Here is a 144179-nt window from a genome sequence, read left to right as displayed (position 1 = left end):
TTTCAACAATATAAATGAACTAGTCAAGAAAGATCTTGTGAGAGGACTGCCAAAATCAGTATTTGCTCCTGATGGCCTTTGTGATTCATGTCAAAAGGTAAAATAAAGAAAATCTTCATTCAACAGCAAGACTGAATCTTCAATTCTTGAGCCTTATCACCTACTACATGTTGATCTATTTGGTCCAGTGAATGTCATATCTATTGCAAAGAAGAAATATGATATGGTCATAGTGGATGAGTTCACCAGATACACATGGGTGTATTTCTTGCACACAAAAAGTGAAACTGCATCTATCTTGATTGATCATGTCAAACAACTGTATAATTTGGTCAAAGACTCTGTGAAAATCATAATAAGTGATAATGGCACTGAGTTCAAGAATTTGATCATGGAAGAGTTCTACAAAGATCATGTAATAAAGCAGGAATTCTCTGCTCCTGGAACTCCACAGCAAAATGGAGTTGTTGAAAGAAAGAATAGAACTCTTATTGAAGCTGCACGAACTATGCTTGATGAAGCAAAGTTACCAACCTATTTTTGGGATGAAGCTGTGCAGGCTGCTTGTTTTACTCAGAATGCAACACTTATCAACAAGCATGGAAAGACACCATATGAGATGGTGAAGAAAAAGAAGCCAAATCTGAAGTATTTTCATGTATTTGGATGCAAGTGTTTTGTTCTTAAGACTCATGCTGAACAACTATCCAAATTTGATCTAAAAGCTGATGAAGGAATTTTTGTTGGATATCCACTTTCCACAAAAGCCTTCAGAGTCTACAATTTAAGAACAAGGGTTGTCATAGAATCTATCAAGGTCTCTTTTGATGATAAGAAGATTACTGGACTTGAAGATTTTAATAATCATGAACAACTGAGATTTGAGAATGAAGTTTTAAATTCTAATTCTGTAAATCCTGACAGTCTAAATCCTGACAGTTTAAATCCTGATACTGCAAACTCTGATGGGTTAAACTCCGATGTTATTGAAACTGTGGTGACTATACCAAAGGAAAATGCACCTGTGCAGGGGGGGCATATTGAAGATCCAACCACATCTCAAGAAGCATCAGAACCAAGAACATGCTCTTCAAGTTCTGATTCGTCAAGGTCTAATAGGGCAAGTTTTGATAATTTAGGAAACTCAAATTCTGATTCATCAAGTTCTGATGGGTCAAGTTCTGATAATTCTGGAAACTCAAATTCTGAAGGATCCAACTCAGAGAGCATAATTTCAGGGGGAGCATCAGAAAATGTTGATGGAGACAACATGAATCATGGGGGAGCATCCAGTTCTAGAAATAATCTTCCATCTACAAGAAAGTGGACTAAAGCACATACACCTGACTTCATAATTGGAGATCCTGAAGCAGGTATAAGAACTAGAATAGCAACATCAAATGAATGTCTCTATCACTCTTTTCTTTCTCAGACTGAACCAAAGAAAGTGGAAGAAGCTCTTCAAGATGCTGATTGGGTGCAAGCAATGCAAGAAGAGTTAAATGAATTTGAAAGAAATAGAGTCTGGACCCTAGTGCCAAGACCAAAGAACAAATCAGTTGTTGGTATAAAGTGGGTGTTCAGAAATAAAACTGATAGTGATGGCATAATTACAAGGAATAAAGCAAGGCCGGTTGCAAAAGGATGTTCTCAATATGAGGGAATTGATTATGATGAAACATTTGCACCAGTTGCTAGATTGGAAGCCATAAGGATATTTTTGGCTTATGCTGCTCACAAAAAGTTTACAGTCTTTCAAATGGATATAAAAAGTGCTTTTCTTAATGGAGAATTAGAAGAAGAAGTATATGTTGAACAACCTCCAGATTTTGTAGATTCAAAATTTCCTCATCATGTCTACAGACTTGATAAATCACTTTATGGCCTTATGCAAGCTCCAAGAGTATGGTATGAGACACTAGCTCAGTTTCTTCTGGAAAGTGGATTTAACAGAGGGACTATTGACAAAATATTGTTTTATCTCAACCATGGAAAAGACTTACTTTTGGTGCAGATATATGTTGATGATATCATTTTTGGTTCCACAAATGACAGACTTTGTAAACGGTTTGCCAAGTTAATGCAGTCAAGATATCAAATGAGTATGATGGGAGAACTTAGCTATTTTCTGGGCCTTCAAGTCAATCAGAATGAAGAAAGAACTTTTATTTGTCAATCTAAGTACACCAGAAATTTGTTAAAGAAATTTAGAATGCAAGACTGTTCAAGTGCATCCACTCCAATGGCCACTGCAACAAAATTGGATAAGGATACTGGTACATCAGTAGATATTAATGATTACAGAGATATGATTGGATCACTACTCTATCTAACTGCAAGTAGACCTGATATTATGTATGCCACCTGTCTTTGTGCAAGATTTCAAGCAGATCCAAGAGAACCTCACTTAACAGCTGTAAAAAGAATTTTCAAGTACCTTAAGGGTACAGCTGATCTAGGATTGTGGTATCCTAGGGAATCAGACTTTTAGCTAATAGGTTACTATGATGCAGATTTTGCAGGATGCAAAATTGACAGGAAAAGCACAAGTAGAAGCAGCCAATTTCTTGGAGGCAGATTGGTTTCTTGGTTTAGCAAGAAATAAAAGTCAATTTCCACATCAACTGCAGAAGCAGAATACATTGCTGCAGGAAGCTGTTGTGCACAGATTCTTTGGATGAAGAATCAGTTACTGGATTATGGGTTAACATATTCTAAAATCCCTATTTACTGTGATAATCAAAGTGTTATTGCTATGACAGGTAATCCAGTTCAACACTCAATGACAAAGCACATCAGCATTAGGTACTACTTCATAAGGGAGCATGTGATGGAAGGTACAGTGGAATTGCATTTTGTTCCAACAGATCAACAACTAGCAGATATCTTCACAAAACCACTATGTGAAGCTACTTTTACAAGATTGGTAAATGAACTTGGAATGGTTTCAGGTTCTTTCTCTAAATCTGCTTAGTTTATGTTCTGATACATCAGACTTTATGATCAGTATTTACATAAATTACTATCTTTGTGTATTCTGTGCTTAAATTGAAATTTTCTAAGTGCAGATTGTTGTCTGATGTGAATTTCTAAACTCTGATAGTGATATGAATATTTCTGTGACTATTCAATCCAATGAGGATAACTGTGCTAGATGCTGACCTAGTAGTCTTGAAAATACTAAAGATCCCATGTTTGAAGTAATTGTTTATGTGGATATCTTTTAACACAAGCAAATTCTGATATTGAGCTTGGTTAGGTTTACTTTGTGTATCTTATTACTAAGTCAAAAACTAGAATGGTGCTTCTTATCTGTTAAGTTCTGATGTTGATAAATCTTATGGATGTACTAAGTGTTGATAAACATCACTTATCAAAAGAAAAAGAAAAAGAAAAGAAATATTAATCAGGTACTCCTTTGAGATCTAGAGAAAAATACATGTGGAAGGGAAGACCCAAGTGCATTGCTGGAATTAAGTAATATGCATTAGAAAAGCAAAATAAATTTTCTTGGTGACTTTTCACATTCTCTGATTACTGGAGAAATACTCTGATAATAACATAAATTCTGATAAGCAGTTGTTACTCACTTACACTGAGAAGCCACTGTAAAAAGGAATTTCAAAAGATGCATAAAATGAGCACAAAACAGTTGAGATGGACTCATGCATGAACTCATTCTATTGTAGACTTCAGAATAATGACAGATTTTGAGCAAAGCTCTTAGTTATGCCTTATTTCTAAGATGTACTGAAGTGAATCAGACTTTACTCTTTGTCTGATATTTAGCTTAATGCACACACTTACACTCCATATGAATGATGAAAATTACTGTGGTGATCAATGTTGTTATTAGATGAACAGTTTAAGTGTCAGTTGCATAAATTCTGAGGACAAGTTCTGATGATTAAGTTATGATGTGCTCATATCAGTATTTATGTGAAGAATTACAGAAATAAACATTCACTTCTCGAGTGAAGGAGCCATATTCTGATGACTTTTAAAATCCTGATAATAATCAAGTTCTGATGTTGATGTGGCAATATTTATTTACTTGGTTTATTTTTGGTCATTACTTGAACGGTCTTATTTTTACAGAATATTGGTTTATGTGAGATAAAGCAGTAATAATCATTTGTTTAGTGGGAACATTTTTTTAAAAAAAACTGAACGTGCAATGTAATTATTACTTATTTACCGTGCCCATTAACTTTTGCCTTAACTGCTGCATGGCTGACAGGTGTAAAGGTCTGTTCCACTACTCATTAACTGTTGTCACGTGGGGTGTCTAAGTAAAAGAGATAAAAGATTTTCAAATCTTTTATTTTCATTTTTATTCTACTCACTCTCTCTCTTTTCTTATTCTCTCTCACATTTTCTGACGGTTCTCTTTACAGACATTTTCTCAAACACCTTTCAGGCAAACAAATTTCTCACTTATTTCTGATGGCGCCCAAGGATTTAATTGTTGATGGAGCCAAGTTTGTACCAAATAACTATGCTGCAATCCTGAACAAGGCTGAAGCTCCATCAGGTATGCACTTTGTGCAAGATTTTTTAGCCAATAGTGAGATTGGGTATGCTTTGACCCAACCTCAAACTATTTCAAGCCAACAAATGCTGACATTTTGGCGAACTGGGCTTTTTGATGATGGTGGTGTTGCTGGTACTCCAAGCATTGTTTTCACATCAGGAGATGTCGAGCATGTGGTTACTCCTTGAGCAGTTCGTAAAGCTCTCCGCTTACCTGAAGGTTGTACATTCTCAACAGTGGAGGATCCTGTTTTACAGCAGCTTATGGCCAGACTGGGCTATGAGAAAGGTTTGGGAAAGCTGGGTCAACTGAAAAGATCAAATATCAGAAAGGAATGGAGCTTTTTCTTTGATTGTATCACTAAGGCATTCGCCAATAAATGCAAGTGTTGTGCTAGGTTTCATAGGGGATAGGATGACAGAAGATCGGAATGTAGTATATTTTTCTAGATTCTGTCAGCTTATATATAGTTTCTGTTGTGATGATGAACCCCAACTAGCCAGTAGTTTAATTTCACCCTTTAAGCTTGCAAAAAGGGCTTTTAATGATTTGTTAAATGCTGACAATAAGAAACAAGTGCTGAGACCCTTACAGATTCCTCAGTCAGTAAAACAGATCTTGGTAAATGCTGATCCACAAACATACACATCTGTTTATCCTGATGTTCAACCCACCAACACATCACAGCCAACACAACAACCATCAGAATATACCATCTCTGAACAACCTCAAACATCTCAACCTCAACCTTCAGCACATCCAGTGAAGCCTTCATCTTCCAAACCCAATAGGACAAAGACTGTACCTCAGTCTCGGCAGTAGAGAAAAAGAATTATTCTGAGAGATGAGTTAGATAATGAGGAACATGTTCCAATATTAGAACCTGTTATTGTAGAAGCTGAGAAGATCACTTCTCAGAAAGATACTGAAACTGGGATTTCTAGGCCCCTCAAAAGGCTTAGAAAGATAAATTCTGATGATAAAGCTCCCACAGTATCTCCTCCCTTGAAGAAAGTGAAGAAACAAAGAGCTCACAGGGACACAGTTGAGTCAGATTCAGAAGATGAGGAAGCAGCAGCTAAGGAAGGGGGTCAGGAATCTCTGATCCCAAAAGACCTAATTGTGATTGAATCTCTTCCTTCTGTACAACCAGAATTTCCTGAAGCCACTGAATCTACACCACCACTGTCACCAACTCAAGTTCAAGAAACTTCTCAGGACAGAGTTCGTGTCTCCTATAGTTGATCCAGTACATGTTGAAGACCCAGGTACAAGTGCTGAAATAGACATACATAACTTGGTTGTTACTGAGGTTCTGTACTTGGAAGATCCACCAACTCAACTCACTCCACCAACAACACCAATTTTGGATGCTGATTTCAATACAGATATTCCATCAACACCAGTCCTGAATCTAGATGATGAAGATCAGATTTTAGGTGGGCATCAAAATTTGGATGTTGATCAGAACTTAGTTGTAGATCAGAATTTAGAGGATGATGTTGAAGCCTCTATAGCCTCACATATTATTATTTTATCAGAGGATGCTGATACTGCAGACTCTGTAGGTTCTGATGCTGACAATGCTGAAATTACTGGTGAAGCTGCTACAAATGTAGATGCTGATGCAGCTGGTCCTTCAGGACATGCACCTCAACAAATAGTTAACAAAGCTGATTTGATCAAGAAGTTTGTTAGAGAGGATGCACCAGTACCTTGTAGTGAAACTCCTAGAGGAAAGGAGTGGACTAAGGAATGGAACACAGTTAATTTTGTTCCTACAGAAAAAATTCTTGCTGAGCACCTTGCCAAAGCTGATGAAATGCTGATAAATGATGATTTCAAGGCATAGCTGAGAGCTACTGCAATGAGTACTAGGCACCTTCAAGGTCAACACTAAATAACTCATGACAAGGTGAATAAAATTTAAGAATCTCTAATCCAGCAAGATATGAATATAAAATTGGAAAAGAACAGATATTTCAAGCCATCCTTTGACAGAATTGGGTATATTGAAAAGACTCAGGAGAAGCAACAAGATCAAATTTCTGAAATTCTAAAGAATCAAGCTTCTCAGCAAGCTCAACTCAATGAGATCCAATCCTCAGTGGAATTGCTTGTCTCTCTTCTTCTACCTACTGATGCCAAAAAGGGGGAGAAAGTGATTAAGTCCAAATGCAAATCTATTCAATCACTGAAGGGTAAGGATGATGGAAATAATGACCAGGGAAACTCTGGAATGGGTAGAGGTCATGGTCAAGGCAAAGGTTCTTCATCAAAGACAGTTGAAACTTCTATACAGAGATCAAGTTCTGATGCTGGGAGAAGAATAAGTTATGATACTAGTAAAAGGATAAGTTCTACTGGACATCTGGAGCTTGATGAAGAAATTTCAAAGAGATTATTTCTCAAAGAAAATCCAGGAATGGACTTTGAAAGTCTAAAGGAAGAAGAAGCTAGACTTAAAGCAGAAAATTTCAACTCCAAGTCTAAAGCTTCTATTGTTGAAAAGAAACTTCCAAAGCCTAAGGGTATTGTGATTAAGGAAAAGACAAATTCTGAGGAAACCAAAGCCAAATCACAAGTGAAGGTAGATCCAAGATCCAAGGGCAAAGAAAAAATTGGTGAACCTGTAAAGGTATATATGCCAGTTATGGATCTGGAAGAAAAATCTGATGAAGATGCTAGTCTGATTTTGAAGAAAAAGGATATTCAAACAACCTCTGACATAGCTCATGTTGTTCAAGATCAGGACTTAGTAAATTCTGATATTACAGTAAAGCAAACAACCTCTGATATAACTCAAGTTGGCTTGATATCAGAAGATAAAGAAAAGGAAACCTCTGGCATTGCTCATGTTAAACCTTCAAGGATGTTACTACCTGGTTTTACAAAAGCTCAACAGACTCAATCTTTGAAGACTACATCAAGTGGTTTTGAAGCAAGAGTTGTTATAGGAAAGGAAGCAAGAGACAAATCAGGATTGGGTAGTTCTAAAGAGAAGAGAGTAAACAATACTACCAATGGTCCAAATTCCTTGAGTGAATCAGGAGTAGGAACAACTCCTGAGAGATTGAATCAACTTGAATTTGTACAAATGGTTTACCACTCTGTTTTGAAAGAAGATATTATGTTATACTTTATGACAGATGGGAGGGTATTACAGATCAGGGAGAATGCAATTTTATTGAAGTATTTTGAAGAACTGGAACATATTCTATTTCTGCTTCAAGTGAAAAACAGATCAACAGATGATGCTGCAGGGTATTTAAAATCAAATATTCAAAGACAGAAGAAGCTTTACTCTGTAAAGTGTGACAGCCCATACTGTCCTAAGTACGGATCTCACATTGGAGAAATTGTTGAAATCAAGCCTAATACCGCAAAGATCATCACTGCATTTTTGGTATTAAGGGACTTGAATTCAATCTAGAGTCTGATAAAGCCTTTATTGTGGCGCCCTCCAAACCCGGGTCAGAAGTTTGGGGTCCACACACACACTATTTATAACCTGCTTATAACAATAATAAAGATAATAATATGCAGTGACCCTACTTACCAACTACCACGGACCGCAACAGGTTAAAGTATGCACACAAGCCAAACACACTTACTTATATTACAAACATTCGAATCCCAACTATTCCAACTCAGAGATGAGTAATTAACAATATTACAAACTTTTACAAACTTAAATTATTCCAAAAGAAGCCTACTAGCTCAACTCGATCAACCTGAACCCCTAGCTCTCGCGCTGGACTGGGGATCCTCGGTACCAACCGGTTCCTTCTTAACTGGAAAAGAACACAAACAATATCGCACAAATGAGCTAACTAGCTCAGCAAGTCACAATGATAAAACTGAGAATAATGATCATCAGGTGAATATGGTTATGATGTCAAGTGAATAATAGATTATGATTTAGAATTGGATATTATATTTTTATTTTAAAAACCAAGGTTAGGCTGCTGATCAGTCACGCACTAACCCCGAGCAAAGCACACAACACTGCTCTAACTACCGGATCCAAGGCACACATTGGCCTAACTTGACCATTATATGGTCTGACCACGAATCTGGTCCACAATTTTATAAAAAAAACAATCCAATTCTAACATAATAACAGAATAAGCAGTAATACATAATAAACAGAATCATTAACAACATTGGACGTTCAATAATGAAAATGGTTTCAATCTGCATAAAGATCAATATGGCATTTCCAAAGCTTGGCTGTTAGGTAATGAAAGAATTGGATAACAAAGGAATCAATATTTCAGGGTTTCAAGGATTTGGCCTTTCAAAGCATAAGATACAATGGATTGAGTGTGTAAGCAATCTGGTTCAGTATTTAATATTTAGTTTGTATGTATTTATGGAGTAGTATCGTATATTTGAGGTTTGTACTTGGGTATACAACAATCAATGGTCTAGAAAGAATCAGGTTTACGGCTCAAGATCAATAACTGGAATCAGGGTTTTGGGTTTAGTGCTTCAAAGCACTTGCAATATAAAACAAGATTATCAATCAATACAACATCTCGAGAAAGTTCAGAACACTTGCCTGGTACTAGCTTATTACACTGCACTCGCTTTCAGTCACGACTGTCTTACTCCTCGACTACCTGTTTCCCTTTCCTATGCCTTGCCTCTTCTGCTCACATATCATAAGCATCTATCAATATTCAACTTATACGATTCTATTCGGCACATAGGTCTATCTACCCTTCGTTTCACCCAAATCCGATTAACGGATTGAAAGTTAAGCAATAAACAAGTAAACATCGAATATATAGACCGACAGTTAACCAATCAAGTCACATATAACACTTAACACGTCACATAATCAATGATATAACGTTTATAAGGAAGTCTCAGGTCATAAATAGGCTTTCGGATGTTTAAAATGATTTTTAAAATATTTTTCGGAATTAAAACGGGTCGTTGGATCAATTTTGGAGTAATAAACAGGGTTCGGCTGGCCAATTCTGGCTTCAAAACAATTTTATAATAATTATTGAGCCTTGAAGACAATTTAAAATAATATTTAAAGCTCGAAACTATTTTTCGGAATTTTTAAATCATTTTTAAATAATTAAATCTAATTAAATAATTAATTAAAATCAATTAATAATTAATTAAATCAATTAATCAATTAATTTTCGAATTAATTGACTAATTAATCAATTAAAAATTAACTGAAATTAATTAACTAATTAATTCAGATTTATTTTTGAATTAAAAATAATTTTTGGAATTAAAATAATAATTTTTGGAATTTTCAAAAATTAAAATCGAATTTTTTAATAAAAATAAATAGGAAATATGATTTTTGAATATTTTTAAAACAGAAATCCTAAATTTGCAAACTCTGGAAACTTCAGGGACCAAACTTCATCGTCCCCAAAAGTCCGGGAACTAAACTGAAATTTTTACACCCCCGTCGCCGGAAAATACAGGGGTGGCCGGAGAACTCGATTCCGGCACTCTCACCTCACCATCTGCTCCAGATTTACACTACACAATACCAGGAATTTATTCGTGCAATCAAAACACATCAATCATCCCTGTCCTGACCGGAAATTGGCCAAGAACATCACTGGTTTCTGGCGAAACATCGAAAACTTAAAAAGACAACTCCCTTCGATTCACTAATCCTCTGTTAACGAGCTATATACCAATCGATTGCAAATTTCATAAGGAACACAACCCACTATAAATCAACAGCTAATAACCCCTAGATCAAAAAGGCCCAAATTTCAATTGAAAACATTCATACGGGTTATAAACCCTAATTTTAAAATTCGAGAATTAAACCCACTTTTGAGCATGTTATTAAACTCCAAATCAGACGTATGACATATGAAAATCATCAGGAAAACAAGCTCTACAACATGCAATCATCAAATCATTCAAACAATCATCCGAACAAAAATTCATATTTTTAATAAAAATAATTCGAAAATAAATAAATTTTCAGAAAATAAACCTTGATTTCTGCAGTGATATGGAACACAAAATCTGATAGTACTCCTTGAGACCTTGATTTCTGATAGAATCTGATAGAACTTTTCCAACTGATTTCAATAACACCTTGAAATTGTAGTTTGATTCTCAGAAGGTTTTATGAATTTAGGGTTTTTCTCTAGAAAATTATATATTTAGCTGACTGCAAATGATTTTGATACGAAATAAAATACGGAAAAAGGCTATTTATAATTACGGAAAATTAGTATCCCGTTGGATCATTCCGGATATAAAACGGTACATTTATTTGTAAAAACTGATCCAAACGGTATCGGTTTTCGGGATAATTATCCAAATTAGTACAATTTGTACTGCGGTCTTGGTCTCAGCGCCTAGTTACACGTATTACGAGGTGATAATTGTGATAATTTAATAAAAAGCTCCTGTTTCTCGAAAATACAAGTTTTATTGATTTACCGAAATGAATATTGTATCGAAAATGTTGCGTTGGGACCCGCGCAGGACAAACCGTACGCCAGATCGAAAAAGTCGAAACATGGAAAATGCTCAAAATATTATAATTATGTTAGGAAGGAGTTCTCAGAAGAGTTTCGGGTTCTAAAAACATAACAACGGATGACGTCGGTTGGTTCCCGTTTTTATAAAATAGATTTTAAATACCCGGAAAAAGATTTTATAAAATTCATATGATTTCTATAAATTCATAAATCAACATAAAAATAATTAGGAAGATATAACAATTATCTATATTTTATTTTGGACATATAAAAATTAAAGTACTCAATTAATAATATTTTTAAACATCCAAACACTACTCTTAACAAATAATTCACAGAATAGATACAGAACACATATAATAATTATTTATTAGCAAAAATAATTACACGTACATTTATAATCAGACTGGATCAGGATATAAGAAAAGCTAAGATAAATGATCTCAGGGCTGCTATCTTTCAAACTGGTGAAGATACATTTGAATTGAAAAATGCTAAAAGGAGGATGGTCAATGAACTTGAATATGCTGAGAGATGTCTGTTGAAGAACTATCTCTGAACAACTCCTGACATCAAAGAGATCAGAAATTGAAGCCAAGTCAAAGATCTACAACTGCTTAAATTTTGAAGGATATACAGACTGAAGCTGAAATCAAACTTTAAGGATGGTAAAGCTGTAAGGACTGTAAGTTGTAGTTATTTAGTCAAATTCTCATGCATTTGTACTTAATGTTTTTGACATCATCAAATATATGTTGACCTTGTATATTATGCTAATTTACAAGTTGGGAGAGATTGTTAGATATATTTGTGATGTCATGTCTAATATGATTTGTGTTTAGTTTTTCAGATTTACTTAACAGGACAAATCAGTACTTAACTGGAAATCAGTACTTATACTGAAGTCAGGACTTAAGATATCAGAACTTAAGTTGTCAGAACTTAAGTTATCAGGAGATATTTATCAGGAGATAATATCAGGACTTAAGGAGACGTTCAGATAAGGAAGGCGGCTGATTGAAAGGAAAGAAGATCAAGACAAACATAAGAAGAGATATGCATGGAGAAGAATTCTATGAAGAATAGAATACTTGGAAGAAAAGATAACTAGTTGATATATATTAGGAAGCAGAATTATATTCAATATCAATTAGAAGATTATCTTGTAACTGTGTAGTATATAAACACAGACATAGGGTTTATACTATATGTGTTATTTTATTCGAGTTTATTATTTATTGTAACCCTAGCAGCTCTCGTGATAATTTGTTCATCACTGAGAGAGAACAGTTCTTTGTAACAGAGTTTATTGTGTTGAATAAAATCTGTTTTCTGTTACTTGAGTTCTTATATTCGATTTGATTGTAGTGAATACTGTATTCAACCCCCTTCTACAGTGTGTGTGACCTAACAAAAGATTTTCTTGAATGTAACTTCTGTACCAATTAAGCGCTATATATACGTGTAAGTTACTTGTTTAACTGATTTTAAATTTGGTACAACATTGTTGCTCATTAGATCAATTAGACTTATGCGTATTAGTTATGTTGGAATATTTGTAAACTTGAATGATATGTGGTTTGATAATTACAAACAGAGTTTGGAGATTTTAATTAGTTGGTTTTATGTTTATGTTTTAGCTAGTTTTTTTGTTTTGGCTCTTGGTATGTTTGGGTGGATATAATACAATCAGTGTATAGGCTAATTTTTAGGCCTGTAGACATCAGTTTTTACACAGAATTTCTAAAAATAGATGTCCAAAATATGATTAGACATCATGTCCTACATGGAATTTCTTAAAAAATGTTGTTAAAAAGGTATATGGACATCAGTTCTTAAACAAAACCACAAAGAAGCTGATGTAAACATAAAAAAATACATCGGTCAAATGTTAAAAACTGATGTTACATACGTAGCCAGACAACTGTTCCCAAGACTAAACCGATGTTAAAAAGGAAAAAACACATCAGGTTAGAAACTACAACCGATGTCAAAAATAAGAACTTACATCGGCTGTTGTTCAAAAGCGATGTTAAAACGGGCTTTGACATCGGTTTTTATTTTTATAAATGATGTAAATACTGATTTATAATTTGTAAATTAATAGTTAAGTTTCATAATTAGATCATATACAAGCTATTTAGAAAAGATTGTAATGCAGTTTCTGTATAAAAATAGAGAATATACATCGGGTTTTAATCCAGAACCGATGTTAAAGTTGTTTCCAGACATCAGTTCACAATTGATGTCATATGGGGGTACCTTTCTCTACACCCGGATAGACATCGGTCGGGAAAACTTTTAACATCAGTTTCTGGCCGATGTCTATTGAAGGTTTTCTAGTAGTGTATGGATTACACTAAGAAAATGACTTAGATCCAAATATGAAAGTTTAAGTCCTCATTAAAAGGAACAACCTCCGACAATTAGTTTTAGGAAGTTACATCAAGAAAATGTCTAAAACATGCCTCAAACTTTCCATTTTCTAACAACTTCTTCATTTCTCCTGACTTATCTCATATTACAACATCCCAATTCACCATGTCAGCACCCCTTATCATGTTGCCAGGCCAAATCTCGTGTCCAAAGCTGGAATCTCCACTCCACAGCCAATTTTCACATCCATGATCCATGAATTTGCAATTCCTTCTTTTGAAGCCCTTTCGCCTAATCCGAATGATCCAACCAAGTTTTCTACCCATATTTTACCATTATTCCATGATTCTCATCATGAGCGGAACTAAGGGGGAACTAGAGTGAGGCCCGATACTTACCAAGTGTCAAAATTCTTCAAAATTTTAGTGTAAAATTTTGGAAAAGTATGAAATACTCGCTACATCTCATATTATGTGTCCTTGACTATTATGTAGTCAAACTGATCACATTTTGATCAACAATTAAGACAAATTTATATGTTATATTAAAATATTGAAAAATATATTTTGAAGAGGATTAGATATATTTCTAATGATACAAGTTTTGAATCATATTTAATTATAAAATAAAGTGTAATTTATGGTTAAAATATAAAAAAATTGACCATAAACTAGTCAAAACAAGACACTTGCACAACGCATAAAGTGTAATTTACGGTCAAAATTTTGAAAAAATATGAAATAATTTGATTCGGCCCCCTACACCATAATCTTGGTCACACCCCTGTTTCTCGCCATCTTCACGAACATGTGACTGCTGTTTTACACTCTCTTGCAGCTACTGCACCATGCACATAGAGTTGTTGTCATTCATGATGTTCTGATATACCCGGTTGTTCAAGATTTGTCAAATATTCCAAATACCGAGGCCTGTGTATTGCAGAGTGTATCATGTTTAATTATTTTGCAACAATTTTGAAAATGACGGGGAAGCCTTCGTAAGTTGAAGATGAAGCATTCAGTCACCTTTTTTCTCAGGAGGGTTGTGTTCGTATGGAATTCATAGAGGTTTTAATGGGTCAGTCTCACCTTGCAGGTCAGTTTGCCAAGGGTGTTATTCATAATACGCCGACTAGGGCTGTCAATGGATCGGAAATCCGGTCTGATCCGGTCCGATCCGAAGGTTAATGGAGCGGATATGGATCAATTAAAAAAAATCCGATCCGGTAACGATCCGATCCGATAAGAACCGGATATGGATTTAGGTTGATCCGATCCGTTAATGATCCGATCCGGATAATTTATTATTTATTAAATATATATATATATATATTATTAAATTATATATAAAAATATTATAAATTGATCATTGTCTAAAGGTTCTAATAATAGACTATAAGTTAGCATATCCAAGTGGTACAACAACATCAGTGCTTATCAATGGGTTTCATACTCCCAAGAGAGACAAGAAGGCGAAGTAAGAAATCTTATTTGAGTATATAATCCTTTTCTGAATAAGAAATTGATATCTAGATAACGAGAAATAAAAAAGTTATCTACTTTCTCATCATCTTTTTGCAGGAAGCAGATTCATGGATTTATATAAGAAATTATATTTGTATTTTATTTTTTAAAATATAAATGGATCGGAGCTCCGATCCGTGATCCGGTGATCCTAATAGATCCGGATATGGATCGGGTTATAAAAAATCCGACAAAAATCCGATCCAAATCCGAATCCGGTAAAATTAAATGGATCAGGATATGGATCAAGGTCGATCCGATCCAGATCCGATCCATTGACAGCCCTACCGTCGACGGTTATTTAAGTAAAGTGTTAACGAAAGAATTTCATTTAAGTGCCAACTTAAATTTTTTAAGCGCCGACTCCCCTCTCATACAAGTGCTTATGTACCCTATTTATACGGATCAAGCCTCACGTGGTTTTTGGTTAACAAGTTACCTAGGCTAGGGTTAGGGTTTTTCTACCCATATAGCCCAAGTCCGTTTCTTAGTTAGGCCTTCAGCCAATTAGTCACGCAAATACCGACCGACCCCACACGCTCCCTACAATCTCGCGGCATCTCCGTATTTTTCCCATAATTGTAGGAATATCCCGTGTCGGCCCCAAAATTTATGAATAACTCAGTAATCTCTGAATCATTTTTTATAATGAAGCTAGAATCTACATGATGCGAGCCGGCCTGACCACTTCGCTCGCATCAATAATAATCATTTAAAAAGTTCAGAGGAGAGCCCGTCTGCTAGCGTAGAGAGCCCGAATCTCTGAGATAGAGGGGAGCTCTCCTGCTATCATAGAGAACTCAAATCTCAACTAGTGAGGAGAAAGGAGAGCCTATGTGCTAGCATAAATAGCCCAAATTCTTTAAAGTGGTGAGCTCGAATCTTTGCTAGAGAAGTGGCTGGAATCCCATAAAGAGGAGCCTGGACCCCTTGAAGAGGTGAGCTTGAGTTTGGAGTGATGGGCCCAAATCATTTTTAGCATACAGGGCTTGCCGCGCTTGCCTTGATTTCATGTTTATCATTAGGGCCTTTTTCATCTACCATGTGTTCATTAGGCTCCACCTTACCGTTTTATATTAAACAAGGTGGGCAGGGGCCCTGGCTCAACTCTTCAACTTGATTTGTCTTCGTATGTGATGAAGAGCTCATGCTTTCACTATTTTTTGTCATACTCTTCAAGCTATATTTTCACCTTCTCGTCAATGTGATGAACGCTCAACTCTCTTCACCCTCGATTACCTGAACTCATGTAATGAAATATAAATAAAGTGCTTCGTGGTCACAAATACCATATTCTTCTAAAAGTAACCAAATGGATAGAATTCTACATCTCTAAACTTACGTGAGCTAGACTTGTAGAGCTAAAGGGTGCCTAGAATGGGCCGCACAGGCAGGGGGACCCGGCTCATTACACTTAGAGCATGCATATGCCCAGATTGCATCACGCCGAGCGGAAGGATGCCAAAATGGCATCATGTGTAATGGGTGGAGACCCAGATCTATCACATAAAGTGGGAGGAGGCTCAGCTTGTATCGCATCGTGCAGAGCGAAGGATGTCAGCTCACATCACTCGGAGCGGGCTAAGGCCATATTCTCGTCAAAAAACGGGGAAAGGCCCGACTCGGGTCGCGGAGTAGGCAAAAAGCTCAAAACACGTCACGAGACGGGGGAAGGATCAGATCGGGTCATGCAGGCGGGCGGAGGCCCGACTTGCATCAAGAGACGTAGAAAGGCCCTACTCGCGTCATGTAGGAAGGTGGAGTCCCAGCTCGCATCGCGCAGGCGGGCGGTGGCCCGGCTCGCATCAGGAGATGAGGGAAGACCCAACTCATATTGTCTCAGCGGGAAGAGGAGCCTGAATTATATCACGTAAACGGGAAGAAGCCCGGATCGTATCGCGCTAAGTGGGAAGCCCAACTTGGGTTGTGTAGAGCGGGAAAATGCAGCACCACAATAGCGATGATTCAGATCGTGTCATCATAGAGGTAGAATCCCGGCTTCGCATTACATAGAGTAGGCTAAAGCCCAACTTACACCAAAAGACGTGGAAAGGCCTGGTTCGAACCATGTAGGCAGTCAAAAGCCGGCTAATATTGCATTTTATGAGTGGTGACCCGACTCGCATCACACGTATAGGGGTAAGGGCTCGGCTCACATTACAGCACACGATGGCCTTGCTCGAGTCGTGAGATCTGGTGGTGCCCAACGCACATGATATCGAGTGTCCAGCGTTCTCGCCTTGCGTCATCGTAACATGTCGAGGCCGACTCACATAATAAAATACAAAGGCCTAGCTCGAGTTATCAGACCCAGCGGAGGCCCGACTCAGGTCGCGCATGTGGGAAGAGGCTCGACTAGCATTGCCAAAGCAGTCGAAGGAGGCCCGGCTCATAACGCATAAAGCGGGCAGGGGCTTGGCTCACATCGCGCCGAGCGGGAGGACACCCCGCTCGCATCACGCTGAGCAGCCTCAGACCCAGCTTATATTGGGTAGAGCGGGCGAAGGTCCGACTCGCATCACGTTGAGTGGAAGTATGCCCAGCTCGCATCACTTAGAGTGGGTTAACACCTGGCTTATATCGGGTAGAGCCGAAGAAGTCCCGGATCGCTTCGCGTGGAGTGGAAGGATGCCCAGCACACATTATTTGGAGTGGGTAAACACCCGACTTATATTGGTTTTAGCAGGTGAAGGCCCGACTCATATCATGTTGAGTGGAAGGATGCCCGGCTTCCATTATTTGGAGCGGGTGGAGGAGGCTTAACTCATATTGTATAGAGGGGGCAGATACCTGACTTGCAGTGCTTTAAGTGGGAGGATGCCCAACTTGCATCGCGTAGAGTGGGCTGATGTTCAGCTCGCACCGTGCAGCTCGCATCGCGCACATCGGTAGACTGGGGCTAAACTCACACTATGCAAAGCGGACTTGCATGGTGCGGAGCGGGTGGAGGCCTGACTCGTATCAGGCGGAGCGGGTGAAGGCCACAATAGCATCAGGCGGAGTGGGCGAAGGCCAGACTAGCATCAAGTGGAGTGGACGAAGGCCCGACTCCCGTTGTGCAGAACGGGCGAACTCGCATCAGGCATAACGGGCGAAGGTCGGCTCGCATAATGCAGAGCTAGCGAAGGCCCGACTCGAATCAGGCGGAGCGGGTGAAGGCCTTGTCACACCTGTGGCCTTGCTAGTCATTCAACCTAAAATTTTTTTTAAGGAGATATAGCTCCTCGAGACCTTGCTATCCAAACCATATTGGGGCCAGATTATCATAATAAATAGTACACTTCACTAAAAAAGATGACTACATGTTATAGTGGACCACACTTGCCAAACCGAAAAGGGGGCCTCGCCGGTCACAAATGCATACCTAAAAAGGGCATCTCACAAAGATGCATCTCAAAACCTAGCTAGCCAAGCTGGTTATCGGGCATTCCAAGATAGGCATATCACATAGAGGCGTCTCATGACCTCGCAGACCAGGATGGTCATAAAGGCATCCCATTAAGGGGCATCTCACGAAGAGGCGTCCCAAGACATCACTAACTAAGTTGTTCACTCGGCATCCCAAAAAGGGGCATCTCATGTAGAGGCGTCCCAAGACCTCATTGGCTAAATCGAGTGATAGAGTGTCGAGTGAAATACCGCGAGAAACCAGTGAGACACCCACCATCCAAACTACACCTATAGACATGTCACAATATGTTACAATTTACAAAGGCATATATTGAAGAGCAGTTGGCATTCGAAGACGAATACATCAAAGAACAACTGACTCTAAAAGATCAATTACTCAAGGCTGAACTGTATGTCATGGATCACCATATTGAACGTCTTTTCGAACAACTGGAAGTTCAACAAGCATTTTTTGCAAGCCTACGGGAATTCGTGGAGAAATCACTCTCTCATTCTGGAAAGGGAAAGACAATTGCCAATATTGAGCCAAAGCTCTCAGTTAATAAGCAAGCGTCAATTCCTACAACCACTGGATTAATTCTTTCCAGTATTGAGCCAATGACCTCAGTCAGAAAGCAAGTTTCTATTCCAAAACCACCTATTTCGAATGCCCCTTACTTGATCTTGACTGCTCAATCAACACCAACTTTCCAGTATTAATTCAAGATGCATTTCAAGCAGCTGGATCAGAATATGATGAGTTTGGTGATGAAATGGAAGAAGAGAGGGGCGAAGAAAGAGATAAAAGGGTGTTTATTAGAGCCAGAGCAAGTGAGAAGAGTTCTACAACTCAGGGGGATCAATCAATAACAAAGCAAGATCTTCTAAGCCAAGTTATAAAAGCTCGAAGGAATCTACAATTAGAAGTATATGCTCCGAGACCCTTATTCACATAACTTGAGGATGAAGGATTAAAAAAGGGGGGATCGATGAAAGTGATGTTCCTGAAGGGTTTGAACTTGTGTTTGAAGAAGTGGAGATAGAAGAAAGGAAGAAGATCTCTAAGGATGAAGAATATGAGGACGAAGATGCTTTCACAGATGATTGCTTATTCTATGGTGCTGCTGAAAAATATAAACTATCATTTAAAATAATTCAAAATGAGATAGAAAGATCAAGAGCAAGAGTCCAGAGAGCTGTTCAAAGAAAGAAATCTAGAGAAATGAGAGAATCATATCTTCAAAGAACCAGAAGAGGAAGCAAATGGGATGAAGTGAAAAGAAAAATGGACAAACCGAAAACCTATCTGAAGATAAACACCGATGACAGAAAGCTTCTAAATGTTGTGAAAAAATTCAGGGAATGTTTTGTGAAGATTCATGCTTTCTTTCACGAGTTCAGTCAGATAATCATGGGTGTCACGGTGAATACTTTGAATAATGGTTAAAGAATTTATGTTAATTACATTAACGGGATCCAAATGAAGATATCCACCAGTATACTGAGAAAACTAAACATAGTTGAACTGTTTGTCCTGAACACAAAAATCCCATTGTTGACCTCACTGGATAATGAATACTTCATAGACAAGTTTCACACGATATTGATGGATGTGTCTCCTCAAGCATTCTTTGAACTGTTTGTGATCAAGAGGTTTGTAGGTGGAAGAATGCAGAACATAACAATGTCTGATGAACATTTGAGGCTCATTCAAAATCTTCAACTCGCCTTCCTTGAAAGTCAAATTAGAAGCAAAAGAGCAAAGTTGGAAGCTTTTGGAGTGAAAAGATCAGAAGCAGATCTCAAAGCTGCCGAAGCACTGTATACTTATAGGTTGAATGACAAAATGATCAGAGATTCAGAAAAGGATATGAGGAAGTTGAACAGAGCATATCATGAGATGGTGTTTATAAATGGGGTGGCATAAATTGATCTTCTGAAAGATAGTGAACCTGTTATCAGCAAGGATGATGAAGGGGATCTAGTCTTTGAGATCAATAAAAAGAAGATTAAAATAAAAAAATTAGAGCAAGTGAATCAGACTCAAACAAGCAAGCCTTGTTGGATGTCAAAATATCTACATGCAAAGAAGACAAGATTTCCCTGATTCCAATCATGGAAATACTTGAGGAAGTAGTGGAAGAAGAGTCTATCGGCAACACTAAAAGAGTACAAGACCATCCTAAAAGGATAACTATCTTTGTAATGGAAAGAAAATCTACAATGTTGCTTAGTATTCAACACAAAGTCTCCAAGATCAGGTTTCTTCAACTAATGCTCAAAGAGCTGAACAATCCACCACCCAAGAATACACTTGAAATTGAAACTCGTGATTCTGTTCAAGCTAGATTGAATGAACTTCTGAATAGACAGAAAGAAAGGGATAAATGAGCATCTCATCCAGACTCTACACAGTCATCAGATCCTAAGAAGAAAGCTACCAAAAGAAAGTCTACTCAGAATGAATATACTCAAGAAGGAGAAGGTAGCCAAGGCAAGAAGCAGAAGAAATCAAAGACAAAGAAGACATAGTTTATTTGTTCAGGCTAGAGGAACACTTCTTATCTTTGTAATTTGTAATTTAAGAAATCTGAAATTGTATATGTGATCCAGAATATATTTAGTATTATTCTCTATTTTTCAGTACGTACTTTTTCTTATTGTCGGTTGAGTTATTCTTTAGGGATTTGCTTGTCGAATACTAACAAACAAATAGGGAGAGATTGTAAAGCATAATGTAATGTAATATATAAACAAGGAAATATAACTCAACATAAGACATAAACATATAACTACTATTGACTGTGAAGCACATGAACCCTGAAGATGAAGACTGGATAAATATAAAGAATAAAAAAATGGAATTAATGCTCTAAGTATGTAACCAGGTCATGCAAAGAAGTTCATTAATATGTTCAAGCCTCTGTGAATAATAAAATGTCAATGAACTTCTAATGCCAATGAAATGTATTAATTTGAAGTATTGAAGATCAAGGGTTTCAGTGATTGAAGCAATGAATGACCAACAAGTTGTATCAGCTCAGAATTGTAAATAGATTGAGTTAAATCAATTCATTGCTAGTTGTTTGTGAACCAGACCAGTGCACCAATCATCAGCATATCAAAAAAAAATTAATTTTATCATCCAGAAGAATTGAAGTTGATATAATATAGAGGGGATCAAAGGATGGAAGAATTGATCTATACTTGAAAAGGTTCGGAAAATTATTGAAGTACTCAAAGTTACACTCTAGGAGAAAGAGAATGAAAAAGTTTTTAAGCCAACAATGTATACAAGGAAGAGAAGGTCGCCGGTGAACTCCCCTAGGATGCTAGGGTGCGAAAGTGAGTGATCCAAGGAGTTTCCTAGTCATAACTTAGTATAAAAACTAAGTACTATACTCCTTGTGGTCGCAACTTGTGAAGAAATATAGGGAAATCTCTTCAAGGAACACCCTAGACGAAAGTGGGCATTTTAAGGCCTCTCTAGTCGCCACTTAGCACATAAACTAAGTGAAATCTCTCCAAGAAGCACTCAATGCGCAAGTGAAATTTCAAGGAACATCTCTAGGCGCAACTCAGAATAATTAACAAGGAAAATCTATCTCATGTGTGCGCAAGTAAATAAATAATATTAAGTGTTATTTTCCCTTTGGTTGCCACTTGTTACTTGGTGAATTCATTGAACATAGAAGCAATGTATTTTGCACTTGGCTGAGAATAATCCACATGTCCAAAGTAAATTGAAGACTACACAAAAGAAGCATAATAAATTGAATTCATTTAGTAATCTTCTTCATCTCCCAACTGTATTTTTACGAAACACCATTGAAGGTCAAATTTATTAGCTTGTAAACATACCATTATGCTGTTGAATTTATTGTAGCTAATCAATTGATTGATTAGAGTGTAGCAATCTCAAGGTTTATATTAATAAAATAATATATTCCTCGAATTGTTTTGTGTCTATTTTGATTCCATATATTTAAGAAAGAATTTGAAACGAATAAAAAAAGATTGTGTGTATCGTATTCAACCCCCACTTCTCGATACTTTGAGACTAACATCTCTTCTTCTACTTCACGGACTTCCGAGTTGGATCGACGTTCAACTTATGAGTTATAAGGTTGATGTCAATCCCAGGCATATCAATTGTCGTCCAAGAAAACACATCACCGTTCTCTTGCAAGAAAGTAGGGCTGTCAAAAAAATTCAAAAAATCCGATGTTCGTCTGAAAAATCCGCATTCGTATCCGAAATAAAGCGGATATTATCCGTATCCAACATAAAGCGGATATTATCTGTATTCGAATCCGACGATTGCGGATATGGATATGGATATAGGCATATTCGTATCCGTAATATCCGAATCCGAATAAATATATTTTATATTTAAATATTTAAATAATTTATTAATATGTTATGTTAAATTTATAGTGTGTTTATGTGTATATATATACATATACATACACACACACACATATATATATATATATATATATTAAATATTATGTTTATACAAATTTTATAGACATATAGAAAAAAATCATTTGAGATCAACAATTTAAAGATAACGATTATATTGAAAAGAAAAATAAAATTAATTTTTAAAAAATTAAAATATAATTAAATCACTTTATCTCTTATTTTAACTTTTTAAAATGATTTTTTTATTATTTTTAACTATATTTATTCAATTTTTTTTCATTTTTTTAATTTTTGATAAAAAATTAAAAAAAACTGATTGAAAATCGGATTCGGATCTGGATATTATCCGTATCCGGATAGTATCCATCGGATCCGGATTCAGATATTATTCTTTACATATTTCCGGATTCGGATACGGATACATATACAGATTTTCAGATTCGGATCTGGATATAGGCAGGTTCCTATCTGAATTATCCGTTTGACAGCCCTACAAGAAAGTTGTTAGTTGGCCCTTCAGGGGCTTGTTCAAAGATGCTCCAATGTATGTGACCTTCTCCGGGTCTAAGGAATATGGGGAAATTAGGACTAAGTCCTCCCCTAGCTTTCCCCGAAGTTCTTCATTCTCACGGACATCCATGTCTTATATGGGGAGAACCTGCCCCCCAGTTCCATCGGGCCTAAGTGCTGCAACATAGCAACTGCGGGCAATTTTATGATCTTCTGTTGCCTCACTAACACTGTTCCTAGTTGAGAACTTCAATATCATGTGGTAGGTTGAGGGTAAGGCCTTGAATGTATGGATTCCTGTTCTTCCCATGATAACGTTGTAAGTATAGGCTGCCTTAACAACCTGAAAGTTTAACATCTATCTGGCCTCTCTGGGCTCTTCCCCAATAGTCACGGGAAATTGTATTGCTCCTTCCACTTGGCACTCCACTTGATTAAACCCGTAGATGGGTGCGTCGAACAGAGGTAATTGGGAGTCAGTGTACCCCATCCTTAGGAACGTGTCATGGAACGGAATATCCACGAAAGCTTCATTGTCGACTAGGACCCTCATAACGGGACAATTTCCAATTATCGGAGTGATAACTAGAGGTTCATCCTGAGGAAACTTCAAACCTTCAAGGTCGGGGTCACCAAACTCAAGCATCATCTCTATTTTAGAAAACTTAGACGGCTCTTCGACTAAACTCATTACTTCTCTCGCATAATCATTTTGAGAGTTTCTTGTAGTCCCCGCTGCTATCGGGCCTCTTGAGATCATGTTAATTACTAGCCCTCGGAGTCGTGGGTTACGATCTTGGTCGTTACCCATTCGATCGTCATCTCTTCGATCATTATCTCTTTTTTTGGCCTATAGCCTTTTCACCCTTGGTGAAGCGTCCAAATTTTACTCTTCGTATTAAATGCTCAATATTATCCTTGAGTTGCCTACAATCATCAGTATCATGACCAACATTTTTATGTAACCTATAGTATCGACCCTTGTCTCTTTTTCGGGGTCTCCCCTTAGTGGCTTCGGCCATCTGAACTTTTTGTCCTTCTCAATTTCCATAAGGATTTGGCTCCTTGGAGCATTCAATCTTGCATATTCAGTGAACCTTCTTGGTTGATTCTTCTTAGAAGAGGAGTCAAAGCTTTTTCTAGTTCGAGGATACTTGTTCTTGGCGTTATACTCCTGATCCATGTTCCGCTTCTTGTTGTCTGCGGGCTCATTTATCACCACTGTCTTCTTCATACTTTCCTCTACCTCGATATACTTTCTGGCTCTATCATGGACCTGTAGTATACCTTTAGGAGGGTGTTAGGTCAGGGACATCTTGAAGAACTCATCTTCAGTCCCTCGTTGTAAGGCTATCATAGGTACTTTGTCCTCGAGATCCAGGACCTTCGGGGCCTCCTGCGTGAATCGGTTCAAGTAGTCTCTAAGGGACTCTTTTTCTACTTGGACTATACCCATGAGAGAAGCCGAACTCTTCTTGTGTACTCTTCCACTAATGAATTTCTTGATGAAAGTTTAGCTTAAATCTTTGAAAGATCCAATCGAGTTGGGAGGTAGTCGGATGTACCATCTCTGGGCCATGCCAGATAGAGTTTGAGGGAAGGCCCGACACTTAATAACGTCATTCACGGGCTGTAATAACATGGCATTAAAGAATGTCCTGACATGGTTTAGGGTCACCAGTACCATCATATGCTTTGATGATGGGCATCTTGAACTTTATTGAGATATGTGCATTCATTATCTCTTCGGTGAATGTTGGGTTTGGATCATTAGGATCTCCTAGGGGCATTAGATCACTTGGATCAGCCCTTGGGGTTGGAGCCCCCTGTCTTGGTGTTGAACCTTCCAGGCCTATTATAGGAGAAAAATCATTTTCTCTTGCTATCTGTTGGGGCCTTGGCGTCTGATGCATCTCCTAATCACGCTTCAGCCTTTGTATCTCAGCTTCATGAGCCTTTATCCTTTCTTGTACATCTTTGGGAATCATCCCTTGGTGCTTCTGTGTCGTCGATAACCACTAGGCATCGACTGCTTATCAACACGTCTCCTTCTTGGAGCGACTTCATCATCCGACGATTCGGATGGGAGCCCAGCCACGGATGTATAGGGGCGTCCGCCCTTGTCCTTCTCCTCGATTATAAAGTCCACTTCCTCCAACCTCGAGGTATATAAGCATCCTGTAAGGTGGGCTGGTGGTCCCTAGGGTCTCGATCGTTGAGTACTCATACCCAACGGGTTGAGGGTTTATCGTTTCCTGTAGTTTCTGAAATTGGGGATTCATCTCTTGAGGATCTGGGGGGTTCGTCCCTAGGGGCGGATCGTGGATTTGGGGATTTGTCCCTTGAGGTTGAGCCTCAGATTCCCCTGTATGGGTTCCTCCTTGGGTGGTGGCATGGGTTGAGTGCGGGGGTATCTCCATCATTGATGAGATTTTTTGTGATGGGATGGGATCGCCAGTTTCACTATTATTTTTGCTCCGTGTAAGTACCATGGCTGTTGTTATCTTCCCATTGACGCCGTCAAATGTTGTGGAATAAAAATTAGGGTTCGTTAGTATTTAATGTTAGGATTTATGAGTTTCAAGCTTTAATGGTTGTTCTCGCGGTGGGGACTGGCTGTCCTCGCAAGATGCCCACGTATCTCTGTGTTGTAGAGAATCAAACCAAAAATGTAGTTTTAGGTTGAGGGGTGGAGACCTTTATATAGAGATGAGTCTAGGGTTATACTTGTGTTTGGATACTTGGTGGACAAGTCTCCAACTTAGATGGTAATTATGACTTCTGTAAGGCAAGAGATTCTAGATCCTTTCTTGTAGGATTTAATGTCCATATTGGACATCATGTATGAAGGGGTTTTAGCACATAAACGCAATGAAAAACGTAAATTTAAATCTTAAAAATCGAAACCCTCCGCAGGATCCATGCGAAAAACAATATTTAATTCATAGTTCAGTATGTTTACCTTAAGAAGCTTTACGTTAGTGGAAAGATGGAGGTCTTGAATGATCACCATGTAGCCCGTCGCTGAAACGATTTACACCTTGAAGGTATCAACACGAATGATCGCCCGGAGGATGGGTGTGTACTAGCACGTTCTTGAGGCCGCCTTCTTGCTCTCTCTATCTCTCTTCAAGCTGCTAGGGTTTATGTTTTATCAAATAAAACGTGTAACCCTAATTCTATTAGAAAAAGATATTATATAGGCAAGAGCTAATGGGCCTCCAACCCTAAACTGAATTTTAGAGTTATTATTATTATTAAATTCGAAATTCTAATTATTATATTATTAAGTCTCACTTAATCATCCAATAACTTAATTTCAGATTTAATATTAAATTCGAATTTCCTATTTATTTAATTAATTAAGTCACACTTAATTAATAACAAATAATTCGAATTACTTACATTTAATTTAACAAATTGAACAAAAGAACTTGTTACCCAAGTAATAATAATTAAATCGGTGATCAATTAAACCTTTCGTGAATAATGTACAATGTAATATAATCCCTTTAGCCTTATATTATAGATCAAACTTGAGGCATGCATCGTGTCATCCTCTGTTAACGTTCAATCCTTCTTTCCTTAATCAATGAGTAAACTATTAAACACATCAGTATTTGAGCACGGCCATGCATTTTATAGTATTACTCAATCAAGAGGCCAATAATATCACTCCTTTAATAAAGGAGGGCTAAATCACATCTAGATCATTCATATTTCTCCTACGATTCATAATGTAGCCAGTGTCTACTTTTATTATTACCCGGTCAAGGATAACTTTTAATAGTATCAAAGTATATTAATTCTCGTATAGAAATATAATGATTTCAGGTCAAAGGACCAATACATTATTATCACTGTGAGATTAACTTATGACACTATAAACATGTAGTATCTCACAACGGGTCAATCCAACACCATGTATTTAATACATGTGCCTGTGTTTTGACTTTAGTATCACCATACCTATGATTAATGAGATATGATCATCAGCCAACAAACACATCAGTCTCAAATGTATTTATTATCGTCCCTTAACAATAATACTTGACTAGGGATCTTTAGGAATATCAATACTATTCTCATAATCTCATTTCTAAGTCACGTACTTGGAGATATAGATTTATATATCATATTCCAAGGACGTTTATTAATCTAACATCTTATCACAGAAAATAAAGATATATTAAATTATTAAAGAATAATCCATATAATCATAATTAATAATCCAAATGCTTCATAATATAAACATAATAGTGTTGTCTCTAGGGCACAAACACTAACAATCTCCCACTTGCACTAGAGCCAATCATCCATGTATCTAATACCCATGGAACTAGTATGACATTCGGGCTTTTGCTGCGACAAAGCCTTAGTCAATGGTTCTGCAACATTATCATCAGTATGCACTTTACATATATGTATATCTCTTCTTTCATTAATCTCTCGAAGGAGATGATATATCCTAAGTATATGCTTTGCCCGAGAATGGGACCTTGGTTCTTTAGCCTGCGCGATGGCTCCATTATTATCACAGTAAAGATCAACTGGATCTGTGATCGATGGAACCACACCAAGTCCCGTTATGAATTTCCGTATCCAAACAGCCTTTTTGGCTGCTTCACTGGCAGAATATACTCAGCTTCCATTGTAGAATCAGCTACTGTCTCTTGCTTTGAACTCTTTCAGCTTACAGCACCTCCATTAAGGAAAAACACAAAACCTGACTGAGATACCGAATCCTCTCTGTCTATCTGAAAGCTGGTGTCAGTGTAACCCTTTACAACCAGCTTCTCATCTCCTCCATACACCAAGAATGAATCTTTAGTCCTTTTCAAGTACTTAAGAATATTCTTGACAGCTGTCTAGTGACCCTCACCAGGATTAGACTGGTATCTGCTCGTCATGCTCAAGGCATACGAAACATCAGGACGAGTACATATCATCGCATACATTATAGATCCAATTGCCGAAGCATATGGAACTTTGCTCATACGACCCTTATCATCTAATGATTTAGGGCAGTTGTCTTTTGAGATCAATATCCCATGAGACATTGGAACATATCCTCTTTTTGCCTCTTGCATCCCGAAATGATGCAATACTTTGTCGATGTATGTACTCTGACTTAGGCCGATTAATTTCCTTTATCTATCTTTATAGATCTTGATCCCTAATAAATAGGTAGCATCACCTAAGTCCTTCATCGAGAAACTATTTCCCAACCAAGTCTTAACAGCCTGTAGAGAAGGTATGGCATTCCCTATTAGTAATATGTCATCTACATATAGTACTAGGAATGCCACATGGCTCCCACTAACCTTCTTGTAAACACATGGTTCATCTTCATTTTGAATAAAGCCAAATTCTTTGACTGTTTCATCAAAACGGCGATTCCATCTCCTTGAGGCTTGCTTCAATCCATAAATAGATTAGTTTAACGCACACACTAAACTTGTAATCTAATTTACTTAAAAAAATAGGGACGAATAAAATTAAACAGAATAGTAAAATAAGGACAAACTGAACTTGTAATCTAATTTACTTAAAAAAATAGGGACGAATAAAATTAAACAAAAAATTAAACAAAATAGTAAAACAAGGACACACTAAACTTGTAATCTAATTTACTTAAAAAAAACAGGGACGAATAAAATTAAGCAAAATAGTGAAACAAGGAGCAAGACCATTATACAATCAGACTTATTAAATTAAACAAAATATTAAACAAGGAGCAAGAAAATTAAATAACAATTGGAATCAAGCACAACTCTTAAATTAAACAAAAATAAAGATCATCCATTGCAAAAAATGGGAAAAAATCCATTTAAATCCAAGCACAATCTAGAATAAACAATTCAGGTAAAACACCCTAAATTTTACAAGCTAATATATGTTAATTTTTCACTTCTGGAATTCTCCAATCGGAATTTGTTTTGTCGGGACATCATCCCTGAACCAGCTCGCTTCATCATCTTGGTTTTCAACAACTGGAAACCTCCTCTTATGTGCAAACTGCCCATTTATGTCATCTTCACTTGGACTATTCTCGGCGTATGAATCATCAAAGTATGTTGGCAGCTTCTTAATAGGATAATAAATATGATTTTAAACAGGATCTTGAATGTAAAACACTTGATGGACTTGTGTTGACATGACAAAAGGGTCATTTTTTTGGCAAGCCCCGTTAAAGTTTACTCGGGTAAAACCTAAATGATCCTTCTCATCAGCATACCAGGTACACCTAATAAAAACCATATTAAAACAGCCCCAGTAGTCAACCACGATTATTTCCTCAATCGAACCATAATAAGTAACCTCCCCGGTTGTTGGTTTTTGGTCCTTTATACTAGCAAAACTGGTGGTTAAGGTTGTTAGATAAACGCTGCTATTTTGTGTTATGCACTTCTTATCTCTACTTTTCGTATGGAACTTATACCCATTTACTACATATCCTCTGAACCGTCTAGCAACTCGTTTAGGAACTATCGTCAACGATGTAATTTCCCTCGAAACATTCAGTTTTTTTCCAATTTCAGTCTTGAACCACTCACATACTTCATCTGTGTGTATTCTTGCTCTTTTGTACTTGTTCAACTTTGCATTTATGTCAAATAATGAACGATGTTGCCTACAATATATAAATATACAGTATGTTAAATAATTTAAATTAAGTTAGTAATAAATACTTAAATTAACAGAATTAAACTAGGATTCTAGGACTTACTCAATTAGCGCATCTACTTCCTTATCATCATAGTTAAACAATATATACCGATGAGCCGCAGTCCATACATCATCAGGAAACTGATAAGCTTTCCCTTTCTGGTTCCTCCCTGAAAGAATTGGATATCCACTGGTTTCGTGAATTCTGGTTCCTAACTCATTCACTGCACTGATCTCGTTATCGCCTAGAAATCTTGCAAAAAATGTTACACATTCATATGCCAAGTATCCTTCCGCTATTGACCCTTCTGGCTGACTCTTATTACGAATATATCGTTTTAATTTACCCAGGTACCTCTCAATTGAATACATCCATCTCTGGTGGACTGGACCACCAAGTTCAATTTCATTACATAAATGAATTGGTAAATGCACCATGATGTCGAAGAAGGCAGGTGGGAAATTAATTTCAAGTTGGCATAATATTTCAATAATTTCCTTTTGCAGCTTCCCTACATCATCCACCTCAATTACCTTGGAACATATACCTCTAAAAAACTCACCAAGTCTTATTAACGGAATCGCAACTTCAGGCTTCAATGTTTTTTTCACAGCGATTTGTAACAAGTATTGCATAATGATGTGTGTATCATGACTCTTGTACCCGACAACTTTCCTATCTTGGACACATTTGCTAATATTAGAAGCAAAATTGTGTGGGAATTTCACATTTTCCAAAACTAAACAAAATATGTCTTTTTCTTTATTTGTCATGTCGAAGTTTGCAGCCCTGATTTCAAGGTACTTCCCATCAATAGAGGTGGTCGGGTGCAGGATCTTTCTTATACCCATTTCTTGCAAATCTAACTGAGCATTTACATGATCTTTTGTCTTACCACTGATATTTAATAAAGTACCGAGAATACTATCACATATATTCTTTTCTATATGCATGACGTCAAGATTATGTCGTATTGAATTTTCACTCCAATAAGGTAAGTGAAAAAATATCGACTTCTTATTCCAAGGATTAACGTCACAACTGACTTTCCGTTTCCCTTTCACCTTACCAAAAGTATTCTGGTAACCATCCAACAGCCTCTTGATCATTATTCCTGATAAAACTGCAGGGGCCTGCCCAACCTCAACCTGGCCATTAAATCTTTTTTTATTTGATTTCCACTTATTATTGGAATCTAGGAATCGTCGATGATTTATATAACACACCTTCCTACTATGTTTTAAATAAGTTGACGATGTCTCGTAATTGCATATAGGGCAAGCCAGATATCCTTTAGTACTCCATCCCGATAATATTGCGTAACCGGGGAAGTCGCTTATTGTCCACAATACACTTGCCCTTAACACAAAATTCTGATTCGTCGCTGCATCAAAATTCTGATTCGTCACTTGCGTAACCGGAGATGTAGAACCGACCACACAACCTAGTGAAAGAGGAGCTTTTTTCAAAAACCGACCACACAACCCAGTGAATGGAGATGCAGAACTTTAATATAGAACTGAATGAGTGTTTGTTGTTTGAACGGAGATGAGAACGGAGTGTTCGACGGTGTGAGGGAATGAGTGAGTGAATTAATTGAGGTGTGAGTGCTTGTGAATATTTGTCTGAGTGAGCAAAATACTTTTTAATTTTTAATATTTGATTCCCCGCTTTTTTCAATATTTTAACTCTCGGGCAACCAAAATTAGAGAGCGGGATGTTTCCCCCACTTATTTTGAGTAATTTTTTCATCTGTGTAAGGCAACACCAAGAAGAGTGTTGGCATGGAAAATCTAAGGCAACACTTTTACCAACACTTGATTATGATGTTGTTGTATATCATCATTTTCAGTTTTTAGCCACCTAAACCAAAAAAATTCTTGGCAACACCGATTTTGGATGTTGATGTAGGCCATTTATGTGGTAGTGCGAAATAGGGTATTCGTTTGCGTAAATCGGACACCAGACCCAGATTTCAGCAAATCTGCAGCAGCCAATTCAGAATCTGTATCTAATATGATTCTCATAATTAGAACAAATATAAATCATGTATATATCAGTATATATACAAATTACATCATCATCTTATGATTATACAACTCAAATGAATATCATATATTCAAAACCATACATATACAAGCATATTATATCAACATCAAATCATGACAAATCACGTACATGCTCATATAACGAAAACGGTTAAACACATAAACGAATTAAAAACTTTTCGCAAGTAGCTCTGATGTCATTGAAGGGTTTTTAGCATATAAACGCAACGAAAAACGTAAATTTAAATCTTAAAAATCGAAACCCTCCGCAGGATCCATGCGAAAAATAATATTTAATTCGTAGTTCAGTATGTTTACCTTAAGAAGCTTTACGTTAATGGAAATATGGAGGTCTTGAATGATCACCACGTTGCCCGTCGCTGGAACGATCTACGCCTTGAAGGTATCCACACGAATGATCGCCCGGAGGATGGGTGTGTACTAGCACGTTCTTGAGGCCGCCTTCTTACTCTCTCTATCTCTCTTCAAGCTGCTAGGGTTTATGTTTTATCAAATAACACGTGTAACCCTAATTCTATTAGAAAAAGATATTATATAAGCAAGAGCTAATGGGCCTTTAACCCTAAACTAAATTTTAGAGTTATTATTATTATTAAATTCGAAATTTTAATTATTGTATTATTAAGTCTCATTTAATCATCCAATAACTTAATTTCGGATTTAATATTAAATTCGAATTTCCTATTTATTTAATTAATTAAGTCACACTTAATTAATAACAAATAATTCGAATTACTTACATTTAATTTAAATCCGAATTGAAATTAAATAATCCTCCAATCATTTTTTGTGCGACCCTTTAGGTTATTATTACGCTAGCAACAATTTTAAATCTAATTTAAAATCATAAACAATGAGCGGCATCTAGTAATACATCATTGTTACCCAAGTAATAATAATTAAATCGGTGATCAATTAAACCTTTCGTGAATAATGTACAATGTAATATAATCCATTTAGCCTTATATTATAGATCAAACTCGAGGTATGCATTGTGTCATCCTCTATTAACGTTCAATCCTTCTTTCCTTGATCAATGAGTAACTATTAAGCAAATCAGTATTTGAGCACGACCATGCATTTTATAGTTTTACTCAATCAAGAGGCTAATAATATCACTCCTTTAATAAAGGAGGGCTAAATCCCATCTATATCATTCATATTTCTCATACGATTCATAATGTACTCAATGTCCACTTTTATTATTACTCGGTCGAGGATAACTTTTAATAGTATCAAAGTATATTAATTCTCGTATAGAAATATAATGATTTCAGGTCAAAAGACCAATACATCATTATCACTATGAGATTAACTTATGACATTATAAACATGTAGTATCTCACAACGGGTCAATCCAGCACCATGTATTTAATACATGTGCTTGTGTTTTGACTTTAGTATCACCATACCTATGATCAATAAGATATTATCATCAGCCAACAAACATACTGGTCTCAATGTTTTTATTATCGTCCCTTAACAATAATACTTGACTAGGGATATTTAAGAATATCAATACTATTCTCATAATCTCATTTCTAAGTCATCTACTTAGAGATATAGATTTACATATCATATTCCAAGGATATTTATTAATTTAACATCTTATCGCAGAAAATAAAGATATAATAAATTATTAAAAAATAATTTATATAATCATAATTAATAATCCAAATGTTTCATAATATAAATATAATATTGTTGTCTTCAGGACACAAACACTAAAATAAACGGATTTACTCAATCCCGTGAAATTAAGCGAAATGAGTTTAATTAGAGATTTATGCTCGATCATGTGAAATTAAACGTGTCAACTTTTAACACGTTTAATTTCACATGATCGAGCATAAATTAAACGTGTCAACTCAGTTGAGCACGGTTGGATAACTCAAGTGGTAAAGGGCTTATCCTCTGTCGTCCCAAATCCTGGGTTCGATCCTGGCTCACCTCGAGAATTGTTGAGAATAGATACTCATTTGTAAGGCTATAAGCCAAAATTAGTCAAAAAAAAACGTGTCTTAACTCAGTTTGCCTCAATTACGGTGCTCGAAACTGGGCCCGAATTAGCAACCTAAAAGGCAGTTTATTTAGTAGCAAAAAGCCCACGCGATTATCCTCCTCGACGTCTATATATATTACCCCCAAAAATATCCCAACAAACACAAGTTCCCCAAATTCACCTGCACAAAATCAAAACAATCCTCTAAATTTTCAATCCTCAATGGCCGACGCATATTGCTCCGATTGCAAGAAAAACACCGAGGTCGTATTCGATCACTCGGCCGGTGACACAGTGTGTTCCGAGTGCGGACTCGTTCTCGAGTCTCATTCAATTGACGAGACATCCGAGTGGCGCACTTTCGCCAACGAGTCGGGTGATAATGACCCGGTCCGTGTTGGAGGTCCGACTAATCCGTTGCTTGCTGATGGTGGATTGTCTACTGTGATTTCTAAACCTAATGGTGTTACTAGTGATTTTCTCACCACTTCTCTCGGCCGCTGGCAGAATCGGGGATCCAATCCGGATCGCTCGCTTATTTTGGCGTTCAAAACTATTGCTACTATGTCGGATAGGTTGTTGATTTTGATTTGCTTGCGTAACTTTGTGTTTTCGAGTTTTCGTGTTTTATAGAGTCTATTATGTGTGTGTGTATGTATAGGATGTGCAATATGTGTGTGTGTGTGTTACTATATATGTTTGTTGTTTGGATCGGTAATTTGATATGTATGGATATTTTTGGATTTCGTTTATCTGAGCTGAGATTGTCGTTTTGTGTTGAGTTGTGAATGCTGGATTAGTAAATGATCGCTGATGAGGTGTTGGAATTATAAAGGGAAGTATTACGTGAATTGCTTGTTTTTGTATGTACCGTGTTGAATTTGTCATGTTTTGTATGAGCGAATTGAATGATCCTTGTCATTTCGTGTTTTGAATGATCTTGCATGACGTGTGAATAAATTGGCGGGGAGTGTAGAGTCTGTAAAAACTTGGCAGAGGAGGTTTTGTTTTTGGATTCTTTTATGTTTGAAGAATGTTATGATTGATTAGTTTGGTTAAATTTGAAGTAGAGTCTTAGTATAAATTGGTCTAATATGGTATTTTCAGTTGTGGCAATTTTTCGGTTCTAGTGATTGTATGCACAATGTTGCTTCAGTTTCCAGAACTAATTATTAAGAAAGATATGTAGCAATTTTTTTAGTCAATCCAAGCTTGAATATTACATTTTATTCTTTAAGATATTCGGTCTACTATGTGGTCAAATATAGAAGTACAAGCAAACCGCCTTTTTAGGGGTGAGCAAATCCGAAATGAAACCTAGTAACTACTTTATCTCGCACGCACATTTATTTTCGGTTCTTCCTCTCTCTCTATAAATTATTAATCTATAGACAAACCTTTTACATTCTTACCACTATGTGATTCCTCCCTCCTGTTTGTTTCTCCTAACAAGTTATAGATAATATTGAACATTTATTGGAAGAAGGATATGCATTGTGCATTGGATCTACTATGTACTAAATTTATATTCCTATTAGGTATGAGTTATTCTGGGGGTTGGAGTGCTAACGTAGCTCATAAGTTTTAATTAATGTTATAGTCTTTTTTCTTCTTTTCCGATTCTTTAGGAGGCAGCTGGAAGTATGTGCATTCTTTCAGTTTGTGGAAGTTAAATTGATACTCTTATTAGTATGCGCGTCGACATGTTGCTCTCAAATTTTATGTTTAATTAAATGTCACGGCATTTGGTGTTTTGACCTTTTCCGTATCTTTCACCACAAGTCAGAAATTGTTGAGAAACGACTTGTATGGGTTTTGAACATCAAAGAATTTTGTTTAATACCTGATACGACTAATTGTACAATATCTTGTATCCCTCTTATAATATTCCCCATGGTTTCTATATGTCATCAGAGTTCGAAATATATGAATGCTAATTCAGATTTTTTCGTTACAGGTTGGGCCTTGTTGCGACTATTAAGGTATGCTTGTGTTTCAACATTGACGTCTTTGATTGTGCAAATATTTAGGCATTGTACAAGTTGATTTTGGATTGAAAATATGAATATTGGATTGTTTGGGTCATTATTGTCATAGGTTTTACCTAAGCCAAACCATATTTGTAAAATCTAATAGCTTCTCTGGTAATGTCATTTTCATTTTTTGATTATTTCAATTTTGAAATTTATATCCAAGCAATAAGAACATCTTTATTAAATGTTTCCCTCATTTTTTCTCGCTTAAATTGTATATCTTGTTTTTATTTTTTTATGTTTTCTCCTGCAATTTATTTTTGGAACTTCGGATAATGATGTTGATCAAAAATTGGTTCCCGTGCTCGCTGGTTCTTCCCCCAATTCTAGTATATCATTTCACATTGTTCTCATCCTAATCATATTGATGTAATGAAGCTAAAAGTTAACATCATATGATTGCAGCTTCCTCCTTCCAATCCGTGTCTTTACATGTTGAGTTGATAAACAAATGCTTTATTGTAGCAGTATAAATGTGTATGCACAAGTTTTTGATAAGCGCCTGGCCTTGATTGATTCTGTTTCTTGTTTATGATTTATCCATTGTATATGTAAGGATCGGGCTAATGAGATATACAAGAAGGTAGAAGATCAGAAATCTAGTCGAGGAAGAAACCAGGACGCAATATTGGCTGCATGCCTGTATATCGCTTGTAGGCAAGAAGACAAGCCACGTACTGTTAAGGGTACAATCTAAGATCGTTTTTCAATAATATGGATGCATCTTGATTTATCTGTGCAAATGATCTTTCCTAAGCCTGTGGATTTCAAACTAGAAATTTGCTCTGTTGCCAATGGAGCGTCAAAGAAGGAAATTGGCCGAGCAAAGGAATACATAGTGAAGCAACTTGAGCTGGAAAAGGGTCAGTCAGTGGAGATGGGAACAATACATGCTGGGGATTTTATGGTGAGCTTCCTTTAAATTAAGTTTTAGTATCTGGTTGGTCATAATATTAGTCTGTAACCTTCATAGTTTTATAATGTAGTTCTATTGGTTCTTGCTCTGCTTCTATTTACATGCTTCTGTTCTGCAGAGGAGGTTTTGCTCAAATCTTGGTATGACAAATCAAACTGTTAAAGCTGCCCAAGAAGCAGTTCAAAAGTCTGAAGAATTTGATATAAGGTAGTTTGTTTGTTTTTTGTTTGTTATTTATGTTGTAAGCTTGTTTCAGGCATTTACTGAATCAATGTTTTCATCTATCATCAAGTGTTCTGTGATGTGCAATTGATTATCCATATGATATTGCAGCAAGATTCTGGAACTCAGTTGTAGACTATTTTAAATGGAGGGGGGGGGGGGGGGGGAGTGTAATATAGCCAGGACATACTAGTAGGCAGTAGCAGGGACAACAGTTTTTGACTTGACACAGTTATACTTCATAATAGAAAAGTAGGCGTAGTGTCAAGTATTAACAAGTATAGTGACATTGACGGGTTAAAGGGTGTGAACTAAAAAGTAGGGAACCCATACAATGACAATCTATGACATGGCAATCATATTATAAATTAAAAGCTAATCTCTAAATGCAAGTGAAGTGAACAGGACATGTTTAATAGATATTATTGGTTATAAATTTTAAAATGGGGATATACTAGTAACTACTTTGACTAGGAACCCGTATATATCTAGGTGAGCTATCTGTCTTTGTTTGCTATCAATCACAGTTTCAATTCAGTTTGTAAGTAGTTAAACCCTGTACTATTCTTATTTATCCATATACTATAAATATGTATTGAAGTAGGTCAGTATCAGTATTAGGGATCTTGTATATATATATATCAAATGAGCTTGTGTTATCTTGTTTAGTGGTATAGGTGTAAATCATCACAAAACTGGTTTGCCCAAATAGCAACCCCTGCTTCATAAAATAACACCAGGGCCCGCGTGTTTAGCATCCATCAACTTGACTGTAATTTATGAGCATAGAAAAGTAACTGAATGACATGGCGGTTTACTTACATATTGTAATTACAAATCATCTTCTAACATCTCTTTAGCAGACAATCTGCTCCAGTATTTGTTCGAGAAATTATTGTTGCTGTTGTTTTTTGTTTATAACTGGAGATATACCGTTTTGAAACCATATATCGAGATATAATCTAGGCATATGCACTTATAAAACCATTGTTCTTCCCTCCACTTTTGAGATTGCTAAATGATCCAATATTGCTATCTGTTTTTTATAGTAGCTGATTTTTGAATTGCTCTCTGATCCAATGTTGCATCTCATCAGAATTGGTAAATTGTCAATATGAATAAACTCTTGAAGACATGCTTGAGTATTAGAAATTGATTTTTTTTTTTTTGCAACTCATTAATTGGACCTAAAAAGCTGCGTCCAGATAATCAAGCTAGATCTGCTCCTAGATGCTCATCCAATTGATTTTAAGAAACTGCAAGCTAATTTTCCTGATTACTCTTGGCATCTTTTACTAAAATAATTGATCATTTTTTTATTGTAGGAGGAGCCCTATATCAATTGCCGCAGCAGTTATATATATTGTAACTCAGCTTTCAGACGAGAAGAAACCCCTGAAAGGTAACTTCTGCATAGTTACTTGTGTATGAGTATGACCAAGCACCGACTTGAACTAGATACTTGGTGCATACTGATGTGTTTGATGGAAATTTCCCGATTAAAGAAATGGATTGATCTGTTCCATGATTTTGTTCGGCTAGAGTTTTTCTACATGGTGATTTTCACTGTATGGTTCAGGCCAGTGATATATTTACCTCTGCTTACACACTACTATGCTTGCATAACTCCTTTACGTGTCAAGCTGTTGTTACTCGATCTTTAGGAATATGAAAAATTCAATGTGAATGCAGATGTTTCACTTGCAACTGGAGTTGCAGAAGGAACAATCAGAAATTCTTACAAGGATCTCTATCCTCATCTTGTGAAAATCATACCTAGCTGGTATGCCCAAGAAGAGGACCTCAAGAATCTCTGCAGTCCATAAAATGTAGAGCAGAGCACAATTGCGGGGAAACAAACAATCTTAAACTTGAGTTGGAGTTTTTTTTTATTCTAGTTATTTAATTTGGGGGTTGGAATGGAAATTTAATAACTATAGATGGCCATTTTGGTGAACTCCGGTAGACGGTAGCAAAGCGTGTCAAGACTAATTGTTAACAATTTCAAACTTGTACATTTACAGTCTTGCTTTTAATTTGATTTACATTCTTCAGTTCTTAGTTGACGATTTCCGTAATCTCCGGCTCCAAAGAAATTACTACTCAACATGAAAGTTTGTAAGATATAAAATGATGTCTCATGCTTTTGTGCTGATTGATATGAAAAGATTATGTCATATGTGTTTTCTCAGTTATATATAGCAGGTTAGAATAGTTTCAAGCTTCTAGAATGAGGCTTATGGAATATGGACCACTTTTCTAACACTTCTGCTAGTATTGATGTGGTTTTTCCGATCATAAGTTTCTTTTTACTATTATATTTCTAGAACCAAGCAATTACAAAACAATATTCTCACAGCTGAGAGCTGACAAAGAATCATCACTCTCTTGTCTTGTTATCCTTTCATTGTCAGTCTGTCACAGTAATGGATGTTTGAATCAATCTACTCTCACAAAACAATATTGATTTATTTCCTTAGCAATCCTGTTGACTCACCTGCGATGTTGCACAACCCTCTTCTATGTAGTATATAGTCAGTCAATAACCCTTCCCCTACAACAAAATCCAGATCAAACTACACACTGACCGCTTCTTGAAAATCAATCTCATGGCTTCTTCTAATGATCAAAATCAGCTGTCCAGTCGAGAATCAAAGTCCCAGGTTATAGTTGTTATGGCACCTTTTCCTGCAGAAAGCCATTTGAACCAACTCTTCCGCATCTCCCAAATTATCTCACTATGTCAGCACCCCTCTCATGTTCGCCAGGTGTCCAAAACTGGGATCTCAACTCCACAGCCAATTTTCACATTTTTATGAATTCACAATTCCTTCTTTTGAAGCCCTTTCGCCTAATCCAAATAATCCAGCTAAGTTTCCTACCCATCTTTTACCATTGTTCCACGCTTCTCATCATCTTCACAAACCTGTGACTGCTGTTTTACACTCTCTTGCAGCTACTGCACAATGCACATGGAGTTGTCATTCATGATGTTTCGATAAGCTCGGTTGTTCAAGAAGTGTAAAATATTCCAAATGCTGAGGCCTGTGTGTTGCAGAGTGTATCTGTCTTTAATCATTTTGCAACCATTTGGGAAATGATAGGGACGCCTTCGTCAGTTGAAGACGAAGCATTTAGTGACCTTCTGTCTCAGGAGGGTTGCGTTCCTATGGAATTCATAGAGATTTTAATTGGTCAGTCTCACCTCACAAATCAGTTTGCCAAGGGTGTAATTCATAATACGTCGACGGTTATTGAAGGAAAGTATGTTGATTTCTTAGATAAGGAGGAATTTAGTGGGAACATGTAACAGTGGGTGCTTGAATCACGTTTAAATAGTATAAACTAAGGGAGTGCCAGTAGCTGCATGGCCTATGCATTCTGATCAGCCTAGGAATGCAAATGCTTGTTGTAGATGTACTAAAGATCGGTACATTTATGAATGACCGGGAGAAGAGAAGTGAGTTGGTGAGCTCTTCCGTGATTGTGAAAGCTGTTAAAAAACCCAGTGTCAAGCCAGGAAGGTGATGAAATTAGAAAGAAAGCCGTGGAGATTGGGGGTGCAGTTCGGCAATCTGTGGCTGATGGTGGCGTTCCACGCACGGAACTCGATTCGTTCATTGCTCAAATTATTAGGACTGAAAAATGGGTCTATTGGAGAATAAAGGAATAGTTTAGGGGTATTTTTGTAGATAGTAACAGTGTTCCATATTTCGGAAGTCGGAACTATGGTACCGATTTACGATTTATCGGACGATTTTTAAAAAATCGGATTATTAATCGGCGATTTATCCGAAATCGATCAAATCGGACAAATATTTTTGACCAATTTTTGTTGTAGAATTATTGAGGATAACTTGGATTATTCTGAAGTCTTGACAAACAATTTTTTCATATTGAAACAATTTGGTGGTTATCCAAACTTTTCAACCGGATAAAATCAGAATATAACAACAGAGAATGATGTATTTTGTGTGAATTCAACAACCAACCTTTTATTTTTTTCTTCTATTAATGACCAAATCTGTTGCAAGTATTATATAGGTGTCCAAAAAGACATGTCCTAAGACACGTCCATACATGTCCAAAAGACATGTCCTAAGACACATCCATACATGTCCAAAAGACATGTCCTAAGGCATGTCCAAAAGACATGTCCAAAAGACATCCATACATGTCCAAAAGACATGTCCTAAGACACATCCTTTGAGGTATGCGGTTGTGTCTAAAATACATGTCTTTTCATATTAACACCAACCCCCGCCAATACCGAAAATCATAATAAATTCAAACAAACATGCACTCCGCACTCTCCCGACTTGTTTGATGAAATATTACAATCACATTGGTCAACTAGTTAATTTAATTAAACTAAAATATCTAACAATCCTCCCCCATTTTAGCGTAATCCATGATTAACTAAACAAAATCACTACAAATAACAAATTTATGCATAAATGAAATATCATGATGATTGAATTTCATATTAGTATATTACACATTCCAGATATTCGAATATCAAGGTATCACAACTGATTGAACCTCTGTTATTCATAATGAATACATGAAGATAATATACACATAAATTTACATTCTCAAATGTTCTCACTTTGACACTATCTTTTACTAGCCTTGTGTCTTAATCCTTCATAAGCATAATAAAGTCAAGTCCTAACTTCTTGAAGCGGCTAAACTTCATGCTCACATAGGTAGCTCTTTTATTCTTGCACCTGCATATGCAATTTTTCAAAAAAACTATTAAGAAGATAAACTTCAACCTCCTTAACTTGCAGGTCTGAACACATACCTTAGGATGATACTATTAATGTGTTCCAATTTCTAGATGTTAAGCTTTCCGCATTGAATTCAACATCTAATGTCATATTAGATGGGAATTGTGTATCTCAACATGAGAAATTTTAAATGGACTTTGATCCCACCCCTACAGCCGATTTGTACACAAGATCTCTTCTCAGCCCTTTTGTCAAATGATCAGCTAAATTATGTTGAGTTCTTATAAACTCCACTGATATAACACCATGCATGATAAGCTCTCAAATCATGTTGTGTCTAACACGTAAGTGTCTAGACTTGCCTTTGTACACTTCTCTATAAGCATTAGCCAAGGCAGACTCAATATCACATCTGATAGATATGGGAAATATCGGTTTAGGCCACAATGGAATTTCATAAATCAGATTTCTTAGCCATTCAGCTTCTTTACCAGCAGCTGATAATGCTACAAACTCAGATTTCATTGTTGAGTTAGTAATGCAACTCTGTTTTTTTTTATGCCCAAGAAATAGCACCTCCCCCAAGAAGGAATACCCAACCACTCGTGGAAGAATGTTCTTCTTTATTGATTTTAAATTTATCAAGAGTTTCATCCTTAGTATTCAATAAATAAACATAGCAATATCTAGATGCATCGTCAATAAATGTAATGACATATTTTTTATTTCCCAACGAAGGTGTAGCATGAAAATTACGTAAATCGCTATGTATCAGTTCCAACACTTCAGATATTCTGTTTACGTCTTTGAAAAGCTTTCTGGTTATCTTAGTTAATATACATGTTTTACATTTCTCATTGTTTATATCAATAGCCGGTATGAGACTCATTTTAGACATATCCTTTATTCTTTTATAATGTACATGTCCCAGTCTAGCATGCCACAATTTAGATTTATTCGAATTATTACTAGCACTATTAGAAGCCATACAAGCAGATTCACATCAAATAAGACATTAACATTCAACATAAACATGCCATTACATAAATAACCAAAGCCAACAAAAGTACCATGCTTTGACAAGATATACTTGTCACTTTCATACACTTGTTTGTAACCACAATAATTCAACACAACACCAGACAAGAGATTCTTTCGAATTCCAGGAACATACAACACATTATTTAATAATACATATTTTCCAGAAGTAAAAACAAGCTTTACATTTCCTAGTCCTTTTATTGGTTCAGTTGCAATATTTCCCATCTTTAACATAGATCCATCTTCGATTGGTTAAAAATCTTCAAACCAACGAAGATCTTTACACACATGACTTGTTGCTCAAGAATCAATCCACCATCCTGCACATAAAATGTCTCAGATATTAGTGACACATAATTCTGCCCAGAATTATAGGGCAGAATTATAATTTTGTACTAAAATCTGACCTTGTTGATTTTCTGGATCCTTAGATCCACTTGGACCAGCGATATGCTTGCCTTTACCAACCCGGCAATCCTTCTTGAAATGACCAGGTTTGCCACACTTCCAACATGCCAATTTTGGTTTCTTGTTGGAAGAGGTATTGTTATTTCCTTTAAACTTCCTCTTCTTACCATTGTCTTTGTTAGAATTCTTAGAAGATCCACCATCTTCAACCATATTTACAAAAGAGTTATCGACTTGATTCTTTCCCTTAGGATTATTCTCAATTTCTTGAGCCCTTAAAGCCTCTTCAATTCTGAAGTGACTTCCAAGTTCAACCAAAGTCATCTCTTCCTTATTATGTTTCAGGGTGTGTTTGAAATCTTTCCACGAGGGTGACAGTTTGTCTATAACACTAGAAACCGAAATGGATTCATCCATTTTCATGTCGTGTTGAACAAACTGTCCCAAAATCCTTAACAGTTCATTATACTGTTCCATGACTGGTCTAGTATCAACCATTTTATAGTTAATAAAATTACTAAACAGAAACTGTTTGTTAGAAGCATCTTCAGTCATGTACTTGGATTCAAGGGAATCCCACAATTCTTTTGCAGACTCAACATTTTGGTATATATCAAAAAGAGAATCAGACATACCGTTCAAGATGTGACCCCGACAGATGTAGTCATCATTCTCCCATTTGCAGCGTCTTCTAGTCTGTTCTACAGTTTCCTCCTCAATCATTTCCGGCATTGGAGTACTCAAAACATACACAACTTTTAATGTGGTTAACAAGAAATGCATCTTCTTTTGCCATCTTCTAAAGTCATGTCCCTCAAACTTGTCTAGTTTTGCAAACTTGCTAGTCATGTCTTTTACAGATTCGTTGTTCGCCATCTTCAGAAAACAAATTTGTTTCAATCTTTGTTGTAGAATTATTGAGGATAACTTGGATTATTTTGAACTCTTGACAAACAATTTCAGATTGAAACAATTTGGTGGTTATCCAAACTTTTTAACCGGATAAAATCAGAATATAAGAACAGAGAATGATGTATTTTGTGTGAATTCAACAACCAATCTTTTATTTTTTCTTCTATTAATGACCAAATTTGTTGCAAGTATTATATAGGTGTCCAAAAGACATGTCCTAAGACACGTCCATACATGTCCAAAAGACATGTCCTAAGACACATCCATACATGTCCAAAAGACATGTCCTAAGACACATCCTTTGAGGTATGCGGTTGTGTCTAAAATACATGTCTTTTCACATTAACACCAACCCCCGCCAATACCGAAAATCATAATAAACTCAAACAAGCATGCACTCCGCACTCTCCCGACTTATTTGATGAAATATTACAATCACATTGGTCAACTAGTTAATCTAATTACACTAAAATATCTAACAATTTTTGACCGATTTATCGGCGATCTTTGAAAAATCGACCAATTTCTATAACAGAGGATAGTAATAAACCTCTACAAGTTTGAAGATTAAAAAAAACTACAAATAATTCAAAAATAATTTAATCACATAAAACAAATATATCCACATTCCATAAAAAATTAAAATTATTCATAGGCATTGAAGCTTCTAGATCCGATGACGATGTTGAAAACTCAAATTAGCTGAGTATGATGGAGTATGTAGAAAAATTAGAAAACATGCTAATTAGTAAAAAAAAAGGAAAACAAGAAAGCATACTCAATGATTAAATACTGAAGTGTTCATTTTCACTTGCAGAAGTGTTAAAAACACTTGAACGGTTAAAAAAAACTTTCAGGAGGTCAACGGTTAATAGATTTGTCACAACATTTATTAGAGCAATACATTGAAGAACTCGTTAACGACTGTATAATCTATTATATATCTATTATATATATAATAAGGGTCATGTTTCCTGACAATCATGTGGCAGTGAACTGTTAACCAATGATCAAACGGTCAGAATTATAAAAAATATTTTCCCGGTCCGCACATATTTATCGCGGAACATGTCCCTTTCCGCGCTTATTTTCCGCGGAACATGAAATGACAAAAATGTCCTTAAAAGGACTCCACACTTATTTTGCGTGGAAGGCCTGGAGAACGAATAAATCCCAGTTTATCACGGGTGACAATTATACATACAAATACATACAAACGACGATTTAAGGGCGGTTCAATGCGATTACATACTATGTTGCTGCATAAGGTCTTGTTCTGGCTTCCTTATCTATTCAATGTTCTTGTATATAATCGGGTATTTAGGGTTCCAAATTGACCCGATTTGGTTTCGAAATCGACCCAATTTATGTTTGTACGATCTTGTATAATCGGGTTTTTAGGGTTCGAAGTTGATTGTGATGTTGTGGACTGTGATGTTGTATATAATCGGATTTTATATGATCTTGTATAAGTGATTCGTTTATAGTAATTTGATATGATGTTGTGGAATGTGATTTAGATAATTGTGGACTGTGATTATAGTAATTCATACAAACGTTTGTAATTGTGTACTGTGATTATACGGTGAATTTATGGAAATTTGTGTATATTCTGATGGGTTAGTGATTACTGATGGATTATGATGGGTTAGTATTTAGATAGAGTAATGTGTATTAAATTGTTATGCAGCAACCTTTATGAAAATTGACTTGACTTGACAATAAGATGATGAATGTCTTATTGGTAATGTGTACTAAATTGTTAGTTAATTGGACGAACGTGTGATGTATTATATGGTTGGACATATGTTGTTACAATGTTGCAATGTATGACATCTTATCCATAATTACAACAAGAAAAAAGCAAGAAATTGAGCTTATCAAATGTAATTAGTGAGTAAGGATGAATAAAATCAAGAATTCCCTCAAATTTCCTCTCCAATTTGACAAATGTTGCACAAAAAGGAAAGTATGATCATTTTAGGGTTATAAACTGCAAGTCAGTCATTCCGCTATTATTATCCGCAGAAGGGAAAGACCTTTCGCGGAAAATAAGCACGGAAAGGCAGAGTTCCACGGAAAAAAAAGCGCGGACCGGGTGAATATTGTGTGTTGGTTAACAGTCCCCTGACACATGATTGTCAGGGAACATGACCCATATAATAATGCAACGTCAAGTTTTTGGGGAAACATTTTATTCATAATTACTATTTTGCCCCTGTATTTTATTAGATATTAAAAATTGTTATTTTGGATGGGAAACAATTATTCATAATTACTATTTTGCCCCTGTATTTTATTAAATATTAAAAATTATTGTTTTGGATGGGAATCGAACCCATGTACACTGTTTGTAAATTTACCATATCAACCACTTGAGTTAGAGACACATTTGTTTAAGTCTTAGTAACATCAAGTGTTGAGATAGAGATTACTTGTTTAGACGAAGTGTGTCTTAATCTATATTTAATTTGATATTTATTTTAATATATCTATAAAGTATAATGATTTGAGACTTGATTAAATAACTCATTTTTATATACTAACTTTATACTTGGGCAAAACAACAAGAGTAGATATTTTTTAATTGTACAACTTTTTATTAATAGTTAAATTTAGAGTTCACATACAACTTTAATAAAAAAAACGTTTTAAACCCAAATTTCATGTGTAACATAGCCAACTTTATCTAATCAACGAACCGAAGCATGATCTTCTAATCATAGTAATTAAAAATATATATTTTTCTCGTAACCATTGAACCATGTTAGCCTCTTTATAATAATTTTATAAAAGAATAATGTAGGATATTCATAAGTATAAAATATACAGTATCGATAGACGAAGATTCGATAAATAAATAAACTCATCAAATAAATGAATAATCTCGATAAAAAAAATTACATTCCCGAATGTATTCATTCATCGAGATTTTACTGTACATGTTTGTGACTGTTCTAGGGATGAGCAAAACCGAGCCAAAATTCAAAATCGAAACCAAAACGAACAAAACCAGACCATTAAAAACGAAAAAGGCCCCAAATGTCACTATTTGGGGTAAAATGACCCTCAATGTCACTTTCTAAATAATTGGCCCCAAATGTCACTTCAAAGCGGAGTTTTTGTTGAAGTTTTTGTTCTTAATGAAAAATGGAGTTGCGTGTTACGTTTTCATTTTTTTATTTTTTTAAAAACTGAAAACGCAACTTCAATTTATGTTTATGGGGGCAAAACGCAATCTTAGGATGAGTTTTTCATATTAACTCATTTTGGATTTGCGTTTTTTTTTGCATCCTGAGAAAAACTCGGTTAGAAACTGCGTTTTTACAAGAAACTAAGTTTGAAAACCCGTTTTTATATCCATAAACTAAAAATGAGACATCGTTTTTGACCAAAACAATTTCTAAAATTGCGTTTTCATCCAAAACATAGTTTGAAACCACGTTTTTAAACAAAAACACAAAATAAAACTGCGTTTTTCTTTTATTTAAAAAAGAAATTGTTATAGAAAAACTCAATACAAAACTGCGTTTTTCGTTTATTTTGAAAAACTTTAACCGAAACCCCGTTTTGAAGTGACATTTGGGGCCAACAATGTAAAAAGTGACATTGAGGGTTATTTGACTCAAGAAATTGACATTTGAGGCCAACACCCATAAAAACCGAACCAATTAATAACCAAACCGAATAAAAATTAAAATGATAATATGGTTGTCGTTTGATTTTAATAATTTTTAAACCGAATACAAACCGAACCGAACCGAACCAAACCAAACCTTTCACAAATTTTCAACACATCTGTAATTCACCAGTCATTTGATTACCCTCCCTTTTCATTACTTTAGTAATTTAGTTGATTACTTTTTTACCATTAAAACTGAACTCTAATTTATATATATTTTACAACACAATCAAATAGTCAGGTTTATCCCAACATGAGCAAAATGTGAAGGGAGTAGGCCGATACAAAATAACTCGGTACTTTTTTTAGTCATCTATGGAAGGAGATCGTAAAAAATAAATTTGAGACAAAAAGATTTAAAGAATAAGATTATTATCTTTACCAAAATATATGTATATCCATTCACGATCTTATAATAAGAGTAGAGGATCATTCCATATGAATCGATAATTAGTTAAAAATTATGAACATAAAATCATATTTATGAATAGATAATTTAGAATCAATCTAAGCACATAATATGTGATGTCGAGTATGCCCATGAATTGCATGGGGGAAGTAGTTACCATCGCTAATATTTGAACATGGCGAGAAGATAAAAAAAAAACTCTTAAAACAACGCACATAACGACCGTCGCCCATTTTACGATAATTTTAAAATTTTCATTACCGTTAAAAACTAAAAACGTCTCGGTATGAGATATTTAGCTATCATCATTAATAATAATCTTGCTCCAATTCAATGATTTGGATCAATTCTTATTGTATAGTTAATTCAAATCATTTATTTTAAAAAACAAAATGTTTGGTAAAAAAATTAAAATATTGTTTTCCTTTATACTACAATCACTCTGAATATTACACGTTCTTACATTTTTTTTATAAATATACCCATATTCATCAGCTACAAATATTTGTAACATATATATAATAAATATCAAAATACTTAAAATTTAATATATAAGAACTGTGTTAGAAAAAAATGGATTTTTAGATCATAATTTTATTATGTTCTTGATGATAATCCTAATATCTAATGATTGGAAGTTGTTCCATGATATGTGAACTTAAACTTTCATGTATGGTTTTAAGATTTTTTCTTAATGAAATCCATAGAGAATTAGAGTTAAACTTAGTGGCTTGAAAGAGGTTGAAAAGAAAAAGAATGTGTTTTGTCCCACATTGAAAATAAATAAAGGGGGTATTAGCTTTATATAGTATCATACACATGGGTAGTGTACAACTACTAAGGTGTGTGATGGTGCATTGTGTTCTTGTATGCTTCACGCGTGCTCCGCCGCCCCGCCACGCCACGCACCGGACCGGACCGAACCGGGTCGGGTCGAAGGGTGATTTGGGCGAATGTCTCGGCGTCTCGCGTACGCGAGGCGACCTGGGCGAGGATTTTTATTTATTTGTGTGATTTAATATTTTAATTAATATTTATTTATTAGTTTGGGATGGGTTATAACTGTTAGGCTGGGTTCAGTTTCTAAATTTGGGCTAAGTCACTTTGTAAGTGGGCTTAGTCATAGTCATTGAACTTGGACATTTGACAAATAACTCTGTAACTGATATATATTCAAATTAAAATTAAATCTGAAATAATGTGAGGAATAATGAATAAGTTGTTACAATTTATTTTAAATTCAAATTACTAGTTTTGATTTATGTATTAATTGTATAGTTTAATTCTAATAATAAATGGGGTGGCAGTTTCACTTAGTCTCTACTATAAATAGAGGACTAAGGTTCTGTGTTTTTTACACCAAATCCTACATTCTTCTTCTCCTCTCTATACTCTCTGCTCTCCCATATTCAGATAGCGGTTTTCCGGCGAAGTGAGGTTCCGGTCGAAGTTGAGCTTTCGAGGTGCTGTCAACTCAAATCTCGGAGCTGTTTTATCCTGGAAGAGGTGTTGCATAGCATCCAAAGCAGCCAGGTGGGGGCAACTATCTCTTCAAGAGCAGTCAGGGCTTCGAGTAAGACCTGGCGACTCAGCTGTGTTCTTTCTTAGTGGTTTTGTATCTGCTAGCTACCATCTTTACCGGTCACTTTTTCAATATGTTAAAGCTATGGTTACGGGTACAATTTATGTTCTCTCCTCTGTATTTCAGTTACTGATTTGTTTATTGTTTACCTGCATGCTTTGTTTCGTTAACCTTTATCTTGGCCTTGCCTTGCTAAATTCAATATATAATTGCATCTATGTTGCTGTAATAGTTAGTATTATTTCCAACATTCTTGAAGAGATAGTTCATTATATATTATTTAGCGTAATAATGGTTAGCGAACCTGAGGTTCCCGTGGGTGGTGGTGGTAGTTCTGGTGGTGCAACTGTTGGGGCTATAGATTGGATCACTTATAGTTTCCCACAAGCTATTGAATTAACCGGTTTACTGGAGAAATTCAACGGTGGCATCGGCTTTTCTCGCTGGCAGAAAAGGATGAAATTGTGGTTGACTATAAAGGATTTGTGGTCGGTTGTGGAATATGAGAAATCGGTGGTAGATCAAGAGAAGGCTGAAACGGTTAAGGCTTTTGCGAAGTGGGCTGAGAAGGATGGGGTGGCTAGGGCGGCCATTTTGGCTGCTCTTTCAAACACTTTGTTTGATGTCTATTCTTCTGATGCCTACTCCGCAAAACTCTTATGGGAGAAGCTGGACCAAACACATAATATTGACTCAAAAGGTCTTGAAAAGTATTCTGTGGCAAGGTTCCTTGAGTTTAAACTGGTGGACAATAAGTCCATGACTGAGCAAGTGCATGAGTTCGAGATGATAGTGCATGCTTTGAAGGAGTCTGGAATGGATCTCCCTGAGAAGTTCAAGGTTATGCGCGTGATTGAGAAGATCCCGAAGTCTTGGGAAGATTTCTCTCTCTCCCTGAAAAGACAGAAAGGAGAGATCACCTGGACCAGCCTTATGCTAGACATCTCGGTCCAAGAACAACACAAGTCCAAACAGGGACATGTGATGCCAACTGAGCACGGTACCTCGAAGGTAAACATAGCAACTGTAGGACAGAAAAGGAAGGCTGTTGCTAAGAAATTGAAAAGTAATAAACCTAAGAGTGATAAGGACAAGGACAAGAAACCCAAGGCAAACAAACCATGCTGGTCTTGTGGGCAGGTTGGGCACTGGAGTAAGGACTGCCCTACGAAGAAAACCGAGGTGGTAGCGCAAGTGAACGTTGTGCTTGGAACTGCAAGTGGGCCCATAGTGAACATGGTCGTTGGTGAGGATACGGCTTCTGAAACCAACGATGACCGGTATGTATCCTATAACCCTTTAATATTTTCTACCTATCTGTCAAATGAATGGTTGAGAGATACTGGAGCTAATGTGCATATTTGTGCTGATATTAGTTTATTTGTATCTTATCAACAGAGTCATAGCTTGACTGTGAAGATGGGGAATGCTAGTGCCGCTCAAGTACTTGGAATAGGAAACGTGGATCTGAAGTTCCCTTCAGGACGTATACTATATCTGACTAGAGTGCATCATGTTTCCGACATGCGTAGAAACATAATGAGTGGAAGCTGTCTAGTTTCTAGTGGTTTTGAAATTTCTTTCAAGTGTAATAAAGTAGTTCTTCTTCATACTGGTACATTTTTTGGCAAGAGTTACTTGTCAAATAGTTTATTTGTCATTAATGTTGAACCCGTTTTGGGGAGTTTGAATAATGGTATTATTCCTTCTTTTAACTGTATTGAATCCTCAGATATATGGCATGCTAGACTAGGTCACTTAGATATTGGTGCTCTTAAGAATATGATGAACTTAGAGTTGATTCCAAAATATACCATAAAAAAGAATTATAAGTGTCAAGTATGTGTGTCTGCTAAACAAATAAGGAAACCTTTTCATAACATTGTTAGGAATTCAGACTTGTTAGATTTAGTACACACTGATATTTGTGAATTTGGTGGTGTGTTGACCAAGGACCAGTTTAGATACTTCATTACTTTTATAGATGATAGTAGTATATATTGTTATGTTTATTTACTTAGACATAAGGATGAAGCACTTAGTAATTTCATTATATATAAAACTGAAGTAGAATAGCAAACTAGTAAGTTACTTAAACGATTGAGATCTGATAGAGGTGGTAAGTATACGAGTAACGCTTTTAATGAATTTTGTGCAAACAATGGTAAAGTTCATGAAGTTACTCCACCATACACACCTGAGTCTAATGGGGTTGTTGAGCGAAAGAACATAACATTTAAAGATATGATTAATAGCATGCTAATTAACTCTGGGTTGCCTAAATACATGTGGGGAGAGGCTCTAAATACGGTTTGCCATATTTTGAATAGAGTCCTTCTGAAACACATGGATAAGACACCCTTGGAGTTATGGAAAGGCAGGATGACTAGTCTTGAGTATCTTCGTGTGTGGGGGTGCCTTTCTAAGGTACTTGTTCCTGAACACAAAAGAAAGAAACTAGGTCTGAAAACTGTTGACTGTATCTTTCTGGGCTATCTTGAAACCACTACATCTATGAGATTTTTAGTATTAAAATCTGACATAGATGACATAGTGGCAAATACGATAGTTGAATTTTGAGATGCTACATTTTTTGAGGATGTCTACCCTATGAAGACTGGAATACCTGAAATAACTTCTGAGGAAGATCCTATTCACACATCGAGTTCTACTCCTGATCATGTGGAAAAGATGACAAATATGGGGACAGAACCTAGTAGTAGCTTTATTCCTAAGGAAGTAGAGGTACCAAGGAGAAGTAAGTGTGCAAAGGTAGTTAAGGACTTTGGAGGTGATTTTATCACTTACAATGTCGAGGACGAACCTTTAACTTTCCGACAAGCTATGGATTCTTCGGAGTCTAGGCATTGGAAGGGCGCTGTGAAGAGTGAAATTGACTCTATTATTTCTAATGAAATATGGGAGTTGGTTGATCTCCCTTCTGGGCGTTCTACTATTGGGTGCAAATGGGTCTTTAAGAGGAAGTTGAACCCTGACGGCTCAATAGATAAGTACAAAGCTAGACTGGTAGCTAAGGGTTTAAAGCAGAGGGAAGGAATTGATTACTTTGATTGTAAAAACCAGTTTTTTTTATTAAATATATATGTTTATGTAAGTCTAGTGATTTAATAATACAAGTACTAGAAATGATATTTATTTTTTTAAAAAAAGTGTATATAATTTGAAACGTTTAGTTGTTTTCTTTACTTGGTCAAAACCTGTTACTAATAGATAAGATATGAGTTAAACTTTAAAAATACAGATATGAGGTAGTTTTGAAAATAGTGGAGGGTGATACTGATAACTACGCGTTAACTTAGGAGTTAAGTACGTTATATTTGTAAATAAATAGATGTAATTTAGTTCATTTGTTTCTTGCACAGCTCTCTTCTTTCTCAGGTACTTTTCTTTTCTCTCGATTTTCTTTTGAACGTGTGTGTTTTAGGTTACTCATTGTTGTACTGTATTTATTTATGTAATGGTCAAGTTATTTTTAAATACTTAATATATGTGCTTGTTGATTTATATATTTTATTATACATTGATATTTTGTTAAATACTTAATGCTCTGTTTAAAAGTAGTGTTTAAAAGTAGTCTTTAATTTTAAAGAGAATGATTTGTGAAAAGAAATATTATGTACATGTGATATTTCTGGTTAATTCCTTTTATATGATTTTGTTAAATTATGTTGTTAACGTGATAAATGTGAAAAATAGTTAATTATGTGTATTATTTTTATAAAAGATTGTTAATATATAACTATTTATTTATTTTATGATATATTATTATTAGTGTTTTTATTATTATGTTAATGACATATGTGATGATTTTATCCTCTTTTATAAGTCTCTGTTTTTGTTAGTTTTATTTTTATAGATTGATCAATCATTTAATCATTCCAGAAATTTTTAATTATATGTACATACATGTTTATTTATTTAATTTTTATTTTTACTTATGTGTGTTTTTAGAAAATGGTATTAATTGACTTGTATAATTTTTAAAAAACTCATTTAGTAAATTCTTGTTAGTATAATATTTCATTATATTTAGTTTTTTTATATATTATCTTGTTGCCTGGTTTTGTATTGCAACACATGTTATTTTACAATGTTGGTTGATTTTGTATTGCAGCTCTCTGTATATGTTATTTTTATTGCCTGGTTTTTGTTTTAGAGTCCTTATTTTGTGTATATATAATTTTATATATATTATCTTTTGCCTGGTTTTTGTTTTAGAGTTCTTTTTTGTGTATATAATTTTATATATTATCTTTTGCCTGGTTTGTGTATTTGAGTGTATGAGGATAATTAATTATGTTTGTTTTTAATAATAACTACATAGGTTGGATTTCTCTGCGTGAAGTGATAAATTGTTAAAGTGGTTGTCAGTGTCAAGGTAAGTTAACTATTCACACTTTTATTTTTATTTTGAAATCTGTTAAATAGTTTTGCACTGCTTTTATTTTAACAACTATGGATCAAGTAATTGTTTTAGACATAAGAATTCCCAGTGAGTTCTGACCTATGAAACATTTAGTAATTGCATATAGTTCCGGAACTAGATTTTGATACCTTACTAGGGCGTGCTTTGCACATTTTATGATACCTTAGTCAGGGGCGCATTATTGACAGTTGTGAACCTATAATACTGTGTCACCAGGTATTTGTGACCTTAGCAAGTTGTGGAATTTATTTATGTTATATGTAAACTTTGGATTTTGAGCAATGATTTTGGCTTTATAAAAATTATGAACTCCTTGGTCTACTAGTGTCGAATTGTTTTCTTGCTGGGCTGTTTGGCTCATGACTTACAATTTTTCAGGTGCTAAACTTCTGGGATGGACAAGGAAATGCATTTGGCTTGAGCTTATTGTAATAATATTTTAGTGATAGTGTCTTATCTTAGAGCTGCGTCTCTCTGTATTTGTCTTTATTTCAGCTATATGATACTATTTCTGAGTTGGATTTCGGAATCTTGTTTGCTTATGTGAGACTTGTTTTAAGTATGAATAAAGTTTGATATATAAGTATAGTTGTTGTATAAAAAGTTGGGGTATTACAGTTGGTATTTAGAGCCTAGGTTAACTTCCTGTAGACTGCCTTTAAGGCGTGACATGTGAGTTGAGAGTTTTAAAATATTAATATTTTTTTGTGGCACTTGTAGATGGCAGATAATGATAATATATGGGGTTTTGAAGATGAGATATTTGATGAGGATGATCCGGAAGAGGAGTTCATGGAGGATGAAGATGAACAAGAGCAGGAAGTAACGGTCCCTACTACTATGGATGTGGGGGATTCGGCACCAGTTCCTGATTATGATGATTGTGACTCCGTTACTGGACCGGTAGTACCGCGAGGAGGAATTCTTGGGGAGTTGACAGAAATGGATAGTGATACTATTGTTTGGCTGGAGGAGCAGATTGATGAGTTGACTATTGAAAGTGGAAATTTGAAGATAGAAAGAGATGTTTTAGCGGAGGAATTGAAGGATGAAAGGAATAAGTCAAGAATTGCACAATAGACCTATAAAAAGAAATTGGATGAGATTGTCCAATTCGCTAACTTTTATGATCCAAAAACTTTAGAAAAATGGTGTACTGAAACAGGAGTTAGGGAGATTAATAACTTCATATCGGACATACGACTCCAAATGGAAATCACGAATCGACAAATTGAGCGCTTATTTAAGAAAGATTGAGCTTATCATTAGATTGTAGTTCATTTCATATATGCATTTGTTTTGATTGCTTGTATTATTTTAAGAGATTATAAATAAAGTTTCGAGCATTGATTTTACTTTATCATAAATATTTTGTATATTGTTATTAATATCGGGATTGAGTTTTAAATGAATTATGTAGGAACCATGCCTCGTCAGAATACTAACAACGTGATGATTCAATTGGCTGAAACATTGGCAACGTTGGTGGGGAACCAGCAAGGTGGACCTAGGAGCTTGATATCCGAATTTAAGAAGTTAAGTCCACCCATTTTTGAAGGATCTACAAATCCTTCAGAAGTGGATAAGTGGCTACAAGAGATTGAGAAGATTTTTGAGTTACTAGGAAGTACGGACGAGCAGAAGGTTAATTTGGCAAGCTACCAACTCCAAGGAAGTGCTTACGACTGGTGGCTAATGGAGAAAAGACGCGTAGAAAATAATGAAGAAGAGGCTTCCGGAGCATACACTTGGGAAACTTTTAAGGAGTCATTTAAGGACAAGTATTTTCCCAGGACGGTACGAGCTAAGTTGGAGCGCGATTTTATAAGGTTGGAACAAGGAGAAAAGCAAACTGTCTCGGAGTATGAGGCTGAATTCGCCCGTTTGGCTAAGTATGTGCCAACTTTGGTGGCAGACGAGATTAGTAGGGCACGTAGATTTGAGGAAGGATTACGTAATGAGATTAAGAGGCATGTGGCTGCTTTTGAGCTAAACAACTACAAGATGGTGTTGAACAAGGCTTTAGTAGTCGAGAGGGGGCTAGTGGGAGACGAAGGAAAGAAAGACTCTGAGGCTAAGAAGAGATGTGAGCCTACAGGTGGATTTAACGAGAATGATCCCCCGAGAAAGTTCAATAATCGAGGAAATGGTGGAAATTTTTCTCGAAACGTTTCAGGGAACAAGGTGACATGTTCAAGGTGCGGCAAAAATCACTTGGATAAAGACTGTCGTTGGAACACAGGAGCTTGTTTTAGTTGTGGAGAGAAGGGACATAAGATTTCTGAATGTCCAAAGCGTGATCCAAATCGTAACAAAGACAATACAAATAAGGCCACTTTGGCATCTCTTATTGGACCAAATTACGGACGGGTGTATCAGCATACACCTAAGCAAGATTGAGGTACACGATCAATTTCTTTCAATGATTATGTGTTACACTTTGATTTATGTTTTGTTAAAATTTGGGGACAAATTTTTTTTAAGGAGGGTAGAATGTAAAAACCAGTTTTTTTTATTAAATATATATGTTTATGTAAGTCTAGTGATTTAATAATACAAGTACTAGAAATGATATTTATTTTTTTAAAAAAAAGAAAAGAAAAAGTGTATATAATTTGAAACGTTTAGTTGTTTTCTTTACTTGGTCAAAACCTGTTACTAATAGATAAGATATGAGTTAAACTTTAAAAATACTGATATGAGTTAGTTTTGAAAATAGTGGAGGGTGATACTGATAAGTACGCGTTAACTTAGGAGTTAAGTACGTTACATTTGTAAATAAATAGATGTAATTTAGTTCATTTGTTTCTTGCACAGCTCTCTTCTTTCTCAGGTACTTTTCTTTTCTCTCGATTTTCTTTTGAACGTGTGTGTTTTAGGTTACTCATTGTTGTACTGTATTCATTTATGTAATGGTCAAGTTATTTTTAAATACTTAATATATGTGCTTGTTGATTTATATATTTTATTATACATTGATATTTTGTTAAATACTTAATGCTCTGTTTAAAAGTAGTGTTTAAAAGTAGTCTTTAATTTTAAAGAGAATGATTTGTGAAAAGAAATATTATGTACATGTGATATTTCTGGTTAACTCCTTTTATATGATTTTCTTAAATTATGTTGTTAACGTGATAAATGTGAAAAATAGTTAATTATGTGTATTATTTTTATAAAAGAATGTTAATATGTAACTGTTTATTTATTTTATGATATATTATTATTAGTGTTTTTATTATTATGTTAATGACATATGTGATGATTTTATTCTCTTTTATAAGTCTCTATTTTTGTTAGTTTTATTTTTATAAATTGATCAATCATTTATTCATTCCAGAAATTTTTAATTATATGTACATACATGTTTATTTATTTAATTTTTATTTTTACTTATGTGTGTTTTTAGAAAATGGTATTAATTGACTTGTATAATTTTTAAAAAACTCATTTAGTAAATTCTTGTTAGTATAATATTTCATTATATTTAGTTTTTTTTATATTATCTTGTTGCCTGGTTTTGTATTGCAACACATGTTATTTTACAATGTTGGTTGATTTTGTATTGCAGCTCTCTGTATATGTTGTTTTTATTGCCTGGTTTTTGTTTTAGAGTCCTTATTTTGTGTATATATAATTTTATATATATTATCTTTTGCCTGGTTTTTGTTTTAGAGTTCTTTTTTTTGTGTATATAATTTTATATATTATCTTTTGTCTGGTTTGTGTATTTGAGTGTATGAGGATAATTAATTATGTTTATTTTTTGGATTTCTCTGCGTGAAGTGATAAATTGTTAAAGTGGTTGTCAGTGTCAAGGTAAGTTAACTATTCACACTTTTATTTTTATTTTGAAATCTGTTAAATATTTTTGCACTGCTTTTATTTTAACAACTATGGATCAAGTAATTGTTTTAGACATAAGAATTCCCAGTGAGCTCTGACCTATGAAACATTTAGTAATTGCGTATAGTTCCGGAACTAGATTTTGATACCTTACCAGGGCGTGCTTTGCACATTTTATGATACCTTAGTCAGGGGCGCATTATTGACAGTTGTGAACCTATGATACTGTGTCACCAGGTATTTGTGACCTTAGCAAGTTGTGGAATTTATTTATGTTATATGTAAACTTTGGATTTTGAGCAATGATTTTGGCTTTATAAAAATTATGAACTCCTTGGTCCACTAGTGTCGAATTGTTTTCTTGCTGGGCTGTTTGGCTCATGACTTACAATTTTTCAGGTGCTAAACTTCTGGGATGGACAAGGAAATGCATTTGGCTTGAGCTTATTGTAATAATATTTTAGTGATAGTGTCTTATCTTAGAGCTGCGTCTCTCTGTATTTGTCTTTATTTCAGCTATATGATACTATTTCTGAGTTGGATTTCGGAATCTTGTTTGCTTATGTGAGACTTGTTTTAAGTATGAATAAAGTTTGATATCTAAGTATAGTTGTTGTATAAAAAGTTGGGGTATTACATTGATACATACTCTCCAGTTGCTAGGATGGTAACTATCTGAATGCTTGTAGCATTGGCTTCCGTCCATGGCTTATCATTCATCAGATGGATGTAAAGACCGCTTTTCTTCATAGTGAACTTGAAGAAGAGATTTATATGGACCGTCCTGAGGGATTTGTTGCATTTGGCAATGAAAGGAAAGTATGTAACTTAATCAAGTCCATCTATGGCTTGAAACAAGCTCCCAGAGATTGGCATAAAAAGTTTGATAAAACTGTATTGTCATTCAGTTATAAGATTAATGAAAGTGACAAGTGTGTCTACACCAAAGTTAAAGGTAGTGAGTGTGTTATCCTGTGCCTATATGTGGATGACATCTTACTGTTTGGAACCAATATTGAGATTATTAACGAGATAAAAGAATTCTTGAAAAGGCATTTTGAAATGAAGGATATAGGTGAGGCTAGTGTGATTCTTGGAATCAAACTGATTCAATCAACTGAGGGAATAACCTTGACTCAATCTCAATATATAGAGAAATCTATACTTGAGAAATATGGTTATTCACAGTGTAGAATCACTAGTACACCTTATGATTCTAAAGTTGCCCTTGTCAAGAATACTTCAGGAGTGTATGTGTCTCAGTTAAGGTATTCTCAGATTATTGAGAGTTTGCAGTATCTAGCTAACTGTACTAGACCAGATATTTCATATTTCGTATCTAAGTTAGCTAGATATACAAGTTGTCCAAACAGAACTCATTGGGATACTCTTGATAGAGTACTTAGATATCTAAAAGGCCAAATTTACCTTAGTTTACACTACAGGAGATTTCCTCGTATGCTTGAAGGGTACAGTGATGCAAGTTGGATAGCTAAGAAGTCTGGTTCCAATGGAGTGACTGGATATGTGTTCACCTTGGTAGGTGGAGCAATATCTTGGAAGTCAAGCAGACAGACTATAGTGACTCGGTCTACATTTGAGGCTGAGTTGTGTGCACTAGATGCCACGGGGACGGAGGCTGAATGGTTACACGGACTTATGTCTGCGATACATGTAGTAAGCAGACCGCTTCCTGCTATTGCTATATATTGTGATAATCGAACAACTATCGACAAGACTAGCAGTAAAAAGCATAATGCTAAAACAAAGAGACACATCCAAGTTAGACTCAAGTCTATAAGGGGTTTAGTGTCTGATAGGATTATAGCTATAGAGTTCATAGGAACTCAGAATAATATAGTTGATCATTTGACTAAGGGACTGGAACCTGTAGTGGTCCTCAAGTCAAGGTTGGGGATGGGACTGTCAACCCATCATAATTCATCAATAGTGGGAACCCAATACACATGAGAGGAGATCCCTCGAAGTGTATTCAATGTGGTAATAACAAGCTGTAAGGATGAATTGGTAGTACCTTTACTACATAGATGATACTACAGTATCTGAGTCTATCCCCTGTAAACCTAGAAGGTACTGACACTGCTAGAAAAGTAAGAGTGTTCAAACTCTGAATGGGATCAAGTCTTTTGACGAGATAGAGACAGTATATCTCTGGAGATGCCCAGCTAAGCGAATGTAATTGTGTGGTCACAATTAGAGGAAAGGGTTATTCCTTAAAGCATTCGACGAACAGGATTGAGACAAGACCATTAATGTCTCAAAGCCGTAGATTGGCACCAGAGCCGTTGACTTGTCGTCGTCTATCGAACATGGTTATACTAACGGATTAAGATTCAAGGTGAAACATTCCATCTGAATTCGGTAGCCATTGAAGTAGAGGACTTAGGAGGGTTCAAACCTGGAAGGGTACCAACTCTGAAAAACAAGTCATGATGGGAAAACCTGATTGCATTTCTGTATGGATTTGTGGGGGATTGTTAGAAAAAATTGAATTTTTAGATCATAGTTTTATTATGTTCTTGATGATAATCCTAATATCTAATTATTGGAAGTTGTTCCATGATATGTGAACTTAAACTTTCATGTATGGTTTTAAGATTTTTTCTTAATGAAATTCATAGAGAATTAGAGTTAAACTTAGTGGCTTGAAAGAGCTTGAAAAGAAAAGAATGTGTTTTGTCCCACATTGAAAATAAATAAAGGGAGTATTGGCTTTATATAGTATCACACAGATGGGTAGTGTACAACTACTAAGGTGTGTGATGGTGCATTGTGTTCTTGTGTACTTCACGCGCACACACACGCGCGCCGCCGCCACGCCACGCCACGCACCGGACCGGGTCGGATCGAAAGGCGGTGTCTCGTGTACGCGAGGCGACCTAGGCGGGGATTTTTATTTATTTGTGTGATTTAATATTTTAATTAGTATTTATTTATCAGTTTGGGTTGGGTTATAACTGTTGGGCTGGGTTCGGTTTCTGAATTTGGGCTAAGTCACTTTGTAAGTGGGCTTAGTCAGATTCATTGAACCTGGACATTTGACAAATAACTCTGTAACTGATATATATTCAAATTAAAATTAAATCTGAAATAATGTGAGGAATAATGAATAAGTTGTTACAATTTATTTTAAATTCAAATTTTCAGTTTTGATTTATGTATTAATTGTATAGTTTAATTCTAATAATAAATGGGGTGGCAGTTTCACTTAGTCTCTACTATAAATAGAGGACTAAGGTTCTGTGTTTTTTGCACCACACCCTACATTCTTCTTCTACTCTCTATGCTCTCTGCTCTCCCATATTCAGATAACGGTTTTCCGGCGAAGTGCGGTTCCAGTCGAAGTTGAGCTTTCGAGTTGCTGTCAACTCAAAGCTCGGAGCTGTTTTATCCTGGAGGAGGTATTGCATAGCATCCCAAAACAGCCAGGTGGGGGCAACTATCTCTTCAAGAGCAGTCAGGGTTTCGAGCAAGGCTTGGCGACTCAACTGTGTTCTTTATTAGTGGTTTTGTATCCGCTAGCTACCATCTTTACCAGTCATTTTTTCAATCTGTTAAAGCTATGGTTACGGGTACAATTTCTGTTCTATCCTCGGTATTTCAGTTACTGGTTTGTTAATTGTTTACCTGCATGCTTTGTTGCGTTAACCGTTATCTTGACTTTGCCTTGCTAAATTCAAAATATAATTGCCTCTATATTACTGTAATAGTTAGTATTATTTCCAACAAACTGTTCGTGCCTTGCACAGGTGCTAGTAAATGTGTTAAAGAATTAATACATGGTTTTCACTTTAGTAGCTACTTTAAAACTTAATATCTTAGCATGTATGCATTATCGTCCACTAAATTCCAATCACCGGTAATCATGATTGAATTGATTTAAGAACAAGGCAACATAAAAGCCCAACAAGTCATGCTCAAATTATAGAGGTATCAAAAACCTGCTTATTACAGTTTTTATAGTCTATCAAGATAGAATTGCCTATTTTGAAATACTAGTGATTCATATCAAGGATTTCACTAGCATAGGAGAATGGCAGCCAACAAAAGCACTGGCGTAACAACTAACAAAATTCCAGTGGTACTGGTGATGGTGCCATTTCCAGCACAAGGCCATATCAACCAACTCCTCCAGCTCTCCACCACCATCTCCTCCGCTACCAGCAATATCCCGATTCACTTTGTTACCACCGACACTCTCCTCCACCAAGCTAAGTCACGCTTTGCAGGTGCACCCCTTACCAACATCAACTTCCATGAATTTACTGTCCCTGTTTATCGCGACACACCATCACAAAACTCTGGAAAATTTTCCGGACTCTTTCAACCATCTGCAGAAGCTGCAATGCACCTTCGTCAGCCGGTGACTGAGCTTTTGGCAACACTCTCTGCTACTACTCATAGGCTTGTTCTCATATATGACTTTCTTTCATCCGTTACTGTTGAAGATTTTGTTTCGCTGCCAAACGTCGAGGGCTACTCGTTCCAGGGTGTTTCTGCGTTCATGGTCTTTACTTTCTTTTGGGAAGTGTATGGAAAACCAAACATTATTAGTGATGCCACTGTAGAGTATCTCCCTCCTATTGATTCTTCTTTCCCGCCCGAATTTGTTGAACATATTACCAAAAACATGAAACTCTTGAGTCTCATGACTGGGTTTCTTTACGATGGGTGTAGATTACTTGAAGGAAAATACATTGATTTAATGAACTCAGAGAAAATGATGGGTCCTGATGTCAAGCAATGGGCACTTGGGCCGTTCGATCTTCTGGATGTAAACCCGAAAAAAGAACCATGTGAACGTCATGAATCCTTAAAGTGGCTTGATAAGCAGTCGGAAAATTCAGTGATTTTTGTTTGTTTTGGTACGTCGGTTTCCTTATCGGATGAACAAGTAGTAGAGCTGGCAATTGGATTAGAGAAAAGTGGGAAGAAGTTCATTTGGGTATTGAGAGTCGCTGATAAGGAAGCTCTTCCTCGAGAAGAACGGGCAGAAGGGGCTAAGTTGCCGGATGGGTACGAAGAGAGAGTGAAAGAGCAGGGAATTATTATTAGAGATTGGGCACCTCAAATTGAGATTTTGGCACATTCATCTACCGGGGGTTTCTTGACTCACTGCGGGTGGAATTCTTGCATGGAGAGTTTGACAATGGGAGTTCCTATAGCCGCATGGCCAATGCATTGTGATCAGCCTAGAAATAGCTTACTTATTACCAAGGGACTTAAAACTGGTATTATGGTCCGGGACTGGGAGTTTGGCGATGAACTAGTGACATCGGCAACAGTGGAAAATGCTGTTAATAGACTGATGGCATCACCCGAAGGAGAGCAGATTAGGAAGAGAGCTGAAGAAGTTAGCTTTGATCTCCGGGGATCGGTAGCTAAAGGGGGCATTACTCGTGCAGAGTTGGAATCTTTTCTCAGGCACATAATGCGGTAGCTGATATAATAGACCTAAGGTAATCATACAAAATAGATATTATTCTACCATTCAATTAACAAGGTTTTCTACTGCCGGATTCAAGATTCTTGGAACAATACATCATCAAGCATTGTTCTAAGAGGTCTGCGACTTCATTTCCGGATCCAATGAATCTCAGGGAGGAAAAAGGAATCCCAAAACCTGCGTGTTAATGTTATTTTAAGTTGTTTTCTACAGACTACAGTAATAAATAATGTTAAAGTATTAAACTAATGCGGATAGAACTTGTCTCAGTATTGTTTGTATATCGTATGTGATTTGAATGTTAGGTGAGTTTTGACAAGTGACGAAACCAATCCCCAACCACTGCACTACGAATACAACGACCCTTACAAGCCAGAAGTTTTTCTATCATTATCAGGAAATTAATATATAATAGGAGTACTATAAGTTTGGATATCTACAACTACCCTTAGCCGGCTCCTGCCGTCTGACTATTATAATCCAGAACAGTCAGATCCCCCCAAAGATCGGCAAGCATTTACAACATTGCTCCTAGACCTTGATTATGGTTTATCACAGACCAGTTTACTTACATGAATAATTTATCAAGTAAAATAATGTTATGGACAGGTCTCACATTTGTATCGTATATATGCAGTTAATCTAACTAATTGGTGTTCATCACTCTATTTATATTAATATCCTATCAACAAGTAGGCTGCACAACGGTCTGCAACTGGATCACACTGCAATTAAACTGAACCAATTTGGTAATAAGTTTATTGCTAAAAGTGTAAAACATTCACGAGTGGATGGAAATTTGAAAAATCAAATTGTGAACCATAATAAAAACAGACCTCATCTGTAGTCACGGGCACCATATGGTCTGAGCCTCAGGCCCTCAGTTGTCGTGAGTGAGTATGTTTTGCAGGTAATCTTTGGCTTTTTCGCAAGTCTGTCACATATCAAAATAACCCATTACTATCTAAAAGATAAGGTAAAGCAAGTTCTGGCATCCTATATTCAATTGATACGCAAAACTAGACATCCACATGTATGAAGTCTACAAGCTGGTAGCGAATTTGCATAGTAGTCTCACACTCGTAATAGCGTCCACATCCATGCATCAGTACATTCAATCACATAACTTTTAACTACATATGAGCAACAATATTGTGACCAATCTAAGAACTGTTAACAACAATTAATGAGCCATGCAAGAACTTTGTCAGTCATCAAATGATCAGATGCTAAAGTCCAATATAAACATGCATATGAGTACAATGAGAAATATGAAACATAATTATGCTGAAAATCAATGTAAATAAGTAATACATGAATCTGTCGATAGAGTCTTAAATTGACTATAGAGTTGCTCATGCCTTAGTATAATTAATTGTTTCAGGTTTTACTTGAAAGATAAATGTACAGGTACAAGAGTAAGTTAATTAACCATATCTTTTCCTTGTATAAAAACTATTCCGACCAAGCCTCCTATCAGTACCGCCTTAAGAATGTAATCAGATGTCCTTCTCTACAATGCTAACATTTTGTCCTACTGCGGCCAAAACCTTCTTGAGCTCCACTTTAATAATATCCTCAACCTCCTTAACAACCACTTTAAACTCTTCCACGATTTACACGCCCTTGACATCCTCTACCAAATCCATGTGAAAGCATTGCTGAATTTTCTATGATTAGGGATTTGTGCATACTGTGGCGCTCATGATCAAACCTTTAACTTCTACCAAATACATCATTCACAGTTCTAAGTGTGAGGTTGTAAGCTACCAAGATATGTCAACATCAATATAAAGCTCTATCCTCTATCAAGGCATGTCATCTTAAATTTAGATGTGATGGGCAACAAAGCAATAACAATTAACAAAGCATAAAAATGGCAACTTACTGACTTATCTCCCATGCAGGCTGGTCAAAGTCTTAAGAGATGGCTTCATACACCCGTCTAGCATTTCTTTTCTAGTCCCCTCAACTTCCGGTTGGACAATTGAGTGTGATAAACATTAGATAAAGTATTATTGGGAGTAAAAATATTTGCTGTGCTTATCAAATGAGCAGACCTTGCAGGATTTCCGGACTCACCCATAACATAATACAAAACGAACTCAACAGTTTCTCAACAACAAAACATAATAAAACTAGTTAGGACACAGTTGATTGCAGTCGATTGATCTGCAAATTTACTAAGCCAATTGTAACCATAAAAGCCTACTGCTAGTTCAGGGGTTATCATCATCATTTTATTGATCAAATGAACTAATCTGAGTCAATTGTATCAGCTAAGAAGTTCAGCATACTCAAATTTAACACAATCATTTCACATTAAAAAGGAGTTGAACAGAAGCCGAATTCGTCTGAGCAGAGCTGTAGACCAAAGGAACTAGTCTAGAATCAATTGCAATTTGCATCTAAATGATTTAACACCAGCTGTTTGAAGCTCAGTAAAAAGAGAACATCAGAGAAGACATGTGATGACTGATGAAATCGATCATAGACAGGAGAATCCATAGCACTGAACAAGAAGTCATATCTAACTATCATATAAACAAATCAAACCTGTTGATATATGTTTATCTTTCAACACAAGCTAATATAACCCCTAATAAAGTTATCAGGTCACTGTAGATAACTAAGACCCGGCTTAGTTTCATACCCCTTAAATTTCATTTCTTCTCTCACTATCTTCACATCATCCCACCTATCTGCTAAAGCATACATATTAGATAAAGCTATATAGTCTTCACTCATATCAGCTACATCACCCGAGCACATGGTTATCTGCTCCGTTTGCATGTGCAGGAGGACCTGCCTAACCTTCTCTCCTGTCAACAAATCCCCATGGACATTGCAAGCACTTAGTAGAGATCTCCATAGAATCGCATCCCGTTCAACCTGCATATTATCTATAAAATTATAAGCTTCTTCTAAATGCCCAGCTCGACCAAGAAGATCAACAATACAGCCATAGTGTTGTCTTTTTGGCACAACTCCAAACCTTTCCATACTGTAAAACAACGAAAGTCCTTCTTCAACAAGCCCCGAATGGCAACAAGCAGATAGCAAACTCGTGAAAGTCACTGCATTAGGTACAATTCCATGACCCTCCATCCTATCCAGGAATTCCATTGCCTCTTTCCCTCTCCCATGAATAGCCAACCCCGAAGTCATCGCTGTCCATGTCAAAACATTCCTTTCCTTCATCCTCTCAAAAATCCACATAGCACTATCAACGCACCCACATTTCGAGTACATATCAACAAGTCCAGTTCCAACATACACATCATTTTCCGGCTCAAACAACATTTTCTCAACATACCCATGCACACAAATCCCACTCTCTAAAACACCCAACTGAGAAACCGCAGATAAAACACACACCACCGTAGTCCCATCCGGCTTCAAACCACCACCCAACATATCACAAAACAAACTCAACCCAACCCAACTTGCATTTCCCACAACCCTTTCCCTCTGTGAACAATACCCAGAAATCATAGCATTCCAAGTCTCTCTACTTCTCACAGACATTTCATCAAACACCTTATGTGCAGACCCAATCTCCCCACTCTTCCCATAAAAATGGACAGCAGTAGTTTGCACCATAACATCTGACCAAACCCCATGTTTCACCACCCTACCATGTATTTGTTTCCCCTCCAACAACAACCCAGACCTAGCACAAGCTCCAAGTGCAAAAACATACGTAAACTTATCGAAACAAACACAAGACCTGGAAAAATAATTTTTAAAAACCTGAACAGAATGCCTGGGAGAAGTACACCTGATTAGCACATTTAAAAGATACACGTTTGGATTAGTGTCGAAGTGTGTGAGAATTAAGTGTGCATAATTAGTAGATTGTGGAGATGGGAATGTGCAGTAGTGTTGGATTAGTTTACCAAGATTAGAAGGTGAGTTTAAGGCATTGGTGATTAGTTGGGCATGAAGTTGCTTGACTATGTTTATGTTTTTGAGTTTGAGGTTTAGTAGAGACACACATTTTACTCGTGGTAATGGATGCATGCAGTACTTGTAACGATTTTGTTCTTTAAAGGTTTGTTAGTTAAACTCGCTCTGGACAAACAATCGATCAGTATACAAAACTGAATAGTAATCGATATTGTCTCCAATCATTCCACTGATTTGTATTGTTCATTTGGCAACATCAGTTTCTTTAGTTCTTTTGCAAAATGTTGGGAAAAAAAATAGGGCCCAACCGGGTTCGAACCGGTGACCTATTGATCTGCAGTCAATTGCTCTACCACTGAGCTATGGACCCTTGTGTGTGTCAGATTATTTGAAAAATGAATTTTGATACCTATAAAATGGACTGCTTCGGTTAAATAACGAAAACTAGCCTGGATGTTTCTTGACTCTTAATCTCATAACAGCAAATAGTCCAAAATATAACAATCAAGAGAAATTACCCTTAGTATCACATAAAAACGTAATAAAAAATGCGTTTATCATTTTTTACAAAATTATTATTTTTCTCATTGGGCCAAGGAAATGGGCATCTGGATTCATTTGACAACGCATTTTATTCATAAGTTTAGCAACTTAAAATACATTCAATGGTGGTGTTTGTAGTATAAACGCATCTTTAACATGCGTTATCAGAAAATTAATTATTTTTAATATTTTTTTGCTTTCATAAATAATTTAAATCAATAAAACGTATAATATAGTTGTGTTTCTTAAAAACGCATATCAAAAATGCGTTTCCGCGTGATAAAAGGGGTAATTTTATCGCGTTTATGAGATTTTGGGTCTTTTCTCCCCTAAGGGACCCGTTCATTTATAAATTAATTTCTTTGTTACAAGAGGGCCAATTTTCTTCATTCCGATGTTGTCAAGGAAATGAAAAAGAGGACTTTACTGAAGTTGCTGCAGCAAATGTTCGGTAATCTGCTTGTCTGGGGTTGCTTTGTTATATATATCAGCAAATAATTGAATCATTTTAATCCCAAAGAATCAGTGCAGCAGCTGCTGGTGGTGGCAAACCCGATATTTCCTAATGACTTGTACTTAGCTCATCCTTCTAGCTCTCTGCAACATCTTGACTGCGATATTTTTGGGCATTGGCCAATTGTTGCAGATTTAATATTTGTTTGCAACAGAAAGAGGTCAAGCTATCCAAATTACTATATTTTCAACACCATGTCTCCCAAAATTTAAAAAAAAAAAAACATTTCATACTCATTATCTTCTTCAAAGATGATTTTTATGTGCGAGCTACTTATCTTATTACAGAGTTCATCTGCATATCTAATCTGTCCCGGTGGAAGTGGAAGGAGCTCAAAACAAAAATTTCCTGTCACTGCCTGCTTTACAAATTTGAGTAATTTAGTGTTATTATGTCCATACACTAGGGCATAGAGATCATTTATGTGATATTTCAATCAATTATCTATACATAATTAGTCATAATTCTAATACATTACAGCACTGAACAATATATTACATGTTTAATTTTACTGACATACATTGTCCAAGGCACATACATACCTTAACACATGAATTTGTTTTCAGCAACACAACAAAATGCTGTCATGTAACTATTGTACTCAGCTTCACTTGTAACATAACCAAAGGTCTAATTCAGATAATCAAGCTGTGTTTCCAGCTTTGACATATTTGTGGCTATTTTGTCCTACATTTGAGCAAATCAAGGAAGTTGCGGAAGTTCTACCGAGTTGAACGAAAAGAAACTAACACGTCCATGCTCAATATTACAAAACTTTAAGGGAATGCCATTGCACCGTCTCTCAAGGTTGCTTATCTCTTGTTTAGATGGTGGAAGACTGCTGCAAAAATTTAAAAAGAAAGTTTCACTATTCACTGCTTATAACAATCTCTACCACATGAGAAAGGAGAAAAATGGCAGTCAAATTCACTGCTTCTATTAAAATAGTTAACACCAATTTCAAGTAGGATTTGTAAAAATAAAAACTGAAGGTTGGGATAATGCGAGTATCCGGCTTATCCAACCCACCCCAGCTTTCTTGCATGTAGAAAATAAACAACATGGAAATTAATTTTATTCCATATAAAAACAGTAAAATATGAAACATCCGACAAATGTTTTTGGCAAAAAAATATTTATTTAGAAAAAAAAATTATTTGGCAAAAAAAATATAAAACTTTATCCGACATGAAAAAATCTTTCTGTTTTTTAGTCATTTTATTTTCTCTTACTAGTTTACTGTTCATCTATCTTCCATCCTCTTTCTGTCCATTTTTCTTGCATCTATTTAGTAGTTACGATTGTTAAAATTCAGTTGTCCAGTTAACAGACAACCTAATCCGGTGCAAATGCTTAGTTCAATAGACTTAAAAATTAGTAGATAATTAAGTAATTGTTTATTTTCAGATTGGATCAGTTGGTCGCTGATTTCCTAAAAGCCAGCTAGCCGAAAATCTATACCCCTTCAGAAGAATTAAAAGTGCATTATATTTATTTAGATGAAATAGATAAATATTCATGTTAAAGGGGAAACTTAAATATGACCACAGCAGACATGTAACACACGATGATTGCCATAATTAACAACATTTAACATGGGTAAAAAACAGAAAAGATACTACTATATCATAGCTTTTTACTTACCTGGTGAAGCAGAGCACACAACTTGGAATGCCGGGAGAAGATTTTTGGAAATTGCTGTTAGGAGGATAGACATCAAAGACTGGTTTCACTTCATCAAAGTGCATACCTTCAAACATTTCAACAACGGTACTTGTGTCTTCATGTTCTCTGTCACTCTTTACCATAATTTCTTCCATGGTTTCGTTCGATTTAGATTCGGTTTTAGTAAGACGCCTCAAGGTCCATGGAACACCATGCCTACCAACAATGTAACCCAATAATTTTAGGTGCCTGTAAACCTCAAAAAACTCCCAGCAACATCCATATTTTCCTTGTGAAACCATCTTATATATTTCTTCTAATAAAAGACAGTGATCATCTTGCAGTAGATGTAATGCCCCAATTTCAGCCATAAACCTTAAAAAAGGTGCAAAATGTTAAACATCTATCACATGCATAAAATTATACTATTTTATTTCTGCATTTCAATGTTATACTAGTGCATGTGGTGTTTAACTAAGGGTTTGAAAATTATAAAAAGGTTGTACCAAGTTTAATTATTTGAATTTTTTCTTTCATTTCAAATCTGAAAATCCGATATGAGGTTCTATTACATACTTACGTAACTTTTCGTTTGTTCTAAAGTAAACAGGAAAACACATAAATTTATCACTCACATTTATCACTCTGTACATCTCTCAAATTATTTTACTTCCAAGTAACTCAATCATTAACTACATGACTAATAAGGGACTAAAGCACCAACTCAAAGGGAAGCGCACTCATACACTTTTATCAAGGGAATATATTTTAATGAGTTGATACCTCTAATCCAACTTTCCAAGTATCTACAGCCAAGAGTATGCATATGAAAGCGTAGTTTCACAATGTAACATGCTCAAATAAATACAGACCGGAATTTCTTCAAATTTGTGATGCGACCAGTAAATACAATAAGCATCACGAAAGGATAGAGGAGAAAGATACCTCTCTACCATATCTATGCAAATATGGAGAATGAAGCTAATAACTAATATTATCAAGAGTTACAAGGGACTAGTAACTAGTACTGAAAATTATAAATTTCAACTTGCTTGAATCAGCAAAAACTGAGCTTGAAAAAAACTCAAATAACAGGACGTGTTTAGCCAACACAAAAACTTGAAAAAATAATACACATTTATTTAAAGTAATGAAAAGGAAGTAAAAATATAATAGCACATACAAAGTCTCTTCAATCGAGTAGTAAATCTTTCCTTCACGGACTATCCCAGTACTCCTCCAGCTTTTGCCTTTATAAGAAACAATTTCAGCCATTCCCAACTCATCCTTCCAATAAGCCATAGAGGTTTCCTTCCTAAGAACCACAACAGAACTCATAATTGGACAGAAAACATGGTAAACTTCAATCTCACTTATGCTTATAATTCACACCTGGATTGCAACTTTGACAGCTTCCCAGAATAATCGCAAAGTTCTTCATCATTGGCGTCTTCCACAAAAACCTCAGAATCACTCGTTCCCCCAGATGAAATCGCAAATTCCTCAAATTCCATTCGCAAAAACTATTAAACTGAATACAAGATATAAATTTTTTTATCAAACCTGGATTCGAGGATACATCCACTGCTTCTCTTTTACTGACATGAAACTTAGCTCAAAGCAACACATCAAACATCGCAAATATTCATTCTGGGTCTCGTCTTTTGTATATGTGCCTTTAACTGTCTCGTATTAAACAACTACTTTTAAATATGTCCTAATATAAATCTATTTTGGTAGTCCAACCAAAGTTGTTTAAAATACATCAATTGTTTATAAGAATTAAAAAGTTGAATAGACATTTTGGCTTAGAAATTGAAATCTGATCAAATCAGTATCTTCATCTGAAGTGTTACATTTGAACTGAAGTGAATAATTATAATTGTACTAACTAAATTAATTTTCTTTGTGTAAAACAGAAATGGTCAAGATTAACAATTTATCAGCTTGTTATTCAAATACACATATGCACAACTTTGCGGACTGGAAAGCAAAGGCGATATTTGACGTAGTGATTGAGCAAAAATTTTATACTTTCTAAATTAAATTACTTCGGTTTGGCAATCCATCCAACACCTTGCATTCAACCTTTGATGCAATAACTATCTTATGGGACTGTTTTATATATGGTTCGAGTTATGCAATTTGTTATTGATACAATGATACCCCTTCTTGTAATACATATACAACTTATATGTACAACAATTAAACTTCTAACGTATTTAGCTATAGAATGAGATGATATTTACTCATATAAATATATTTCACTCAAACAATTTACAACTATTTCTAATTCTTTTAAATGATTTTTTGTTTAAGAAGATTATCGAACTGCCTCTTTTCTACCACATGGAATCTCTTTTTCCTATAACCATAGTGGCATCTGCTAAACTTCGATAAGATACCTTAAAGTTAATCAAGTACAATAGATAGTTACTAGTCTCATTAGTATAAACAAATAACTAATAAGACACATAATTTCATCCTTCCTCATTTTCCGGGCACTCTACACTTAATTTTATGTATAACACATATCTTCATTACAATGTGAAAAACTTTACTTGCACTTGACATTCATATTTGTTTACAATTGTAACAGGACTTTTATCAAACACTTGACAAGCATATAATTCAAAACTTGCTTTGAATCCTATAAATAACATAAATATACATTATATAGAAAAAGCTAAAGGGATAGAAGATTACGTGAGGTATTTATTATAGGTGATGTTTTTGTGTCTGTGTCACAGACACTGATTTTGATTAATCAAGTTAGTCTTACCGTAAAAAAACGTCTGCAATGTCCGACCGAACTCGCATGTGTTTCCGGATTTGATATTCAGGTGTATTTATTTAATTAAAAATTAATTTCATAATAAAGAATTTAAGTTGTGTATACTTGCGAATTATTTATTTTAAATCAACTTTTATCTTGATAAAAAATATCGAGGTATATGTCTTTCTCGGAAATAACAAATGTGAGATGCATGTTTTTTGTAAGTAGTGTATAAAAATAACTTTCAAAATAATTCTTAAAATATACATAACATATTTTATTTGGTGGTACACAAATTCACTTTGAAGGAAAGTTTTGGTAATTTTTGTTAGGAATTCTAGAATATTTTTTTTTATCATATTTTTGTTGATTGCTACAGCCTACAGGTTGTATAGTGTTAGTGGCACTTTTTATCCCAGAAAAGACTTAAAAAAATTCAAGGTTGCTTGCAAATAATAAAACTACTTTAGGTTAACATTATTTTTCCGAGGTAACTAAAACATAACGGATAACTCAAAATTTTGTGAAAAAATTAAAACTCCAGTCTCTATGGGTTAATCATCAGAATTCAGAAGTCACGTATTGGGTTCGAAATTCTAGTATCTGTATGTGTCAACTGTGCTATTTTCTTTTTAACATAATGCCATGATACAAAAATCGCAGAAGAATATCATACAATGAATCACATTTCACAAACATAATTTTCTCCTTCACATATATCAGATCCATTACAAATATTGTAACATTAACATCAAACTTAGCAATTAGCAGTGTCTTTCCTGAGCTACTCCGCACAAAACTAAGTCATTACTGTGAAAGCAAAGCATTAACAGAACAATTCCTCACTGGAGCTAGGAGCTACTCAATAATAATCAACTTCTACCAACTTGTGTACACGTCACTTATAAATTTGGCATCACAGGCTTCTAGCAATTTTTTCATACAAGTCTTGGGGCCAATTCCTGTTCAAGTTGTTTGCAAGGAAATTTGCAATCTGCATGGTAAAAAGAAAAAGTCCATTATTATGGAAAGGATATGGTACTAAATGCAGAATAAGGATTAATCACAACATTTGTATTTCTTCAAAAAAAACATTTATGTCTCAATGAAATAACTTGTTTCATCACAGCTTCAACATTTGTCTGTAAATGTTCAGGGACAAATTTTAAATATACAGCGTCTCTGTTCAGTAACAGCTTTAACAATCAGTTCCATTACAAACTTGTGCTCTTTTGAACCAGTAAAAATAGCTTTGTATATGAGCCCTCAAAAACCTTGTTAAACTATGAACATATGCTACACTGAATGAAACCGAAAATGATTTGTGTAATTTTACCAGCAAAATGGCATCAGTTGTAAAAAAAAATCAGCACAGTGAGCTGAAGTGCTATTAGACCGGTGATGTTTTCCATCTATAGTAATAATATAACAAATAAATTTCCCTTAATCGTGATTAAACCTCTCCTTAGTTTCAGAACTTAAGCCACGAAAGCTTAGAGTGACTAAACATGCGTAAAACTTAATACAAAGAATATACTAACTCTACTACATGTAGCTTCTGCAATGTAGTCTATGTCTCTACTACATGTTTAACAATGAACACTAACTCTCTTGCCTGCTTAATGTTAATAAGCTCTATAGTCTCTTTTTATTTTGCTAAAAGCTAAAGGAATTGATCGTAAATTATGAGATTTAATTATTCCTTTCCTTTCTAGCGAAGATAATAATTGGAGATAAAACGGAATTTCTACAATGACTGCAAATCCTTCTGATATCATTTGAAAATTAAAATTCTTGTTGTGCCCCAAAAATGGATTTTGGTTTAAATCATTAGCAAAAAGAATCAACAGTCACTATCGTCAAACTCATAAAACTAAAGTTATCAAAAAACAGGTTTCTTCACGTTAAAAAAATCTTTATCTCTGGTTAAACAAAAGCAACTAATATTTGTAGTCACAAGGTAAAAAATAATTAAAAACATAATAATGCGTTAACAGATATTCGTGCATGACGCGAGCAAAAGAAACACATATACCACAACCTGGTCCATAATTACAAATATGCAATTTCGAACTTGTCAAAGAAACTCTTCAACCAGTAGGGCAGCGAAAATAGATTATTGAAATAACACTGAAAAGTATAAATAACTATAGCCATACCTTGGTTCTTAGGGCACGAAGTGATCCATCAGTATCAATTGCATTGTCTAAACAATGAAGAGCAACTTTAAGAAGGTCAGGCACACAAGCTTGGACATGAGAAGATAACCTCTGAAACACGTCAACTTTGTCATCTGGAGCACGTGGATCAAGAGGAAGAAACGAAAGTTTGGCCACCTCCCTTAGTGCATCTATATGATTACCCAGTCTGGACAATTTATGGATTGACAGAATGGTCTCCAGCTGTCTTAACACCATTTGCTGCTCCAGAACTTGTTCTCTCTCTTGAAGGCTGAACGATAAAAGATCAATAATTGCAAAATATGAACAGCAGAAGAGAACACATACTACTTCAACAACAAGAGCAAAATTAACCAAGATGAAAGGCAGATTACTGAATGTTATCACCATGCTGCCATTCTAATATCTAAAAACATTAAATTCTTTGGCCTTTTAAACAATTGAAAAATTGCACAAATTTTGCAAAAAATACAGGTTTCTATAAAAATTGAGAATTAGCAAGCTTGCAAAATAGAACTAAGTTGGATTCAAAAAAAATCACTTGAACATGATTACTTTTTCAATCAAGTCAGAACACATACCAAATATACATCAATACAATAAAACGCAAGGTAAAAGAAAAAGTGTCAACAACCTGATTTCAGGATAATATTTAAATGTTTCCACAAGTTCGTTTCCTGAATGGATGAGCCCAGCAGTACGACTCTCACCATCCAATCTTCCGCGTGATAGAGCACCAATTGCTTCTGAAAGGCATTTGTTTATCGTATCCAAAGCAGCTGAGAATGCGCCAACTCTTTTCTGAATCTCTATAGACTGAATTTTAATTGGAACAAAAGGAGGGTAAAAGAGATATCAGAAAAACCCAAATCAGAATCTAGAATCCATGAATAACTACAGATTATAACTGAAAGGTTAAAAAAAGGCTACCTGCTTGTAACATATTTGACGTAAAAAAAAGAAAGGATTTAAAGGTTGTGAGTATAGGAAAGAAGCATAGTGTATTGTAGCAAATTTAGATGGTAGAAGTCCTCTACGACCCATCTTGCCTCAACGATAGCCAAAGGGAACAGGCTAGTTGTAAGGTGTTATTTAAACTATATTTTTTGTAAAAAAATTACATATTTATATATATATATATATATATATATCCAATAAATGTAGGCCCCGCCTTATAGAAAGTCAAGGAGTCAAAGTTTGCATTATTAAGACCACAAGGCATGGAGCTCAATTCAGCTCATTTGCAGCCGTTCGATTCCTATGTCTGATAAGCAGAATGCATTGTGTTGAATGGCTAAAATGATTTATAACAAGGAACAAAGAAGAGATTCAATCAGTGCAGCTGCTCAGCAGAAAATATGGTGAAGCAACGAGCGCTAATCTAGAGCCATATATGTCAGAAGAGAAGACGCGATAACTGAAATCAGGGTGCATGTGTCCTTTTTATGTAATGCAAACATATAACCAGCAGAGAGGAATAAGGAAAAAGAAGCTATTACTTTTTCGTATAGTCCAGCTTCCTGACACTGCCGAGCAGCTTCAAGCAAAAACTGTTGCCTTGATTTTCCATCTGTCAAAAATCTTCCAAGCTCGCCTTCTTCTCCTGCACCTCTTGAACCGAGCAGAAGATATATTCCACCATCACGTAACAGTAGCTCCATCAGAAGTTGCTTCAGCATTGAAGTTCTCTGCCATTGCTGATCTACATTTCCTCTCCCAGTCCATGAAAGCTGCCCTCCACCCATTGTAGCAGCAGCTTGTGCATAATATTCCAATGCCATTGAAAGATCGTCATGTTGTAAATACAGTGCTCCATACTGCCTAACCAAACTAGATGCCTCAGCAAATGCATCCATCATCCCTAGTGTCTGACCTGTTCCAAAACTTTCAGCAAGTATTCCATGGTCCCCCAGCACAATTGATATATGAACGGCATCTATGTTATATGCTTCATTTCCCATATCCTTGTACAGATACATAATAGCCGGTAGCAACTGTATACTCAATAACAAAACGTATGGATACACCAGGGGGTCCTTCCCATTCTTTGTATAGTATGAAGGTTCAAATTTATTCAGGTAAGCTTGCAAATCATTTAAAGTGTAGGGAGACGATCCAGCATCCAGGGCAAATGAGGATCCACCGGGTTGGTCTCGTACAGCACACAATTTGAACCACAAGAAGTCCTCGATTGTATTAAAAAGAGTAGGCAGTTCTCTAAGCAATCGATCAATCTGCCTGCGAGAACCAGAGACGATTGCATATAAAAGCAACTTCTTTTTGTCATATGCAGTTCGCCCTACTCGATCACCCATTCTTAACATTTTTTCACATTCTTCAGCAGCAGAAGCCGCAGTCTCGGCTGATACCGTACCTCCAGAAGAAATCCACTCTTTCAGCTGTTGAGATAGGAAAATATATAACTGAGGATGAAAAAAAAATTGTTAATCAAAGTGATGGAAACTCGCTACCTGAGAAGAAAATTGTTGCGACACGCGAGAGGATGATGCAACGTCTTTAGCTTCATCATAGTATCCGGTTCTTAAGCAGAAATATATCTGTAATTTTAAAAAATGAATTAAAACACAGAGATACATATACAAAATATGCTAAATTTGAATCAGGGATATGTGAGGAAGACGGAGAGGCAAAACTTTACACACTTGAGGAAAGATGTTCAAGGAAAGTCAAACTGGATAACTGACAATATTTGGGCGGAGAAAAGAGGGTGAACATGTATTACACTTTATATAATGTGTTTTTCATCAGCTTTACCTTTACTTATCAGCAGGTGAATAATTCATTGTTCATAAAAGGTCCCGCTCCATTATATTCATTTTCGTATAAGAAAAAACAAGGGAAGTTCAATTTTAGCACAAGGCCAGCAACTAACAAAAGATTCAAGTAGTTTGATCAGGAAAGGTATAACGACAAAGAATCGTGATTCAGAAATTAATATATAAGTGACATTATAGGAAGTGATTTATGTTTGCTCCTAAACAAAGCTCGGTTACAACATCTTACAGCTTTAGTAACAAATAATAAGGTTGAGAGAGAGAGACGGGGGGATATTGAAAAGCCTGTATATTGGCAGCCAATGCATGACTTGCTTATAGTTATCCTACTACAAAACTAACAAACAAGCTCCAGGGCCACCAATGGAAGACTCCAAACTAACAAGTCCTTTGCTTAACTTGATCCTCCCCTTTGGCCCTCATCTCCCAGAATACCATTTAATACATATGGGGGTAGATCTTTCCTTGTCCTCTAATTTCCTGATCTCTACTTCCAGTTATAGTTTTTGTTTTGGTAAATAATAGCTAAGACAAGAGACCTTTGGTTGTCCCAACAAGTTCTCAGTTTGTAAACAGTTCAGAATGCTATATCAATGTGATAGAACCAGATACGAGCAATCAAACTTTCCCTTTACCATGGAAAGAAGAAAATAAGTAAACTCTAGTTACTCTACATTCTTGATGAAAACCTTGTTTTTTGGTTGTCCCAACAAGTTTTGACAGAAAGGGATTCAATTCCATAAACAATTCATTATGTCACAGGGACATGATTGAACCAAATATGAACATTTGGAATTCACTTTTACAACCAAAAAAAGGGATAAAGAATGTAAAGTATAGTTCTCAATGAGTAACTTGTTTTCTAGAGCTGAAGTCAACAAAACAATTCTTAGAAGAAAGAAACAGTTAAAGTCCAAGACCAAGAGATAGAATATTCGCCATTGTAATAAAAACATATTAACATGTCTCGGAAAAACTCTTGACGGGTTATAATTGATATTAAAAAGACTTTTGCAGTAATGACCTGCTGCCATGTGGTATCAACAGGAGGTTGCCTACGAGTATCTCCAGCATCAAAATCAAGCACACCATATTCCCTCAACCGAATCTGCACAAAAAGGAATTAGCAAAAGATACATACATGTTTATGAAACATCATGCAACAAGTAAAATTACAGATAAGAATATACGCTGCAACAAGCCCCATAAGTCACAGCATGTAGTTTATTTGTAACTGAGACATACCCGTAGAAAGGCACGAATTCGCTGCATTTTTCCAACCGCTCCACCCAGAGCAGCCTATAATGAATTCAATATATGATGAGGAGGATGGAATATAGGTTTGTTTAAAATAACAATAGTTTTTAATGTATCAAGAAGTAATACATATTACCTACAAAACACTGCAAATGAGACCTTGAAATGAAGCACAATTCTCCAGCAAGGTTTTATGCGAAAACATATATGAAAAGTAAGACAAGTTGCTTACCTGGGCAGGATGGCTTTGTATTGTCTCTATGACATGTTTCTCATGCCCATACTCAAGGTGACGCCTTGCACCAATTATCAGTGACATTTTCTTTGAAACATTTTGCTGTAAATTTGAATCCTCACCCACCATCGTCTGTGAATTGATTAACAAAATAAATAATTTTTGAAGAACCGTACATAAAAACTTTTTTGGACTTCGCCATAATGATATATTAAGAAGAATTCATATAAATACAATACCTGAATTAGGTGCCATATTTTTTGCATGCTCACTGATTTACCACCAGAAGTATCCAGATTCAAACTTTCATAGGCACTCTTAAAAGCTGTAGCAGGCTAATAAGAAGGATAATATTATTATGTGTGTGTGTGTAAATATATATATATATATATATATTACCAAAAATGGATTAGCAATTGAACGAGTATCAATCAAATTAATAATCAATAACATACAATAACATAGTTAATATCATCATAGACTCGTAGTGTCTAACTATATAACTAAGAAGCCTATAAAGGTGAAGTCAACTATTTCAACCATAAGAGTTAACTAACACCAAAAAGTCTAATCTCCCCTAAATAAAACCAGATTACTGCTACTTGTGGCCTTCCAAATCAATGTTAATCGCATAACATATATACTGTAAAAATTGTTTTTTCTTACATATCCTTTCTATTTCTAGTGATTGCTTCTATAACAATCGGGGTTGACTTTGTAAATATCATATGGAAAAGTGATAAAGTTGTATACCTACCTATAGACATAGCTGAAAGGAATCCCAGAAAACAAATAATTCAGACGCAAATGCCCTAGTGCATTCGACAAATTGGAGAGGCAACAAAAAATAACTTGTTTAATAGCGAAGTGGATCAACAGATTTATCATGTAAATATTGTCTAAAAGCTGAATATTAGATCAAATAATTCAGTAATGTCAATAGTTAATGCAGTATCAAATGAATACACACCAGGAAAGTGAAGCAAATTCATGTTGGAGCTGTTATTTTTAGAAGTCTCAAAAAGATAAGCATGGATAAAAAAATTAAGATTTAAAGATTGCAGAAAGATTCAAGTTGACTTAAAAAACTTGACATGCCCTTACTTTAAATGGTAATCCACGCTCCCTAGCATCGTTCAAAGTCTTGACAGTTTGAGCGTACAAAGTAGCTTTTTTCTCAGCAACGGACTTATCAGCTAGAGGTGCTAGCTCCATCCTAGATGGCATGGGTGAAAGTTGGGGCCTAGAACCAGACACTATTTGATTGTAATGACCACTCGCAGGACTTGATTCACCTACATTGGTCCTAGGTAATGATGTAATACGACTTAAACTCTGAAGGAAGTCCCGTTTTTCCTTTTGCCAATCATCCTGCCAGAGTGGATAACAATACATCAAAATAAATTAAAACAGAAGAATCATAAACAATACTTGATTTATATTAATTTAGTGGGTAAGATATTAATGATCTAAATAAATTGCAGTTTCAGGTAGGCAGTTATGATAGTATTTCTACACTACGCAGCTAGCAACTGCTTCTTCTGTGCTCCTTAAAGTTTAGAGATCAACTTAAAAAGCAATACGTCAGAAGGTCAATATTGGAGGAAAGGTCGTGTAATTGTGTCATTGCATAACAACTCACCCCTTAAAAAACTTTAACTTGCATCAAGTTTAAAAATAGGAATCAATATCAATAATTAAATAATAAGCATCAAACATAAGTTCTGTTGATGCTGCAACTTATTACATTACATAAATTTCATGAATCCGATGCCAATAACAGCATTACACTTGGCACTGAGATCCTCACTGTGTTGGTAGTCAAAATTTGGCACCCTAATATCAATTTGTTCAATAACTAGCTCAAATTTCAACGAAGCGACATTCAATTACAACAACGATAAAAGGGACACCTTAAAAAATGACGGTGGGTTAAATTGGTCATCTAAACAAAAAAGAAGTCCAAAGAAGTTGTTACATTTTTGGCCAGCTTTTAGATAATAACTAGTCCCCAGCAAAGCTACTTGAGCAGATTTCCCACCTCAGCAACTTGGGCGGAAAGCAGGAATCTAACTATTTATTGCAACTAAAACGCAAAAGGTTTTAACAACATTCTAGGAAAAGCAACCAAACACCAAATAAACTTAAAGAGCACTCATCGGATTAAGATAAGATAAAAAGACAACAGCACACCAATTTAACATGAAAAAAATTCAAATAAACTTTTAAAAATATATTACTTCAGGCTGCTGCACATCATACTGGGGTTGTCGGAGATCGACATAATTGCACCATATCATATCCAACACTCCCCATCGCTCAAACAAGTGGGCAAACAACAAACAGACTACATAACTTAAATATTGGGGTGAGAAGGTTCAAACTCAAGACATCCCCAGACCTGGGCTGTGATTTATTTTTTAGTTATTTTCTACATTCTTTATAAAATTTTATTACCATCAAATCAGATGAACAATATTTTAAATAAATAATTATGAAATAAAAATTAAGAGAATAACTGAAAAAACAGTTGTCTAGAGGCTTGCAAGAAGGTAAAGAGTCCGGTTTAAACATGAAGTATCCAACTTACATACCATAACCACCCAATTACCATGAAATGTTAGAAACATATGACAAAATTAGATAGTTCAATTAATTATTCAATCCCCACATCACTATATGGTCATAGCTGAAACTGAATATTACTCGTGTGGTGTGGTTATTCGTAGCTACCCATGTTTCCCACTCTTATGCGGAAGCAATGCGCTAAATGTAATAGCATAACTCTTTTTCTTCTAGTTACTTATTCATTAATGAAATCATGTATGCCTCCCCTGCATCACAAACATGTCATAGACAGATCATGGAATAGAAGATAGATAATCAAATATTTCCCCTCTACTTGTTCTTACTTTTTTCTAGTAGTGCCATTAGCCAATGCCTCCCTAATATATTTTAGATAGATTCCATGGCAGTGCAATAATCTCAAATGATGAATCAATGTTTTCTTAACTATTTACCATGAGATGCTACAAGTAAATGGATGTAATTGCATAGTGAATTATGACATAAACTAATGGGCTAAATCGAAATAGATACTCAGTTATTATGCTCAGACTCTTTTAGAAGGATCGGACACTGACACAAATTAGAGTGTCCAATTATTTGAACTCTAAAATCAAAGACCCAAGGACACATTTTATAAGGATACGAGACTTGGATTTGGACACGGCAATTATTATTTTTGATATATTATGATAATTTTTACAAACAAATACCTATCATTTTATATAAAATAATATATAAACTTTTGAAAAACAAGGCTAAAATAATAATTATTATATATAAAAAAAAATTAACAGGTACAATGTCAAAAGTCAAAGATTTAAATTACTATGTATAAAACAATTAGAGATAGACTATCATGTCTGAGATGAAGTGTTCAATTTCCAGATGTCATTTGGATACGGCCGGCACAGCAGGGTTTTCTAAAGAGTCCAAGAATCACAAGATAGGAATAACAATGATAAGTTCAATAGTACAAACCTCCAATACTGTCATCATATAATCATTAAAGCTCCTAACATTATCCTTCTGAGCTTCCTGGACAGCTGATACCATTGCCATTTCATGGACCTGGTGCACCAAAAGAACATCACAAATAAGACACTTGCTACAATTATCAAACGCTTAAAGTCATAAATAATGTTATTTAGATGCAAGGACCCTTCAAGTGTCAGTCATCTGTATTTCAAGATTCATAATAATTAAGCACGAGGAACTTTAACAAACCTGTTGCAGATACTCCTCAACACTTGTTGCTTCAGCAGGGAAAACATCTTCATATGTTGTCTTCAATAATAAAATAAACAGTGTTAGGACTAATAAAGTGGCATTGATAGTGCAAGACAGTGCAAAAATAAAATTTAATTGTGAAGGCTACAGATTACTATTTAGAAAACTCATATACAAATATGATTAGGCTAGAGATTACCATTTAAAAAACTCATATATAAATATGATTACAGACGTGCAATGCATGTGCAGGACATAATGTCAGCAAAGTGACAATCAAAGCAAGAAATGTTAGCCAGATATATCTTCTATGTATACATTCCGCACAAATGTGGAAATTTTTTGGTGTTCTCCTGAACTTCCTGAGTTATATAAAGAAGTCATCATTTTCTTCCAGTCTATCGAACTAACTAATGAAATTCGAACAATATTATATAGCTGTATAATAGTAAGCGCAGAAGCAATCACGTAAAACTGTGATCCTAACGACACTATTACAAGGACATACAAAAATAAATTTCCAAGCATCATGCTGTTGCACTTTTAGTTACACTAGCTACATTATTAATTTATTTCACAGGTCTAACTGGAATGCAATTATAATCGCTGATTATATAGTCTTACGTACCTTTAATTCAAACGACTTAAGATCTCGAGCAAGCTGCTCAGCATTTAACCCCTCGCGTGCAAGTAGCCTGCAACAAACATAACAAATAAAAAAACTAAAACCGAAACAAAACACCTCGATATTCGCCACGCCCAGTAGCTAACACTGAATTGATAACGGAATAACTAACAAACACTCACATATATGTAAATACATTACCTAGTAGCAGCAATAGATTGGGAGGGAGCTTCGGTTCGCAACGTTTTCGATTTAAGCTTTTTCGACAATGCTTCTAATTGATCTAAGTTCCTCTAAAACACACAAAATAAACAATTTCAACAATTAATATGAAACAATTTGAAAAAAAAAATTAATAGAAATAAATTGAGACCTGAAGAGGGGGGAATTGAGCGGAAGGAGCGGCTTGTTCGACGAGTTTGGAAGAAGAATGGAGAAGATCGGTCCAGCTACTCATGTCTGCTTCGTTCGCCATGTTCGAATTGTAGATACAATGTGTACACACAGTGAGCTTCGATAGGGTTTTTCTGTATTTTTTACGACCTCAAAATGAGCCCTAATTTTGAGCGGTAAAGTGGGAATTGGATGCGCCGATCCAGTGTTATAGCGTGCACTGTGTTACATGCGGCTCACTTCATTTTTTGTCTATAATACTTATACAAGTTTTTTTTATAAAAGTGCCGTTTTTAAAATTTAAAAATATGTAAATTATAATTTAAAATAAATAAGTGAGTTATAAGTGAAAAATATATAAATACTTATAAGTTATATAAATATTTGGATAATTTTACTTGTAAGTCATGATTACTTTTTATTTAATAAACCAAAATATATAATTTTTGAATATAATTATCTTAACTCGAAATTTTTAGATTAAATTAACAATAAAAATATATATTTTAAAATTAAAATTAATAATAAAGCGAAAAATTAAATAAGTTGATAAAAATTACGTCGTTACCAACATTTAACTATCAACTTATGAGTTCTAAATTCAACTTATAATTTTCATCGACAAAACACTCGTCGATAAGTCGTGACGACTTATAAGTCATAAGTAATATATAAGTTTTTTTCAAAAAAAGCCCAAAGACAGCTTTTTTTAATTAATTGAAAAAAAATAATTTTTATATACAATTATCTTAATTCATGAGTTTTAAATTAGAAAAATATTTCAAAACTAAAATTAATAAAAAAAATGAAAATTCAAAATAAATTTAAAAAAATATGTTATTATTAAGAGCCCGTTTGGAATTTAAAAAATATATATAACTTATAACTTAATGTTGGAAAAGTGTAATATAAGTGACTATAATTTTTTGCCTCTTACGCAAGGTGCTAGTGAAATTTTTTTTAATTTAAATTAATTATCTTATTATTGAAAAATAAATTTCATTGTAATGATTATGTGACAATAATTTAAATAAATAATGAAACGTGTTTTAACAGTTAAGTGTATTGCATAATATCGCAAATAATATTTTTTTTTGTTTTTGGGTTAAAAAGGAAAATGAATCCTTTAAATTATGAATTTTTTGTCAGTTTTAAAAAAAAAAAATTAATAATATTCAGAACTAAAAAAAATCGATATTAATTAGAAAAATTGCATTAGGTGAAGAAAAAGAAAAGACCCACATATTTAAATTAATGACTGTTCAATAAGATTTGGAAAAAAATAACCATTATGCTATAAAACTTTTTTCTCGATAAAACATGTTTCTTTAGGAATAATGGAACTTATATAATATGAGGAATATGAGGTGTACCAAACTGAAATTATTGAATTTTATTTTAAATTATAATTTCTTATGAGCAGTAAAAGTCTCTAGAAATCATACGGTTTAAAAAAAAAATTCACAGGATTCGAGTATCATATAGAGATTGGAAGTATTTTATAGAGTTATGTTTTATATTGATAAAAGTAAGATTCAATCACTTTATAATTAATAAATTTAAGTAAAAGTTTGAGTTATTATAAAAAATTGTCAATACTAACTAAATTGTTGATTACAAAATTATATATTTTTGAAAAACATTTTGATGCATAAATTGAAATAGTAAAGAATTTCATATTCGTATAGTAGTATTGTAGTAGTAGTAAAAAAAATTACATGACGTTTTCCTATAATAAAATGCGGGACATCGTATATTATATTATTAGATCGAGTAAAATTACAAATTTATGAAAATTATGGTTATTACTTTGTGATAAGACTGTTGAGTATAATTTTCGTATTTAGGGTGAAATTTATACCAAACATTTGAAGATGGCTCATACGTGACAAACTAAATTTTAGCATTGTACTCCACAACTCTTTATCTTCAAATCCTCCTATATATTATTGGAGATTATGCATATTAGATGTTACAATATTTTGATAATGAGTTTTTTAAAGTGGTTGTGTAAAAAAGCAAAGTTCTATTATGACTTTTGAATAATTCTTATAAGTTTAATGCAAGATTCACCATGATCTATACAACAAGATTATTATGTAAGACAATACAAGGTCGTGTTAATTAATTTTTTATTGTAGGAGGCTATTATGCTATTTTCATGTTGCTATTTATTTAGTATATATGTTGATTTTTATAATGATCTCAAATCTATTACGTTTAAATTGTCATGTTTTATTAGTTCTATTACTTCGATTCCCAGTTATTTGATCACATTTTTAATTAACCATTAAGACAAGTACTTAACAAATAATTATCAAAATTTACATAATATGCCGGATTCGATTGAGCTAACATTCCCCAATTTTTCAATTTCAATAAGAGCTTATTATGTCTTACTAACACAATTATGGCCTAATGCGACATAAGAAACCTACTAGATTGGAGTAGCTTAATAATACAATATTGTCTCGTTGCACCTTCCAAAGTCATTTCTTGGAGTGATTGCCAAGATCACTTTCATTAACAATCATGATAATGTCTCCCAACTGTTCATGCATTTTCAAATAAAAACATCTTTCGTTATCTCATGCAAACCGTCATCTACTTGAAAATCCCAGTGTCTTGGTTAATTAATTAAAAAGCTAAAGCATCCAAATAATAAACAAAAAACTTACTACCTATTCATTTACGATGTACAATCTGTTGGTGATTAGGTAAAGGATCAATCTACCTAATGTTAATGACACAATTGGTTTTACAGGCAAGTATTTCCATTGTAATATATTTGTTTCTTTAGGTCGTATCTTCGGAATAAGATGTCCTCAAATAAATCACATTTTATCCAAATCTCACAACATTTTGTCTCATTCGTTAGGCAACACAGTAAATGACAAAGTTAAATGTTTTATACTTCAAACATGATCCATTAGGCACCACTCAATGATAAAAATTCTTCACATTGTACCTCGTAATTCTTATACTAAACTAAATTATGTTAGCCGATTGCTGGTCCTCTACTTATTCATCAACACGCTCTTCAGCAACATTTGACATATTTGACATTGCTAAACATTTGAAATATGACCACCTCCTTCGAACTCTGCATATCAAAAAGAGGATATAAAATTGTTTTGCCTCTTTTTATACATAATTGTCTATTTTTCACCATAAGCTATATGTAAGATATACGAAGACCTCTACGTATTAAGTAAGATACGTGATTACATGTGCCCGTTTGGGAAATCTGAAAATAAGTAATTTACTACTTAAAATGAATAAGTGAATTATAAGTGATAAGTAAAAGAATATTTACAAGTTAAATAAGTGTTTGGATAATTTTACTTGTAAGTTAAAATTTGTTTGTCTTAAATGAACTAAAATATATAATTATTAAATATAATTATCTAAATTCTTGAATTTTAAGTTAGATTAACATTTAAAAATATAAATTTTAAAATTGAGGTTAATAAATCAACGAAAAATCAAAATAAGTTGAGAAAAAGTACGTAGTTACTAACATTCAACTTATCAGGTTATAAGTTGTAAATTCAGCTTATAAGTTGGGTGGACAAACACTCATCGATAAGTTGTTACGGGCTTATAAGCCATAAGTGGCTTATAAGTGGATTGCCAAACAGGGCCCATGTATATCTATATCACGTAACAAAGTTTATATTATTTCAAAGATTATTTTTAAAATTATATCTTTATATCTAACCATTAGAATACTAAATTCATATTTTGTTGAGAATATCTGAGTCGAAAATTCTTGCATTTATGTTTATGTTTTACCAAATAATAATGACTGTAATTTTTTTTGTATATCACGAGAATATTTCAGGTGAATTTATAAATTTTTGGTTATCCGATAATATAATTAAAAACGTTATCATTTCTTTATATTACTAAAATGTCAGATAATAAACGTGCGTAGGCGGACAAAAGTCCATAGATATCATATACTCCCTCCATCCCTAAATACTTTTCGTTTTTATTGAACACATTTGTCGCTTTTGATTGTTAACATCTTTAATTTCGTATTAGTATTAAATATAAAAATCTGTTTGTATTAAAATACTCATAAGTATGAATCTAACAAGATTAGTAATGACTATATTTGATATTATATATTAAACGTAAATTAGTAGCCAATCCTTTACCATGAATAGTGTAAAAAGTCAAAACGGGAAACGTTTTTTAGGGACAGAAGGGCTAGGGAGTTTAATATATCATCGCTGGATTCAGACCTGTTTGTATTCGTAATTAATTTAATGTTATATTAATTATTTTATGAATTAGTTAATATAAATTTCATAAGCCTGTTAATATTTAAGGTTGCAAAAGTTATATTTTTTAAATTTAATTTATTTTAATTATATAATTTTTCTTAATTATTTATATACATACAATATATGATGTATAAGTAAAATAATGAAATAGCTATATATAAAATAGTATATATATAATTTATTATTATATATTTTGATTAATAATTTAATTAATCATTTTGGTTAATTTCGATTATGCAATTACTCTGATTCTTACTTTAATGGCACTAGTTTTAAGCCTTCCATTGTATTTCACCGGATCTTGCCCTAATTTACTCGAAAATTGATCTGACGGCAACGGGACTCAAGCAACTGGCTCAAGGGTATTAGTTGCAGAGTGAGAACCGAGAGAGATAAATAAATATGCCTCGAGTAACAACAGCAATAATGAAGCTGAGTCGAACATGTAATTCACACCTTCTCAAGGTCCTGCAATCCGAGTCCGCTCACGAGCTTGTCTCTAACCGTTTCAAGGTATGCAATTCGCTTTCCTATTTCACTCTCATGCTTCTCTTTTTCGACTCTTAATATGAGTAATACAAAATTGAAAATACAAATATTCAATTAGTGCATTTTGTAATGTACATGTAGGTACAACGATTTGTAATGATTCTAGTATGTAGCTAGTTTTTTAACTAATATTTTGTTACGAGTAGTGATTAAGGTAATTAGCTTGTTTTATTGCTTAGAGCTGAGGTCATTTTCGGGAAAATGTAGTTTTTGGTGGTTTATATAATTAAATATGATTGGGGACCGAAAGGCACCTCAGCTTTTTAGGTTTCTAGGTTAGGAGGAGCTGATTTGGACTTGTATAGTTTGGTTTAATGAATGTATAGGAACTTGCTTTGAAGAAAGCTACTGATTGACATAGTTGTGTCAGACGTCTGGTAAGCTAGAGTTGGTTACGGAGATGACTGCGGGAATCAGGTATTGGAAAGTAAAAGATACAGTGTCATATTAGAGTAATTAGACCATTAAACATGTTTACAGGTAGAACAATAAAAGAACTCCCATAAAATATATATTTGAATTTTGAAATCAAGTCCTAAATCCATAGAATTCATAATATAGACCAGGCACCAACTCTTAAATTTGAAACTCAAGTCTAAAAATTTATGGTTTACATATAAATTTTAAAATAGAAGAGCACAAGAATGTGGTTTGTTATTCCCAAATTGGGTATCGTTGTTTTATATACCGAAAGATTCAACATTTTTAATATGTTGAATCTTAATGAAAACGAACACCTTGTCGAAGACTTTGAGGAGGGAATATAATTTAATGAAAACAAACACGTCTGGGCTCTTGTCGAAGACTTTGAGGAGGGAATGGATGAGAAATTCCTTGATAACTAATTTGATGAGTAATCTGCCAAGTTTGTAAAATTGGATCCTATGTGTGACTCTGACGGCGAGGAGTCTGTCAATGGACCGTTGTTACAAGGTTAGACGAAAGAAAATATAGGATTGGGAATTCATGATCTCTAGATTAAAATCTTCAAAGAAAAAGATGATAACTTGAAATTGAGGCTCGAGATTTGAGAATGAGACGGGAAAATATAGATTAGCGAGAGGAATATTAGAAAAATTGACAAATAAAAATATGAGGCACATTAACAAATTTTAATGCTAAGACCTTGGGTAAATGGTGTACTCCGGAAGGTGTAAGGTGGTATTGGACCTATTGTTAATGATATATGACGGGATAGCAAAAACTTGAGATTAAATTGAAAATTATATAAAAATGATTAAAGGTACGTTTGTTTCGATATCTATTCACTATATTCTATTATGTTTAAAAATTAACTAGGATCGAATGTAATACACTTTTTTTTTATGTTACAAATGTTTTATGTAGATTAATAGTTTTTTTTGTTAAATGATTAATAGTTAAATTAATTATTAGAGTAATCGTGTATTTCTTATATTTACCAATACTTTATTTATTATATTAATAATTAGAAAATTCCAATGATTAATAAAGCATTAGAGTATCGTTCAGGTTAGATTTCTCTTTTTTCAGTTTCTATTATTTCAAGTTATAGATTAGATTACTACTCTACACATCATTGTAAATTTCTCATTATTTAAATACAATATATAATAAAGGGAATTTACCAAAAACACAACTTTTTGTAAAATTATTTGCGATTTTACCAACTCCTGAAAATGTTTGCAAAAACACTATTTTACTCTGAAAATATTTTCAAAAATACGATGTTGTATAATAGGTTGCAATTTAGTTTAAATTGTGTGACTATTTTATGTTGCATTTCGGGTTGTATTTTATGTTGCATCTTAGGTTGCAAATATGGTTGCAATTTACAGAACGTATTTTTGCTATTTCTTTTTATAAATTCAAGTTGCAAACGTGGTTGAAAAAATGGTTGAACGTATTTTTGCAAATATTTTTAAAAAGTGATACTCCCTCTGTCCTCCTAGGTAGTATACATTGAGGGACGGGGCTCAACACGCATTTTAAGACTCCTCTAAAGTATAGTTCTGTAAATCGTTTTTAATTTTTTCTTCTGAATAAAAATTTGTTGTTTAAAGTTTAATACAAAAAAGAAAAATTCAAAAATAAATTATGGAAGTATACTTTATGTTCACCTTAAAATCTGTATACAATTGGATGGGACAAAGGGCGTATTATTTTTGCAAAAAGTTTGTTAAACTTGGGTATTTATGAAAAACCCCATAAATAAATTACTAGTGAATATAAGAAATGCATGATTACTCTACTAAATTATTTAACGATCAATCTATATAAAATACATTATTTGTAACATATTTTTTTTTCAGGTATTACATTTTTTTCGAGGTTTTAACAGAGTCTGGCCCTATAATTATATTATCATTATATTAAGTCATCTCTGGTTTATGCTTCCTATACCAATTGACCGAGTGTAAGGCTAGAAGCTGACTAGGCCTACCTACGACTTTTAGAACAGTAAAACCTGCAAGATTCTTCCATTGACCATCTTTCTGTCATCCCCTTCAACTTATGCCCATATCGCTTTTGGTTTTAAATCTTTGTCGTCAATTTCTCTTCTTTAATCTGCCATCACAATAGATTTTATTGAAGTCATAAATATTATGTAGGTATTTAGATCGAAACATAATGTGTTTTGTAATCATATAAACATGAATATATTGTACATGTGAGCTAAAGTTCTTAATAGTGACTGACAATGGAAATCTACAGAATTTAAAATTAATATTTTACAAGAATATAGAGGCTTTTGCACATGCCATTTTGAGGTTATCTTAAGATAACATTGTGTCAAGTTCTGTACCATCTGTTATGCATTATTATTGTTTTGTACCACAATGTATTCTTTGAGCATGTATGCAGAATGATATAACTGAACCAGTGGGAGATTTCGTGGTGGACTGGGATTCTCCTCGTTCTGAAGATGTTGTTTTGAGGAAGAAGTGTGATTCAGGTGAGGAACTTGCTGTTACTGCTTTGCTTGGTGAAGAAACCATTGAAGACGATGTTTGGCTTCCTAGGGAAGCTTTGATGAAGGTGTGCATAAAAAAGCCGGGATTGAGCTCTATATTGCAGTTTGACTGTGGAGTTTTCAGTAAAGCTGAAGATGGCATTGAGTTCGATATTCGTCATGCCTACTATCTTCCATCAGCAAGCAGTTTCACATCTTCACTATATAGAGGTCCTTTGTTTAGGTAAGCTTGGATGTTCAGAACTACCTAGACTGACTTTGTTTTTGTTAATATTAATATATTAATTTTACTTGTATCTATATACATATAATTTATACTCAAGTATGTCAATTATGTCATTCATTCTTGTCGCTCTTGCATTAAGTCTCTTTTAGCTTCATCTATATTAAACTGTGTACTGTACTTAAACTTAACGTAGACAGCAGTAGCCTATTCTAATCTTCTGTCTTCTGTCTTCCATTCTACATTCAGTTATGTTTTCATTTAAATATATGAGATTATGTGAGTGATGACTGCTGACTGCTATTTGTGAGAGTACTCGTTTATGGTAAAACAACTTATCATAAATGACTATTAATTTCTATAATCTTTAAGAGTTATTAATTACGTCTCTTTTAGCTTCATCTATATCAAATGTGTACTTCAACAAGACTAGTACATAGTTTAGATTAAAGATATTATTATGATATCAGTATATGTATTATATATTGTGAAATAATATAAGAAAATAAATTCATCATATATAATTATAAGCAGTGTTGTAAAAATCGCCGATTTTGATGATTAATCGGTCGATTAATCGGCAATCGGCAGGCCAGCGATTTTTTTGTGCAGAATCGGCCGGAAAAACGTTTTTGAAAAAATCCGGTCAAAATCCGATTAAAATCGGGTAAAAATTGAAAAATCGGATCGCATCTGGTCAAATCTTCGAAGCTTAATAATCAAACAACACAAATTAAACGCTGATTATGTGTATCTGATATATACATACATACATATATATATGTGTCTTTGAGTTTAATGATACGAGTATGATATGGGGTATGATATGGAGTAGTGAGATTATGTTAAAAATGAATCTAAGCTGTGGTTTTGAGAGGTAATAATAGATGTTTTTGTTACACGAGACTCAGAGAGGAGTATAACTGATGATGATAGAAGGCTATGAAAGAAGAAGATGAATAGAATATGAGATGGTTAGCGGCGCCTGTGAAAGTTATACCAAAACCTAATATCCCCTGAACCTGGATAAAGTATTTGTTTTAGTGACATGGGCCTAGCAAGCCTATGGGCCATATTCAGGTCAGCCCAAATTCTATGCAAGACAACAATCTTAGTATATTTATATATAACATATAAATAATATTTAAATAATATTAAAAATGTCTCCGATTTATGCTCCGATTAATCGGTCCGATTAATCCCCGATTTACCGATTAATCGCTAATCGGTGCCTAAACCGATTAGATCCGATTACCGATTTTTACAACACTGCTTATAAGTATCTAATATTCATTCCAGTACAGTAGTGCTTAAGTGATTCTATTGTAATGGTAAAACTCAACACGAGTCACATGTGATGAGTTCGCTGTATTAGGCTATTAGCTAAGCACTTGAAGCAGATACAGAAGGCAATTGTTATATAAATCATATTTATATATATTGAAAGGCGTGTACAATTGCATTAAATTCTTTTTTTAAAAGCTAGACTTATATATACATCTAAAATATTATAAGTATGCATTGTATATATGTACGTGTGGTGTGTGTGTTCAGTTTTGGGTAATAAACTAATAACTAACTTGGAGGAGCACAGAGGATAGAGGGGAACCATGAGCGTCTATTAGGATAATACAAGATGTGTACACGGGAGCCAGAACATGTTAGTTGAGACTGAGGAGCATCTCGTGGTGTATGTTATTTGCCTACGAAATTTCTCTGAGTCCTCTGACATTGAACATTGAGACAAGAAAAAGGTAAACATGAAGTTGGAGGGGGGGGGGAGAATGTTGAATACACGAGGCTTGTGCATTAGTCACTCCAAGAGTAAATAACTTGCAATTTTAGAGCAGACGTGGGGGAAAAATCAGTATTTGAGCTTCTCATTTGAATTATTTCATATGTTCTTTGCTCGTGGCACTATAAATCGTGGTTGATGGAAGCAGTTTTTTTTTCTTTTTTCCTGTTGCAGTACATTGGATCCTCAGTTGCAGGATGAACTCAAGCAGTATTTAGTGACCAAGGGAATTGGGAAAAGCCTCACCAACTTCCTCCTTGTCCACCTACATAAGAAGGAACAAAATCAGTACGAGAACTGGTTGGAAAAATTGAAAGTGTATGTAGCTCAAGGCCAAGGGAGTGAGTCTTAGGCAATTTATAGGAGCAGCTTAAGTACTGAGCAGTCATTTTGCTTCTCCAAGCACAATTTAGTACTGTTGTACAAAACATTGACACTCTAGACTACATTTGGTCTCAGTTAAGTTTCGGTGTTAGTTAAGTCGGTATTTGGATAATTTGACACCTGGTTTCCTGGAAAATATTTCTTAAAAGCATTATGGTTTCGGTTTTCCATAATATTATGGTAAAACAGGAGAAGGATAATGTCCATTAACCTACTTTGTTAGATTGTCATTTGACAGCTAATTATAAGTCTGACCTTGCCGGTGTTTTTTTGTAGGATTTCAAGTTACTGTTACATCTTGCACTGATTTGTATGAATAGGTTAAGTGGTACCATCCAAATTGTTAATTGTAGCTAATAAAATTTTTTTGGGTCTCAAATAGATAAGACATCAGCACCCCAAAAATCACGTATCGAAATTTTATACCCAAGAATAATACAAGTAGAACTACAACATTGGTAATAATAAATATTTTTTTGTCTAAATGTTAATATTATGTACGAAAACCCCTAATAATTTAATGAATATCCTCCAAAAAGGAAATAAGTTATCAAATGTGAACTTTTATTAGTGGTTATCTAGATCATGAGAAGGTGGAACTCAATTTCGTCCCCATTTTTGGGAATAAACTCTAACTTGTACATTCATCAGAGCGGGTTTACATCAAAATAACCTAATTAAGTAATAATATGTCTCAAAAATACTGTATAGATTGCATTTCACTGATACTAATTACAACACAAACAAGCGCAACACACATTTAGATTAAAACATCCAGCAGGTACAATCACTTTCACTTCCGCCTAACTTTATCCATTTAGTTGAAATTTCATTACAGAATATATAACTGTGAAGAATTGTACATGTTATTTGTGTGTTCTTTGTGGTGTTTGATATATCTTCCAAGTGATTGACTGTACTTCTGAACTGAATGTTAATGGATTTAGACCTGATCTTGTTGTGATGTTGATTGCACCTCATTTAATTGATCCAGCTTGCTCATACATTCAGTTTTTACCTTTAGTTTTATCGAAATAGCAACTTATTTTGAATTGGTAGATGTTTTAAGCAAAGCAAGTAGTAGATTAGTTTCTAATGTGTAACACTGTAACTAAATCATAAAGACCAAAAACATAAGTGTAGGTAAGGCATATTTGACACTCAGACTTATAGAGTGATACATTTGTTTGAAAGGGGCACAATAAACCTATAACTTGAATCTTAGTGGGTATGTCTGTCTCCAGTCTTAGTTTCCATTCACGAATCACTTGCCATGTCCACATGAAACAATATTAAATATTATGTTGATGCTTTGCTTTAAGGAGTTCCAATGATTTTCAAACCAGTTTTTCATATATGAATTATAGAATTTTTAATCATAATATGATTACCTTTCTTATGAAATGTTAGGATATTTACTGTTTGTATACAGCTAGTTTATCATGAGCTAGTGATGTTGAATCAAGGCTTGTGATCATAAGTGCATATTACTGGGGGAACCTGCTTAGCCAAACCACGTAGTTGTGAAGTTCTCAGATATTGTACACTTCAAGAATGAATGCTTGGGTCTTAATTGTGCTTGGCAGTTGGCATCATTATGCTGTTGGGAATTCTCTGCGCTGTTATGTTATCTAACTTTCTTCCTGCATCTGGGAATCATGTCACAGAAGCTATTCAGAGTGACAGGTGAAAACTAACATCATTATTTTTGTATCGACCTTTGTTGCATAAAGAGAGTTTTTGCAAAATCATTTTTATGAAGGCTTGCAAATTATATATAAATTTTTACAGAAGTTAAGTTCGAGAATAAACAACAAAATCTGCAATTAACAGAACGTCTTATGTAACAGCAATAATTACAATTCTATTAGCTTAGCTTGATAAAATGGTGTAATATATGATTTCTAGCATATATTGATCAAAACATATATTGATGCAAAAAGGATGAGATGTGTCATAACGCCACTTCTTTGTGGGAATATGTATTCATTATACATTCAAACATCTCATCTAAGTAATAATATGCTTTTACCTGACTACAAAAGTGGTCCTTATTCAATATATTATGGAAGATGTTCTATGATGGCCTCAGCTCAGCCTTATTAATGCCTAAATTTACTGGGTTCTAAACTTGTTTATCCATTGGATCAGATCAGCATTATTATCTAGCTACTGAATATTGTTATTTTCTGCCTTGTAAAGAATATCCTGTCTCCTGATAGTTTGGCTCCAGGCTAAAGGGCTTCTAAGCTAGTAATTTTTCATATAAATGATAAGAGTGCAGTTGATGGTTTTCCTACTCGGAGAAATTTGCTAAATTGATGTTGTGCTAGTAGAATCACTTAACCGTAGTACAGACAAGACCATTTTTTTAATGTAAATCTAATTGACGTTTCCCTGTCTTCATTACTATATTGGTTTATCTATACAGATGTTGATTGGTTTTCTCTGTGAATGCAGATATTACTTCTTATTGGTCCCTTTGACACTTCCTATCATCATTGTTGCGGTATATTTTCACTGGCTATGCCTGAAGCTCTTCAAGCATGCCTGAATTTGCTATTTATTGCTTTGTTGCTTTGTGCTTATTATTGTCCTCACTCCTTTCGCGAAGAGTCATGGTAAGTACTTGTAAGAAACATAAATCGAGCCAATGTACCATAATTACATAGAAATAACATTTGTTTCTTCTTCCTTTTTTAATTTAAAAAACCTCATTTTGAGACATTCTGTGATTCCTTCCACTTCTGAGAAATTTAGAACAAGTTCGTTTTCTTTCATTGGTAATACATATCTTTGTGGACTTCATAATTCTATAAGGAACACCAAGGGGAATAATAGCACTTGCAAGTGAAACTAGTCCAGAGATATGTAGTACAAACCCTACTGAAGAATTATGCTTGCTCGATGCTTTCTGAACAATATTAAGACCATGTTACTGAATGAACTGGACTTAGCAGGAGCAAAATTGAATGTCACTTTTACAAAATTTATCTATCTATGGACTATGAAGTTCTAGTAGCGATATATATGTTGGGTGTTATTCTGTTTATTGAACTACTCCAAAACTTAGCTCGTAGGGTCATAGGTGAAGATAATGCAATAAGCTAAAGATTTTAGAACGCACAATCTTCTTGGTCTCTGGTGTTGTCTATGTACTAGTTGCAGATATCTTGCGCAAACAAACATACAACTATATATTTAATGGCAGTTGCATTTCTCATATGCAGAACTGAAGATTTGCTTGCATTATGTACCTCACGTATAAGCAGAGTAAAATGGGGAGAATATGTAGATAAGATGCTGAGGACCAGGACATGAGTGGTCCTGAGGTCTCAAATGGATATTTGGTCCAGTTTCTTTTTCTTAATTTTAAGGTAAATTAGTTTTTTCCCCTTAATTTCAAGGCAAATTTAATCATGATTCAGCTCATTTGTTGAATCATACTCCAAGCATTCAAAGTTGTGAAGTAGTCCTTATTAATCTTGTATTTCATGTACATAAACCACTTTATCACGAAAATAAAGTTTGTAAAGAATTCTTGCTTGAAATTCAATATCAATCAATATTAGTTTCTTTTGGTAAAAAAAAAAACAATCAATATTAGTTTCTTGCTTGATTCACATTAGAAATTTATTACTACTATTATCGATTTTTCAATAGTATGTTCATGGACTAAGATAAGAAGTTATGTGTCAAATTTGGATTGATTGCATATACAAAAATCTTAATCAATAAAATCCCACAATTTATACAATTATCATTATAAGAGTGCTGCTAGTGTTCATCGTATACATCATTTGGAACTCATTTAGCTAAAGAAATGCATCTCAAACTGAGTACGGATAACCTTGCAACGTAGCCTATGCGGTGGTCGTTGGTTGAATGGGCACATAAAATTATTTGGTGCGTGTAGAATAATATGCAAAGTAAACAATGGAAAAGGAGAGCATCAATTTTTTTGAAAGTAGTGGCAAATTAAATAAATAAATTTATAAATCGAATATACCGGTTTCCCATCGCACTCGCTCTACGTGATGTTTATATATTCATATTTACTTTTTCCAAACAGTGGAAAGATATCTCCCTTTTCATATTTTTCTACAAATTCCTCTTTCTAAGTGGATGACTAATTAAAAATATTCGTGTAAAGGCGTTGCTTTAGATCGCAATTAGATTTTAAACTTTTTGTCTTAGCAAAGTAATTTTAACATGATGTCCTCGTTCTTATAACGCTCATAAAAACTTCCCGACGGCAGCCTTAATAAAAGTTTTCAACTGATGTTTTGTCAAACATTACGCTAGTTCGTTGGGTTTTTGTATTTTTTTGAATACATATTAAATCACTAACTTTTATAATTTTGGAGTATTTATATTAGTGGAATTGATATAAATGGAGGGGGTTCATCAACGAAAGTACAACCAAAATTTAACATATTACTTCTGATCGAGTGTCCATGAGCACACCACCAAAAATTTCTGGTTTGTTTTGTTACACTCTAAGGTTATGCATGCCTTCTTGTTTGGAATATAAATTCTATTTGCAGTTTTGTGCGCATTACAAGAAATACAGCCTAAACCAAACCGTACATTTAACAAGCTTATACCAATTCAACCACATTTTCAAATATTTAATGTTAAAACAATGATATATATTCTTATAAATTTCAAGTTTTTTTTTACTTCCAGAATAAAAAAAGGTGAAAAGATAAGATTGTCGCTATAAATACACATCAAACAATTTGAAAATAAATTATTAAAAAAATAATTTAATCTTTTCACGCTCTTTTATTATGATAAAAAAGAGATGGGTAACATTTATCTAAAGTTATCATGGATATATGAATATGTTACCTAATTTTTAGGATGTATCTTCTGTAGAAAAAATAAGTTAATTTAATAATATATTTTTTTGCTAAATATAATTAAATAATAATTAAATTTTAAAGATAAAAAACAAACACAAAAGTCCTCCCATACCTTTACAGGTTAATTATATCATTTATTAATAGCACTGAAATTTGGTAGACCTGGAACAAACATGTAAACAAGCACTGCCTCCAACTTTTACGGTTAAAATAACGACCAACACGGCGCTAATCTCTCTCTCTCGCTGCTACTCAACTAGTCTATACTTAAAATCTTCATGTATCTCTAGCTGCTAAATATCTACAGATGGAGAAACGTTATCTGAAGGACTTTGATTTTCCGGCGAAGCATCCGACGGAGGAAGCGCAGTTGCGGTGGAGAAACGCCGTTGGGATTGTGAAGAATCCTCGCCGTCGGTTCCGTCACATTGTCGATCTCGCTAAACGCAATGAACAGAAGCTCAAGGTTCGAAAAATTCAGGTACTATTTCTATCCTCTTACTTTTTAGTTATTTTTTGTCATTACGGTATTATTAAAGTCGAAACATTAAATTTTTTGCAAGTACTTAGATGTTTACATGAATATGCTGGTATTGTATTTTTATAATGTTTTGTAACTAGTGTTGTTGTTTTAGTGAAACCCTAGCTAGCACACGGATCTTGAGTTTTGAAGCTATTTTAGTTGTTTTATTTTATAAATTATTTTAAATGTCGATGTTTATATAAAATGTGAATGTTATATATATAACTTCTACTGCTTTAGCAAACCAGAGCTAGTTATTTAATTTAAATATCAATATATTGGCCTCTTCAGGGCTTTTAATTTTTATATCATATTTCTATAACCGCCAGCTCGCATTTTCATCATTTTTTATGGTTACTTTTATTCTCAAGTAGTTTATACTTTGTAACTGGAGATATTCGATGAGTGAATTTGATATAACTCGAGAACTAAACATGTTAAAGAAAAAGAATGAAAAGCTTTTGGTCCAGGGTGTAGTAAGTGGCGCCATTGGGCGGTAACGGTTTATTGATGTTGTCTAATGTACTAATAGACGAAGAAATTAAGTTACCTAGAAATATAGATAGGCTCTGTCTTGTTGGGTGATTTGGTTGCACGTAAATTATTCATCAACGTTCTAAAAGGCAATATAGGTTTCTAAAATACCAGGGTAAAGAATGGAAAATGTTGTTTCCAATAAGATTTTTAAGCTGTGATGAATATTACGCAGATATTTGTGGTTATTGACTTCAAGTCTTTCATGAAAATCTTCGTGGAAGATCAAATGTGCTAGAAACTAAGGTAGATATTGTTCTTGAATTTTATGTAAATTGACATCAGTTTTAACTCTTTTGGTTTCTCTATCTTCATAAATTATTATACACCTACACTCAATACTTTTTGATCAAAGAAAGTTCTGAGAATAGCATTATTATCGATTACTTTACAATCATCCTCACATTTTAGTTATGAATACAAGCCTGATTTTTTATATTTTAAAAATTATTGTACCAGGAAAACTTGCGACTTCTTGTTACAACAATTAAGGTGGCACACAAGTTTATTGACGGTAAGTGTTTAATTTGTATACTTGTTTCACCATGGGACTGTAGGGTAATTCTTGGTCTTTGGTAGCACAGATATTCATCCTTTATGTTTTATTAGTTTTTTTCTTTTGCAGTCTTAAAGCCCTCCAATGAGGCTATAGGTGCAGGTTATAAAATTCACCCAGATAAAATTGCAAAGATTGTGAGAAGCCGTGATATTAAGGGCTTAGAAGACCATCAGGGAGTAAATGGATTGGCTGCTGAAGTAAATGTCTCACTGGAGGAGGGAGTTAAAGAAAATGAGTTGACAGATCGGCAAGAGATCTTTGGCTTCAACAGATATACTGAAAAACCATCTAAAAGTTTTTGGCTGTTTGTCTGGGAGGCTTTACACGATTTAACCCTTATTATCCTAATTGTTTGTGCTGTGGTCTCTATAGGTGTGGGACTTGCCACTGAAGGTTTGCCAAAAGGCATGTACGATGGGTTAGGGATCATACTTAGTATTTTTCTGGTAGTCATGGTGACTGCAACTAGTGATTATAATCAATCCTTGCAGTTTAAAGATTTGGACAAGGAAAAGAAGAAGATATTTGTTCACGTCACAAGAGATGGAACTAGAAAAAAGGTGTCCATATTTGACCTGGTTGTTGGGGATGTTGTCCACTTATCCATTGGAGATCAAGTTCCAGCTGATGGATTGTTTATATCGGGATACAGCCTGTTGATTGACGAGTCAAGCTTGTCCGGTGAGAGTGAGCCAGTAAATGTAAATGAGAAAAATCCTTTTCTACTTGCAGGGACTAAGGTGCAAGATGGTTCAGGTAAGATGCTGGTGACCACTGTTGGTATGCGAACTGAATGGGGCAAGTTGATGGAAACATTGAGTGAAGGGGGCGAAGATGAGACTCCACTACAGGTGAAGCTGAATGGTGTTGCTACAATCATAGGCAAGATTGGCTTGATTTTTGCTGTGCTTACATTCTCTGTTTTGACAGTAAGATTTATAGTGGAGAAAGCAATTCACCATGAGTTAACCACTTGGACTTCAGTTGACGCTATGAAGCTTTTGAATTACTTTGCTACTGCAGTAACTATTATTGTTGTTGCTGTTCCAGAAGGACTACCTTTGGCAGTGACATTGAGCCTTGCCTTTGCAATGAAGAAATTAATGAATGATAAGGCACTTGTGAGGCATCTTTCTGCATGTGAGACAATGGGTTCTGCTACTTGCATTTGCACAGACAAAACAGGAACACTAACAACAAATCATATGGTTGTTGATAAGATATGGATGTATGGGAAATCTGAAGGGATAAAAGATGGTGAAAGCCAAAATATCAATTCTTCAGAAGTATCAGAAAATGTATTACCCTTTCTCTTGCAGGCTATATTTCAAAATACTGCTTCAGAGGTGGTCAAGAATACTAATGGAAAGAATTCAATACTAGGTACCCCGACAGAATCAGCACTTCTAGAATACGGATTGCTACTGGGTGGTGATTTTGATGCGCAACGTCGAGAAATCAAGATGCTTAAAGTTGAACCTTTCAATTCTGTCAAAAAGACGATGTCTGTTCTGGTGGCCCTTCCAGATAAAAGAACTAGAGCTTTTTGTAAAGGTGCATCGGAAATTATTTTGGGAATGTGTGATAAAATAATTGACTCCAATGGGGAAACGGTTGACCTGTCAGAGGAATTAGTACAAAACATTACAGATGTCATCAATGGTTTTGCCTGTGATGCTTTAAGAACACTGTGTTTGGCATTTAACGATACTGATAACAGTTGTGATGGGAGCAGTTTGCCTGATAGTAGTTATACATTGATTGCAGTAGTTGGAATTAAGGATCCCGTACGCCCAGGGGTCAGGGATGCTGTTCGAACTTGTTTGGCTGCTGGAATAACTGTGCGGATGGTCACTGGTGACAATATTAACACGGCGAAGGCCATAGCAAAAGAATGTGGAATACTCACCGAAGGTGGTTTGGCCATTGAAGGACCAGATTTTCGCAACAAAAGTCCAGACGAATTGAAGGCAATAGTACCACATATTCAGGTGTCAATTGATTGCATTGGTATTTTTAATACTATGTGAAGATGCAGTTGATTAAAATATACGTATTTATAGGTAATGGCTCGATCTTTGCCTTTGGACAAGCACAAGCTGGTAACGAATTTAAGGAGCATTCATAAAGAGGTGGTTGCGGTAACTGGTGATGGAACAAATGATGCCCCTGCTTTGCACGAAGCAGACATTGGACTTGCTATGGGTATAGCCGGGACAGAGGTTTGTTTATTTTATATACTATTAGGATTCTTTTATCTGCTTGTATGGAATGACACTGTTTACCTCTTTTCTAGTCTAACACCTACTCAGTCCATTGTCCTTTTTTTATATATTATATTACTTTCAATGTAAGAACTCTTGGCCTTATCTGTAGACGTTTAATAGCAAGGTCTTTATATTTTAATGTAGCGGGCTTTTCATCAGTTCTTATTCTTAACTTCTCAAAAATTACACATGCAGGTTGCCAAAGAAAATGCGGATGTCATTATATTGGATGACAACTTTTCAACAATAGTTAATGTTGCCAAATGGGGACGTGCTGTATATATAAACATCCAAAAGTTTGTTCAGTTTCAGCTTACTGTCAATGTTGTTGCTCTTATGATCAATTTCATTTCAGCATGCATCTCTGGTGTGTTTTCTTTTGAACTTTTACACTTAATTTCCTAAATTTCGACAATTGAGTATTCATAAGTTTCACATTTCATTTTCAGGATCTGCTCCCCTCACTGCTGTGCAGTTGCTTTGGGTCAATCTGATTATGGACACATTAGGTGCATTGGCACTAGCTACCGAACCACCACATGATGGACTGATGAGTAGACCCCCAGTGGGGAGGGGTGTTAGTTTTATAACCAGAGCAATGTGGAGAAACATAGCAGGTCAGAGTGTTTACCAAATGGCCGTTCTGTTCGTGTTCAATTTTGCAGGGAAGCAAATTCTGGGACTGAACGGTTCAGATGCTACGATAATTCTCAATACCTTCATATTCAATACTTTTGTATTCTGCCAGGTATTTTTCTGGATTTGGTACCCCTAGTTTAGCACCATTTTTTGGAGAGGCCTAACCTTATATTTTGATCTCAATAAGCCTCTACATTACCTATATACAGTTGACTCTTTCTTGTCCAAAATGGTCTGAGTCAAGTCAGGTGCCAGGGTACTAGACCACTAGGTCAACGATAAATAATATCTAGCATAAATACTTTGTGGTTAAAATATTTATCGCCACCTTAGTTTTTGGCGCACACATGACACATGTAACCCACAAACACATTTCTGGAGCACAATTTTACAATATGTCAAGTAACGTAAGTACAAAACATAACCTGTGGGTGCTAAGAATAACCATGTGCTAATTTAGGGTGAAAAGGGTAAAGTATTGTTTTCTTGGACTCTTGTGCAATCAAAATAGCACGTGTGTAATTGTACTAGCAAATGTTTAAAGTTATCTTCAGAAGATAAGCATTATGCTATAATTTGGCACGTACATATTGTGAGGGCAAGATGATTCGTTTGTTAATCTCTCTCTCTCTCTCTCTCTCTATATATATATATATATTACTTCGGAGTACATGTTAAACAAGGTACGAGATTAAGAAAACCACAAACAACTAATTTGTAATCTCTTATTTATTGTGTAAATTTTCAGGTCTTCAATGAAATAAACAGCCGAGATATTGAAAAGATTAATATTTTCCGTGGCATGTTCAGTAGCTGGGTATTCATTGGTGTCATGTTGGCCACGGTGATATTTCAAGTTATCATAGTTGAGTTCCTAGGTGCCTTTGCCAGCACTGTGCCACTGAGTTGGCAGTTGTGGGTACTTAGCATCCTAATTGGATTTGTAGGCATGCCTATAGCAGTTGTTTTGAAGTGCATTCCTGTTGAAAGAGGAGTTGCCAAGCACCATGATGGTTATGATCGGCTCTCTACAGGACCTGAAGCCGTGTGATATGAAGAAGAGAATCAAATTTATCTTCTGGCAAAATAACACGGACTATGATTGAGGGTCCTCAACAGAATCAATATTGGACCTTATAAACTGATCTTCTAATGTTTAACTTGACCGAACCAGTATATGTTTTTTAGATAGTTTACATTGTTCAGTGAAGTATTGAGCAAAGTTGTTTATTACTTTTGTTCGACGAACTAAGGTGGTTTCTTTTATAAGAGCTGATTTTGTAGTTCTGTTATAAGAATTGAAGTTTTAATTATTATTATATACTAGTTTAAAACACCGCACAGAATTTTTTTAATATTATATAATTTGTTTAAAAATTTTTGAATTCAATTTGGAATTTCATATCATATAAAACTTTAAATGATATGACTTCATAATAATTATATTAGTAGACATATTTAGAATATTTAAACTTATTTAAAGTGATAGTATTAGTAAGAAGGAAAATGTTATTATAACGAAATTATTATTTTATCGAAAATAAAAATATAATGTCTTCATTATGTTGGGATCTTAAAAACTATTATTTTAGCATGTTGATTAATTAATCGATTAACATTAATTCTATATAAGTTATTTGAAAAAGACAATATTAGTGATTGAGATATAGTTTTTTTGACAATTCTATGTGTATATTTTTTTTAAAAAATATTTATATTTTAATTAAAATTTGATATTTAGTTCACATCAATAGGATACGAATTATAGTTAGTCTAATATTAATTTGATTTATCTCGGATCAATGATTTATATTATTTTATTTTAGCCTGATGCTCAATATACCGACTAAATCAAACTAATTATTTTTAGTTTAATTTTAATTTTTTTTAAGTGTGGATGAATAAGATAATTTTGTTTTATACTGAATAACTAGTATATATTATTTTAATTTTGTTGGCCGAATTATATTTTTATTTTAGTTTTGTGTTATTCTGAATCAATTGTATAATGTATTTTTTTATTATGGATAAATAAACTATATTATTTTGTTTATCCAAGTTTATTTGTATAATTTTTGTAGGAGGACTCATAATATTATTAATTTATCTTAACCCGATTCACATGACATATTAACTAAGTATTAATAATTATATTTAGTTTGCTTATTAATTTATCCGGAAGTAACAAATTAGAATAATATAGAACTCGATATAAATTAGTATAAGTTGGTAGAAAAAGTTGAATTTAATATCAATTATAATGATATAGAATTCGATATAAAATAGAATTGAAATTGGTAAAATAATAGAGTAAGTCGACTTCAATATCAATTAGAATTTGATCGACCCAATAAGTAGAATTAAAATAATTAAGTAAGGGTAATTAAGTAATTTTACCAAGTACCGACCGACCGACTACTAAACTTATATATTTTATTTATCCAAGTCCATTTGTATAATTTTTTTAGGAGAACTCATAGTATTATTATTTTATCTTAACCCGATTCACATGATATATCAACTAAATCTTAATAATTATATTTAGTTTGCTTATTATTTTAGCCCGAAGTAACAAATTAGAATAATATAGTTATCGATATAATTTAAAATATAAATTGGTAGAAGAAATTAAATTTAATATAAATTATAATGATCTAGAGTTCGATATAAAATAGAATTGAAATTGGTAAAATAATAGATATAGAACTCGATATGAATTAAAATTTAAATTGGTAGAAGAAGTTGAATTTAACATAAATTATAGTGATATAGTGTTCGATATAAAATAGAATTTAAATTGATAAATTAATGGAGGAAGTTGACTTCAATATCAATTAGAATTAGAATTGATCGAGCCAATAATTAGAATTGGAACAATTAAGTAAGGGTAATAAGGCCCGCAAGGGTTGACTCAGTTGGTTAAAGAGAGCAAAACTATACGGGAGGAGAATTTATGATTATGCCTCCTGAGTTCACTTAAATACGGTTTACCTTGGTTCACGTGGTTTGCTAGCTATTGCGTGAGTCCGTAGAGTTTGTTGGATTTTTAACGCAGCGGGGGCATGACAAAACACTTTTACACATACAAAATCCAAATAAAAGCATATAAATCGTGAATAAAAATTCGAGGGATCGAATCTAACCTTTTAAAATAATTCGGAGACAACGATCAGAGATCCTTAGCAGTTGCTCCTCAAGTGTAAAGCACTCCACCGGTATCCACCAAGAAAACAATGATTTAATGGTGGAAGAATTAATTAATAATGGCCAATAATTATTTATTTATGAAATAAATAATTAATTGGCAAATTTAATAATTGATTAAATGAGATTTAATTGATTATAAATTAATTATAATAATGATTTAATTGTTAATTAATAGTTACGTGTTTCATAAACACAAGAATCTCATGATTGTATTCATAATATTATTATTAAGGTTATGAAACAATTTCACTATACTAGGTTGTCTAACAAACGCCTTATGTTTATTTAAGTTCACCTAAATCTATCATCGCATGATAAACTAAGCATATATCACATATATCAACATGAATAAACATCAAGGTAGGCATGTTACATCATCTAGCACATTGTTCTAAGCAATATACATCTCTATGTATCACATGAAGCATTTAAAATCAATTCAAACGATCAAAAACAGCTTTAAAACACTTCATGGAATATAAACAGTTCAAAACTTTTATATAAACTAAAACTGATCACTCCATTAGATCCGTCTCGGAAAAACGAATCCAACGGTATATTGCACGCCCCAAACGGAGTTACGAAACTCCCAGAAAATCAATTTTAAAATCAACAGACGGGCTGTAACGCATTACAGGAACGCGTTACAAGCCCTGTAACGCATTCCGGTGATGCGTTATTCCTAAATCCTAATACATGATTGGACTTAGGACATATTCCTTTCAATCTCCCACTTGTACTAAAGCCAATCACTCTGATACCATTGTTGGATTTTAAACGCAGCGGGGGCATGACAAAACAATTTTACACATACTAAATCCAAATAAAAGTATATAAATCGTGAATAAAAATTTGAGGGATCGAATCTAACCTTTAAAAATAATTCAGAGACAACGATCAGAGATCCTTAGCAGTTGCTCCTCAAGTGTGAAGCACTCCACCGGTATCCACCAAGAAAACGATGTTAAAGAGGGGGAAGGAGGTGGAGAGAATTGGGTTTTCCAAACTTTTTGGGTTTTTGGTTCCGGGTTAGAATAATATTAGGGTCTATAATAGTGTATTTATAGGCAAAATTTTCAGCTGAAATTTTCCCATAAATATTATTATTATTATCCCATTTATTATTCTCATTAATAATTAAAACACCTTTTAATCATTAATCCTTTTTCTAAACACTTTAGAAATAATTCTCTCTCTTGATTTAATTTCCAAAAATTAAATTCTTTAATTAATAATATTAAGAACTTTTCTTAATTAATTTATAATCAATTAAATCTCATTTAATCAATTATTAAATTTGCCAATTAATTATTTATTTCATAAATAAATAATTATTAGCCATTATTAATTAATTCCTCCACCATTAAATCATTCTCTGTTTATGGTGTGACCCTGTAGGTTCAATATTAAGCCGGTAGTAGAAATAAATAATAATAAAACTATTTTATCATTATTTATATAAATTCTCTAATTTATTAAATATGATTAATTAATTAATCACATTTATTCTACATCGTGAGTGATGCTTCTCAACATATCGCGACTATCCGGATAATATGAATTCACTGCTTAGAATACCAAGAACCTGTCAGTGAATAGTTACCGTACAATAAACTCCTTCTACCCTACAATATCCCGATTAAATACAAGGCATGGATAATCATATTTATTAAATATGATTAATTAATTAATCATATTTATTCTACATCGTGAGGGATACTTCTCAGCATATCGCGACTATCCGGATAATATGAATTCACTGCTTAGAATACCAAGAACCTATTCAGTGAATAGTTACCGTATAATAAACTCCTTCTACCCTACAAAGTCCCGATTAAATACAAGGCATGGATCTCGTGTCAAGCCTATCTAATTCAATCACTTGCTTACCATTTACTATGCGTAGTTCTATGCAAATTAGAAACTCCTTTCTAATTTCATTCACTCCGGCCAGAGATTCCTGAACTAGCATAAGTGGATCAGCCTTGAACATTCGCTTCCTTCACTGGAAGGGGTAGATCCTTTATTGATCATACACTTTCTTCGTGTACAAATTCTTATACCCAGAAGAGCCCTAATAATTGTCCCTGGAGACTAAGAACTAAACCAAAGCATAGTTTAGTGTACACAAGATGACTATGATGACCTCAAGTCTAAGGATACTTGTACAACTATCACTATGTGAACAACTGCTGACACGTGAGTGAAATCCATCAGTTGTTCAGCTGTGCGAGTCATGTTCAGTGAACTTATTCCATAATAAGCACCTACATACTAGCTATAATGTCACCACACAAATGTCTATGAGAACAGACATCCTTCATAATAAAGCAAGCATAGTATGTACCGATCTCTGCGGATTATTAATTATCAGTTAGTAATCCTACGACCAGGAACTATTTAAGTGTAGAGTTATCATCTTTTTAGGTCTCACTATTATGATCTCATCAAAATCCATAAAAAGCTTTACTCTAAACTATGATATATCTTATTTAAACACTTAAATAGATAAAGTCCGTAATAAAAACAAAACAAGTCTTTTATTAATATCAATGAGATCAAAACAGATTACATAAAAGTTATTCCTAAATCCTAATACATGATTGGACTTAGGACATATTCCTTTCAGAGTTTACCCAGTGCGGTTTACCTTGGTTCACGTGGTTTGCAGGCTATTGTGTGAGTACGTAGGCTTTACCCGGTGCGTACCCGAAGGGTAGCGGCTGCGGGATACCTACGATAAAAAAAAAGTAAGGGTAATAAGTAATTTCAACAAGTACCGACCGACCAACTACCAAACTTTTAATGTTTCGATGACACAATTTTTTTTTATTATTATATAATTTAAAAAAAATACTTGAATTCGATTCTTAATTTTGTTCATTTAAAACTTTAAATGATATGACTTCATGATAATTATATAAGTAAACGTATATGTTCGTAACTTTTTAGAACATTTAAACTTATTTAAAGTGATAATATTAGTAAGGGGGTAAATATTATTATAATGAAATTGTTATTTTACTGAGGGTAAAAATATAATGTCTCCCTTATGTTGGTATCTTAAAAAACTATTATTTTAGCATGGTTATTACTTAATCGATTAACTATAACTCTATAAAAAAATATTTAAAAAATGTAATATTACTGATTGAACGATATAGTTTTATTGATAATTTTAAGTGTATTTTTTTTTTTAAAAATATTCTAAATAAAATCTGATTTTTATTTCAGATGAATAGGATAAGAATTATACTTAATCTAATATTAATTTGATTTATCTCGGATCAGAGATTTACATTATTTTATTTTAGCCCGATACCCAATACACCGACTAAATCAAACTAATTATTTTTAGTTTAATTTTAATTTTTAAAATTCCAGATCAATAAGATAATTTTGCTTTAGACTGAATAATTAATATATATGTTTTTTTTTGTTGGTCGAATTGTATTTTCATTTTAGTTTTGTGTTAGTGTGAATCAATTGTATTATGTATTTTTTCTATCCTGAATACATAAAATATATTATTTTGTTTATCCAAGTTCATTAGTATAATTTTTTTAGGAGGATTAATAATATTATTATTTTATTTTAACCCGAGTCACATTATATATAAACCAAATCTTAAGAATTATATTTAGTTTATTTAAATTTAATTTAGCCCGAAATAACAAATTAGGATGATATAGAACTCGATATAAATTAAAATTTAAGAAATTGAATTTAACATAAATTATAGTGATATAGAGTTCGATATAAAATAGAATTTAAATTGGTAAATTAAAGGAGGAAGTTGACTTCAATATCAATTAAATTAGAATTGATCGAACCAATAATTAGAATTGGAACAATTAAGTAAGGGTAATAAGGCCCGCAAGAGTTGGCTCAGTTGGTTAAAGAGAGGAAAACTATACGGGAGGAGAATTTATGATTATGCGTCCTGAGTTCATTTAAATGCGGTTTACCTTGGACCTTGGTTCACGTGGTTTGCAGACCATTGCGTGAGCCCGTAGAGTTTACTCAGTGCGGTTTACCTTGGTTCACGTGGTTTGCAGGCTATTGCGTGAGTACGTAGGCTTTACCCGGTGCGTACCCGAAGGGTAGCGGCTGCGGGATACCTATGATAAAAAAAAATAAGGGTAATAAGTAATTTCAACAAGTACCGACCGACCGACTACCAAATTTTTAATGTTTCGATGTCACAATTTTTTTATTATTATATAATTTAAAAAAAAAATACTTGAATTCAATTCTTAATTTTGTTCATTTAAAACTTTAAATGATATGACTTCATGATAATTATATAAGTAAACGTATATGTTCGTAACTTTTTAGAACATTTAAACTTATTTAAAGTGATAATATTAGTAAGGGGGTAAATATTATTATAATGAAATTGTTATTTTACTAAGGGTAAAAATATAATGTCTCCCTTATGTTGGTATCTTAAAAAACTATTATTTTAGCATGGTGATTACTTAATCGATTAACTATAACTCTATAAAAAAATATTTGAAAAATGTAATATTACTGATTGAACGATATAGTTTTATTGATAATTTTAAGTGTATTTTTTTTTAAAAAAATATTCTAAATAAAATCTGATTTTTATTTCAGATGAATATGATAAGAATTATACTTAATCTAATATTAATTTGATTTATCTCGGATCATAGATTTACATTATTTTATTTTAGCCCGATATCCAATACACTGACCAAATCAAACTAATTATTTTTAGTTTAATTTTAATTTTTAAAATTCTGGATCAATAAGATAATTTTGCTTTAGACTGAATAATTAATATATATGTTTTTTTTGTTGATCGAATTGTATTTTTATTTTAGTTTTGTGTTAGTGTGAATCAATTGTATAATGTATTTTTTCTATCCTGAATACATAAAATATATTATTTTGTTTATCCAAGTTCATTAGTATAATTTTTTAGGAGGATTAATAGTATTATTATTTTATTTTAACCCGAGTCACATTATATATAAACCAAATCTTAAGAATTTTATTTAGTTTATTTAAATTTAATTTAGCCCGAAGTAACAAATTAGTATGATATAGAACTCGATATGAATTAAAATTTAAGAAGTTGAATTTAACATAAATTATAGTGATATAGAGTTCTATATAAAATAAAAATTTAAATTGGTAAATTAATAGAGAAAGTTGACTTCAATTTCAATTAAAATTAGAATTGATCGACCCAATAATTAGTATTGGAATATTAAGTAAGGGTAATTAAGTAATTTCAGCATATACCAACCACTAAATACCAAACTTTTAATGTTTCGTATATTATAATATAGTATATATTAGTTTATCATTGAGTAATATATATTTATTAATATATTAGAATAAATTTATATAATTTAAGATCAGGTAATTCAGGCATAAATTAACATTTTAAATTTCAGCAAGATAAAGTGACCCTGATCGTCTCTGCTCTCATTATCTTGTATATGGTCTTGATAAAAAAATAAATTGTCATTTAAAAAAAGAAGATGAAAAGAACTCAAGATTGTCCTTTCCAGCAGCAAGGCTTTTGCATAAATCTGCATGTATCGGCACTGTAGAACAGAGAAACTTTATCTTGTTGTATCAGACAAATCTAAGAAAAACAGGAGCATAACTTTTAGGTTGTATTTGGATAGAGGATTATGAGGGAGTGTGGTGGATATAGAAGGAGTTAAAAATTAAAGATAGATTCATCTATGACAACAATGCAGATGATGATAACTCAATATAGACAGGACTTGCAAATAATCTTATATCCATCAAAACCAGTACAAAGATAGAAGACTTGACATATACACAATGATCTGGAAATCTACAGTGAAGAAGTCGTCAACAGAAGTTCGAAGGAAGTTCATTAATATATTCATTCATCGAAGGAATAAGGTTGAAGATATTCGAAGTAGCAATCTGGATTGATGTGAAGGTCATAAGGGTTTTAGTGAAGCTGATGTGATATGGTAGAAAACTTGACAGTGAATTGTATAGATTATAGTATGAAGGCCTGAGAGCGGAATTAGTCGTCTGTGAACCAGACCATTGCACTAGGCGTCAGTGATCCGTGAAGGGAAACTAAGTACTATCATTCGAAAGACTGTCAAGTGAGATTCGTATTCAAAAAAACTGTTCGAAGATTGAAGATGAAGCTCAGAAGACAGGAAGACATGAAGTGGTATGACTCAGGGATTGCATAGAACAAGTTTAAGAATGTATAAGAAGTCAAGTACAAGCTCAAAAGGGGTTCAAGTCAACATTCCAGGAATTGTTGGTCAAGCAAATAGCATGTATGAATATTTGGCTAAGTAAGGAGCACTCTAGGGAAGGAGAATCGACTTGTGGAAGTCAAACAAGTCTACTAGTTGATTCTAAGACCTACTGGTCGATTCTAGGAGTATAGAATGCAAGTCAGAAAAGTTTCTAAGGCAATAACATCCTATAATGATTGCTAGTCGACTACTAGGTCAAGCTAGTCGATTTAAAAAGCTACTAGTCGATTCTAAAGCTTCATTAGTCGACTAGTAGGGAGTTGGATGAAAAACTAAAGTCAAACAACTCTTCTTGGAATAAAAATCGACTACTAGGAAATGGAAGTAAGTCACTAGTCGATTTTAACATGTTACTAGTCGACTATGCACTTATACAAGTCGACTAGTAGCCCTTCTTGCTCCTAGCTTGTGAAATGACCAAGTCAAATGCTCTCCTTTTGATTCATAAGTCGATTACTAACACCCTGTGCAAATCGACTTCTATAATTCGACTACTGAAAATCAAGGCAACTTTAATTCGACTTGTGGATTTCGACTACTGTATATGTTCAGATCTATTTACTTGGACGAAAGCTTGCCACGTCTCCGAGTCTATTCACCTACCTATATCTATCAGTTCAATAGTGAATTGAATTTTTAACTCACAATCAATCACAATCAGAAACAGTAGTGTTGCTCTTGCTCTTTGGAGATTCGTTCTATCAAATCATCAATTTGTGAAGTGAAGTGCTGCTGAATTTTATACAGAATTCTAGTCTTACATAGGAACACTCAAAAACATTAAATCCTTGTATTGATAGCTTGTATCCGATATGTTATATTGTTTTTTAGAGTGATATCGATACTCACATTTGATAAGTTATCTTTTGTAGTGTGTAGAGTTATTGTTGTTTTTTTTACGTTTGTAACAAAGTTTGTAAGAAACCCACTCGGAGATTTTTCTTAATAATATAAGATCAATCCCCCGAAGCTCTTGTGTTTGTGTTTGTTTTTCATAGTATCTTTATCCGCTGCGAATTTATTTGAAAAACGAACGATAATACATTCACCCCCCCCTCTGTATTAACCTAGTGGATCTAACAATTGGTATCAGTGCTTGTTGACCGATATACGGATCAAATCCTTTAGGTTAGCAAGTTTTATGTTGGATTTTGGTTGAACGGAGACTGGGATAGCTTCTGGTTGTGTAGATTGAATTTTCTTTTGATTGGTTGTGTTGTGTGACTGATTGGATAGTTGCAGTTTGAGACCTCATATTGCGAAAATTTTACAGATTTATAAAAATGAGTTCTCAAAAGATTGGCGGTCTTAAGGTTCCAAAATTCGATAAGGCAAACTACAATCTATGGAAGAAGATGATGCTTCTTCATCTCAGAGCTGCAGATCACAGATACATTAAGGTCATCGAGAAAGGACCATTTGTATTTGAGATAGAGGATCCAAATGATGATGAGAAGAGAATTCCTAAGAATCCAGATGACTACACTGAGAAGGATATTGAATTGGATAGTCTGGATGCCAAGGTGCATCACTTGTTGATGGAATCCATGGATGATGACATGAGCCATCAAATTGTTGTGTGTAAAAATGCTAAGCATATGTGGCAAACCATAGAGTTGTTAATGGAAGGAACGGAAGACGTCAGAGAAAACAGACTTGATATTCTGACTACCCAGTACGAGGCATTCAAATCTCACCCACGAGAAAACATAACTTCAGTCTTTGATAGATTGAACAAGTTGATAAATGAACTGAGCATCTATGGGAAGAGATATGAACATAAAGCGATAAACAGGAAGTTTATGTTGACATTGCCCACTCATCTCATAAGTAAAGGAGATTCAGTTCGTGAGCGCTTGGACTTCAAGACTATGTCTCTGGACAAGTTATATGGGAAGATGAAGACTCATGAAATAGAATTGGAACAGAAAAAGATTATATATGGAAGTGGTGCTGTGGATGTGAAGAATGCTGAGTTACTGAAAACAACTGCTCTTGTAGCTAGTAAACACAAGGATTTGGACAAAACTGCTGAAAAGTCAAAGACAAATGATCAAGTGCTTTGTGATGCTGAAGTTGATGATGGAAATCTCTCTGGAGACCCAAGGGATTATTATACAATGGAAGAGTTGCAAGATATGAAGGATCCCACCATGGCCAACATGGCAGCTATGTTTGGAAACCTGAGATTCAGGAGGAAACAAGCCTTCAGGGAATCTGGTAGCAGCAACAGGGGTCAGAAATCTCCATCATATTCAGACTCAGGCTACAAGACAGGGATGGTGGATAGAAAGAATGCCAAGTGTTTCAACTGTGGAGAAATGGGACACTTTGCCACTGAATGTAGAAGGAGTCAACAGGCAAGAGACAAAGGAAAGGCTTATCAAAGGAAAGATTTTGGAGGTTCGAAGAAGTATCCAGTGAAGTCTTACATAGCTGAGGGTAGAAGCTGGGATGATACTGATGATGAGGAAGGGCAGTTTGGAAATCTGGCACTCATGGCTGACACTCCACACTCTTCAAGACAGGTAATCCTTTGCTCCTACTCACCTCCATTTCATACTAAAAACCTATGTGAGAATGAACACTGCCTTGCCTTTAGAAAGTCTATCACTATACCTGCTGCATCTTCATTTGATAGTATAAAAGTTGAATGCACTAAGAAAGCATGCATTGATAGATATAATTCCATAAATCTGAACTATTATCATTGTATAGTCTCCTTGAAAAATGCTAATGGTACTGTAGGTGACTTGAAAGAAAAGGTAAAGAAACTACAGGAAAAACTTGATAAGTTAGTTCTTGAGAAAGTTAATGTTGAAGATATTAGGCAAAACATCACTATCTAGAACTTAAGGCTAATAATCATGTTGAGACAATTGCTCAGAGAGATTAGAAGATAAAGGAATTAGAAGCTAAGTTACAAGCTTATGCCAATTCTGCTAATCTTGCGAATGAACTCATATCTAGCCAAGTTGTAAGTGGTAAACTTGGAATTGGGCTAGATTATGATGAGCTTAGAAAGTCAAGTAAGAAACGTGTGGTGGAAAATGAAAAAGTTGAAAAAGTAGATAATCCACCTGATACACCACACGTTCTGAAAAATAATAAGAAACCTTTGTACAAGAAAGCATCTTCTGATCCCTTTGATGAGGATAGACTATTCATTGAACATCAGTTGCTTGTTGAGGACTTAAATGAATTAAAAGATAAAAAGGCAAAGGAACCTAGTAAGTCAGCTGACTTAGATAGTGAAACATCTAAGGCTGGACTAGGTTTTAGTTCCAAAACTAAAAGAAGCAGGAATAGAAATGGCAGGATAGGAGGCAATGACCCTAGAAAGTTATGCAACAATTGTGGATCTGCTGGTCATCTTACTCATGCTTGTAGGAAGGCTAAGGTAGATAAGGTTAAGAATGTTAATATACATAAAATGTATAGCATGCCTAATCTCCTAAGTGCAATAATTCTGTTTGCATGCCATGTGTTGTTAATTTCATGAACACTTATCTTGATTCCACACACTCGCACAATTCATCGTATAATCATGATAAGCATGTACACACACACACACTGGTAAGTCTAAGACTGTCAGCCCTCCTAAGGTTAGGAAAGAGGCACCTATCACCAAGCCCAGAAGCAAGTCTGCTGGTGCTTCTGTAAGTGACAAAGGGACAGTCAAAGATAATGCATAACATACTAAGCCTGTCAATTCTGTGAAGCAGAATGTTAAATATTCAAATGCTTCTAAGTCCCCTGGACCCAACTTAGTTTGGGTACCAAAGAAAACGTAATCTCCTTTGTTTTCAGGGCATTAAGCAGAAGAAGGTCATTTGGATTCTGGACAGTGAATGTTCGAGGCATATGACTGGAGATAGAGCCCTGCTATCAAAGGTGGTTGAGAAAGCTGGCCCGGAAGTTACCTTTGGAGATGACAACAAAGGTTATACAACGGGATATGGCTGTTTGGAAATTGGAAATGTCATCATTGAAGATATTTCTCTGGTTGAAGGTCTGATGCATAATCTCCTCAGCATAAGCCAATTCTGTGATAAAGGCTGTGAAGTTTTGTTCAAGAAGGAGAGGTGTTTGATCTCTAATCAGAAGAATGAGAAGCTTAATCTCAATGGAGTGAGAAAGGGTGATTTATTTGTAGCTGACTGGAATTCTGCTAGAGATGGTCAAGTTTTGTACTTCTATAGTAAAGCTCCTCCAGACGACAGTTGGTTATGGCATAAGAAGCTCTCTCACTTAAACTTCAAGACCATGAATTCTTTGGTTAAGAGGGAATTGGTGAGAGGTCTTCCTGAGATGGAATTTTGTCCTGAAGAACTTCGTGAAGCATGTGAGAAGGGAAAGTCAAAGAGAGCATCACATAAGAAGAAGACAGTTTCTGACATTGCTGAGCCCTTACAACTTCTGCATATGGATTTGTTCAGACCAGTCAATATAATGTCTATGTCGAGAAAGAAATATTGCTTAGTGATTGTTGATGACTATTCCAGATACACTTGCGTGTTATTTTTACATTCAAAGGATGAAGCAGCTGAAATGATCATTGATCACATCAACAAGATTGAGTTAGAAGCTGGCGTGCCTTTAAGATGCATAAGATCAGATAATGGCATAGAATTCAGAAATGCAAAGTTGAATGATTTCTGTGTGGAGAAAGGCATCTCGAGACAATATTCAGCACCAAGGACTCCTCAACAGAATGGAGTGGTAGAAAGAAAGAATCGTACATTGGTTGAGGCTGTAAGGACAATGCTGAATGAAGCCAATCTTCTTACGTATTTCTGGGCTGAAGCTGTTAGCACTGCGTGTTATACTCAGAATCGAACCTTGATCAACAAGATGTTTGAAAATATACCATATGAGTTAATGGCCAACAAGTAACCATCCGTGAGTTACTTTCATGTGTTTGGAGGAAAATGCTATGTGCTAAAGGACGATGAACATCTTGGTAAATTTGATGCCAAAGCTGAAGAAGGTATTTTTCTAGGCTATTCATTCGAGTCTAAGGCATACAGGGTGTTTGTGATTGATGACAGCAAAGTTGTGGAAAGCCTTAATGTAACTTTTGATGACACCAAGCTCCCGAGTATTCAGAAGGAAGATAGTAATGATCACTTAAGTGTGGAAGATCTTTCTGATGATGAAGACGAACCTGAGTTTGTTCCAAATAGAGATAAAAATGGAGATGATCATCACAATGATCATAATGGTGATTCAGATTCTGATGGAAATGGTGGAGATGGTTCAGATATGAATGGCAATAGTGGTAACACAATTGTGCATAGTGAGACAGTTTCTGGAACCAGTCCTCAAGTGTTAAATTCTATAGATCAAGATGGCAGCAACCCAGGGGGAGCAGAACAAGAAAGAGGATCTGATAGTCGAACTCAACAGAATGTTAATCAAGCTGAATCATCAAGGGAAAATCTGCCTAGAGCTGTAAAGTGGAGTAGATCTCATCCTGAAGATCTCATTATTGGTGATGCTGGAGCAAGAGTTCAAACGAGAAGAGCTACTGCTAATGAATGTCTATTTTCTGGGTTTCTTTCTCAAATGGAACCAAAGAAAGTAGATGAAGCTCTTGGAGATCCTGATTGGGTGATTGCTATGCAAGATGAGCTCAATCAATTTGAAAGACAGAAAGTGTGGAAGCTTGTATCCAGACCAAAAGATAAATCTGTTATTGGCACTAAGTGGGTATTCAGGAACAAGCTGGATGAAGATGGAATTGTAATAAGGAACAAGGCGAGACTGGTTGCTAAGGGTTATTCTCAAGAAGAAGGCATTGACTATGATGAGACCTTTGCACCAGTGGCTAGACTTGAAGCCATCAGAATGTTCTTAGCATTTTCTGCTCATTCAAACTTCAAGGTTTATCAGATGGATGTGAAAAGTGCTTTTCTGAATGGTGAACTTGAAGAAGAGGTCTATGTGGAGCAACCTCCTGGTTTCAAAGACCCTGAGTTTGAATATTTTGTGTATCTTCTCTTCAAGGCTCTTTATGGTCTAAAGCAAGCGCCTAGAACATGGTCTGACACTCTCTCTGAATTTCTACTTGAGAATGGTTTCACTAGAGGTGTCATAGATAAGACTCTATTTCATAAAAAGCATAAAAATGATACCATACTTGTGCAAGTTTATGTTGATGATATTATATTTGGGTCTACAAATGATGCACTTTGTGCAAGGTTTGCTAAGCTTATGCAGAGTAGGTATGAGATGAGCATGATGGGTGAGTTGAATTTCTTCCTCGGACTTCAAGTAAGCCAGAAGGCAAATGGTATCTTCATTTGTCAAATGAAGTACATCAGGGATCTTCTGAAGAAATATCAGATGGAAGATTCAACACCTACCAAGACTCCTATGGCAACTGCCACAAAACTTGATCAAGATGAGTCTGGTAAAAAGGTGGACATCACTCACTATAAAGGCATGATTGGATCTCTTCTCTACTTGACTGCAAGTCGTCCAGATATAATGTTTGCAACATGCTTGTGTGCGAGGTTCCAAGCTGATACGAAAGAGTCACATCTGATAGCTGTCAAGAGGATCTTTAGGTATTTGAAGGGTACACCGAATCTAGGTATCTGGTATCCTAAAGACACAGGCTTTGATCTCATTGGCTATACGGATTCTGACTATGCTGGTTGTAAGATTGATCGGAAGAGTACTTCTAGAAGCTGTCAGTTTCTTGGAAGAAGATTGGTTTCTTGGTTTAGCAAGAAGCAACATTCGGTTTCTACATCTACTGCTGAGGCTGAGTATATTGCTGCTGGAAGTTGCTGTTCTCAAATTCTATGGATAAGAAGCCAACTCCGAGACTATGGACTTGAGTTGAATCATATTCCTATCTTCTACGACAACACAAGTGCCATAGCAATCTCAAACAATCCTGTTCAGCACTCGAGGACCAAACATATTGATATAAGGTATCATTTCATAAGAGAGCACATATTTTGTTCCCACAGTTGATCAAATTGCAGACATTTTCACTAAGCCACTTGATGAAGCTACTTTTAGCAAGTTGGTTTGTGAACTTGGCATGTTAAACTTGTCCACTTTAAAATGGAAGTTAACATATTATGTAATTTGATTGGGATAAATTTTACAAATCCTATGATGATGCTTTGAGGCCTTATAAAGTTTATTTACCTATATTCATTATCCATAGATTGAAGCAAATTGATTATTACATGTTTTGTATGCTTGTATGCTTAGTGATAATTGGATTTGAGATTTTGATGCTAATTGATTACCATGATCTTACATGTTACATGTTATGTGGTAATTGAGTTAGTTTATCTGGAGCATTGTATGTACTTGAGATAGGTTAGCACTCCTTCTCTGTATTGGACCTATCACTCTATCTCAGATAAATTTATTCCTAGCATGAATTGTGTCTAATTGTCTTAAATCATAATGTCTATTTGTCCTGTATGTATGCTCGCTCTTGCTCTGATACTTAAAATATTTATGCATGTGTACATACTTGACAAAATACTTGACAAAATATGATTGCTATATGCTAGATAACCCTTTATATTGGTTTAGAACTAAAATGAGTAGAGTATTTCTTCCATCTTTATCACATGTTTCATCCATGTGGCTCTGATACATTCTCTAGAAAGAATTATTCTACTTACTCAATTCTAAATCAATACATGATGCTATTTACCATTGCTACTAACTCTGTTGCTATTTAAGTCTTGCGCTGAATATCCAAGCACAGAAAGCAGCTAAGGTAAAGTTCAGGTATGACCAATCTTTCAGAATGTACTTCAAGTTGAAATACCACACAATCACATACTGAATGATCTATGGTAGTAGATCCTGTCCTGTGTTCTATGTGGTTACTTCTAAGGTATCATTCCTTGATCCTTAAGCATTCTGAAACTTTGTGGATTATTCCTAAGGCTCAGTCCTAGTATTTTGAAACTTATAACTGCCCCCAGTGGCTTAGGAAGCTGACTATGAGCCTATCAAACCAATAGGTTCTGACCAAAGTCATAGAACCAAACACTCCTCAAACAGAATTTATCCAAAGATTTTGCTCTGATACATGAAAACCACATGATCAGCTGCATTCTGAACCTTGATAACTGGAGTTGAGTTGAGTGAGGGAGATATTGCCAAACAACACCACATAAGGAAGGAAAGGTCAACCCTACAGCTCTGTCTCTCACAAAGTAGTGGAGTATTCAAATCCTGAGACAACTGTAAAGCCCATTTATATTCTCTCAAAAGAATGTAAAGCTGAAAAAGGCACTAAAACTGTTACTAGAAGCATTCTCTCAGCAGGTTGTATTTTTATTGAAAATTCGCCTGTCAGCCAGGGCATCTGAATGAGAGTCACTACCTTACCTCAAATATTTCAATGCACGTGTGAGTTTCACACACAAGGAAGGTTTTGACGGAGCAAGTTTATCAAACCATCTCAAGGTCACTGATAGAACTTGAGATTTAATTTTGATTAAATCTGAGGTCCATATGGATTCTAACTCTGATGAGATTCTGGTACTCTGGTTTATCCTAAGACCATTATCTCTGATTCATGTCTAAGTGATATAAGAAGAAATCATTGATCCCTATTGGCATATCATTGATCACTGGTTATGTAACACCCCCAAATCCGGGGTCGGGGATCCGGGTTGTCACGTGTTCCATTTCCCTTAATAACACCCAATCTTAATAATTACTCAACTACTCTGTACTGTGACCCCACAATAAACACACACACCACACGTTATAGTCTCAGGGATGAACATCCAAATATAACAACAAGTCATTTTATTCCACAATTATCTGCCCATACACCTTAAAAGGTTTTCTGAATAAATTTACATTTCTTTGCCATTATTACAATTCATAAATATACATAAATCTGGTACATCAAAAGTTGAAAGCCTAGCCTATTGGTAGTTCCTACCTCAGCTACGGCGGCATCAAATCGCTTGCGAATCGGGAGCTTGGTACTATTCATCTTTTCTATCTGTTGTTGTGTGATGAAAGAAGAAGGCAAGGGTGAGCAGCAAGCCCACCAAAATAATATGTATAATGATTAACAATATAAGCCTTCTCATAGTACTCATGAAAGTCTTGGTCAAAAGAAATGAACCAAGTTTGATATCTTAATGCGATGAAGTCACAAAATATTCAGTATATATACATATATACTTTTCAAAATATTGGAAGTCCTCTTCCATGCATAATACACACAGAGTTCCAGTGTATAACTGTATAAAAAATATCGTTGCAAGGTGATCTCATATATCTAATCTTGTCTCAACGTTTTTCTAAAAATCTTTGTCATTCATAAGACAATTATTAACTAGATATAAGTTTAAAAGATGAAGTTACCAAATACTTCACTACACTTATATCATTTATAAAGCTACTTGAACTACCATTGTTCAAAGTATAATGAACTTTCAACAGTTCATCACATAGATGAGACTACAAGACAAGATTTGAATAGATTAAATCTTTAAAATATTATTAAAGGAAATGAAGTTATGATATACTTCATTAAGTTCTGATATATATATATATATATCCACATATACATCTTCCTTTATACATTTCCTGAAAACCTCTGTCATGTGAAGTATGAACAGAGTTTGAAACATCCAATGAATTTTGGAAAGGAAAGAATTTTGGCATAAACCTGATATCTTGCTGATCAGGCAAAGATACCAATAAGTAACCTTTTCTACTAGTAGATGGACGAATTCCCCACTGGTCATCACCCTGGCCCCAATAGGACCTTATGATGGACTCCCACTGAGCCACTTACACTATCATGGACGCCCACTGAGCCCATGTTGCTTATGCCGACTCAATAGATGGACTTACTTCCCGAACGTTGGGTAAGTAATCAATTCATTTACCAAAACTGCAACCTTGTTGCGAATATAAAATACACCATAGAGCCGAATCCCCTAGATTTTTGAGCGAGTATTCAAGTCCCCTTAAAATGGAAGATCTTGAATTTGAAAACTAGTTTTGGGATCCGCTCCACCCTTTTTAAATTCATTTTGATGACTCGAAAACATTTTTAAGAATGTTTGGAGTAATACTGATTTATTAAAATAAATCAGTCCCGATATGAAAGAAATATCTGAATATTATTATTTAAATAATATTCCCATAAAGAATAATTGAGGTAGAAGTTGGAAAACTTATACTTGAACTGAATAGCAAATAATCAAAGATATACTTATACGAAAGTAATATCTTTATTTGAATAATCAAAAATAAGTTTGATTATCGAACCTTATTCTTTTATAAACTAAAGAATATTATTCAGTAATAAGTGGAGTCATAATACCTCGAATGAATATTATAAATAATATTCATTAAATAAAAATAAAGGAGTCATAAGTCCTCGAATGAATATTCAAAGTAATATTCATTAAATAGAATTAATAGAGTCATAAGTCCTCGAATGAATATTCAAAGTAATATTCATTAAATAGAATTAACAGAGTCATAAGTCCTCGAATGAATACTATAATTAATATTCATGAAATAAAGGAGTCATACACCCTCAAATGAATATCCAATTAATAATCATTAATAATATAAACTGAGTCATAAGCCCTCGAATGAATATTCAAATAATATTCAATAATAAAATAAAGTTAAAGTTATCGAATAAACCTTATTCGATTACTATATAACCATATATATAAGAATATATATATTATCCTCGGGAACATCGACTCCCGGTTTAGAAATATGTTTTCACCTTTGGGTCCCTATACTAAGGGTATATGCAAATTACCGCTATCCTCTAGCATAGGTATTATCAACTGAATCAACAGATATATATGGAAAGAATACGAAACAGGCATGCATAAATATATACCATAGCAGCATGCTTCAATATATTGCAACATTTGCTAATTAACCAACATGCATCTATCGCAAGATAATGCATATACATATATACATCACAACAACAGTTATAACGGGTAGAAAACTTGCCTGAGCGACTGGGGGTTACGAATGGCTCGGGACGAGTCTGGTAACCTATAAGCAACAAGTAAGTTGGAATTAAACCAAAGTCACTTGTAAATCTATACTCTAGCCAACTCAGACTCTAACGCTCGTTTTGCGCTTACTGATTCTCTTAAGTCACTCGAGTACCCTCAGCTCCACCATTTTTAATAATTTAACGTTTACGAGTTTTAAGGAGATTCCTTCGCGAGTGTCTTACCAACTGCCTAACACTCTTACCATAATTGTTTCATACATTAATTAACCCTTTTTGGTCTTTAACCTATGTTTCGAAGTAAGGCGAGGGGAAAAGTTTCGTTCGCGAAACGCCGTTACTTGAAACGGTCGTTTCTCCTAAACCGTGCATCGGAATCGAACGAACTACATATCAAAACGAAGCTCGTAACACGAGCTATCTAGACATGGCAATGGTCATAATCTAGTAGGGGGTTCTCGGGTCCTAAGGTTATGCACAAAAACAGTCTAAAGAAAATCTGACGTTACGACGACTATGTTTACGCGATTTCCCAATTTAAAACCATTCAAAACCAACCCAATTCAACCTCAAATCCAACATACAACCCACCACCATCCTTATCACATCATAAAAACCCCAACCAATTCAATTTTAACATTCATACTTATGCCTAAGCTTAACTTTAACCATACTTAAGTTCTTTTAATCAAAACAACAACATTTACCATTCCATTTCAATACCATTTCAATCCCAAACTCTAAATCACCAACATCAAGCTACAATATCACCCTACTAATCAAAATCATCTTATAATACATAGGAATCTAGGGTTTGGAGATGATATACCTTTCTTGAAGTGGTGGGAGTAGCTAGGAAGCCTTAAGAAGCTTTGAGAAGTCTTAGGAATGCTTGGATCTTCAAGGAAAACAAGAAAAATTTCAAGTTAAAAACTTGAAAACACTATTCATTGTCTTCTTCTTTGATTAAATGAAGAAGATTGAGAAGGAATTGATGGCTTAAACTCATGATATATCCCTAACTAAGCATGAAGATGATTAGGGAATTAACTCACCAATTTAGGAAGCTTGGATCTTTGATTTTGAATTTTCTTGCCTTTTGCAATAGTAAAAAGCCGAGAACTCTCAAGAACAATGCCTTGGTTTCTTTTTGATTTTGATGAAGAATGAATTTGCTTGGCTTGGTTAATTTGTTTTTGTGTTTGATTTAGTCAATTACCTATTTGCCCTTGATTTTGTGTGGTTAAAAAGCCACCACATCTCCTTCCTTCCCTTGTCATGCCTATGTCATGTTGTGATGTCATCCTTCCCTCTTTGTCCTCCTCTCATTGGTTGGGTGACATCACTCACTCTAATCCCTTTGATTAACTTCCTAATTGTTTGCCTAATGACCGCTGATCTGTTATACGGTTCGCTTAACTTTCGTTCTCGTTTATCGTTTGAAGGATCATACCCGGGATCTTATTACTTAGTTTCCCTTAACCTTTCTCAATACATTATATTCCTTTTTATGATCCTCTATTATAATCCTTTAATTTAAATCCTTTTTATCCTGTTACCTTATACTCAATTCTCTCCGTATCTAGTGGATTTCCGGGAAAAACCAAAGTGTTCGGAATTGGATTCTGACGATCTTTACATACACTCATATACCGTATAGAGTACTAATAAAATCTCAGAATATCCATATCAGAACCCCTACATAGTGTGTCATGAAAAGTTTTCTCATTCAGCAAAAACACTATTCATAAGGGTTTCAAAATTTCAAAAAAAATTGGGGTTATTACAGTCTCCCCTCCTTAAAAGGATTCCGTCCCGGAATCAGATAGAAAATGAATAGGGATACTCTCTTAGCATTGCACTTTCTAACTCTCGAGTAAATTTTCCCACATTGTGGTCCTACCACCAAACTCCACCTAGTTTGATAACCCTTCTCCTAAGTACTTGCTCCTTTTCACTCTATAACCCTTCCTGGTTGCTCCATATAGGTTACGTCTGGTTGCATGTCTATGCGCTCATATGCCCCTATTTATCTGGCATCCGAATTACACTTCCTTAACATTGATACGTGAAACACGTTATGACTTGCTACATGTTCTGGGGTAAGGCTAGCTCATACGCTAACTTCCCAATACTTCTTAATATATCCAAGGGTCCGACAAATTGTGGACTTAGCTTTCCTTTCTTTCCGATTCTCATCAATCCTTTCCAAGGGTTTCCAAGGGGATACTTTTAACAACACTAGGTCCCCTACTTCCTATTCTTTGTCCTTTCATGTCAAATCAACATACTTCTTATGTCCATCTTGGGTTACTACCAGCCGTCCTCTGATTAGATCTATTATATCCCTGGCCCTTTGGACTACTGCGGGTCTGAGCATCTTGCGCTCTACAACTTCATCCTAACATAAGGGAAATCGACATTGTCTTCCCTCAAGGATCTCATAAGGCGATATCTCAATATTGACATATGATCTATTGTCGTAAGAAAACTCAATCCGTGTTAGGTGATCATTCCAAATTCTTTCAAGTCTATTGCACAGACTCTCATTATAGCTTTTAGCATTAGAACTTTTGCTTCTCAATACCCATTCTTTTCCAGTTCGTAATCGCTACTACCTTCCGTTCCTAATATTATTCGGGTTATACTTTTGCTCGCTAGCGTTCTATAACCTTTTAATAACCACGTCAACCTTAGTATCACGAATGTGTTTCCATTCCGCATACTACCACCACTTTATTACTCCTTTTTCAGTTGTTTCTATTTTCCAAAATTTGATCAATCAAATAGAAGTAAAGGAATTTGTTGAGAGATCACTATGATCATGAACACTTGTTATATCGCATAGTTAGTACAGAAGGTGGCCAGCCTTTAGTACTTGACAAGCAATTAAACAATAGCTGGTATCCTACTCGGCTTCTATCACACAGATAGATAGTCATTCGGCAATACCTCCCCTTCTGGAAGGGTTGTTCTTCTCAGTTTACATGAAATGAAAAGAGAGAAAAGAACGAACTGAAGAGAATTGTATATATGAAAAAAATATTGCCATAAAATATCTGGCTTGGAACCTACCTCTGAATTATAGAGGTTTGTCATAGGAGAAAAAAACATATATGTATATATATCAACATCAAGTATTATCGCATCGCATTTCACATGCTTAAATATTTTTGTTATTCCGTCCATCATTCTATGGACCCATGCTCTTCCTCGAGCTTATACTCAATCACCTATGAAACTCCCTCGACATCGAAAATCGAATCTGGAATCTCATTTTATACATCATCGTTAATAGAATTCTATGCTTGCACCGCAACCTTCCTCGTATAGTAATACGACTCTCTATTGATAAGAAAGAATAATATTCAATAGGTAGATACTCTACTTAATTAGTCTATCAATGATAACTTATACACTACCACGACCCGATTAGTGGTACTCAATCTCAACACCCATTCCAATACAACTCTCACGGTTGTAATCAGCTCATTACTCGCAGAATCATTGCTGCCTTACTATGGTCCACCACTGACCTACTGTAGTCATTCATTTTCCATGAAGTCTTAATAGCTAACCATACGGAGTCCATACATCTCGTATCTAATTCTCCTAAGGAGTTAACATAACCACCAATCACAATTCATGAAGAACACTCCAAACTCTGACGTACTTTTATGACATGAAGTAGATAAAATTGCAGAAGAGTTTCAATCAAAGTAACGATAGCAGGTTAATACCATTCTTAATCATATGCCTTCGATAGAAGACTTAACTCAAAGGTTCGTTTAGTCCTTTTGAAACATGGTCCAGGCTCATTCTCAAGATAGTACCTTCTAAGATAGATAGCCCGCTAATGGCGATTACACGAATTAAACCTTTACCCAACTACTATTACGGTTGAGTATTGCACAGTCATCAGAAGGAATGTCAATCTTCCGAACCGTAATTCAACCTTCCCGGCTTCAACCATCATCAATGTATTCCTTTGGCACACGCGCCTATAATTATCCTCTTACCTTTAAAGTGTCGGCCACCTCTTTGGCCTTTTCTGATAGTAAAATTTCCTTACAGTCAATGTCATTTTAACCACCTCCAAATAAATTTTCTACCTTATTTCAATCACAGCTTATGTGAAAATGCTTTTCTTTAATATCTGATAAGTAAATAAAATAAAATAAAAATCACCATTTTTCCATAAGTTATTGCCTCAATCTTTAGAGGTTAATCACTGTCACGATTGACTCTCAATCATACTTAGAACATCTTTTGTCTTAGGTCCTAATTGCCCTGAACAATTTCGACCTTTACTGGTTCGATTCATACTTTCTCGTGGTTTAACACGTGCCTCACTTGGCAACATTATAATTACGTCATATTTCCTTTATCAACATTTCTATTCTTGAGAATTTTGAATATTACCTTTCTCCTTGTAAAACCTCTAAGGTTATCCTTCAATCGTTCCTCCTGTATTCCCTAGATACAGGGCATATCACAATACCATTTACTAATACTAGAACCATTGTTTATATTCTTTTGAAAAATTTCTCCACTGATTCTTAAAGGTTGTTATTACCTTAATCCTTTCCAAATCATACTGTCAAAACTCATACTGTCCCTATTAAGGGTGACATGCCAACCTTTATGCATTCCCCTAGGATTCATTTTAAGTTACCGATGTTCTATCCTTAATTCCACCTTTAAAAGGCACCTACATCCTTCCATGGATAAATCAAGTCATATATCCCTGATAAGGGTGTCTTATTCAATCATTCCCACCTCGATAGTACATGTCTAATTTCACAATGACATCTGTATTCAAAATGGGGTCAATCAATATGGCCTCCAAAAGATAACAATGGTTATCCGCTTGTCTGGCCTAATTTGGTAACGATAACAAGGATGTTCTGCAAGATATTGGTCGTGTTCAACGTAAACTTCTTCTTAATAATTCCTTATTTACTTTTGTTGTTTATCTCAACAGTCACCTCAATGTTGGGATATCTTTCATACCTGGCGTCTCCCTTTCTGGGTATCAAGCCACCGGTCTTACACTTCACATTCTTGAAGGTCACTTCCTTCATCCAATTTTCCTAATTTCTTACTTCCTTATCTCCTCAGTCTATCCGCGTCTCATTATTTATCCTTCAAACTATCTCAAGGTTTCCTCAAATCCTCCCAACTTACAGGGGGTAAACTATATGTATCTCTTATGCCTTCAACCATCAACTTCAACTCATGGTGAATCACCCTCATACCAATGATTACATACTTTCCTATTTCTATTGCTACGAGTCTTTAGGGTTTCCTCATACCCGACTCCCTTATCATACCTCAAACTCTATTGCCTTTATATCCCTTTCCACTTCAGTTCCTTTTTATTTTCCTTTCTCTTATCATTATTTCATGAACCAACACAACATAAGCATTGATTTCAAACATCCCGTCATTCTGGATTCGTGTCTTCAGAACGAATCTTGACAACTTTTACATCTTAGATTCATAATTCATCATACTCGTCTGCCTTTGTTCTGGCTCTAAAGCTTTGACACTATCTCCTTATCTTTGGGAATTACTTTCCCGAAAACAATTGACTGAACTTAAATCAGTTTATTATAATCTCTTGCTCCGTGCCTTCCTTGGTCTTTCACCAGCGGGTGGTCTCTTTCTTAGGAGGGTAAGTGACAAAACAGTCTTTTGTGGTTCGTCAATCATTCAGAATCTCAAATGATTCCTCTATTTCCTTTAGCCAGGCTCTTGCCTCGACTAGGTCAACCTGTTCCTTGGAACTCTGAGAGCTTAGAGACTTAAAGGTCCTGAAAGAATTTCCTATCGCATTGTTTCCTCAAGGTGGTGGTTGGGGATAATAGTCTAAGTTCTGTCTAGACAGGTCCATAAATTTCCGTATAGGAGTATCGTCTCGGGTCTCCTTTCCTTACTCGACTTTCTGTTTCCTTAGTATGAAATGTTTCAACCTTCTCCCATAATCGGGGTTATCTTATACATTAAAAACCTTGTTTTCCACTCTATTATGTTATGGGTTCTTTCTTTCTTGATGGCAACCTCCCTGACTATCACATTCTGGGTTTGCCCTAAATCCTATTCCTCAAACTATGACTCTCATCTAAGTTCTCATCCTTAAGCTCTTGAACTTTCGGAACCCAAATTCTATAGGAATACCTCATTATTCCCTTATCATCTTTCTCGGTATTAATCTCATATTTATTTGTTGGCTCTCTGCCTTCATTCATCACCTTTTTCTGGCACAATATGTTCTTTTCCAATAATTCGGTCTCTATTGCAATCTCAAACAGCTTTTCGGTACCGGCTCCGGTTACCTTCACTACTATTTCCATTTTCTCAAAATCTCTTATCAATTCTCCCAAAGACATTATCATCTTGAGTCTCTCCTTTTTACTAAGGGCATCAACCACCACATTGGCTTTCCCCGAATGATACAGAATCTCCCAATCATAATTCTTGATTAGCTCTAACCGCCTCCTCGGGCGTATGTTGAGCTCTTTCTACGTAAAAATGTACTAGAGCTCCTATGGTTTGTGAATCTCATACTTCTCTCCATACAAGTAGTGCCTCAAATCTTTAGGGCAAAACTATTGCCACGAGCCCAAGCTCATGGGTGGGGATATCGAATTTTAAATTCCCTTAATTATCTTGACACATACGCGATTATCTTGCTGTGCTATATAAGAAGCACCCTAATTCCTTATGCGAAGCATCACTTACAAATCACAAAATCTCCTTTTTCCATCCGGCAACGCCAACATAGGGGCCGTCACCAACCTTTGCTTCAGTTCTTAAAAGCTGTTCTCGCATTTCTCTGTCTATTCGAACTTCTCAGTCTTATGAGTAAGCCGCGTTAAAGGGGCTACTATCTTTACAAACTTGAACGAACCTCCGGTAGTGACCGACCAATCCTACCTCTAGTAGTCGACCTAACCATGGTCATCAATTCATCAGTGGTCCTTTATTCATTCTTGTCAGGATCCTCCATGGGATCCTCCTCAACAACTATCCCTTCTAGGACAACATCCTCAACCGCTACATCCTCAATATCAACATCATTCGGTCCTGCATTAGGACACTCTATCGGATCCACAATCCGATCTCCAATTAGTAATAAACATTATCGCGCTGTTGCTCCTCAACCTCAGGGTTCGGAGTCCCACTACCATCTACGATAACGAACTACGCTTCTATCACGATATTTATAAGGGTTCCCATAAGGGTTTTAACTGTCAGTGCTATGTTAGGTAGCCCGACTATGAACTTGGCAAGAGTTCTTATTATCTTAGTGAACTTATTATCTTAACGTCCCATCATCTCTGAGGTTTATAACGCTTAGCTCTGATACCATTTCTGTAACACCCCCAAATCCGGGGTCGGGGATCCGGGTTGTCACGAGTTCCATTTCCCTTAATAACACCCAATCTTAATAATTACTCAACTACTCTGTACTGTGACCCCACAATAAACACACACACCACACGTTATAGTCTCAGGGATGAACATCCAAAAATAACCACAAGTCATTTTATTCCACAATTATCTGCCCATACACCTTAAAAGGTTTTCTGAATAAATTTACATTTCTTTGCCATTATTACAATTCATAAATATACATAAATCTGGTACATCAAAAGTTGAAAGCCTAGCCTATTGGTAGTTCCTACCTCAGCTACGACGGCATCAATGCTTCTAGAAAACTGCGGAACGTCTCCTAATCGCTTGCGAATCGGGAGCTTGGTCCTGTTCATCTTTTCTATCTGTTGTTGTGTGATGAAAGAAGAAGGCAAGGGTGAGCAGCAAGCCCACCAAAATAATATGTATAATGATTAACAATATGAGCCTTCTCATAGTACTCATGAAAGTCTTGGTCAAAAGAAATGAACCAAGTTTGATATCTTAATGCGATGAAGTCGCAAAATATTCAGTATATATACATATATACTTTTCAAAATATTGGAAGTCCTCTTCCATGCATAATACACACAGAGTTCCAGTGTATAACTGTATAAAAAATATCGTTGCAAGGTGATCTCATATATCTAACCTTGTCTCAACATTTTTCTGAAAATCTTTGTCATTCATAAGACAATTATTAACTAGATATAATTTAAAAGATGAAGTTACCAAATACTTCACTACACTTATATCATTTATAAAGCTACTTGAACTACCATTGTTCAAAGTATAATGAGCTTTCAACAGTTCATCACATAGATGAGACTACAAGACAAGATTTGAATAGATTAAATCTTTAAAATATTATTAAAGGAAATGAAGTTATGATATACTTCATTAATTTCTGATATATATATATATATATATATATCCACATATACATCTTCCTTTATACATTTCCTGAAAACCTCTATCATGTGAAGTATGAACAGAGTTTGAAACATCCAATAAATTTTGGAAAGGAAAGAATTTTGGCATAAACCTGATATCTTGCTGATCAGGCAAAGATACCAATAAGTAACATTTTCTACTAGTAGATGGACGAATTCCCCACTGGTCATCACCCTGGCCCCAATAGGACCTTATGCTGGACTGCCACTCAGCCACTTATGCATTTGATGGACTCCCACTGAGCCACTTACACTATCATGGACGCCCACTGAGCTCATGTTGCTTATGCCGATTCAATAGATGGACTTACTTCCCGAACGTTGGGTAAGTAATCAATTCATTTACCAAAACTGCAACCTTGTTGCGAATATAAAATACACCATAGAGCCGAATCCCCTAGATTTTTGAGCGAGTATTCAAGTCCCCTTAAAATGGAAGATCTTGAATTTGAAAACAAGTTTTGGGATCCGCTCTACCCTTTTTAAATTCATTTTGATGACTCGAAAACATTTTTAAGAATGTTTGGAGTAATACTGATTTATTAAAATAAACCAGTCCCGATATGAAAGAAATATCTGAATATTATTATTTAAATAATATTCCCATAAAGAATAATTGAGGTAGAAGTTGGAAAACTTATACTTGAACTGAATAGCAAATAATCAAAGATATACTTATACGAAAGTAATATCTTTATTTGAATAATCAAAAATAAGTTTGATTATCGAACCATATTCTTTTATAAACTAAAGAATATTATTCAGTAATAAGTGGAGTCATAATACCTCGAATGAATATTATAAATAATATTCATTAAATAAAAATAAAGGAGTCATAAGTCCTCGAATGAATATTCAAAGTAATATTCATTAAATAGAATTAACAGAGTCATAAGTCCTCGAATGAATATTCAAAGTAATATTCATTAAATAGAATTAACAGAGTCATAAGTCCTCGAATGAATACTATAATTAATATTCATGAAATAAAGGAGTCATACACCCTCAAATGAATATCCAATTAATAATCATTAATAATATAAACTGAGTCATAAGCCCTCGAATGAATATTCAAATAATATTCAATAATAAAATAAAGTTAAAGTTATCGAATAAACCTTATTCGATTACTATATAACCATATATATATAAGAATATATATATTATCCTCGGGAATATCGACTCCCGGTTTAGAAATATGTTTTCACCTTTGGGTCCCTATACTAAGGGTATATGCAAATTACCGCTATCCTCTAGCATAGGTATTATCAACTGAATCAACAGATATATATGGAAAGAATACGAAACAGGCATGTATAAATATATACCATAGCAGCATGCTTCAATATATTGTAACATTTGCTAATTAACCAACATGCATCTATCGCAAGATAATGCATATACATATATACATCACAACAACAGTTATAACGGGTAGAAAACTTGCCTGAGCGACTGGGGGTTACGAATGGCTCAGGACGAGTCTGGTAACCTATAAGCAACAAGTAAGTTGGAATTAAACCAAAGTCACTTGTAAATCTATACTCTAGCCAACTCAGACTCTAACACTCGTTTTGCGCTTACTGATTCTCTTAAGTCACTCGAGTACCCTCGGCTCCACCATTTTTAATAATTTAAAGTTTACGAGTTTTAAGGTGATTCCTTCGCGAGTGTCTTACCAACTGCCTAAAACTCTTACCATAATTGTTTCATACATTAATTAACCCTTTTTGGTCTTTAACCTATGTTTCAAAGTAAGGCGAGGGGAAAAGTTTCGTTCGCGAAACGCCGTTACTTGAAACGGTCGTTTCTCCTAAACCGTGCATCGGAATCGAACGAACTACATATCAAAACGAAGCTCGTAACACGAGCTATCTAGACATAGCAATGGTCATAATCTAGCAGGGGGTTCTCGGGTCCTAAGGTTATGCACAAAAACAGTCTAAAGAAAATCGGACGTTACGACGGCTATGTTTACGCGATTTCCCAATTTAAAACCATTCAAAACCAACCCAATTCAACCTCAAATCCAACATACAACCCACCTCCATCCTTATCACATCATAACAACCCCAACCAATTCAATTTTAACATTCATACTTATGCCTAAGCTTAAATTTAACCATACTTAAGTTCTTTTAATCAAAGCAACAACATTTACCATTCCATTTCAATACCATTTCAATCCCAAACTCTAAATCACCAACATCAAGCTACAATATCACCCTACTAATCAAAATCATCTTATAATACATAGGAATCTAGGGTTTGGAGATGATATACCTTCCTTGAAGTGGTGGGAGTAGCTAGGAAGCCTTAAGAAGCTTTGAGAAGTCTTAGGAATGCTTGGATCTTCAAGGAAAACAAGAAAAATTTCAAGTTAAAAACTTGAAAACACTATTCATTGTCTTCTTCTTTGATTAAATGAAGAAGATTGAGAAGGAATTGATGGCTTAAACTCATGATATAGCCCTAACTAAGCATGAAGATGATTAGGGAATTAACTCACCAATTTAGGAAGCTTGGATCTTTGATTTTGAATTTTCTTGCCTTTTGCAATAGTAAAAAGCCGAGAGCTCTCAAGAATATTGCCTTGGTTTCTTTTTGATTTTGATGAAAAATGAATTTGCTTGGCTTGGTTGATTTGTTTTTGTGTTTGATTTAGTCAATTACCTATTTGCCCTTGATTTTGTGTGGTTAAAAAGCCACCACATCTCCTTCCTTCCCATGTCATGCCTATGTCATGTTGTGATGTCATCCTTCCCTCTTTGTCCTCCTCTCATTGGTTGGGTGACATCACTCACTCTAATCCCTTTGATTAACTTCATAATTGTTTGCCTAATGACCGCTGATCTGTTATACGGTTCGCTTAACTTTCGTTCTCGTTTATCGTTTGAAGGATCATACCCGGGATCTTATTACTTAGTTTCCCTTAACCTTTCTCAATACATTATATTCCTTTTTATGATCCTCTATTATAATCCTTTAATTTAAATCCTTTTTATCCTGTTACCTTATACTCAATTCTCTCCGTATCTAGTGGATTTCCGGGAAAAACCAAAGTGTTCGGAATTGGATTCTGACGATCTTTACATATACTCATATACCGTATAGAGTACTAATAAAATCTCAGAATATCCATATCAGAACCCCTACATAGTGTGGCATGAAAAGTTTTCTCATTCAGCAAAAATACTATTCATAAGGGTTTCAAAATTTCAAAAAAAATTGGGGTTATTACAGGTTATCTTCCCAGAATTCAAATCTGGATATGATTTTGACTAAGTCAAAATAGAAACTTGTAAATGAGGACTCAGATATCAACTGACGAATTTATAAGGTATGCTTCTTCATAGAAGTTGAGGAATATCAGGAATTCTGCCACTTTATAGAATCCTAATTTCCCCTCTTAGAAGGAATATTTATGAATCTCTTGACTGAGAGTTTTCGTCCTTGAAGATGGAAGGCAACTTTTCTATGAAAAGGATTTTCTTGCAGGTACATTCATTGTTGGACTTATGGAGCTCTGAGTGGAGTGAAACACTTGTGAGGATGAGTTCAAACACTTGGGTGTAGAGTGGAGTGAAGCACACTGTGAGGACACTAAACAGAAATCACACACTTACACTGTGAGGAAATTTGTAGCACCTGTTCTTATTCTAGCTTGGTTTTGTTTGTAATATTCTCAAGAATGCTGTGATGATCTGGGGTTGAGGACTTTTTCTGTATGAGGTTCTCTCCTGGTTCTGGTTATGGAATTCTGTTTCTTGAGAGATATAAGGAAGCTGGAAGGGAATTTTTGGTGATATAGGGCGGGTAGTTCTTCTCTTGAGTTGAGAATCCTGGAACTTCTTTTCTCTCTGAATTGTACTTGGTGGGAGATTTAGTTTCTGTAGTCTACATTTAAAGGATTACTAAACTAAGGGGGAGAATAAATATGGCATAACACAAAAACAACTGGTGGATATCCTTATTTAACTAAGGGGGAGCAACCTTCTTCAACTTAGAAGAAGACTGGATAGGTCACCTAAGATATTTTTCCTGCCTACTCATGTTGATTATCTAAGGGGGAGAAATATGGAGATTTTGAAGACGTGTCTTTTGCATTTCTACTAAAGGGAGAGAAGATGTTGTTCTCTGCTGGAGCTGAATGAGTATGAGTGTAGAAGATATAAGATAGTATTATTTCCAAGTCCAGGACATCAATGTTGAAAGCTGATTGAAGATTTTTGGTTATGGTTAGTTGAGTTATCCTCCAAATTGATACTTCTCTAGTATAAATTTGACTGTCATGTTTAACAACCAAATAGGGGGAGATTGTTGGATATAGAAGGAGTTGAAGATTAAAGATAGATTCATCTATGACAACAATGCAGAGGATGATAACTCAACATAGACAGGACTTGCAAAAAATCCTATATCCATTGAAACCAGTACGAAGATAGAAGACTTGACATATACACAATGATCTGGAAAGCTACAGTGAAGAAGTCGTCAACATATGTTCGAAGGAAGTTCATTAATATGTTCATCATCGAAGGAATAAGGTTGAAGATATTCGAAGTAGCAATCTGGATTGGTGTGAAGGTCATAAGGGTTTTAGTGAAGCTGATTTGATATGGTAGAAGACTTGGCTGTGAATTGTATAGATTATAGTATGAAGGCCTGAGAGCGGAACTAGTCGGCTGTGAACCAGACCATTACACTAGGCGTCAGTGATCCGTGAAGGGAAACTAAGTACTATCATTCGAAAGACTGTCAAGTGAGATTCGTATTCAAGAAAACTGTTCGAAGATTGAAGATGAAGCTCAAAAGACAGGGATACATGAAGTGGTATGACTCAGGGATTGCATAGAACAAGTTTAAGAATGTATAAGAAGTCAAGTACAAGCTCAAAAGGGGTTCAAGTCAACATTCCAGGAATTGTTGGTCAAGGAAATAGTATGTATGAATATTTGGCTAAGTAAGGAGCATTCTAGGGAAGGAGAATCGACTTGTGGAAGTCAAACAAGTCTACTAGTTGATTCTAAGACCTACTAGTCGATTATAGGAGTATAGAATACAAGTCAGAAAAGTTTATAAGGCAAGAACATCCTATAATGATTGCTAGTCGACTACTAGGTCAAGCTAGTCGATTTAAAAAGCTACTAGTCGATTCTAAAGCTTCATTAGTCGACTAGTAGGGAGTTGGATGAAAAACTAAAGGCAAACAACTCTTCTTGGAATAGAAATCGACTACTAGGAAATGGAAGTAAGTCACTAGTCGATTTTAACATGTTACTAGTCGACTATGCACTTATACAAGTCGACTAGTAGCCCTTCTTCTTCCTAGCTTGTGAAATGACCAAGTCAAATGCTCTCCTTTTGATTCATAAGTCGACTACTAACACCCTGTGCAAATCGACTTCTACAATTCGACTACTGAAAATCAAGGCAACTTTAATTCGACTTGTGAATTTCGACTACTGCACATGTTCAGATCTATTTACTTGGACGAAAGCTTGCCACGTCTCCGAGTCTATTCACCTACCTATATCTATCAGTTCAATAGTGAATTGAATTTTTAACTCACAATCAATCACAATCAGAAATAGTAGTGTTGCTCTCGCTCTTTGGAGATTTGTTCTATCAAATCATCAATTTGTGAAGTGAAGTGATGCTGAATTTTATACAGAATTCTAGTCTTACATAGGAACACTCAAAAGAATTAAAGCCTTGTATTGATAGCTTGTATTCGATAGGTTATATTGCTTTTTAGAGTGATATCGATACACACATTTGATAAGTTATCTTTTGTAGTGTGTAGAGTTATTGTTGCTTTGTTTACGTTTGTAACAAAGTTTGTAAGCAACCCACTCGGAGATTTTTCTTAATAATATAAGATCAATCCCCTGAAGCTCTTGTGTTTATGTTTGTTTTTCATAGTATCTTTATCCGCTGCGATTTTATTTGAAAAATGAATGATAATACATTCACCCCCCCCTCTGTATTAACCTAGTGGACCTAACAGAGTGGGTTGGGCTGGGCGGGCACGGGCTTAAGAGAATCATGTTTGGGAAAGTTTGTGGGTTGGGTTTTGTGAGGGTTCATCAAGATTGAAAAGGGTTAATTTGCAATACAAAAATTAAAATTTTTCAACGGCGGCTTACTTTTTTTTTATTCTCTCTCCATTAAAGGTTTTTTCATTTTTTTAATTTTTTAAAAATATTTTAAAATTTAGTTAAAATTTTTAGATAAATTTAAAAATATTCACCAGTTTTTCAATATATAATTTATACACGATAAAACCAACCTTACGCCAACCCAAACTAAACATGTCAAGGGTTTAACCCCTACTCACTCCGCACCTACATCTAAATGAGGTAAGGGTTCAACCTAGCCTAACCCAACCTAACCTAGCCTAGACCAACCTACCCCAACCCAACCCCTCCCTCCTCAACCCCCAATCCAAACAAGGTGTTAATGAACAAACTAATAAACTCAGCATGCAACTAGTATCACTGGTGTAAGTGTTGCATACAAGGCAACTATAATGCACCTTTGGCTTTACAGGAAATCGCAGAACGGAGGACGCATTCAGACCCGTCATTTTACTACAAATTGTTGGTGCTAAATCAGATCACGTACATTATTTATATAATATCTATATGAATGTAAAACTGGAGAGAACAAAACTATTTAGCCAAAACTACTCGATGTTTATTATGGATTCAAACTAAGACTCTAATACAGAAAGAAAGAGAACATGTCCTACAAAGTAGGAACTAAACCAACTGAACTCCTAAAAACATTCACCTACTAACGTTATTCTCCAATACTCCTATTATGACGCTAAGCACCTGATGACCACGACCAACTCTTAGCATCAGATACAGACATCAGCTAACAAACAAAGCAACAACAAAATAAAATATATAAACTAACTCGAGTTTAGATTAAATATCCACAAACACCCCCGTAATCTAAACTCATTTAGACACAAAGTTTAACTCCAAGCTGAGTCCTCATGTTCTCGAATTTGACTGCAGTAAGAGCCTTGGTAAGGGAGTCTGCATGTTGTTCTTCAGAGCTCACATGCTTCACAATAATTTCTCCATTTTGACAAACTCTCGAATGAAATGATAGCGTATGTCTATATGTTTACTTCGGCCATGAAAGACCGGATTTTTAGCCAAATCAATGGCTGACTTGTTGTCAATAAAAAGAGTTATCGGACCGTTGCTATAGCTGGTAATTTGAGTTAGCAATTTCCCCAACCATACGGCTTGGCACGTAGCTACAGTTGCTGCCATGAATTCAGCCTCACAAGAGGAAAGCGCTACACACCTTTGTTTCTATGAGGACCATGTAATCAAACTATTGTTTAGATAGAACACCATACCTCCGGTACTTTTCCTGTCCTCTATGTGTCTTGTAAGGTCGTTGTCCGAGTACCTAATGATCACTTTATTATCACTGTTCTGCGAGTACACCAGTCCATGATCAATAGTCCCCTTCACATACCGAAGTATACGCTTAGCTGCTGCCAGATGCATCATTGTGGGACTTTCCATGAATCTGCTAATGATGCCTACAGAATAAGGAATATATGGCCTAGTGTGGACCAGATATCTCAACCCGCCAACTAGACTCTTAAATTTTGTAGGTTCCACAGAAGTACCTCCCTCATCCTTGTTGATAACTTCCTTAGGGTGCATTGGTACTGTGACGCCCTCAATCTCGGGGTTAGGAAATGAGGACCCACACACCTATAATCTATTAATTAAATAAGCATAAACCCCGATTAGCTACTAACAGGATCAAACAGGATAAAGTATGAGACAAGATTACAACTACCAATCATAAATATAACTTACAACCCCAGAATAAAATCAAATATACATAGTCGATCCAGGCTCGGAACCGACAGATAACCCATTGTATCATTACAACTCTCTGGCTAAACGTTTGCTCACTCAAAAACTTTACTACCTGCTTTGGCAACCGGAAGCCCTTAACACGATAGGGACCACCAGGTACGCTCTTACAAGCAGTGCGCCTAAGCCTGGCCATCTTCTTGCTTAACTGCCATGGTTAAATTAAAAAAAAAAATATATGAGTATAAAACTCAGCAAGTAACTATTAAAGCATTTCTACGATATAAAATCCACAATGTTCTTTACTGATCTCAGGGCATTCTACTTTATCAATTCTAGGTGGCAGATTTCTATCTTTTAGGTTATGAAAAGGAGGTTATGTGTGGCGCCCTCCAAACCCGGGTCAGAAGTTTGGGGTCCACACACACACCTTATTTATAACCTGTTTATAATAATACTAAAGATAATAATAATATGCAATGACCCTACTTACCAACTACCACTGATCGTAACAGGTTAAAGTATGCACACAAGCCAAACACAGTAATATATTACATACCGATCAAATCCCATCTATTCAAACTCGAAACTGAGTATTAAACATTATTACAAACTTTTACAAACTCAAATTATTCAAAAGAAGCCTGCTAGCTTAACTCGATCAACCATAACCCCTAGCTCTCGCGCTGGACTGGGGATCCTCGCTACCAACTGGTTCCTTTTTAACTGGAAAGAATATAAACAACATCGCACAAATGAGCTAACTAGCTCAGCAAGTCACAATGACAAAACTAAGAATAATGATCATCAGGTGAATATGGTTATGAAATCAAGTGAACAATGGATTATGGTTTAGAATTGGATATTATACTTTTAATTTAAAAACCAAGGTTAGGCTGCTGATCAGTCACGCACTAACCCCGAGCAAAGCACACAACATTGCTCTAACTACTGGATCCAAGGCACACATTGGCCTAACTTGACCATTATATGGTCTGACCACGAACCTGGTCCACAATTTTATAAAAAAACAATCCAATTCTAACATAATAATAAAATTAAACAATATTAAACAATAATCAGAATCATTAACAACAGTGAGTGTTTAACAATGAAAGGGTTTCAACCCTTGTGTGGATCAACAAAGTACTTTCAAGGCTTGGATGTTGGATAATGAAAGAATTGGATAACAAAGGAATCAACATTTCAGAGTTTCCAAAGTTTTGGGTTTTCAACGCATCGGATACAATGGTTGAGTATACAGGTAATTCAGTTCAGTGTTTGGGATTTTGTTTGCATGTAATTGTGGAGTAGTATCGTATGCTTGAGATTCGTGTTTGGGTACACAACAATCAATGGTCTAGAAAGAATAAGGTTTATGGCTCAAGAACAATAACTGGAATCAGGGTTGGGTTTCAATGCTTCAAAGCACTTGCAATATCAACAAGACTATCAAGTACTACAATATCTCAAGAAAGTTCAGAACACTTGCCTGGTGTTAGCTTACTACATAACACTCGCTTCCAATCACAATCGTCTTACTCCTCAACTACCCGTTTCCCTTTCCTACGTCTTGCCTCTTCTTCTCACATATCATAAGCATCTATCAATAATCGACTCATAGGATTCTATTCAACACATACTTTTATCTACCCTTCGTTTCACCCAAATCCGATTAACGGATTGAAAGTTATGCAATAAACAAGTAAATACCGAATATATAGACCGATAGTCAATCAACAAGTCACGTATAACACATAATACATCACGTAATCAATGATATAACATTTAAAAAGAAGTCTCGGATCATAAATAGGCTTTCAGTTAGTTAAAATGATTTTTAAAACATTTTTCGGAATTAAAACTAGTCGTTGGATCAATTTCGGGTTAATAAACAGGGTTCGGTTGGCCAATTCTGGCTTCGAAATTTTTTTATAATAATTATCGAGCCTTGAAAATAATTTAGAATAATATTTTAAAGCTCGAAACAATTTTTCAGAATTTTTAAATCATTTTTAAATAATTAAATCTAATTAAATAATTAATTAAAATCAATTAATAATTAATTAAATCAATTAATCAATAAATTTCCGAATTAATTGACCAATTAATTAATTAAAAATTAACTGAAATTAATTAACTAATTAATTCAGATTTATTTTTGAATTAAAAATAATTTTCGGAATTAAAATAATAATTTTTAGAATTTTCAGAAATTAAAAACGAATTTTTCTAATAAAAATAAATAGGAAATATGATTTTTAAACATTTTTAAAAAAGGAATCCTAAATTTGCAAAGTCTGGAAACTTCAGGGACCTAACTGTATCGTCCCCAAAAGTCCAGGGACCAAACTGCAAATTTTACACCCCGTCGCCGGAAAACACAGGGGTGGCCGGAGAACACGTTCCCGGCGTCTTCACCCCACCAACACCTCCAGATCAACATTACACAACACCAGGAACTTGTTCATGCAATCAAAACATTCTAATCATCCCTGTTCTGGCCGAAAATTGGCCAAGAACATCGCCGATTTCCGGCGAACATCGTAAATCTTTAAAACACAACTCCCTTCGATTCAAGCATCCTCTGTTAACGAGCTATATATCAATCGATTGCAAATTTCATAAGGAACACAACTCACTATAAATCAACAGCTAATAATCCCTGAATCAAAAACCCCCAAATTTCAATTGAAAACATTCATACGGGTTATAAACCCTAATTTTGAAATTCGAAAATTAAACCCACTTTTGAGCATGTTATTGAACTCCAAATCAGACGTATGACATATGAAAATCATCAGGAAAACAAGCTCTACAACATGCAATCATCAAATCATACAAACAATCATTCGAACAAAAATTCATATTTTTAATAAAATAAATTCGAAAATAAATAAAAATATATAAAATCAACCTTTGATTCTGCAGTAAAATAGGTTATGGAATCTGATAGAGCTCTTCAAGACCTTCAAATCTGGTACTCGAGCTTTTCAAACAAAGATCAATAACACCTTCAAAAGTTGGTTTGATTCTTGGAACAGTTTATGAATATATGATTTTTCTCTGTAAAATTATATAATTATCTGTCTGCAAATGATTTTGATACAAAATAAAATACGGTAAAAGTCTATTTATATTTATGGAAAATTAGTATCCCGTCGGATCATTCCGGATATAAAACGGTACATTTATTTGTAAAAACTGATCCAAACGGTATCGGTTTTCGGGATAATCATCCAAATCAGTACATTTTGTGTTGCGGTTTTGGTCTCAGCGCCTGGTTACGCGTACTATGAAGTGATAATTGGGATAGTTTAATAAAAAGCTCCCGTTTATCGAAAATACGGGTTTTTATTGATTTACCGAAACGAATACTGTATCGAAAATATTGCGCCGGGACCCGCGCAGAACAAACCGTACGCCGGATCGAAAAAGTCGAAACATGGAATATGCTCGGAATATTACAATTAGGTTAGGAAGGAGTT

The 144179-nt window shown here is 34.7% G+C and overlaps 9 protein-coding genes, 1 long non-coding RNA gene, 1 other non-coding gene and 1 pseudogene across 14 annotated transcripts; 8 read left to right on the top strand and 4 right to left on the bottom strand.

Moving 5' to 3' along the window:
- Window positions 1-34089: 34089 nt before the first annotated feature.
- Window positions 34090-39219, top strand: LOC141690027 (transcription initiation factor IIB-2). The gene is made up of 7 exons (XM_074494602.1): window positions 34090-34562; window positions 35945-35969; window positions 36577-36706; window positions 36797-36927; window positions 37055-37143; window positions 38484-38560; window positions 38851-39219. Exons 1-7 carry the CDS (start codon window positions 34210-34212, stop codon window positions 38982-38984), a joined length of 939 nt encoding a protein of 312 aa, XP_074350703.1. The 5' UTR covers window positions 34090-34209; the 3' UTR covers window positions 38985-39219.
- A 330-nt stretch (window positions 39220-39549) lies between these two features.
- On the top strand, window positions 39550-40831 carry LOC141691898 (zeatin O-xylosyltransferase-like; annotated as a pseudogene).
- Window positions 40832-55797: 14966 nt separating this feature from the next.
- LOC141691897 (uncharacterized) lies at window positions 55798-56560 on the top strand. The gene is made up of 2 exons (XM_074496648.1): window positions 55798-56445; window positions 56549-56560. Exons 1-2 carry the CDS (start codon window positions 55798-55800, stop codon window positions 56558-56560), a joined length of 660 nt encoding a protein of 219 aa, XP_074352749.1.
- Window positions 56561-62145: 5585 nt separating this feature from the next.
- On the top strand, window positions 62146-64061 carry LOC141689068 (zeatin O-xylosyltransferase-like). The gene has a single exon (XM_074493241.1). The coding sequence runs from the start codon at window positions 62270-62272 to the stop codon at window positions 63674-63676; it is 1407 nt and encodes a 468-aa protein (XP_074349342.1). The 5' UTR covers window positions 62146-62269; the 3' UTR covers window positions 63677-64061.
- A 472-nt stretch (window positions 64062-64533) lies between these two features.
- Window positions 64534-67807, bottom strand: LOC141689393 (pentatricopeptide repeat-containing protein At3g18970-like). The gene is made up of 2 exons (XM_074493666.1): window positions 65571-67807; window positions 64534-64616 (listed from the first exon to the last, which is right to left on the bottom strand). Exon 1 carries the CDS (start codon window positions 67703-67705, stop codon window positions 66299-66301), a length of 1407 nt encoding a protein of 468 aa, XP_074349767.1. The 5' UTR covers window positions 67706-67807; the 3' UTR covers window positions 64534-64616; window positions 65571-66298.
- Window positions 67808-67889: 82 nt separating this feature from the next.
- TRNAC-GCA (transfer RNA cysteine (anticodon GCA)) lies at window positions 67890-67961 on the bottom strand. The gene has a single exon. It is a non-coding gene; the product is annotated as a tRNA-Cys (tRNA).
- Window positions 67962-69085: 1124 nt separating this feature from the next.
- On the bottom strand, window positions 69086-73288 carry LOC141689248 (uncharacterized). Of its 4 annotated transcripts, none has more exons than XM_074493483.1 (5): window positions 73096-73288; window positions 71706-71844; window positions 71497-71628; window positions 70293-70688; window positions 69086-69486 (listed from the first exon to the last, which is right to left on the bottom strand). In XM_074493483.1, the coding sequence occupies exons 2-5, from the start codon at window positions 71825-71827 to the stop codon at window positions 69351-69353; spliced, it is 786 nt and encodes a 261-aa protein (XP_074349584.1). In that variant the 5' UTR covers window positions 71828-71844; window positions 73096-73288; the 3' UTR covers window positions 69086-69350. The 4 variants fall into 4 exon arrangements, with proteins under 4 accessions (XP_074349584.1, XP_074349581.1, XP_074349583.1 ...); XM_074493480.1 differs by having other exon boundaries at window positions 69089-69489; window positions 73096-73283; XM_074493482.1 differs by lacking the exon at window positions 73096-73288 and adding an exon at window positions 73020-73092 and having other exon boundaries at window positions 69089-69489.
- Window positions 73289-73776: 488 nt separating this feature from the next.
- Window positions 73777-84572, bottom strand: LOC141690046 (nuclear pore complex protein NUP93A-like). Its single transcript, XM_074494628.1, has 15 exons — window positions 84350-84572; window positions 84178-84269; window positions 83980-84046; window positions 83349-83408; window positions 83103-83192; window positions 80661-80927; window positions 79796-79891; window positions 79554-79688; window positions 79310-79363; window positions 79089-79172; window positions 77741-77827; window positions 76769-77668; window positions 75904-76085; window positions 75249-75540; window positions 73777-74083 (listed from the first exon to the last, which is right to left on the bottom strand). Exons 1-15 carry the CDS (start codon window positions 84449-84451, stop codon window positions 74006-74008), a joined length of 2586 nt encoding a protein of 861 aa, XP_074350729.1. The 5' UTR covers window positions 84452-84572; the 3' UTR covers window positions 73777-74005.
- A 4352-nt stretch (window positions 84573-88924) lies between these two features.
- LOC141692293 (mitochondrial acidic protein mam33) lies at window positions 88925-94795 on the top strand. The gene is made up of 3 exons (XM_074497056.1): window positions 88925-89174; window positions 92055-92386; window positions 94356-94795. The coding sequence occupies exons 1-3, from the start codon at window positions 89064-89066 to the stop codon at window positions 94531-94533; spliced, it is 621 nt and encodes a 206-aa protein (XP_074353157.1). The 5' UTR covers window positions 88925-89063; the 3' UTR covers window positions 94534-94795.
- A 322-nt stretch (window positions 94796-95117) lies between these two features.
- LOC141692294 (uncharacterized) lies at window positions 95118-97775 on the top strand. Its single transcript, XR_012562794.1, has 3 exons — window positions 95118-95346; window positions 95998-96251; window positions 97026-97775. It is a non-coding gene; the product is annotated as an uncharacterized LOC141692294 (long non-coding RNA).
- Window positions 97776-99574: 1799 nt separating this feature from the next.
- Window positions 99575-105291, top strand: LOC141689105 (putative calcium-transporting ATPase 11, plasma membrane-type). The gene is made up of 7 exons (XM_074493284.1): window positions 99575-99914; window positions 100950-101004; window positions 101116-103040; window positions 103113-103271; window positions 103512-103683; window positions 103766-104064; window positions 104704-105291. The coding sequence occupies exons 1-7, from the start codon at window positions 99741-99743 to the stop codon at window positions 105004-105006; spliced, it is 3087 nt and encodes a 1028-aa protein (XP_074349385.1). The 5' UTR covers window positions 99575-99740; the 3' UTR covers window positions 105007-105291.
- A 9447-nt stretch (window positions 105292-114738) lies between these two features.
- Window positions 114739-120762, top strand: LOC141691896 (uncharacterized). Its single transcript, XM_074496647.1, has 6 exons — window positions 114739-116285; window positions 116426-116855; window positions 117740-118264; window positions 118403-119038; window positions 119774-120119; window positions 120689-120762. The coding sequence occupies exons 1-6, from the start codon at window positions 114739-114741 to the stop codon at window positions 120760-120762; spliced, it is 3558 nt and encodes a 1185-aa protein (XP_074352748.1).
- The last annotated feature ends 23417 nt before the right edge of the window (window positions 120763-144179 follow it).

This window comes from Apium graveolens, chromosome 10 (genome assembly GCF_009905375.1).
Source record: "Apium graveolens cultivar Ventura chromosome 10, ASM990537v1, whole genome shotgun sequence".
NCBI lineage: Eukaryota > Viridiplantae > Streptophyta > Magnoliopsida > Apiales > Apiaceae > Apium > Apium graveolens.
Note: the sequence above shows the minus strand (reverse complement) of the source record. Positions and strands in the feature narration are given on the sequence as shown.

What these genes read in the sequence shown, in the direction of transcription:
- LOC141689105 (XM_074493284.1), top strand. Translation starts at nt 99,741, where the DNA reads ATGGAGAAACGTTATCTGAAGGACTTTGATTTTCCGGCGAAGCATCCG. An exon ending in CAATAGTACCACATATTCAG is followed by an intron (nt 103,041 to 103,112) that starts GTGTCAATTGAT and finishes ACGTATTTATAG; the next exon opens with GTAATGGCTCGATCTTTGCC. An exon ending in TGGGTATAGCCGGGACAGAG is followed by an intron (nt 103,272 to 103,511) that starts GTTTGTTTATTT and finishes TTACACATGCAG; the next exon opens with GTTGCCAAAGAAAATGCGGA.
- LOC141690027 (XM_074494602.1), top strand. Translation starts at nt 34,210, where the DNA reads ATGGCCGACGCATATTGCTCCGATTGCAAGAAAAACACCGAGGTCGTA. An exon ending in CAAGCCACGTACTGTTAAGG is followed by an intron (nt 36,707 to 36,796) that starts GTACAATCTAAG and finishes ATTTCAAACTAG; the next exon opens with AAATTTGCTCTGTTGCCAAT. An exon ending in TCTGAAGAATTTGATATAAG is followed by an intron (nt 37,144 to 38,483) that starts GTAGTTTGTTTG and finishes TTTTTATTGTAG; the next exon opens with GAGGAGCCCTATATCAATTG.
- LOC141689393 (XM_074493666.1), bottom strand. Translation starts at nt 67,705, where the DNA reads ATGCATCCATTACCACGAGTAAAATGTGTGTCTCTACTAAACCTCAAA.
- LOC141691896 (XM_074496647.1), top strand. Translation starts at nt 114,739, where the DNA reads ATGAGTTCTCAAAAGATTGGCGGTCTTAAGGTTCCAAAATTCGATAAG. An exon ending in GTTAATGTTGAAGATATTAG is followed by an intron (nt 116,286 to 116,425) that starts GCAAAACATCAC and finishes ACTCATATCTAG; the next exon opens with CCAAGTTGTAAGTGGTAAAC. An exon ending in ATGCTTGTAGGAAGGCTAAG is followed by an intron (nt 116,856 to 117,739) that starts GTAGATAAGGTT and finishes TCTTTGGTTAAG; the next exon opens with AGGGAATTGGTGAGAGGTCT.
- LOC141689068 (XM_074493241.1), top strand. Translation starts at nt 62,270, where the DNA reads ATGGCAGCCAACAAAAGCACTGGCGTAACAACTAACAAAATTCCAGTG.
- LOC141691897 (XM_074496648.1), top strand. Translation starts at nt 55,798, where the DNA reads ATGCCTCGTCAGAATACTAACAACGTGATGATTCAATTGGCTGAAACA.
- LOC141692293 (XM_074497056.1), top strand. Translation starts at nt 89,064, where the DNA reads ATGCCTCGAGTAACAACAGCAATAATGAAGCTGAGTCGAACATGTAAT. An exon ending in TTGTCTCTAACCGTTTCAAG is followed by an intron (nt 89,175 to 92,054) that starts GTATGCAATTCG and finishes GCATGTATGCAG; the next exon opens with AATGATATAACTGAACCAGT. An exon ending in TATAGAGGTCCTTTGTTTAG is followed by an intron (nt 92,387 to 94,355) that starts GTAAGCTTGGAT and finishes TTCCTGTTGCAG; the next exon opens with TACATTGGATCCTCAGTTGC.
- LOC141689248 (XM_074493480.1), bottom strand. Translation starts at nt 71,827, where the DNA reads ATGGAATTTGAGGAATTTGCGATTTCATCTGGGGGAACGAGTGATTCT. An exon ending in TACTCGATTGAAGAGACTTT is followed by an intron (nt 70,689 to 71,496) that starts GTATGTGCTATT and finishes ACCTTTTTTAAG; the next exon opens with GTTTATGGCTGAAATTGGGG. An exon ending in TGTGTGCTCTGCTTCACCAG is followed by an intron (nt 69,490 to 70,292) that starts GTAAGTAAAAAG and finishes AAATTTTTGCAG; the next exon opens with CAGTCTTCCACCATCTAAAC.
- LOC141690046 (XM_074494628.1), bottom strand. Translation starts at nt 84,451, where the DNA reads ATGGCGAACGAAGCAGACATGAGTAGCTGGACCGATCTTCTCCATTCT. An exon ending in TTAAGTCGTTTGAATTAAAG is followed by an intron (nt 83,409 to 83,979) that starts GTACGTAAGACT and finishes TTATTATTGAAG; the next exon opens with ACAACATATGAAGATGTTTT. An exon ending in GAATTCGTGCCTTTCTACGG is followed by an intron (nt 79,173 to 79,309) that starts GTATGTCTCAGT and finishes CTTTTTGTGCAG; the next exon opens with ATTCGGTTGAGGGAATATGG.